At 49.1% G+C, this 121,190-nt stretch overlaps 5 protein-coding genes across 6 annotated transcripts; 4 read left to right on the top strand and 1 right to left on the bottom strand.

The window, feature by feature from the left end:
- Nucleotides 1-39,043: 39,043 nt before the first annotated feature.
- On the top strand, nucleotides 39,044-42,526 carry SLC32A1 (solute carrier family 32 member 1). The gene is made up of 2 exons (XM_063172186.1): nucleotides 39,044-39,600; nucleotides 40,365-42,526. The coding sequence occupies exons 1-2, from the start codon at nucleotides 39,229-39,231 to the stop codon at nucleotides 41,550-41,552; spliced, it is 1,560 nt and encodes a 519-aa protein (XP_063028256.1). The 5' UTR covers nucleotides 39,044-39,228; the 3' UTR covers nucleotides 41,553-42,526.
- A 4,072-nt stretch (nucleotides 42,527-46,598) lies between these two features.
- SGK2 (serum/glucocorticoid regulated kinase 2) lies at nucleotides 46,599-65,420 on the top strand. 2 transcript variants are annotated; one of them, XM_063172184.1, is made up of 15 exons: nucleotides 46,599-46,815; nucleotides 50,494-50,637; nucleotides 56,224-56,293; nucleotides 57,447-57,504; nucleotides 57,939-57,988; nucleotides 58,560-58,617; nucleotides 59,147-59,230; nucleotides 59,548-59,679; nucleotides 60,501-60,613; nucleotides 61,145-61,181; nucleotides 61,746-61,832; nucleotides 63,104-63,199; nucleotides 63,471-63,626; nucleotides 63,994-64,083; nucleotides 64,290-65,420. In XM_063172184.1, exons 2-15 carry the CDS (start codon nucleotides 50,586-50,588, stop codon nucleotides 64,443-64,445), a joined length of 1,239 nt encoding a protein of 412 aa, XP_063028254.1. In that variant the 5' UTR covers nucleotides 46,599-46,815; nucleotides 50,494-50,585; the 3' UTR covers nucleotides 64,446-65,420. The 2 variants fall into 2 exon arrangements, with proteins under 2 accessions (XP_063028254.1, XP_063028255.1); XM_063172185.1 differs by lacking the exons at nucleotides 46,599-46,815; nucleotides 50,494-50,637 and adding an exon at nucleotides 51,221-52,284.
- Nucleotides 65,421-66,251: 831 nt separating this feature from the next.
- On the top strand, nucleotides 66,252-75,144 carry IFT52 (intraflagellar transport 52). The gene is made up of 13 exons (XM_063172182.1): nucleotides 66,252-66,442; nucleotides 67,287-67,374; nucleotides 67,627-67,756; nucleotides 68,636-68,711; nucleotides 68,798-68,869; nucleotides 69,213-69,339; nucleotides 69,939-70,025; nucleotides 70,318-70,386; nucleotides 71,110-71,264; nucleotides 72,267-72,354; nucleotides 73,503-73,611; nucleotides 74,106-74,251; nucleotides 74,830-75,144. The coding sequence occupies exons 1-13, from the start codon at nucleotides 66,324-66,326 to the stop codon at nucleotides 74,875-74,877; spliced, it is 1,314 nt and encodes a 437-aa protein (XP_063028252.1). The 5' UTR covers nucleotides 66,252-66,323; the 3' UTR covers nucleotides 74,878-75,144.
- Nucleotides 75,145-77,700: 2,556 nt separating this feature from the next.
- LOC134427137 (uncharacterized) lies at nucleotides 77,701-78,474 on the bottom strand. The gene has a single exon (XM_063172720.1). It carries the CDS (start codon nucleotides 78,472-78,474, stop codon nucleotides 77,701-77,703), a length of 774 nt encoding a protein of 257 aa, XP_063028790.1.
- Nucleotides 78,475-80,622: 2,148 nt separating this feature from the next.
- Nucleotides 80,623-94,141, top strand: MYBL2 (MYB proto-oncogene like 2). The gene is made up of 14 exons (XM_063172719.1): nucleotides 80,623-80,753; nucleotides 80,888-80,981; nucleotides 82,083-82,154; nucleotides 82,529-82,621; nucleotides 84,222-84,442; nucleotides 84,591-84,747; nucleotides 85,464-85,733; nucleotides 86,940-87,326; nucleotides 88,775-88,914; nucleotides 89,812-89,911; nucleotides 90,488-90,601; nucleotides 91,110-91,226; nucleotides 91,369-91,515; nucleotides 93,489-94,141. Exons 1-14 carry the CDS (start codon nucleotides 80,623-80,625, stop codon nucleotides 93,615-93,617), a joined length of 2,172 nt encoding a protein of 723 aa, XP_063028789.1. The 3' UTR covers nucleotides 93,618-94,141.
- The last annotated feature ends 27,049 nt before the right edge of the window (nucleotides 94,142-121,190 follow it).

The following is a 121,190-nucleotide window of genomic DNA, read 5'->3' as shown; positions in this document are numbered from 1 at the left end:
TTTATTTCAACAGATTGTTTAAAAAATAATCTCCAAGTGCTTCAATGAACTGAACCGCTTAACCCTGAGAATTGTTTTCATTCTGGCCTTTTTTTGTATAGGTCAGAGGGAGTTCATCCTCGCTGTCCCCACACCTGCAGGCAGCAGTGAGGAGTGGCAAAGGCATTAGGGCAGATAGGGATAAATGGGAGCTGTTTATGGGCCTGACCTGTAACACGGATGGCTCAGCATTTCAGAGGGCCTGGTTCTGCGGCTCTCCCCATTTCGGGGATGCTCTGCTGTGCCCCAGGGCTGTCCATGGCTCTCCACTGGGCATCTCCATCCCACTCCAGCTGGGAGGGACAGCGAGTGGCCGCTGTGACTGTCACATAGGAGCAGGGAAAGCCCGTGTTGAAGCGTCCAAGGCAGAGCCAGGAGCATCTGAAAGCTTCATTAGGCGGGCTTTGTTCTGACGGCGCAGTCAGGCGGGGAGATAATGCCCGGAGTGTTATCAGCCATGTGCAGGAGGCTGTTGCATAGCAACCCCGATGGGGGGACCGGGCCGCCAAAAGAAACACTCATTTTCTGCAATTTGGAGGCGTTTCAAACGGGAGTTCATTGCTGATGGAGGATTTGCTGAGGTTTAACATCTCTTAAAGAGACGGCAGCTGGTGTTGGCCTTGTTTTAGCATCATGTGGGTGCACACTCACCAGGTAAATGAACCTGAGAAAATCCAGGTTTTGTCTGGGTTTTCATATGCTGGTTTCCATCCCTTTGTCCTGCTGGGGCTTGAAATGGGATGAGGATGAGAAATTTCATTGTTTCTTTTAGGCCTGATGTAAAGGCATCTCCAGGGAGCCCTTCTCGGTACCACATTGGTCACTGCAGGTGAGGAAGATGATGGTGCTCCCTCTTCCCTCTGAGGAATTGTTCACTGAATTCACTGAACAGCCCTGTTCAGAGAAAAGCGCAGGAAGGGCAGGGTTCTGCTGCTACATCTCCTTGCCAGGCTGGAAAATTGGTCAGAATTCAGAGGAGCCACAAACCTGCCATACCTGTGAGGCTGTTAAGGAGCACTGGATGTAAGGAGAAGAAAGAGTTTCATCAATCAGCTTTTGTCTGCACCTTGAGATGTTGAGATTGAGGCAAACAGAGGCTGCCCAGGCCTGTTTTGAAGGGCAGCACGATTATATGGTGCAAGCAAGAAACCAATCCCAGCTCAGGGCAGGGCATCCTGTGCTCTCCGTGTCCTGCTGCAGCTCTGGCTGTCTCACACAGGAGATGCTCAAAGAGCTTTTTTAAACTTCATCTTTGGTGTGAGCTGTGCAGAAAGAGCAGTGGGGTCGAGTCAGTCTGCCCTGGAAGAGAAACTGGGATGACCAGACCTCATGAGGCTGTCCCTAATGGGGACATTATTTATACATTATATATTCATAATCTATTTGTCTAGATTTGGGTAGAGGGATTCACATGTTCCATGTGCCATCTATCTGGATGATGTACCTGGCTCTCCAAAACCCTGTGTGGATTTGTACACCTCCCCTTGTCCACTCCTCTCTGGTGCCTAGAAGAGAGAGTGCTCCCAACTGGAAAGATTAATTGGAATTAACAACTACAAGATATTTATTGTGCTTCTGTGGCCTCATACAGTAATGTGGAAATCCCTGTTTTATTCTTTGTTCACCTGTTGCTGTCTGAATTGCCAGGGACCAGCAGGAGGGTGCTGGCACTGGGATCTGTAGTGGAGGGGACATTAAATGAACATCCCCTGTGTGGCCTCACCTGCTGAGAATGTGGAGGCATTTTCTGTCGCTGATCAGCTTGTGCTTGGAGTGACAGCAAGCCCAAAGAATATTATTTGTACATGGAAAAACTCCTTTCTTTGCTCTGTCCTCTGACTTCAGCCTTTCAATATTGAACAATAATATATCTTCCTTTCTTATTAACAATTCAGTTTGAAGACTGATTCAGATTAACTTGGGCTCTCATTGTATTAAGCACTTTAAGAAAAAAAAGCCATAGGAGCTCAGGATGTTTATGAAAAGCAATTTCCTCAATGCCAGGCAGTTTAATAACTCCATGGCCATGGCATTCAGGCTCTCATTTATTTTAAACTCTGTTTCTAAACTGTGACGGGTCAATAATAAAGAAGGCAGGGTGACAGATTTTGTGTGGAAGGGAGCTAAAAGGAAAAAGGCACATTCAGACAGGAGCACAGAGAATAGTGTGGCTCTTGGCTCTGACAAATTAAAGGCTCATTTGAAAAATAAATTCTTCTAATAATCAATATGGCCCTACTGAACTATTGAGAGCAAGTGAAATTTTGGAGCTATATATGACAAAAGGGAGAAAATTCTGATCCTCTCTCATCCAAACAGTTTCCTTGTAACAATAAAATTATTCTTTTATGTCCTGGTCTGGATTGTCCTTTAATCAAGTCTCTGGTGGAAGCAGACACATAGCCCCAGGCAGGTTTTGCACCTGAGACCTCCAATCTACTCAAGCAATAAATACAAACACCACAGAGTGCTTCAAGTGACTTGTTAAAATATTGGAAATCAGTACCATGTAGGAAACAAAGTGAGTTAATAGTATTTGTTGAAAACACCTTTTACAAACCACGTGGGACACTGAGCAGGTCAAGTGGAATGTGTAACAACATTCATCCATCTCCTGCTTCCCTCTGTGGATATTCAGGCAGGGGTTTTGGTGGGTTTGGGTTTTATTATCGCCCCTTGAAGCCTGGAACATGCAGAAGAGCTGAGCTGAATTGCTCTGTGCTGTGCCCTGCTCTGCTTGTGTGAACTTTGCTCAGGAAGGGCTTTTCTTCTGCATATCCCATGGGAAGGGCATTTGATTTCTGTTGGTCACATACCCTTTCAGATGGTACAAAGATACCCCCTTCTCTGTGAAGCATGAAGTGCTGGGGATTTTTCCTGAATTATCCAAATATTGAACTTGATTAAACTCAACAGATGTATCTGTTGGATAATTTCTGTGAGTAATTGGGCAGGGAGGTTCTTTCTGCCATTCCCACTCAGCTGGAAGTTGGGCTGTGCTGGCCAGGGAGCTGAACTGCTTCTACTTTTATTTTAGTTAAACAGAATATTTATAAATCAGGTGCTCAGCCTGAGTGTTTATTTAAAAGTCCTAACACTTTCCTTAATGCTCCTGAGTGCTCACTCATTAGAAGCTCACACTGTGAGTCCTTAGGAATTCATGAGATGTTTTCTGTGTCTGGGTACTTTGAATAAATCTCACAAGTGCACACTGCAGGGCCTGGGTAGATGAACTGCTCTGAAAAGGCTTCACACATTAATCTTTACCTTATCCAGCTTGCCAGGAGGATCTGCACCAAAATCTTGGTTGGATGCCCTCGGCAGGAGGAGCTGCACCAATTCTGTTGCCTGTTGATGGACTTACCTGTGGAATTTCACATTTGAAACTGAGGTTTCAGTGTGGTCAGGATGACACCAGGGCTGCAGGTGATGCTGTCCCCAGAGGTGAATAATGGTGTGAGCTGGGTGCCAGATGTTCCCTCAAGCTGCTCCATCACTCTCCTCCTCCTCCTGGACAGGGGAGAGAAGATTTAGCAAAAAGCTTTTGGGTTGAGATTAGGGCAGGGAGAGATCTCACCTTTACCACTGCAGGCAAAATAGATTGACTCGGGGAAATTAGTTCAATTTATTACCAACAAAATCAGAGTGGAGTAATGGAAAACACAAACAAATCCTAAAAACAGCTTCCCTCCACCCCCTCTTTTTCCTGGGCTCAGCTTCACTCCTGCATTCTTTCCCTGCTCCCCACAGTGGTGCAGGGAATGGGGCTGTGCTCAGTTCATCACACACCAACCCTGCTGCTCCTTCATTTGCAGGGGGGGACTCCTCAGCATCCTCCCCTGCTCCATCAGGGGGTCCCTCCCATGGTAGACAGCTTTCCCTGAACTGCTCCAGAACTTTTCCTTTGCTACAGGCTGCAGCTCTCCCTGAGCTTCTCCAGGACTGGCGTTTCCAGCTCTCCAGCCACTGCTCCAGGGTCACCCATGGGGTGCAGCCCTTCAGGGACAGGCTGCTCCAGCCTGAACCCCCTTGGCATCACAAATTCTGCCCTGCACAGGCTCTTCTCTCCATGGGCCACAGGTCTGCCAGGAGCTCTCTCTCTCAGTGCTGTAGCACCTCAATGATGCTGTGTGTGAGACCAAGACCTGGATCTAAAGAGAAGCAAACACAGCTCCTGAACACCCAAGGAAGGTCAGGCATTAAAATATCTCCATCCCTTAGCTGCTTCCTCCTCCTGCCCTGAAACCCTGGATCTCTGTGACCCAGTGAGTCAGGACTCTGGGCAAGGAACTACAATTTCCTGAAGGGAGGCTGCAGACAGGTGGGGTTGGTCTCTTCCACCAGGCAGCACTGACAGAACCAGAGGACACAGCCTCAAGCTACAGCAGGGTTGGGTATTTGTTGTCTTATAGGTTACAACAGTTCTATTATCATTATATGCTGTCTTATGTATTAAGAGTTCTTTTATCATTGTAGTGCAAGGATTCCATAGCACCAGAGCTTCATACCTCCTCAATGTTCCTCATAGGCAGCTCCAAACACTGACTGTTCCTGGTCCTTGCAGCAGCCATCTGACTCCAGTTCCCACCAATCCACTCTTTTATACCACGGTTCTTATTGGCTACAGGTGTTGCCTGTTATCATCCAGCCTGCTCCAAATCTTTAGTAATTGGTTCCAGCTGCAACTCATTGGGGGATAAGATTACATTCTACATTACCTTCATTCACCCATACTGTGTCCCCCTACAGATATTAGGAAGAAATTTTTCACCAAAAGAATAATAAAGTCCTGGAATGCTCTTCCCAGGGAGGTGGCAGAATCACCATCTCTGGATGTGTTTATAAAAACACTGGACGTGGCACTTGGTGCTATGGTCTGGTTGAGGTGTTAGGGCATAGGTTGGACTTAGAGGTCTCTTCCAACCTCATTATTCTGTGATTCTGTGATCCCTCCCATGATGAGATGCTGCAGCTGGCAGGGTAATGAGACACAAATGTGATGGAGCCTGAGCTGCCATTCCCTGCTCTGCTCCTGCTCAGTGCCCACACTCTGCCCTGGCCCTATGATCACCTGCAGCAGGAGGCAGTGATGCACAGAGACACACCTCCCTCCTCTGCTGCTTCAAGGACTTGATTTTTCAAAGCTTCCATAAGAAAAGTGCTCACACTGGCAAGGATTAAGTGGGGAGGATGTGCTATGCCTCATCCTCCTGCAGTCCTATCCCCAAGGATGTCTCTGCTCTCAGAGCCATTTCTGATCATCTCCTGGTGGTTTGGCTGCAGGGGGTGACCAGGGGCTGCCAGGGTGTCTCCGTGTGGGGAGCAGGGATGGTGCACTGCTGCATCAGCTGCCCAGAGCCTGCATTGCTGCCTGCTGCTTGCCTGCTTCTGTATTCCTTTGATTTAAAGCCATCCTGCAGCATCTGGGGATTCATTTTCCTCAGATGTGCTACTTAACATTTGTAAGATTTGAAGAGAGCAAGAATTATCATCTTAATTCATAATTTCCAGGCAAAGATTGTGGGTGCTTCTTTTCCTTGTCTGTTCATGTTTGGGCTCACAGAGGATTTGCTTTCTATCTGGGTTTGGAGGGATATGATTTCTTTGTTTGATTTTCCTTCCCAAATATCCTGTCAGCTGCATACTGAAGGAAAACTTCAGTCTGAAAAAATAGAGTAATGCCTTATTTTAGGCTTCCCTGCCCTAATCTCTGCTCAGGTAGCTGGAATTGTTTGTAAAAATGATGGAGACAGGAGATAATCTGCCAGTCTCGACTGTCTTCAGCTCTGGTGGTGACGTCCCAGCTGTTTCCAATCTTCATCTTGCTGGAGAACCCATTTCCATGATGATAATCATTTGTCAGCTTTTAATCTCGCAGTGCAGATGTGACAAAATAGTTTCATAATCCTCTTGCGTGCATCAGGCTGCTCACTTCTATTTTGGGAGAGCAGGGCTGACTAATGTGCAGCTCTGGCTGATGGTGTGTGACACTGCTGTGCCAAAGGCTGTCACAGTGCAGCAAAAGCCTCCAGAAAGGGGGTGAGTGCAGGGATTTTTTTAGTGTCAGTTGGAAACACAAAGCAAAAGCATCGCAGAAAGGCTGGAGAGAGCCCTGGATTGTGACTCACAGGAGTCTCTGGGGCAGAGCAGGGAGGGACATCCCCCTGCTGTCCCTCTGCAGCCTGGCCCATTGCAGCAGCGCCAAAAGCAGGGGCTGGTGACTCAGAGCTGCTCCAAAGGCTGCAGAGCAGGCAGTGGCTGCTCCCCTGTCACGAGGGATGCCAGCATCCCCACATCCCCAGGGACAATTCTGTGAGTCACCTGTGGGATGAGAAAGTGCAGGGATGATGGGGAACGATTTGAGCATCGTGTCATCTGAAGCGTGCTTTGCTTGTGGGAAGGGGACAAAGCACTGGAATCTAATGGAGCTGCATTGAGTGTGAGGGAACACTGGATTTTATGACTAAATATTCCATCTTCACTTGCACACGTGGCCCTTTGACTATGTGTGCTTGTGTGACTTAGACTCCTTAAGGCTGAGAGAAAAGAAGGTCAAACACTCATCCCAAGTAAGTCTAGACATTCAATTGCTCCTAAATAACCAACTGTGTTTAATTTAGAAAAATAATTAAAATTTCAATAAGTCTCAATGTGTGGATAATTTAATGTGAAGATGAAAGGTGGCTGGAATATAATCAATACCTTGATCAATCAAGGAGTTTAGTTTTGGGAAGTAGCAGTATGGAAGGAAAATGGCAAAATTGTCCTTGACTTGAAAGTATATTTGGTTAAATCAGAAAGTTGGTAGAAAGAAAATGCATTTTCCAATTGTGCCTCATGAACCACTAACAAGCTTGTGAAATTTGTGCATGGAAGGCCCTGACAATGTTGTTCTCCTAATAGTAATAATACTTAAATATAAGTAAGGATGGGAACTAGTCCAAAGCAGAGCCCAAGCATAAATCCTACCATTTATCATCTGTGTTCTTCTGGAAACAAGAAGTGACTGGCATCCATGCTTAATTTAAACTAAATAGCCTATAAAACAAGTTCCCTAAGGCCAATAATAATAATAATATCAGGAGAAATGAATATAAGGATGATTGAATACAGGATATGCTGAGGAGTGAATATGGGATATAGATACATATCATGGACAGGCTGCTGTTTATGGTGTGCTGGGAACTCCAATCCATCATCTGACCAGAGAATATAATGCAGTTAGAATCAAAAAAGATGCCTCTGTCTGAAGCAATGCATGGATGTTATAAACCAGCAAATGCAAATAATTAATCAAAAGCAGGGAGCAGGCCGAAGCAGAAAATCATCAAGCAATAATTCAAATCACAGCTGTGATTATGAGAAATAACCCTAAATCTGCTATTTAATTAATATTAAGCTCCTGACACCCTCTAGGATTGGGCACACAAGCCTTCTCAGGCTAATATGATAATAGTCAGAGAAAATATTACATTCCTTAGAAATTTCAGGAAGGGTATTAACCACGGGAGGCTCTTGTGTGTAAACCCTGTTCTGTGCACCCAAACCCTGCCAGGTTTCCTGGGACCAAGCACCCCTTGCGAGAGACCCCAGCTCAGGCTGGCCCAGCACTCCCATCACCTTTGGGGTCCCTCCTTTGGTGTTGCCCCATGGCTGCTGTGGATCCTGATCCTTTTTTGCATGCCAGGAAAAAAGAGAGATCCCCTGTGAGACCTTGCTGAGCAAGGCTGGCTGCAGCAGCTCCTCCTGAGTGGGGCTCGGTTGCCTCAGGGTGGGATGAGGGTGCCCAAGCAAAGCACTGAGCTTCAGAAGAGATGCCAGAATGGTCTGGATTGGAAGAGACCCTAAAAGCTCATCTGCATCCAACCCCTGCCATGGGCAGGGACACCTTCCCCTGGAGCAGGTTGCTCAGCACCCCTTGTGAGATACTGGAATTAAATACCAACAGTGAGAGACCCCAGCTCAGGCTGGCCCAGCACTCCCATCACCTTTGGGGTCCCTCCTTTGGTGTTGCCCCATGGCTGCTGTGGGTCCTGATCCTTTTTTGCCTGCCAGGAAAAAAGAGATATTCCCCTGTGAGACCTTGCTGAGCAAGGCTGACTGCAGCAGCTCCTGCAGGATGGGATGAAGGTGCCCAAATGAAGTTTCAGAAGAGATCCCAGAATTGTTTGGGTTGGAAGGAACCCTAAAAGCTCGTCTCCATCCAACCCCTGCCATGGGCAGGGACATCTTCCCTTGCTCCAAGCCCTGAGGATGATCTGACACCCTCAGCAGCCCAAGGTATGAGCAGAGAGGTGTTTTGCCCTTGCTCCCAAATCCTGGGTGTTAGACACAAGCTGATCCACAGCATGAAGCCTTTCCCAGCCAGGTGCAGACAGAAATATCTTTGCAGTAAATTTGTAGGTTTGCTTCATTAATGGAGTGACGAGTCCTGTGCCTGGGAATTGAGCAGCTTCCTTCACCTTCCCCAGCTTTGTGAGAGTGTGTGTGTGTGTGTGTGTGTGTGTGGTAAATGACCTTTGGAATGAAAATATTAACAGAAAAGGAAAACATGATTGTAATTTATGAAATGTTAGCCCAGCTGCCTCTGGGGGGGAACAGACCTTTCAGGGCTGATACATTGCTGGGTGCCTGCATTGACACAGGTGCATTTAAAGAGTCAATTAGGGGGAAGATGTATATTTACACAGCCTGGATTAATTTCATATTTTGGCAACTTTCTTTTTAAACATTTGACACTACTGATGCTGCTCAGGGAGGTTGCTTGTTGAGAAAGGGCTGGAGGAGGTTCCAGAGCAAGGAGATGAAGCCCAAACCTCTGGTAAGAAAGCCTTTGGGTGGTCACTGCACCCTGAGAGAGCATCAGATTGAACAGCCCCTGCCTGTGCTGGAGCAGCTCCTGATGGTGGGATCTGGGCTCTTGAATGTTGGCAAATGGCTGCAAATACCTGTCAGACTTCCAGGGGTGTTTTCTGCAGGAGAACAACAGAAGTGGGTGCTCTCTTGGCTGTTACTTTGTGCAATTCTATTTCCTGGGTAAAAACCCCAAATTTCTGTCATCATTACTGGCCAGGGGCTTCCACATAGGGCTATTAAAACCTTAAAAGACTCTCTTCGAGGCAGATCAATGCAAAATGAAATGGAGGAAAATTGCTTATTGCTGAGGAAAATGCAGCACTGTGAATAACAAGGAAAAAAATGCAGCTGAAGGCTCAAATTGAGTCTCTATTATGCCTGTGATTAAAGATAATGTGCTACGAAAGGGGAACACTGGAGGGTTTCTGTGCTAGGTTGGATGGCTAAAAACATGGTGATTGTGGCTGCTGGGCCCTCATTGGCCTGGATTTGATATCTAAATTATAGGGTTATTACCCAGAAATGGGTTTGATGCTCTATCTGAAAGGCAGAGCTCCTCCACAGCCCAGCTGGCTGGGGGCTCTCGTCCTGCTTGGGGCTTGGAAATTCTGCCTTTCTATTTTCCTTGGCAACTCAGGTTCTTTGCATAACAGTTGTGGGGTTAAGAGGCTTAAGAAATTAAATATGGATAGGTCCTTCCAGTCACCTACATCCCACGTAAACCTCAGAGAGTTCATGAGGGACTGCTTTGCTTTAAAGCTGGAGATTTTTCTTGTTTATTTTAATGAAGTTGATGTCCTTTATTGATGAGGGTGATATATGGAGTGACAGCACAAGATCTGTGGTGTTTTCCAGAATAAACTTGCATGTTTGTAAGTAGTTGATGTTGTAAGCAATGGATGAAGATTTGCATTTGGCAAACTTAATTACATTTGAAATGAGTTTGGGCTTGAACTTGGGAGACACTGCTTTCTGCTTAAAACAAAACTGTTCTCTAGGATGAGAAGAAGATTTCAGTGACATGTTTGTATTTAGTAAGCTCAAGGCACTTTTCACAAACTTCAGAACCATTCAGCATCACAAGTTGTTTTCTCCAGGAAATCTTTCCAGCTCTGCATCCTCAGCCCCCACAAGCCTCAGTCTGGGAATTGCTGCTATCAGCTGCCTGCAGTGTTCTGCTCCTGGCTTATCTGCTGCTGGCACAGAAAGGACACTGACAACTGCTAATCAACCTCGAGCACACAGATCTCCCTGAAACATCAACAGCATCTGCACTGCTCCCTCTTCTTTATTTCCTTCTCATCTTACAGGAAGGGGGATCATCCTTTGCTGTCTGCAATCTCCTGAGCTTAGAAATTGGAGCTCAGTTAATTGTGCTTATTGAGCTGCTGCATCTACATTTAGCTGAACCTTAATTTGAAGAACAGAGCAATTTGAATTTGGAGTTTTGTGTTGCCCACCTAGTTTTAAACACTAAAGTCAGATCTCTCTCTGGCACCAGTAACAGCAGTGTTTGTACTGGTGCTGAATAGTGTAGTGTGACAGTGTTCACAGGGGTTCTTGGATGAGGGAAGAGATGAGGATCTGACTCCAGGTTTTAGAAGGCTGATTTATTATTTTATTATATATATTATATTAAAACTATACTAAAAGAATAGAAGAAAGGGTTTCATCAGAAGGCTGGCTAAGAATAGAATAAGAAGGAATGATAACAAAGGCTTGTGGCTCTCTTTGTCCAAGCCAGCTGGCTGTGATTGGCCATTAATTAGAAACAACCAACATGAGCCAATCACAGATGCACCTGTTGCATTCCACAGCAGCAGATAATCAATGTTTACATTTTGTTCCTGAGGCTTCTCAGCTTCTCAGGAGGAAAAATCCTAAGGAAAGGATTTTTCATAAAAGATGTCTGTGACAGTGCAGCCCTGCTCCCAGCCCCTTTACTTTTGGGGACCTGCTGCAATTCTTGTCTCCTTGGAGCTCCAGCCTGGGTGGTGGCTGGTTGGAGTCACCTCTGGGTCAATCTCTCTGTTAGTTCCAAGTGTTGTTTTGGTGACCCACAGAACCCAGTCAGTGCCACTGCAGGTGCCAAGGGGCTCGTGTGACAAACTGCTCCTCAGCAAAGGACAGGAGGAAAGATGCTCCAGTGAGAGCTACATCCTCTGCAGGAGGACAGGCCAAGCTGGGATTTGGTCTGTCACCCACACAGGTATCTTGGAGCTGACCAGTTCTCTGACCTTGGTGTTTCTTGGATTATTTCGTAAAAAAAAAATCCACACAAACAAAACTCAGATTTTCTTTCAGTATTCCTGTCACCGCTCATTTCTGCTGCTGCTCTGGCTGTCATTGCCTGTGACATTAATATCCCAGTTGTCATCAGTGCACCAAAACATGGCAGGAACAGCAAGTGTTCCTGCAGCAGTGTGGAGCCAGGAGGGGACTCAGGGTCCTGGGGACTGGAGGCATCTATGGAGGGTTTGGCTGAAGAACTTAAACGTGTGTTTGGTGTTTCTGTGATTTTACTGAAAAATCACACAATGTCTGCAAGGCAAACTTCCAGCTCTAAGCTCTGTGCAACCTTTACTGTCCTTAAAGGAGGAAAAGGGGCCTGAAGTGGAAGGTGCAGCTGTGGTTCCAGGGTGGAAAGCTCCTGTCACTGCTAGTGCAGCACTCTCCAGTGTGGTTTGGGTGATGTTCAGCTCTGTGCTGAGGACAAGGCAGTGACTCCTGCCTTGTTCTGTGCTCTTGTATGACTGGTTCATTGTTGGGAAGGATGAAAGTTTGACAAGAAAGTCTCACAGATATGGATGTTTAGCAGAAAGCTTTTTGAATGTAGAGTCTGATGAAGGAATAGAGATGGAAGCAAGTTTTGATATAGAAGAAAAGAATTGCTGAACCAGTCTTACTGGCTAACCAAGGAGGCAAAGGGTGTGTTGGTTAGAAGGGGTTTTTATGGCTTAGAGCAAAGGATAAACCCACCCCAAACAAGAAGATGTTTTTACCAAGCAGGAAGACAGCACAGGCAAACAAGCCTGTCAATGCGGCAAGTAGAAAAAAGGTCTCAGAATTTTCCACTGCAAGAAAACTGAAAAACAACTTCTAGCTTAAACTGTAACATACTAAATTTTAGTGATTGGAGAACAGTAACATGAACATGGTAATTATATGATAGGCTATAGATAATAGTTAAGGTATAGATTGTTCTACTGTATGAAGATGCTCAGCAAAGAAAAATCTATAATGCACTGTAACCAAAACCAAAGGGTCTCCAGGCCTGCCTGCAGCTGGAGCTGACAGCTGTGGGCACAGCTCTGTCACCCACAGCCCTGGGCTGCTGTAACTTTTGGATGGAATAAACTGCATTTTGTATATAATAAACTGCATTTTGGAGAGCCCCTGGAGTCCCACATCCCTCATTTCAGCTCTTACAGTTCACGTGCATCTCCCATGGAGAGGTTCAGCCTGGCAGTGTCACACCCCTCCATGTTTGGTTATTTAATGTGAGCAAACAAGGTCAAAGATAAAATAACTCCCCCTTCCCCTTTCACAATCCTTCTACTGTAATTTTTAAGAGGCAGCCATGTGTGAGATCAGCAAAGGTTAAATTGTCAGGCTCTCTTAGCAAAGGAGAGATTTGACTCCTAGCCTGAGGCAGGGTTATCTACCCTGAGCTGTTACATTGCTTGTTAGATGCTGCTTTTTCATGGCCAAAACATATCAACAGCACAGCCCCACCAGCCCTGCTGGGTTTAATCAGTCTGTGCAAACCTGGTCTAACACACCCTGGTAACCTGCTACCCACAACTCACCCAGCTGCAGGCTGGCATTGCACTTTTATTGGCTCCTGCCAGGAAGAAATGTTTTGTTTCTCTGTATCTGGTCAGTGGGACTGGGGATTATTAGATGTATTAGATTGTTATTAGATGATTAGATTATTATTAGATGTATTTTCAGGTTTATGCTGCTACAGATGAACAAGGTTTGTGTTTGTTGTGTTTGTGCACAGGGCACAGAGCTGTGGCATGGCTGTGAGTGGCATGGCTGTGAGTGCTGGCTGATTGCCTCTGCTTCATCAGGGAATTGAGGAAATTTAACTCCCACTGCATAAATTCACCCTCATTGAAATTTATACAGATACAACCTGGAGGTGTATTGCTGTGAGGGGCTGCTGGGGGAGGACCTGTAACTTGACAACAGCAGATTTTGCTGGTCCTGACAAGCCTGGATGTGGCTTTTCTTACACAGAAAATGAAGTTGCAGTGCAGCAGAAGCTGCATTGCAGCTGCAGTGGGGGCCCATCCGTCTGCACCATCTGGCAGAGCCCAGAGTGGCTGAGCCTGCAGGCTCAGGGTCCTGTGACACACTGGGGGCAGCCATGCATGAACCAAGCACTGCTCATTTCATCAGCAGGAACAGCCCCTGAACACAAGGAGGGGCTTGCAGTGACAGTCATTTCTGTGAAATCTATTGCAGTTAATTCTTCCCAGCGAGGAAGGCAGAGCTCGCCTCTACCACAGGCTGGATTTCTCTTGACCCAGCACAGATGTTGCCATGCTCCATTTTCAGGTCCCTCATCTCATGATGAAGGATTGCTTTAGCCCATCCTTCCAGATTTCCTGAATATAGAGTAGAATCAAGCAGGAAAAATTGCAAAAAATCCAGCAATGTTGCATCAGTCTCAAGTATCCAACAGACATTGGGTGGTTTTCTTTCTGCCTGGTTCTTCTAGGCATTCCTCTCTAACATTCTTATAAAATCAATACTTTGGTAATCAGCTCCCAACTGCTGCTACAGAATAGCCCCAAACTTCTTTAAAAAGACAGCAGGCCTATTTTTATGAATGTTATGAGTGGAAATGTGTTATGAGTGTTGCAGTGGAAATGTGGACAGTGGTAAAACCACAGCAGGTCAGGGTGAGCTGAGATTAAGACATTGATAGGGACCTTACAGGTGATTTTCTGCACTCTGGGTGCCAAATTAAAATCTCTACAAGCCCAGAAGAGTCAGAATTTAAGGCATTAAAGCTGTCAGTGTTTAAAGTGGATTTTGGAAGGAAGTGTAGCTGATCTACACTCGCTCGATGATAGGTGGGATGGCACTTTGAGCAAACTCTTCTAGTGGAAGTTATCCTTGCCCATGTCAGGGGATTGAATGGTTTTTAAAGATCCTTCCCAACCCCAACCAGCCTGTGGTTCTCTGACCTTTCTCTCCCTGACATGGGCTGTTTGTTTCTCCAGTGTCTCTATGCCCCTGCAGACAAAAAACAATCTTTGCTTTCACGTTGGGACTCAGACAAACAAAGGCATCAGCAGCAGCCCCCAGAGAGGCTGGGCTGTAATTGAGGTTATTAGCTTTGCTATTTTTCAGAGCCCAGAGCAGGCTGGCAAGAAGCCAAGCCTTCCCTGAGCAGCAGCAGCATCTCTGCTGCTCCTGCAGCCTCTGCATCCCACACCTCCTGCTCCCTCCCCAGCCCCTGCTGCCTCTGCTCTCTGTTCCCCACACTGCCAATCCCCTGCTCACCAGGGAGCCCTTCAAACGGCAGCGTGTCTGGTAAAAATAAAATGAAATTTTAATGACTGCAAAATATCCCCCTTTCCACCCAATTGCTCTCTGGAGGAAAGGGGAGGGCTGGGAACTCAGGGAATGCCCAGGAGTTGGTGCAGGGGCTGATGCCTCTCACCTGCTTTACTGGGGTGGTAGGGAGGAGTAAAGAAACAGAACAGATTCTTTAATTCATAATTTTTAAAATTTATTTTATTACCTTGTGGTGTTGTGGGTGAAGAAAATTTGCTGGGAATCATTTGTTTGACTCGGAAGTGGCACACACAGGCTCGTGGCTCTGTTCATATAGCTGCAGTGCAACTGATACTGAGCACAGAATGTGTTCTGGGCTCTGACCAGCACCTCCAAATCTGCCCCAGCTTGGGAAATCTGGGGGAGCCAGACTGGCAGAAACTCCTGAACACCAAGCCAGACCCTCATGGTGGAGTCCCATTGGCACCCTGGACCTTGTGACTGATTCTCAGAGACCCCAGTGCTGCAGAGCCTGCTCAGTCTGGGGTGAATCTGTCACTGTCCCCCCGTTTCTCCCATGGGACATGACAGTGTTATAACAATTGGTGTTTGTGCTCACTTATCTACATCGCTGAACCACTGAGTGCCTTCCTGCACCTCCCTGAGACCAGCACCTCCCTGCCTCTCTCCTGGCAGTGCTTGTAACCTATTTAAGAAATTATATGGAGACACTGGATTAACCTGTAAATCAGTTTTTTATTTTTATATTTTACCAGGATGGGGCTGGGAGGGAAAACAGCCACGGGTGCAGTGATCCTCACAGCGTTTCCTGCAGGGAAAAGCATTCCCTGTGGCACTATTGTAGCATTATGGTGACCTTCCTCATGTAAAATCATCCTCTGGGGATTTGCAAGCACCAACATTTTCTGCTCAGAGTTGACAAAAACCTTTCCCTGCCTCTACATCAGAGGGGCACAGGAAGCCTCGAAGCTGGAGCGTCAGAGCTGCTGCAGCCCTGCAGCCAGCATGGGGCACCCCAGGGGCTGGATCAGCCCCACTGCACCTCACTGTGCTGGCTGCTGGGAAGCTCAGAGTGAATCCCAGGGGTTTTCCAGCCTCCCTGGCTGCTCCTCTGCCAGGTACACACTGGCACCATCCCAAGGGTGCAGCTCAGCACAAGCAGCAGCCCTGCAGGGCGCAGCAATCACATCCCCCTGCTGGGATTCCCCTCTTTCCTCAATAAAAAACCCATCATCACAGTCACTTCTTCATCCTGTGTTTGCTCAGTCCGAGAACATAGAGTCATTATTTTTGTGTGCTATGACTTTACAGATGAACGTGACATTTCTGACTGCCATAGTTTGATGAGGAAAACGAGGTATTGGCATCTAAAAATTAGTGATGGGTGCTTTACAAATGTCTGGACACCCAAAAATAGCTGCAGAAAACAGTGCTGCTTGTACATTTTAAGCACAAGGGCAAGCAATGAAAGCATTCCCAGAACTGCTTGAGGGAATAGCAGACTTTTCATTTAAGGCTGTATTATTTAATTGGATAATCTGATTAAATATATAGGTTATGTGAGGACCTGATGCTATCCCCTTTAGGAACTGCTGCATATAGACAGAAATAAAATAACAACCAATTGCATGGGAGGGAGAGCTACAATAAATGCTATTTTTGATGCAATTGCTCTGGAGAAATTGGTGGCAGATGCATCACTCTGCTATTTGGTTAAAAGGGCTGTTTTCTCCCAGATGGATCAGTTTATGAACTGTAGTGAATTGGCCTTTGCTAAAATAATTGATTAAGTTAGAGCCATTAATGGGGCTATTTTGTTGGAATTTCCATGTTTCATTTATCTTGTGCTTGATTTACATTATCTATGTTTAAAAATGCCAAATGGCCTTGCCTTGCCATGGCTGTGCTGCATGAATGGGTGGCAGTGAGAGGTGCTGGAGCTGCCCTTAGATCCCTGTGGTTTTGGGTTTGGAGCTGTCACACAGGTCCTGGCAGTTGAGTAAGCTGAATTTATTTAACTCAGCTTCTCCTGTGTCTGAGCAGGGGATTTGCCATAGCCTGTGGCTGGCTGTTTATTAGCATAACTTAATGGCTGGCTATAAATAGAAATGAAGGGAGGTGCAGACAGAGACTTGCTTTACTAACCTGTCTCTTGGGCCCTTGCCTGTGTTCTTCCTTTTTTCCAGATTTTTTCCCCCCCTTTTCCACTGCGATAAATAGCTAAAAGGCAATTACAATGTTAATTTGTTGTGTTAATGTGCTACAGCAGGAAGCTCTGGCAAACCAGAGAGCCAGTCAGCTCCCATTAACCACCCAGGCTGCTGGGGGACTCCTGTGCCCCTGAAAACCGGGAAACACAATCAGCATCTTATCGAGGCTGACACCAAAGCGATGCAATCAGCCTCAAGTGTCCCGCAAGGACTGGCACTGAATAAAGATAAAGCCACTCAGCCTTTTCCTGCTTCACCGGGGTCATTGGCAAGGGAAGGATGTCATTAACCGAGCAATAAATCTCATTCCTGAGCCTTCCAGTTTTGGTTTTCTCCCCTGCAGCTCCTGTGTGATTCAAGGCAGGGGATGGCACCCAGGAAACCTTTGTCCCTGCATGGAGGGCTCTCCCCAGGCACCTCTGCTTGTCCAGTGTTGGAACGCAAGAAATTCATCTGACTGCCCTGGAGGACTGGAGACCCTGCCCAGGGGGCTCAGAGACCCTGGCACAGAGCCCAAAGATCCCTGTGCCTTTGATCTTGACCCATGCAAAAACAATTACCAACCTTTATATGAAGAATTAAAGTCAAAAGAGTTTAAGTAGAATGATAGTTTGTCACAGGGGGAAAAATAGATTTTTGAGGTTTTTAGAATAGGGGCTCAGAGTCCCAAGATGGTGGAATCTGGGCGTGCCTTGTCCTTTTTCCTTCTTTTTCTTCCTAACCTCCATCTTCTGGGTGATGTTTGGCACCTGTGCCTTTGATTTAGCCCTTGGAAAAAACAATTACCAACCTTTATATGAAGAATTACAAGTCAAAAAGAGTTTAAGTAGAACGATAGTTAGTTTGTCACGGGGTGAAAAATAGATTTTTGAGGTTTGTAGAATGGGGGTTCAGGGGGCAAGATGGAGGAATCTGGGTGTGCCTTGTCCTTTTCCCTCCTTCTTCTTGGCCTCCACGTTCCGGGTGATGGTGGCACTTTTGGGTTGGTTTAGAGTAGAAGCTCACTGTCTGACATAGGTGATGGGTATTGGGTAGTTATGGTAAATAATGTACACGTAGTTTTTAGTATAAAAAGATAACACCAGAGTGCCTCTGTCTGACCTGCTGAGTGGACCTCAGCAGGCCAGGAGAAAGAATTTTATAGATAAGAAACAATAAACAACCTTGAGAACGAGAACTGAAGAGATCTGACTCCTTCTTCAACAGCCTGGCTGGGAAAAGAGACTTTAACACATCTCAGGGTCACTCTGAGCAGCAGAAGCCCCAGGAATCCATAGGGAATCCTGCCGGGGCAGTTCAGGGTTCCATGGGCTCCAGCACAGGCTGTTGTCCTTCCCTCAATCCATCTCTTTTTCTGCTTCTGCTGCTGTGTTATCAAGGGCTTCAGGCTTCCCATGGCTCTCCTCTGCCCCACAGCAGCTGGAAGCTGCCCAGACCTCCAAACTGTGATCCAACACCTCCCTGCCCCTCTCCTGGCAGTGCTTGTAACCTATTTAAGAAATTATATGGAGACATTGGATTAATGTGTAAATCAATAGTAAAGCAATGTATTTTACCAGGATGGGGCTGGGAGGGAAAACAGCCACTGGTGCTGTGATCCTCAGAGGATTTCCTGCAGTGTTCCTTAACACCTTGCTCTTCAAGGGACAGCAGGGTTTTCATCTCCTCCCCGTTTATCTGACACTCCAGGTTCTCTCCCAGCGAAGATGGCAAGAAGCAGAAATTTTGTCTTTTGTGCTCTTGAAACTGGAAGGATTTCTCCCACCATGGGCAGAAAACCCTCAGGGGAAGAGCCCAAATTGTGAATTAAGATCTGAAATGTTGTTCTTGTCTTGAGAATGCTCTGGCTGCTGCTGTTCTTGTGGGGCCTAAAGCACTCTGAGGGTGTTTTAGTGCTCTCAGCACATGGAAATTATCTATATACCAGGTAGGAATGCTCAGATTTTTCCCTAATATGTCTATTCCACTACACCTCTCCTTCCCTATGAATGCTTACAAAGTACAGCTTGCTTCAGCAGCAGTCCTTAGAATTTATTAGGAGACCAAACACAGCCTTAATCAAATACATTTTTGGTCAGGCCTTACATAAATAAGTAAACCAGTCTCCAAAGCAGATGATTTGCTGGTAATAGAAAAATAAATTTTTATTGTAGTAGCTGCCTTTTCAAGGAATTAAAACTCATTAGACTCTGCCATTTAGGGGAAAAATAAAAGGCTTTTAAACATCAATTTAGAATCCATTTACAGGCTCTCTCAAGGCCCTGTGTTACCATGTGGATCCAGGGTTATGTCTCTCTAATAAAATACTGGGAAATGTGAAAAAACAATTGGGGAACTGGAATTTCTGAAAGATGTCCCTTTTTTTTTTTTAATGAAAATATGTGTTCGGATGCTAAATTACCATTAAAAACAAAACAAAACAACAACAACAACAAAAAAAACTAAACAAAAACATCCCCAAACCAAACCGAAACCCACCCCATGAATTGTTGTAAACAGGAGAGAATTTGAAATTCACTGCCAAAATATGCAGATTATGTAAAGTTCAAAGAGGCCAGATACCATACTCCTGTTTATCATAGACCTGGCCTGGCACAGTACTCAGTGCTTGCAGAGAGGATTAATGAAATATATTAGCATTAAAATGAATGTTATCAAGCTAAAGAATATTTGCTTTTCAAAAACTGCTCACTAAATGTTAAAGACCTACACTAGCATTTCACAGCCTGATACTCTGAGACCTGATTTTTGAGTAGTCCAACTCCTCCAGTCTGCAATTAGAGCCAAGTGGTTTGGATTTTGAAGATACCAGAGGTGGGAGAACATGAAAGTCCTTTGGAAAGCCAGGAGATGCTGTGTGTCACTGTGTGTTTTGAGCTGACTGCACACCAAGCACTCTGCTGCCAAGGTGAGGTGGGTCTGATGCTGCTGTGTCCTACTGAACCATGGGCAGATGCATTTATCAGTGCTTGAAAAATCTGGTTGCTCTATTGGCCATGAAAAACAGCCTGTGGGGAAGCACAAAGTCATCAAAATCTGAGATCAAAATCTGCCTCTGTGCAATGGATGGAGCTCGTGGCCACAGAGTGCACAGCAGAAATGGATGATGATGATGCTCTGTGCTCCCTCCTGGAGCAGGGTCCTTCCCACGTGTGATGTGAAGTAGATTTGTGTGCTGGCTGGGAACCCTGCCATGGGACAATACAGGGTATTTATATATAAACTTTCCAGGGTAGAGATGAAAGGAAGTTAAAATTTAGATTGGATATTTAAATGTGGCAGGAAGTGTTTAAAGGATATTAGTGAAGACCATCTGCCAAAGTTGTGTTTGCTCCTCCTAAAGTAGCCTGAAGAGAAGGGCACTGTAAATAAATCAATATATTCCTGATTTTCAGAGATCATGCCTTGAGATAGCTCCACGTGCCTGCACTTTCCCCTTGTTGCATCTCATTGTGAAGCCTTGGGTCCTGTTCCCTCTATTATCATCACATTAATGAGCTCATGCTGCTCCTGTTGGTTCTTTTACAGGTCCAAAGGCACCACATACACCAGGAGCTTACAGCAACCCATCCCCTTGGTGAATTCCATGAAATCAGTGATTGCTGACACAGTGTTGGTGTTTTCCTACAAACTGAGGGTTCACAGCCTGAGCCATTCCCATGCTCTCCACCCTCAATGTAAAGTTCCCCTCATGTGAAGGTGAAATTTTTTGTATTTTGGCCATTGCTCCTCATCCTGCCACTGAGCACCATTAAAAATCTGGCACCATCCTCTGCCATCCCTTGGAGATGTTTATATGGATTGATGAGATCTCCTCTCAGCCTTCTCCAGACTAAACAGCCCCAGTTTATTTCCCCTCATAAGGGAGATTCTCCAGACCTCAAATTAACTTTGTGACTTCCACTGCACCTCTCCAGCAGCTCTTTCATGTTCTGAGGAGCCCAGAAGTGGACACAGCATTCCAGATGTATATTTTCATATGTCTCTTTGCTGTAAAATCCCATTTAATGGTAGTATATCAGCACTGACAATTATTTTTAAAGGGTATTTCTCATTTTATATAGATTTAAATACTTTGCCATATTTGCCAAGGGAGACAGATTGTTAAAGGCCAGAAAAAACCCTCTCCCTCTCTTGGCACTCCACAGGGCCACACAGCTGGAGTGAATTTGAATATTATTGCCTCCAATTGAAAAAAAATTAAACCAATTTTAGGAAAAAAATAAGGATCAGGATTTTCCAGTAGGCCTAACTCATGCCTGCCCTTTAAGATGTTATAAATAGAAAAACATCATCAACAAACTCCTTCACTGTGCAAGAGCCTAATTTCTTCCTCTCCGCTGGGATCTGGTGTGTTTTTCAGAGTCTGTCATTAATTGTGCTGTATTGTGAGCATTTTCTGCTTCACTAGTTAGTCAGATAGGCAGCAAATGGAGTCAGCTCTAGGTCAGGGAACACAAAAAGCCAACTCCTGCTGCCTCCCAATCAGGTAGGGATATTGAATTGGCCTCCACATAATTGAAAACATTAGCAGGCTGGACAATAAGCCAATTCTTAAACACACGAGCATGGAACACAACAAAGAGGCAAAGTCTGAAATTCCCAATAATCCTGATGGAAGCAATAGAATTTCCTCCACCTCTGGCAATGGGATCAGAGTAGGGAAAGAAACACCAAGAAACACCAAGTGATCTAAAGGTAGAGATCAAAATATTTAACTTCCCCAAAAGCTGTGAACAAAAGTAGGCTTAGCACTGCCAGTTTTTGAGCAGGCATGCTGAGGCATAGAAAAAGATGTGGGGTATTTTGCCATGTTTTTAAAAGTGGATGAATAAAACCTTTCTATCTGTGAATAAATAGGCACATGTTACTTGCCCAGAGCATCTTCTTCCCTAATTTCTTGTCTAGAAGTTACCTTTAGCCTCTTTCCAACAAAGAGGAAAGCTCTGAAAGGCAGAAAACACCCCTCTGTTCCTTGGTGTGCATTTCCCCAGACATCAGCTCTTGTTTAAATGCGACCTGGACCTCCAGCTTTCCTGAATATTGTGGTGTTTTCACCTTGGCTAAAAGCACAAATGCTGAGGGATCTCAGCTGGTGCTGCAGACATGACACACAAAATATTTGCTGGACGGGGCTTCATCCTAAAAAGAGCCACACTTGAAAATCAGACATTGGGCACTGAATGAGTGATGGACACCTCTGAGCCAGCCCTTCTCTTTCCCAGCTGAAGAGACAGCACAGGCTGACTCTTCTTTCCTGGGCAGTCTAAATGCTAACCAGGGCCTCTGCAACAGGGAATTACAGAGCCCAGCCCATGTCTCTGCTGGGCACAGGCACAGTTTGCAGTAGCTGAGTGTGTCCCTGCATGGATCACAGCACTCCCCTGTACCAGGGATTATTTGGATGGCTGCAGGCAAGAAAAATCCCTGGGTAAGCACACAAATATTCCGTGCAGGATGTGTAGAGGATGAACTTCCCACATGGCCATAGCTATGACCTCTCTTTTCTTAGCTTGCTTTTTTTTGGTTTATTTTCTGAGTCACTGGCAATGGAGATCAGTTGGCCACAGGAATGTGCAGGAAGAGAGGTGACAGTACCTTAAAATGCTCTGCTGTTTATTTACAGTGTAATGGAACTGGGGGAGAAAGCAGAGGCTCCAGCTCACCTGGGATGTGCAGGGAAATGGTGCCCTTGGGTATGGGCTGCTCTCTATGGAGTATTTCAAACTCCCACTGAGGCTCATTTCTGCTGCTAAAGGTGGGGGATTAAGTTTCAGGGTCTCTAGATGTTCAGAGTGACCCCGAGATGTGTCAGAAAGTCTCTTTTCCCAACCTGGTGCTTGAAGAAAGAGTCAGAGCTCTTCAGCTCTCAGTCTCAAGGTTGTTTATTGTATTTTATCTATAAAATTCTTTCTCCTGACCTGCTGAGGTCTGCTCAGCAAGACAGTCAGAGGCACTCTGCTTCCCCTGGGTCAATGTTATCTTTTTACACTAAAATTATGTGTACAATATTTACAATTGCTTTCTAATACCTATCACCTATGTTAGACAGTGAGCTCCTACTCTGAACCAATCTAAAAGTGCCAACATCACAGCAGAAGATGGAGGCTAAGAAGAAGAAGGAGAAAGGCTGGGCACGCCCAGATTCTTCTAACTTGCTCCTTGAACCACCATTCTAAAAACTCTAAAAAAATCTATTTTTCACCCTGTGATAAATTCACTATCATTATACTTAAATTTTTGTGGCTTGTTATTTCCTCATACAAGGTTGGTAATTGTTTTTTCTAAGGGCTAAATCAAAGGCACAGGGATTTTGGGCTCTGTGCCAAAGTCTCTGAGCCTCCTGACAGGGTCTCAAGCTCTCCAGAGCAGCCAGAGGAATTTCCTGGGTTCTCACAAGGAAGAGGCAGAGAGGTAAGTGTTCACCACATCGTCTTATGCAGACATTTTTTTTTTCTGAGGCAATTATCATATTGCTTCCCATCAAACATCAATTTGCATGTTGTGCTGTAATATCAGGCCTGCAGGCCTGGTCCCCTCTGTGGATGCTGTGACAGCAGCAGCCTAGACATGCATTCTAATCAGAGTTCTTTGCATGTGCTGCCTTCCATGACTTCTTGTAAAAGAAATGCAGAATAACAGTTGTGGCTATGCAAAATATATAAGGGAAAGGGGGAAAGCACATGTGACAGCTTCCCTTATCAGGTGAGCAGCACTGGCAGCCACATCCTCTGGGACCTGTGAGATCAGGGATGGTGAAGTGCACTGAGCAGAGGAGATAAGGCAGGGAATGATTCCCCATTGCCTCACAGTGTTTCACTGTCTGCTATCTACACAATCACAGCCCCTCACTCTGTGTCAGCTGAGTGTTTGGCACTCAGCCCAACAATACCCAGCCAGATTATCAGCAGCACAACAAAATGTTCCAAATTCAGAGCTCCCAATCAGCCCTGCTCGACCCTGCTGGGAGCTGAGAGCCACGGCTGTGACTGAGCCCCAAAGGGACCTCCTGAGCAAAGGGACAACTGGAACTGGCATGGATGGATGGATGATGGATGGATGGATGGATGGATGGATGGATGGATGGATGGATGGATGGATGGATGGATGAGGAATGGATGGATGGATGGATGGATGGATGATGGATGGATGAGGGATGGATGGATGGATGGATGGATGGATGGATGGATGGATGGATGGATGGATGGATGGATGGATGGATGGATGATGGATGATGGATGGATGGATGGATGGATGGATGGATGGATGGATGGATGGATGGATGATGGATGGATGGATGGATGGATGGATGGATGGATGGATGGATGGATGATGGATGGATGGATGGATGGATGGATGATGGATGGATGGATGGATGGATGGGTGAGGGATGGATGGATGGATGGATGAGAGATGGATGGATGGATGGATGGATGGATGGATGGATGGATGGATGGATGGATGGATGATGGATGGATGATGGATGATGGATGGATGGATGGATGGATGGATGGATGGATGGATGGATGGATGGATGGATGGATGAGGGATGGATGGATGGATGAGGGATGGATGGATGGATGAGAGATGGATGGATGGATGGATGGATGATGGATGGATGGATGGATGGATGGATGGATGGATGGATGGATGGATGAGGGATGGATGGATGGATGGATGGATGATGGATGGATGGATGGATGGATGGATGGATGAGGGATGGATGGATGGATGGATGGATGGATGATGGATGGATGGATGGATGGATGGATGGATGGATGGATGGATGGATGGATGATGGATGGATGGATGATGGATGGATGGATGGATGGATGGATGGATGGATGGATGGATGGATGGATGGATATTGGTGAGTGGCTTTACCTCCAGTGTCTGCCCAGGAATGTACAGAAACTGCCCTAGAGAGAATCTGAGGACATAAAACTGAATCAATTCACACTGTGCTGTAACTCTGCAGGGAAAAGAAATGATCTCCTGTACCACAGTATTCTGTATATAATAGATGAATCTGTGTCAGGACCCAGGCTGCCAGGGCTCAGGGAGGGCTTGGACACTGCTCTCAGGCACAGGATGGGATTCTTGGGGGTGCCCTGTGCAGGGACAGCACTTGGACTCAATCCCTGTGAGTCCTTCCAGCTCAGGAAACCCTTGATTCTATGTACAGGTCATATGCACACATTTCTCCACCTCCACGTCTGAAGACAATTCACTTTATTACGTCTCAGGAAATAAACTTGTTTCTTTCATAAGGCAGCACTCTGCTGAGGGGAGTGTGCCCATTCAGAAATTCTCCTTTACAACCTCAGGCGTTGTTTTTTGCTGATGCAAATCCCACGTCAGAGGCATGGTGCAGCAGCTCTGCAGCCTCACCGTGGGCGCAGGGAAGTGCTCCAGCTGCACAAAGCACAGCTCAGGGCACGGCTCATCGGGCACGGGAGAGGCACAGTGGGTTGTAAACGCCAAGCCGATGAAACCTGAGCGAGGTGTTAAATGTTCAAACAGCAAAACACATTTTAGCTCTTGATTTCCTTCAGATTCACTCTGGGAAGCGCGTCAGAGGTGTGTCCCGGTTCCTGGGAGCGGACGGGTGGGAAGGAGGAGGGGGAAGCGCGGTTCCTGTGCGGGTGAGGGCTGGAATGCCATTGCTGACGGCAGCAGAAATCCCTGGCATGCAGCGGCGGGAAGGAGGATGGGAACTGCTGGAATCAGCTCCTGGGGATGCTGTTGTGCTGCTGTACAGCCACAGGGGCTGTGAGGATCGCAGAGCAGCTGTGTGCAAGCAGCACAGGAGCATGGGTCACCTTCACCGAGGTCAGAGCAAGCACCTCGCAGGGATGGAGGAGGCAGTTCACAACGCTCATAGAACCGTGAAAGAAAATTACTTCCAGGCTTTGCAACAGTTTCAGGAAGGTGAAAATGAATTTGTGCCTCACCCCAGCCCTATGCTGTAAACTGACACCTTTAACAATGCGCTTTTACTCCTGGTGCTGTCACAGCTGAGGCCCCTCCACCTCTCCCTGGTGTGATGTCTGTGCTCAGATCCATGTAGGAGAGCATTCACCACCTCAGCAAATGAGGCAGCTCTGCTAGGATTGCTGGCAGGGGAGGGAGCCTTGTGCTTTTACACGTGCTGTAAATGTGATGCTGGCCCTGGCCAGGAGTGAGAAGAGCATCCCTGCCTTGTTTCCAGGGACAGGTCTCACTCTGTGGGCAGTGACACTCCTTCCACCCCCAGCACATCCCCTGTGTGCTCCTCATGCAGTGCTTGGGGCCTGACCAAACCAGCCCTCAGCCCCAGGGTGGGTCTGTCCTGGGACACGAGTGAGTGGAAAAGGCTGTGCCGGATTTCTTCCGGCTGATTTATGGCCTGGAAAGGCTCTGGGATGGCCTTGGACAGCCCGCGCTTCAAAGGACAAGAAGAAGCTTCAGGTTTTTTCTTGATCTTCGGTGTTTATTAATGATTTATCTAAAAGATTTTCTCTCGGCCCGACAGAGGTCTGCACAGCAGCCAGCCATGAGCACACTGAGAGCCCCCGGGGTGGTCACTTATCTTTATACTCAAAATTACGTATACAATATTTATCAATTTTCCCCAATACCTGTCACCCTTATTGATCAGTGCACTTCCAGTAATAACCAATCCCAAAGTGCCACCACCACCACAGAAGATGGAGGCGAAGAAGAAGAAGAAGGACAGGACACGCCCCAATTCCTCCATCTTACTTCTCTAGACCCCCCTGTACAGAAATCCTAAACCCTGTGTTTCACACTCTAATTAACTTATCCCTTCACCATTCACCCCAGTGAAATCCTCCCATCCTCATACAGGTGTCATCTCCTGTGTAGGATCAAAGTCCAGCCACCAGACACTTCTGGCAACATTCCAGGACTCCCGAGCCCCCCAAGGGTGGTCTCGGTGACTCTGCACATCAGTCCTGAGGTGCTGAGATCCCACAAGGCTGAACTTCCATTGATGAGTGGAGGACAAGGCACACAAGCAGAAAAATCCCTTCTGTTGTTACAGGTGTGTTTAGTCTGGCCCCACATCAGGGCATTCCTGCAGAGCCTCCATCCCTGGAAGTGTCCAAGGCCAGGCTGGACAGGGCTTGGAGCAAGCTGGAATAGTGGAAAGTGTCCCTGCCCATGGCAAGGGGTTACAGTGAGATGGTTTTCAGGTTCCTTCACACCCAAACCACTCTGTGATTCTGTGAAAACAACATTTTCTGTACTATCACTGAGACTTGGATCCTGACAAGGTTCTGCTGGCAAAATGGCTTTGGTACTACCTGAAAATCAAAGGAAACAATCCCAGAGTGACAAGAAACCTGGGGAAAAAATAGAGAGAGAGATACAGAGTTTGATCATAAAATAAAACTTTGATTCTTATAAAGCCCTAAATGAGACACAGGAAGGGCAAATATTTGTTCTGCTGCTGACCTTCTCAGGCAAATAGCACACCAGGCCCTGTGGGGCTGCAGGCATCGTGCTGCTGGGGAAGTGAGAAATCACCAGAAGCCAGAGTGGGCTGTAGAGAACCAGCTGATTGCTCAGGGGAGTCGAATTCCAGAGCAGTGAGAGGCCCTCACCTGGATGAATGTGTCCAGATAACAGATATATTTTTGCCATTACTTTTTGCTGCTGGAGAGAGAGGAATTAATTCCCAGTGTATGTCTGGAGTTGAAATTCAAATATATTTTCAGCATATGTATAATTTTCTGCACGTAATTGGTCCCGCTGTTCCAGCAAGAAAATAGTTTTTTAGTATTTTGAACAAAAAAATGGTCTTCGTAAAATTTTTGGTAGAGTTTTCCATTCTATCACACTAAGAAGGTGATTTTGGTGATGCCTGTGCCTTCAAGGGCACAGCACTGCTGTCACAACAGGGAAAGGTGCTCATGGCACAGTCACAGAACCACAGAGCGTTTTGGGTTGGGATGGACCTTGGGGACCATCTCATTCCACCCCTTGCCATGGCAGGGACTCCTTCCACCAGACCAGGCTGCTCCAAGCCCAGCCCAGCCTGGCCTTGGACACTGCCAGGGATAGGATATCCAACCATCCACTTGTTTTCAGCTCCAAAAAGTGATTTTTTTTGCTCCTACCTGAAGTGTGTGCCTGGGGGCTTGACACCAACCAGCAAAGCAATGCTGGCTCTGCTCTCTGCCCAGCCTGGAGGTTAGGGCTGGTTCAAGATATAAAGGAAAAAAACGACCCAGGAGATGAGCTACAAAATTAACCCCTGGCTGATGGGTTAACAGGGAGTGGGGTGGATGTGATGCTCCTGGCTTCACGTCTCTTCCTCACAGCCTCCTCCTCCTCCCAAGGAGGAACACCCCTTCCCCTTCCCGTGTCTCTGTTGGGGCAGCTGATCACCTCGGTAATGATGCCGTTTGTGGCTAATCCTCCCCGATTAAAAATGAACTGTAGCTGCTGCAGCTCCCACCTTTGCCGCATAGCAACGAGAGCAGAAAGTCAATTAATTACCTTCTCGCTGGAATCCAGGGGCCCTCTCGTCCTCGGCTCAGCCGAGTGTGTAATGGAAAAGAGATGGAGGCAGGCTGCAGCTGGCCAGCCGGGAATTGCATGACAAAGTGAAAGATGAGCTCCGGCAAAGAGAGGAGAGGAAGGGTGCTGGGCGAGACCCTCATCCCGTAGGTTCATTAAAAAGAAGTAAGATGCTACTGATTACACAATTATTGACTTATTTCCCTGCTTTCAGCCCTGATGATGGTTCTGCAGACACTCTGTGCTGTTGCAGGGCACCACCTGAGCTCCTGGAGACACGGGATTATCTGCTTTGACCCCCTTCCTGCTTCAGAACTGGGCTTTCAAGAAGTTTATTTGGGTAATAGCCCTTTTTTGGCTGCTGTTTCTTTGGTGATTGGTCCCTTTAGGGCTGATAGGTGCCTTTAGCCTCTCACATTGCCCCAGAGAGTTTCCAGCAGCTGTTCAGAGCTGGTTTTGAATGTGGCTGTTTCACTGCTCTTCCTGGTGGCTTTCTGTGGTGAAGGTTAATGGGAAAATCATTCTAAAGATTGAATTTCCCTGGAAAGATTGGACTGATGGGCACAAACAAACTGAGAAGCCATGTGTGGGGATCTGAACAGATACTGGCTTTGACTCAGCAGGAGGACTTGCTGCTTTTATCAGCTTCTCTGGGAACAGAGGCTTGTAAGGTCACACTCAGTCCTCCCAAACAGGATTCCGTGACCACTGCTCTGCTCTGAGGGAAACCGGGAAAGTGAAAGAAGATAAGGACTATTTTAATGTCCCTTTATCAGATCTGACAGCTTCAGAGCCCTCGGTAATTGCCTGTTAATGAGAGCCAATAAATGTTACCTCTGGCCCCTCGGGTTCAGCCGTGTCACCCAGGTCACCTGCAGGGGCTGGCAGAGGGGACAGCAGGATTGAGACCTCCTGGAGGAGGAAAGAAGGGACAGGGGAGGGAGGAGCATGAACTGGGCTGTGCAGGAGCCTCCAGCATGTGGTGGGTGAGCCATGGGGTGAGGAGGGGTCTCTGTGCAGGGCTGTGCTCAGTGACAGCCAGCCAGGTGACACAGGGAATGTCAGGGAGAAATTTGACAGAGCGACTGTCAGGGAGAAATGGATGAAAAGCTATAAATGTGGTTAAAATATTGGTTATTTTACTTGCTGAAGATCCGTGGATCCCCACAAAAAGCTGGAGAGGTGCCAGGAAGGAATCCTGGTATGCAGAAAGGATCAAACCCAGAGAAACCAAGGAATGTGAGACCCTGCAGTTTAACTTTCCCTCTGGGCATTTCTGTCCCGTTGTCAGTTGGGATGTGAGCTGAACCAGGCTCCAGTGATTTATCTGCAGTGACAGAGCTACAGCGACTGAACTGGGACAAGGAAGTTTAATCTCTGCCTTCCTGCACAAGCTGGAAATTTGGAATCCCAGGCTGCCCTTTCCCCACCAGGGGTTTGTGCTGTGTATAGAAGATTTTGGCAAAACCAAGTGTCCGGCTTGAATAGGCAAAGATCTTTGATGTGGCAGGAAGGATGTCAGCTCCTCCTGGAAACACTGAGAGCCTGCTGTGCCCAGCCTGGTGAGCTCAATGACATTTGCAAGCCTTAGGAAACAAATCCTGAGGATCTTCTGCCTGATGCAACCACCAAATTATATTGGTGGCACTGCCCTCTCCTTTCCCAGCCTTGCAGTCTCCTCTCACTCCACTTTCTGATGTGGAGAAGAAGTAACTTTAAGTCTCATTATTAATCTACCTCATCTGCAGTTTACATGTGTGCAGGGGGAGGTAATCACAGAGCTGCCTTCCCTGCTGTTCTCTTCCTGAGGTTTTATACTCTCCAAATTTCTTTTTGTCATAAATCAAATTAACTAAATTGCTTAAGAAGTACTGTTCTATTAAAAGCAAATAGAGTTGTGATGCCAAAAGTTTATTATGAGAATGATGTTTTTAATAATAATACTTTGGGATTACAGGCTGCTAAGTTCAGAGTTTAAAAGTTTAAAGGCTGCTGAACACTTCCCTGTGAAATAAATATTCTGGTGTGCATTTACAGAGGCCTACAACATGGTACACATGGGTGAAAAGGTATAAATGTGGGTAAAATATTGGTTATTTTACTTGCTGAAGATCCTTGGATCCCCACACAAGGCTGTAGAGTCTTGGTGGTCCTGAGTGGGTTTGGGAAGCTCCTGAGCCACAAAGAGTGAGCCCAGCTGGTGCATTATGGACCCTTTCATGGGATGCAGTGATGCACTTCATCAACAGCTTGTCCCCTTTCTTAGGAGCTGTCCCAGGAGGAAAGTGCTGTGGGGGAACAGCAAACCAGCACAGCAAGGCTGCCCAGAGCTTCCTTCTGCTGGAAAAGCAGCAGCAGGGGAGGGCAAAGCCCTTTGTAAAAACTACCAAATCCTGAAAATCGTCAATGATGCCTTAATTGACGTCTCAGCACCATCAAATATCTCAACGTGATGAAACTTTGGGTCTCACCTGCAGGGTGTCCCAGAGGGATGCACCTCACTGGGCTGGGCTCGGTGCAGGGTGGTGCTGGTACCACGAGCATCTCTGAGCCCTGGGCAAGCTCCCTGAGCTCTGCCCTCAGCTCTCTGCAGGATGGAGGCGCTGGGCAGGAATGCTGCTGCGGTGCCCAGAATGAACTTATTTGCAAATATTTTTTAATCTCATATTCCGTCCTCTCTTAATTTAAGCTAAATTCATGGAAAGGCACAGAATCTGTCCTTGCCCATGAAGCAGAGACCCTCTGGCAGAGCAGAGCCTGGGTTAGACCCACCCTGCCTGCACCTTGCCTGGTCCTGGGCCCATTTCTGCCTCTTGTGGAGCAGAGCATCCCACCAGGAGTGACCAACACCCCCACGGGAGGTTTGCTGCAGTGGTAACAGGTGAAATTTCTATTTTGCTGAAACATTTGCTGTGTGTCAGTGTGAGCTGCACTGTGCTGCTGTGTAACCAAAAATACATCCTCTGCTGCAGCTGAGGTTTCCAGCTCGTGGTCTGTTCCCTCCTTATTGTCTCTTGGCAAGGGATAATTTCAGTCCTGCCCTAGTACCGGTTCTCTTCCTGTACATTATCCAGATGAAAGAAGAAAGATTTCTCTGCAAAGCTCTGGTTTTCTGCCTGTGAGGTTTATGCTGAGACCCCCAGGACTGGCTGGACTCCTCTGGTGCCTCTGGACAAGAAATTCGCTGCTGGCTTACTCATGAGGACAATAAATATTATCCCAATAAACATTACCCTGTCCTGGCTTTGCTACTCTGAAATGCTGACAGGAAAGCTTTTCAGGTCAGAATATTTGAGAAACTGTAGAAATGCTGTATTTAGGCTGTAATTACTGAGTGCTGTCCCTGTGACTGGCTCTGGAGCCAGCACTGCCTGCAGTGTGAGTTCCCCAGGGTTATGATGGGCACCCCTGCAGATAAAGGCACAGTGATGAGCTGACCTCTCTGAGCCATGTAGGAAATAGGCAGGTTCTCCATGGCTTGTGTTGGGCACAGGTAACTGCATTTTCCTGTTAGTGCAGGGCCAGCAGGGCTGGCTCCTGTGCCAAGTGCCCCTGTGGGCACAGCCAGCCAGGCACTCACACCTTCCCTGTGCTGCAGTGAGTTTTCCCAGCACTGTGCACTGCATTGCTCACACTGGCACTGTGGGATTAAAAGGAGTGATGTGTATGGAGCTTTCCTGCAAAAATAAGTATTTTGCTTTTTCTCTTCTTTTTTTTTTTTTTTTTTTTTTTTTGTTTGGTTTTTTGGGGTTTTTTTTGTTTCTTTGCTAGAAGCAGGGCTCTGCAGTGCAGAGCAGGGGCAGCCAAGCTGAGTGCAGCGCCCAGTCCCTGCCCACCAGCAGCAGTGTCCCCTCAGCTGGCAGTGGCCATGCAGGGCACGCAGGGCACACAGGCACAGCACCAGGTGAGGGTTTGTGTCTCCTCCTCTCCAGCAGCGTGGGAAGTGTTGCTGTGGGCTGAGCTCCCCTCTGGATCAAGCTGTGATGTCCCTCACTTTCCCTTTGGCTTTCCTTCGGACACAGCAGCAGCTGCACGTGGTGCTTTCCTGGGCTCAGGTTTTGACTGCATCCTTCACATGGAGTTTATTTCTGGTCTTTAGGAAAAAAACCCAACCAGATTAATGGATGATGTCTGCACACAGAGGCTGCACATCCAAATCCTGCTGCTGGAAACAGCACCCTCCATGTGTGAGGCTCCACAGATTGGTGTGGGAGTTCATGTTCAGAGACCCAGCTGCAATTTTGCCCTAGCTTAGGTGAACCTGGTTTCTGTCACCCCAAAACACCGAGAGAGGTCCTGTTAAAGGAAGATACACAAACCTGAGCCTGCTGCCTTGCCTTGTTAGCTTGGCTGAGCTGTCAGGAATACCTCAAAGCAGGATTTGGGATTTCCCCAATTGCTCCTCTTGGCTTTTGGATAGAGATGGAAGATATTTGCAGGAGGACTGTGTGTTGCTGACCTGCTTTTATCAGAAATGGCCACAAAAAGGAGAAGGCACATGGACAGATGGGGGATGGAGCAGGCTGAGACTGAGCCCTCCTGACAAGAAACACCCCAAGGCAAGCTGGCTGCTGGCTTGGCCTCTGCATGAGAGGCCCTTCCCACAGCACACACAGATTAAACACAATTAAGAAAAAAACAGCATTAAAAGAATAAGAAAAAATATAGATTATATAATCTATATAATCTATATTTGTACTGGGGCATCATCTGACCACAGGGAGAACTGTCCTGTACAGACCAGTCGCTGTTACAGCCTCTACAACTGCAGCAGAAGAAATTTTTATTTTAAAGTTAACATTAAAAACTTGGCACCTATGAAGTGTGCACTTTCCTTTCCTAGTCCATTGTCATTTCCTGTGAAATACAAGTGTGTACATATATGAATATTTAATTTGACAGTGATGAAGCTTTATATATTAAGTCAATGAAAATGCTGTTAGGCTCGTGGGAACAATACCACAGAGCACTGAGTTGGGAATTTGGTACCCAGTGGCTACCACTTAATTTTGATGTGAAGCATAAAGACAAACAATGGGTTAAATTTAATTCCAACCTATGGAAAATGTTTTTGGGAACGTGTTGTGCTCAAATTGCAAATCAATTTTTAGTTTATAGGTGATGATGGTTTATCAAGGCTCTTCCCTCTGGGGAATGGAAATCACAGCAATTCATGTACAAATTTTATCCCAAATTACAGATCAGAAGTTATTTATTTTGGAAACAGTGAGGTTAAAGCAAAAAACCTTTTTATTTTTTTTACATATGGTAAAATTTTCGTATTGCAATACACATTGTTGTATAATTATTATATTCCCAATCCTTAATATGTGTGGTCTTTTCTTTTTTTTATGAGTCTGTCATTTAGGCAGCCATTTTGTGTATTCAGTAAAAAAAAAAATGAAATAAAGAGGGGACATCCACTGCGGGCTTTCTCCTGGAGACTGCCTTTGGATTTCACTCTGTTGTGGTTATTTTCCTGCAGAGTCTCTGCCAGCGTGGCTGCTGCTGCTGCTTTGTCTGGAGCACCAGAATGTGGATCAGAGCACAAACCCAGCAGCAGCTTGTGTGATTCTACATCCAGACTTTTCACTTCGTGCTTTTTGCTGCTGCTGAGCTCTAAACACACTCGAGATGGAGAGCCCAAGGTTTGGGACATTCAGGGCTTGAGACATTCAAGGCTTGGGACATTCAGGGCTTGGGACATTCAAGGTTTGGGACATTCAAGGCTTGGGACATTCAGGGCTTGGGACATTCAGGGCTTGGGACATTCAAGGCTTGGGACATTCAGGGCTTGGGACATTCAAGGCTTGGGACATTCAAGGTTTGGGACATTCAAGGCTTGGGACATTCAGGGCTTGGGACATTCAGGGCTTGTGACATTCAAGGCTTGGGACATTCAAGGTTTGGGACATTCAAGACCTGGGACATTCAGGGCTTGGGACATTCAAGGTTTGGGACATTCAGGGCTTGGGACATTCCAGCAGCCCAGAGCCTCCCCTCTCCCCTCCCCTCCAAACCCTCTCACCGTGCAGCACGTCCGGGCTCCGACGCCTTTTCCTTCCTTACCGAAATTCCCAGAGCTATTAACTGGGTCACGGGAGCTGGTCCCAATCCAGCAGTTTATCTAATTGCCTTTTTATAGAATATCCTGCAACTCTTCATTATGCTGTCAGAGCCGCCCGGCGCGGTGGCGGCGGGGGATGATGAGGAGGCAGGGCTGGGATGAAGGGCGCTGCTGTGCAGCCTCTCCTGTGCATTGCTGGGGCTGCGGGGCTGCCATCAGCCCGGCCACAAACACAGGAGACGCTTTTGGCAGCGGCTGTGGGAAGGTGGAATGGCTTCCATGTCCTGGGATCGCCTCTCCAGGTGCTGATGTACCTGTGCAGAGGGGTGGCTGCCTCAGGAATGCCTGGGCTGGCCTGTGAGGGCTCTGTTCTTCGGGCAGATGTGACCATGGAATTTGCTGTTTGGGCAGAAGGTGCCCCTCAGCCCCTCAGCTGTGCTGGAGGTGCCCTGCAGCAGGTTAGAGGGCTATGGGGAAAGATCATGGCATAGACCAGGAGTCTGAGCAGGAATCAGGGGGTTACACACCTGCAATTGGGCATCCACTCTTTTTCTGAGCGTTACAGGGGAGGATGAAGGTGAACATTCAAGATTCGCACATCCTCTTTTTCATGTGGCCACAATTTGCAGTCTAGTGTGTTTGTAGCAGCTCACAGCCCCCCCAAAGCCCATGAGAATCAAATCCTTGGCAGCTGGGAGCCTGACTGAGGAGCAAACTTGGAGCGATGGCCATCCTGCTCCCAAATATCTGCACCTCCGTGCAGCTGGCATTGCTCTGTGCTGCCCTGCAGCCCGGAGAGGGGCAGCTGCTGAGGGATTCACAAAGACAACACACCCAGGACTGGCCTTTAAATTATTTTCGAGCACAAATTGCTCTTTTCCCTCAGCGTAATAATCAGAAGACCCAGCCACGAGCCTCACAAGCCTGGTCTGCAGAGATAAGGCAGAGCTGCTCCTCCGGCTCGGATGTGCCTGGGGAGCACGGTGGGCTCTGGACGAGGCAGGAGCAGCCCCGCACACCCCTGGGGCAGCTCGGGGGGGTACAGGGACCCCCAGCCCGCCCAGGGAAGGCAGAGAGTGCCAGAGCCCCCCGGCTCCAGCGCTGGCTGCGGCTCCTTCCCGGGCTCGCTCTCGCCTTTCAGCTGCTTCGGCTGAAACGATTTGCAGCTCAAACGCCCCCCAGAGAGCCGCTAACCTTTGGATAAGGTTTGGCACCATTATCCTGCTTGGGTTAATTGGGAGTTAGGGAGAGCTCCGGAGTGACGCGGCTGCCTCCATCCGTCCGTCCGTCCGTCCGTCCGTCCGTCCAGCCTTCCCCGGCGCGCTGCGGGCAGCGATGGGGAGAGAAGCAGAGGTAAATGCCCCGACCCTCCTCTCCATCTCTCCGGGTTTTCCTCTCTTCCTCTCCCTCTTTCTGTATCCTGTAACCCTTCCCCGCCCTCGCTCCTATTTTTGTGCTTTCTACCCCATTTCAGCCGCCGGCAGTAGTTCGGGGGGAGAGGGGAGAAAGTATTTTTATTTTTTCAGCCGCTGCTGCAGAAAAATCTTCTCCTAGAAAGGAGCAGGAGCGAGCGGGCATCCCGGGGGCAGAGGGACTCCGAGTGGGTGTTCCCAGCCGGACCGGGGGTCCGGGGGCTGTTCCGAGGTGCAGAGGGGCGGTGGGTGCGGGTTCTGCTCTGGCCGGTGACACCGGGATGGGGGGAACAGCAGCACCCCCGTTCCTGTATCCCCCGGAGCCCCCCGACCTCCTCAGCACCCTCAGCACCCCCAGCTCCTCGCTGAGCTCGGGGCCGGGCGGGGCTCGCAGCCCCCGGCGCTCTGCGGGCTCAGCTTGAGGGGTCCCCCGGGCAAAGAGGGGGCACAGCCCCGCTCAGCACTGGGAAAAGGGACCCCCGAGCCCAGGGCACCCCCGGCAGGAGGAACGGCCCCAGCAGGACCCGAGGAGGGTCCCAGGGCAGCCCTGCCCCGGGGCTTTCTCTCCGCACCGGCCCCGAGATCCTGAACTTATTTGCGAGCTCCCTGTGGATTTCCTTTATTTATTTTCTTAATTTCCTTGGTTGGAGTGTTTGTTTTATTGGTTGTTTCGGAGAGATTTTACTAGGTTTTGGTTTCTTTGGTTTTGTGTTGGGTTTTTATTTTGTTTTGGGGTTTTTTGGTGGGTTTTTTGTTTTGTTTTTGTGGGGTTTTTTTTTGTTTGTTTTTTTTTTTTTTTTGCTTGTTTGGTTGGTTTTCTGTCCGTTTGGGGTTTTTTCCTATTTTTTGTTTTTGTTTTTGTTTTTTTTTTTTTTGTTCCCTTTTTGTTTGTTCTTCATATTTTTTAAAAATATTATTATTTATTTCGGTTAGGATTTATTTTTTTTCTTTGAGAGATGTCTCCCGAGCCCGACACATGCATGACATCCTGGATGCTCAACGAAGAGCCAAAAGCCCACTTCCTCCGCCCTTGGCGTGATCATAGAAAGGCTTGGGTTGGAAGGACCTTGAAGGTCAGCTGGGTGGCTCCCAGAGCATCCCCCTCCACTCCCCGGCACCAAGGGATCCCGGTGGGACCATTTTGGGTCTCCCAGCCGCAGTTCGGGGGTGCCGGGCCAGGGGCACGGATGCTCCAGGGCTATTTGAGGAGATAATCACGCACCAGACAGAGGTTTGGATGTATTTTCGTTCCTCCTTCCCTGATGCCCCTGCAGCCTCCAGAAGCAGAGCTCCTTCACGCCTTCTTTCATAACGAACTCGTTTTAGGATGAATAAAAAAAAATGATGTTAATAAAAAAGAAAAATAAACCGTTGGATGAATCCCTCACGGTGTCTGTGGCATCACTGATTTCCCCGAGCTGTGAAGAGGAGAAACGGCGGCCGAGGGCAGCGGGGACGGCCCGAGCTTTGCAATTTCCCCCGTTAAATCCCAGCCCGTCAAGACGCTGCGAAACCCGGGGCGAAGCCGTGCCCCGCTCGGCGTTCGCGACCTATCTGTGCACTCACATGAAATAATTCCCACGCAAAGCCAAGGATGCGCCACGCTCAGCCGCCCTCCTCCTCCGCTGCCTGCAAAAAAAATCCCCATTTTTGGGGGGCCGGCTGTAGAAACAGCTCGTTCGTCTCCATGCCGGGAGCAGCGGCCGAGAGACCCCTTAGGGGTACAGCCCTCACCGCGGATATTTTAGTTTTATTCTGGTTTTTTGCGCCCTTCAGTCTCTTTGCACCCAATTTCCTTTTGAATTGTGGCTGGGGAAAAAATAAAAATGTTTTTAAGGAGGTGATTTAAGGGTTTTTTTTCCGAGGAATTGGGGTTTTTTTCCACCATCTCTGCTCAGTACCGCATCCCACCTGCAACCGCAGCCTGGGCGCTCCCTTCCTACTCCCTCGACAACGATATTAGGAAATAATTTAGTGGTGGCTTTTCCTTCCATCTCTGGTAAAAAAATAGGGTTTTTTTGCCTTCCAAAACAGCAAAGGAAAAGAAATTCCTTCCTTCTCCCATCTTTCAAAGAACATATATACATATATACATATACACATACACATATACATATACATATACACATACACATATACATATACATATACATATACATATACATATACATATACATATACATATACATATACATATACATATACATATACATATACATATACATATACATATACATATACATATGCATCTGCATCTGCATATACATATACTATACATATACACATATATAAATATATAATTTTTTAAACAACGATTCACAGGCTCTCCCGCCGCAGAGGGGACGTGCTTTCCCACACACCGCCCCCGAATGCCATCGCTCCCCCTGGCACTCTCCACTTGTCTGTGCCATAGCGCAGGACCGGGATTTCCCGTTGCCGTTGTCGGCTGTGTTAGCCGCTCACCTCGGAAAAATTTAAAATAAATAAAAAATCGTAAGGCTTTTTGTTTAAATGAATATAAGCGCTTGGGAGCAAACCAAAAATATCGGTGTTTTGTTTAAAGAAAGGGGAAGCTCAGTAGGGGCCGGTGAGGACCGAGAGCTCGGCACGGAGCATCCCCCGGTGCCGATGCCCTGCTGCGGTGCCGATGCGGTGCCACCCGGCTGCGGGCCCCAAAGGAGATCTGTGCCCCTTGTCCCGCCGGTGTTGGAGCTCCCTGATGCCAGGAATCGTTAGAGAGAGCTGAGCCCTCGCTCCCCGTGCGCGGGTGGCCACGCACCGCTGTGTCCCCCGGGCAGGCGCCGCTGCCCAGGCCGCCCCCCGCCTCCGAAGGGGCCGCGCGGTCTGGGGGACAGAGAAAAGGAAAAGAAGGGGGAGCGAGGAGGAAAATCCCGTTAAGAACCTGTCGAAAGCCGCCCGTCCGCCTCTTCAGCGGAGCTCTTTTGTTTCTCAGTGGAGAAGGGGCTGGCGGCCGGGGGCTGCGGGGCAGGTGCGGGGCAGGGCGAGCAGCGCAAGGGATGCGGAGCCGGGCTGGGGTGCGGGGGGGGGGGTCCCGGGCTGCGGCGCTGCTGGCGGGGCCCGGCGGGCGTGGGTGGGGCGGGGGGAGTGCGGGGGGCTGGGCTTGGCCGGGGAGGCTGGTACCTCCCCCAGAAATGCAGCAATTCTCTCCCCTCTCCTCTTCTCTCCGCGAGGTGGGCGCACTGCGATGGAGACGCGGCGCGCTCTGCCAGGGGCTCGCTCTGCCCGTCTGGTGACACCGGCCGGCTGCTGACAGCCCCCATCCCGCCCGAGTCGCCCCCCGATCCCGGCGCGGGGCTCGGCGGAGCGGCGCGGAGCAGCGCGGAGCGGGCGGCGGGGCGTGCGGGCCCGCTCCCCCCGCAGCGGTGTCATGCCCCTGGGCACCCGGGCCGGGAGCCGCCCGCACTGCACCGGGACACGGAGGTAGCGGCTCGGAGCAGCCTCCCGCAGCCGCCCCTCGCCAAGGGGCCGCCAAGTCTCGTCCACAGCCCCGCCGCCCGCCCGCCCCGTCGGGTCTCCGCATCCCCGAGGGTCCGCGAGCAGCGGAGTCACCGGAGCCGCCGCCATGGCCACCCTCCTCCGCAGCAAGCTCTCCAACGTGGCCACCTCGGTGTCGCACAAATCCCAGGCGAAGATGAGCGGCATGTTCGCCAGGATGGGCTTCCAGGCGGCCACCGACGAGGAGGCGGTGGGCTTCGCCCACTGCGACGACCTGGACATGGAGCATCGGCAAGGGCTGCAGATGGACATCCTCAAGTCCGAGGGCAGCGAGGAGGGCGGGGAGCCGCCCCTGGAAGGGGACATCCACTACCAGCGGGACGGCACAGGGCCCCTGCCGCCCTCCGCCTCCAAGGAGGCCTGCTCCGAGCTCTCCGGGCAGGGCAAGCCCAAGATCACGGCTTGGGAGGCGGGATGGAACGTCACCAACGCCATCCAGGTACGGCCGCCGCCGCCGCCGCGGGGCACCGGGCAGCGCTCCCCGATCCCGGTCCCGTTACGTGCTCTGTATCTCGGCCAGAAGCCGTGGGCTGATTGCAAACCGGCTTCGAGAAAAAGGGGGAATAGGGAAAAAAAGGGGGAAAAAACAGAAATAAAAATAAGTGAAAGATAGAGGTGAATATAGAGCGGGAGGAGGGAATTAAAAGGAAAAATAGATTTAAAAAGAAGAAAACGAAAATCCCCTAGCCCAGCTTTCTGCTTTGCTTGGCCCCCTCTTCCCCCCCTGAACTGGGCACAGCGCCAGGGAGGGGCCCAGGCCCCAGCCCTGTCACGCTGCAGATTCTGACCCCATCAGGCTGCCCCAGCAAGGAGGGACAGGGGGACACGGGAGTGACGGGGCTGGTGGTGGGGCTGCACTGGAGTGGGCCCAGTCTGGCCCCAGCAATTGAGGTCTTGGTGCACTGAGAGGGGCTGGGGACAGCGGGGATGGAGACCGGAGCAAAGCCTGGTCACCCAAACCTTGCCCGGCTGTTGTGGGTGCTCGGGGGCGCGATGACGCTGGCACTCTGTGACTGTGGGGGTGGCACGTCACAGGGACAGGGGTGCGTCACCGCGTGTGGCAGCGGCTGCGTGGCGTGACTGTGCGACCGCCTGCGTGGGCAGACAGAGAGCGCGCACGTGACCGCCCTGGCGCGGCTGCGTGCGCTCAGCCCAGGCCCCTCAGAGATCCGGCAACACGGTTTCCATTTTGTCTCTTTCTAGGGGATGTTTGTTCTGGGCCTGCCCTATGCCATCCTTCACGGTGGATACCTAGGACTCTTTTTAATAATTTTCGCTGCGGTGGTTTGCTGCTACACTGGGAAAATCCTTATTGCCTGTCTTTATGAAGAGAATGAGGATGGGGAGATAGTCAGGGTGAGAGACTCCTACGTGGACATCGCGAACGCGTGCTGCGCGCCCCGCTTCCCCACGCTCGGGGGCAGAATTGTCAACGTGGCTCAGATCATTGAACTGGTCATGACCTGCATCCTCTATGTGGTGGTCAGTGGGAACCTGATGTACAACAGCTTCCCCAGCCTGCCCGTCTCCCAGAAGTCGTGGTCCATCATTGCCACGGCAGTGCTCCTGCCTTGCGCGTTCTTGAAGAACCTCAAGGCAGTCTCCAAGTTCAGCTTGCTCTGCACGTTAGCCCACTTTGTCATCAACATCCTGGTGATCGCCTACTGCCTCTCCAGGGCACGCGACTGGGCCTGGGACAAAGTCAAGTTTTACATTGACGTCAAGAAGTTTCCCATCTCCATTGGCATCATTGTCTTCAGCTACACCTCCCAGATCTTTCTGCCTTCCTTGGAGGGGAACATGCAGAACCCCAAGGAGTTCCATTGCATGATGAACTGGACTCACATCGCAGCTTGCATCCTTAAGGGACTCTTTGCCTTGGTCGCCTACCTGACCTGGGCTGATGAGACCAAGGAGGTCATTACAGACAACTTGCCATCCACCATTAGGGCAGTAGTCAACATTTTCTTGGTGGCCAAAGCCTTGCTCTCGTACCCCTTGCCGTTCTTTGCAGCCGTAGAAGTCCTGGAGCGGTCCCTTTTCCAAGATGGAAACAGGGCTTTCTTCCCCAACTGCTATGGGGGCGACGGGCGGCTCAAATCCTGGGGACTCACCCTCAGATGTGCCCTGGTAGTTTTCACCCTGCTCATGGCTATTTATGTCCCCCATTTCGCCCTCTTGATGGGTCTTACTGGGAGCCTCACAGGCGCAGGGCTCTGTTTCCTGCTCCCCAGTCTCTTCCACCTCAAACTCTTGTGGAGGAAGCTCTTGTGGCATCATGTCTTCTTCGATGTTGCCATTTTCGTTATAGGCGGTATCTGCAGCATCTCTGGGTTCATCCACTCTTTAGAAGGCCTCATAGAGGCTTTCAGAACCAATGCTGAAGACTAAGGAGGGGCCAGAGTCGGGTGCAGGAAGAGAATCGCATCGAACATCCGCATAGCCAAATAATTCTGCATCCCTTTAATGGAAAGAGTCATTATTTTCGTTACGTGCATCCAACAAATTCTATGTCATAGAATCTGCAAACTAAGGAAAACAAGAAGAGATGAAAGTGCTCGCCCTGGTGTCTTTTTAAATAAGCTCAGATTTAAATCTATTTTTTTGTTATTTAGATTTTTTGGAAGGAAATTATCTGATGCCCCACCCCTATCTCCTCACTCGTTGCCTGAAGCTTGGCCCCCCACAAACGGCCTGTTGGGAAACAGTCGCAGTTTTCAACACTCCTCACAGATATGCAAATCAGTGTTTCAGGAGCTGAAACACAGGTGCCGATCCCACGGGATTGGGAAGCAAACCCGCCAAAGGGGCGGGAGCAGGGACCTTTGTTTTAACACTTTGAGAGATGGATGTAGACGAGACCCAGATTGTACGACCAGCCCAACAAGCCCAAGCAGCGTCTGACGACCGGTGATGCCGCTTACCTGCAATGTTTACACCGTAGTCACGATAGATGTCAGGACTGCTCGATTCTTCCATCCCAATCCACACCGAGGAACGGCGCTTCCCATCGAACACAAATGTGCTGCCTCTGGTTGAAATCGCAGCCCTGGAGTCCACTTCTCGGTGATTTATGTTTCGTTTCGTTTTAACAATTGTTATTTCTAAATTATGAAAAGGTAAAAAATAATATAATAATAATAATAATATATGGTTGGATTTGATGTCGTTTCGGGATTACAGGAACAAAACTACGACACAATTCATTCTGTGCAATCTACCAGATCCGTGGAGCTGTTTCCAATGTACGTGTGGTGTCATTGTGGTAAATAAGATGAAAAATGTATATCAGAAAAAAAAAATCTATCTTTAACATATAATGTGGTACATAAATATATGGAACAATAAAGAGAAAACATAGCTGATGAGGCTGGCCTGGTTCGTGGGGGGCTTGGAGGAGCAGGGCAGGGGCAGAGGGAGGTTCATCCTCCCCGGGTCGGGGCTACAACACATCCTCGGGCTAAGGGAGGCAGTGCCGGGTTTACAAAGAAGGTGGCATTCAGCTGCTTGCAAGAGGTAGGAGACATTTTTTGGGAAGAGGTCATCTTACAGCTGGGGGTGGCAGGGCTGCTTTCACCCCCTCCTCACAGTTTTGCCTTCCCCCGTAGTGCTCAGGAACGGGAGTTTGCAGATGCGCCCCGGGGTTTTTGTTCTTGTGAAAGAACAAACAAAGGAGGAGAAATAAACGAAATAAAAGGCTGGGTGTACCCCCGGCTTGATCCAAGCTCGCCAAACCCTGCCCACGGGTGTGGAGCGTCGGGCTGATCCCCGCTGCGGGCAAAGCCGCCACCGCCGGGGAGGTCAGCCCCACACTCCAATCCTGTGACCGAAAACACCTCGATTTACACCATTTTAAAAGCCACGACAACTCATTGTCCATCCGCTGCCGCTACACAGCGAGGATGAGGATGGAGGCACCCACCGGCACCGCTCCCGCAGCACAGGCACGGCTGAGGTCCCCGTGGGGCTCCTGTTATTGCCCCCAAAACACGTCGAGCCCCGCTAGGGCTGGGATGTGCCCCCATCTCCCCCGCCCGGTCCGGCCCGGGTTAGCGGGCAGCTCCGCAATGCGGTACCGGGAGGGGGTGTTGGCACAAGCTGGGAAAGGGGCAGCGGGCGGAGAGAGGGATGTCCCTGCCCGGGGAAAAACGCATTCCGGGCGATTTTCTGGGCAGCTTCCGAAAGAAAAGAACAGGGGAGCTGTGGGGTCTGTGCCGTGTGGGGACAGGGTGGTGTGGTGCCAAGGGTGGGTGAGAGTGGGGGGCATCGTGGTGAGGCGCCTGCCCTGGATTAGCCACGTTTCCCTCCATGCTGGGAATACCCTGCAGCGTCCTACCCCATTCTCAAGCTCATGCCCATCATCATGCTCATCCCCACCTCCATCCTCACCACTTTCACCCTCCTCATCCCCGCTCCCACCCCGGCGCCGGTGACCCGTGATTGCCGCCCTGCCGCAGGCACCGACAGCCCGATCCGCCCCCCTTCCCGTGCGCTCCCCGCCTGGAGCCGCCACGGCGGCGCAGCGCCCTCGCCCGACGGCGCTCCCGGCCCGGAGCCACCGCATCTTTCCATAGCCGGGACAGGGGACATGCCCAGGCCGGAGCCACCGCATCCATCCCCGGCCAGAGACGGGATAGGCTCGGCCCGGAGCCACCGCATCCATCCCCGGCCGGGAGACGGGATAGGCTCGGCCCGGAGCCACCGCATCCATCCCCAGCACGAACCCACCGCATCCATCCCCAGCCAGAGACGGGATAGCCCCTGCCCGGAGCCATCGCATCCATCCCCAGCCGGGAGATGGGATGGAACCGGCCCGGAGCCACCGCATCCACCCGCCCGAGATGAGGGGAGCCAGCCCGGACAGGGGGCTTCTCTTCAGGGGTGCTCGCCGCTCTTGCTTCTGCCCTGAACTCTCTGTTCCAGGTCTGCTTTCTCCCCAGGGCAGTGATAAAGGGCCAGCGAGGGAGGAGAGCCAGCCCGTCTCCCTGCCCTGAGATAACCTCTCGGATCCTGCAGTAAGTGGAGAGCTGAGGTTGCCTGGCAGGTTAACACAGTGCTCTGCACATCTCTGGTGTGCACACGGTGCTTTCAGGGTGTTTCTGTCCCTGTGTTCCCCACCAGGGAAGCAAGGGGAACGTGCCACAGCAGCACAACAGCTGGCTCTCCTCTCCTGCAGGCAGCTGCTGAGTCTGGACACAGGATGCTCACAGACCAAGATGTCCTGATCTTTGTGTTTCACAGAGTCCAAAAGTTCTCTGGTTTAGGGTACATCATGATGGCAACCATTTAATGAAGCTTTAATTTTGCAGAGGTTTTAAACTTAATTCAGCACTTTTCCCCCCCCTTCCCCTTATGAGCAGACATGCTCCCTGCTGTACTTGGGGCTGTAAGATTTGTGCCCTTTTTATGACAGCGGAAGAAGGTCAGGATCCTCATTCCTATCCCTCAGGATGAAGAACGGGGAAGCTTGACCAGCACCGCAAATCCCTGAGCTCCCCAAGCTCCCGCTCGCAGGGAGGCAGCCCCTGGAGGCTGGAGGGGCACTGCAGGCGGTGCGGCTCCCGGGGCTGACAGGCACCTCAGCGTCTGCCCCGCCGCACTCTCCAGCTGTGGAGAGGCAGCGATTTCCCAGCGAGCCCCCAAGGGCTTTGTCTCGCTGTCAGCTCGGCTCAGGCGCTTCCCCCGTGCCCGGCCGGGAGCCGGCCCTCGCTGGTGGCTGACGCGGACCCGCTTGCGAAACGAGCCGGCTCTGCAAGCCCAGCGATAAGCGCAGGCTGTGTCCTCTAAACTTGTCCGTGGCTGTTGGTGCAACACTTGTGCCTCGGGCTAGGGACACGGGCAGCCCCTCCAGCCTGTCGCAGCAGACATTTTGATGCTGTGCCTGTGCCTGTGGCAGCGTTCGTGTGCCCGGTGCTGCTGGACATGTGCAGCCCCGACAGCAAGGGACGCAGCGGAGTGAGGAAAATAACCCCCAAAATAGCAGCAGGTTTAACGTGAACAAAGCAGAAATCTTCTGAAAACCCAGTGCGATGTCAGAGTCTGGTCTGTGCTCCAAATGGCTTTTGTCTGTGCTTTGTAGCTTCTGGTCATGCGCTGCAACAATCCTCTAAACCTTCTCACCCTGAAAACCAGACAAACAAAGGCCCTCTCTGCACTACTAGGGAACGGATTTATTTCCCTCTGTGTCTTTACAGTTCCTCAGGCACAATGGGGACCTCTATTTGGGCTCATTTCCTGAGACCTGAGGGTAATACCAAATCTCTGTTGCCCTCATGCATCAGTTGTGCACACAATGGGGCCATCGGTGGAAGCTGGAGAGATGTGAGGGCAGAGCCCACTCCTCCCTGTGTGCAGAGGACAGGCATGGCTCTGCCTCCTCCCCACACATGGAGCCAGAGACCCTGCCTGTGCTGGCAGCTGGATATCTCAGCCTCATGAAGTTTGGATACTCCATATCACGTATTCCAGGCTATTTCAAAAAATGCCATTGTGATGGCGGCATCAATGTTCTCCGTCAACTGATTTTGTACATCTTTGGAGTTTGTGTTTCAGGTGAGGAGATGGAGGCTCCACCAGTGACTCCACCAACACACTCACCTGTTAGACTCTTGTTTGGGCCCCCTCACAGGGATGTGACCACTGGTGCTGGGCTTCTGCAGAGGGGAAGCAAAAGGAATGGAGCAAATTAGGAGGGCATGGAGGGCAGAAGATTTTGGCTCTAAGAGTGCTCCTCTGGGCTCAGTTCTGATGTGCCCCTGGGCCCCTCTTGGATTCTCAGGTGGTTATTGTCACTATAGGTGACACGAAAAAACACAAGCACACACCGCTGCTCTCAAGGTGAAGGAAAAAGGGAAGTTTATTTTCTTACTCTAACATTTATAGTTTTCCAAGAGTGACAGTGGATTGGAGGGTGACAGTGCCACCTCTCCAATGACACTGGACAAACCAACAGTCCATCAACTTTCTCTTCTTCCAAAAGGAATGCAAAACAATGAGTTATTTACAGAAAGTGTGTGAGAAAGCTCAGTACAACAATGTTAACATCAGAAGGCTTAGAAAATCTTTAAAAATCTGGGTGACAGGTTCTTCCTCCATATGAGTGGCCCAGGATCCACAGAGCAGGGCACACACAGGGGGCAGAAGGGAGGTTGTAGGACTGTCACACCTGCACAGATCAGGCTTGTAAAAGTCCCTGGATTTCTTGCCCCTCAGTGCTGCCAGAGGGCAAGGCTCCCTCTCCCGCAGCTCCTTCCTGCCTGGCAAGGTCTGTCGGGGGATTGGCACCAGGTCCTGTGGTCTTGCAGGAGTTTGGGAGGTGACCCATGGCTCATTACCACCAGCATGTGACCCAGCAAGCCTCCGGCAAACAGAGCACTTTGTTCTGACCCTTTGCACTTCCCTGCCAGCGAGCTGCCCTCTAATCCCCCCAAGGAGGGATTTTCCTCTCCCACCCCAGCTCCCTGTGCCTTGGTCCCCTCAGAGAGAGAGGTCCAGGGTAATAATTTACTGCCTGCCACAAGCCACTCCTTCGGACTTTTTCTTCGACCTTCAGACTGCATTGCCAAAATAAAAACAACGGGAGGGAGAGAGGCACTGGCTGCTCCCACGGCGAGAGTGTGGCAGTGCCCGCTGGATCCAGGAGCCCTGCCTGCAGGTAATGCCCCTTTGCTTTCTCTGGGAGGATTGAGACTTTCCCTTCTTTTATGGACTTTCTGAAGCCCTTTGGGAGCAGCAGAGGGGTGTGAAGGACTCATCCCTTGCTGCCAGGAACCTGGCTGGCCTGTGGAAGAGCTGCTCCCCAGGGCCAGCAGCTGCAAGGGGAGGGGGGTTCAGTTCCAGCAGTTGTTGGGGTTGTTTCCCAGATGTGGAGAAGTGCAGAGAGGATCTGAGCAGCCTCCTTTCCTTCCTCTGGGAAATTTTCTGGCTTTAGCTCTGCCTCCCCCAGCAAACTTCCATCAAAGGAACTCCCATCACCCTGCTTGTCCCTGCAGCCCCACAGCAGCTCAGCTGGGTGGGCTCCTGCGGGCAGCACCCATGAGTGCTCCTGATCTGGGTAATTTCAGAAGCTGGAGATCAGCAGACACCAACTGTGCATCCCCATGGAAAGGAGCCTTGGGCTCCACTGGGATTTGCAGCCAGCACCAGAAGGGTGAAGCTTACACCAGAATTTTCAGGTTGTGTTGGCTCCTGTGGTCTCCTGGGCTGTGACAGTCTCTGAGGCTGGGCCTGGTGAAGCTCAGGAGTGTCCATCAGGCTTCTAACAGAGCATTCCCAAACACCCCTCTGGCAGGACAGGGAGGGCTGTTCCTGCTTGGTTCCAGAGCTGGGCTTGCCACATTTCAGGACAGCTCTGTTGCTCTTGTACAAGGGCTCACAGGTCCTGGCAATGCCTTGAGCCCAGCTTGGACTGGGCTGCTCACTGGATGCAGCGTGTAGAGCTCTGCTGGAGACAATCTCTGGCTGTGCCAGCTCCAGTTGCTTCCCAGGGTTTGCACATGGATGGAAAGGGTTGAAAACAGGGATTCCAGGCAGGATGGAGCAGGCAGAGGGGACACTGCACCCACAGCTGCTCCTGATGAAGGCAGTGCTGTGCCAGCAGCCAGGGCCCTGGGCTGGGGCAGTGCAGCTCTCAGAGCCACTCCTGAGCTGCTAGACTCTGCTCAATCCAGCCAGGAAACTGCCCTTGTCCCCACCAGGTGAGCACAGCTGGGGCTTGAGCTAGGGGTGGTGGCCCTGTGTCACACTGACCTGTGCTACAGAGGAAAAGAGGTATCCACCCCAAAAAACAGGGTTTGGGGTTTGTGGTTTTTGGGTTTGTGGCTGTTTTTTGTTGGGTGTTTTTGTTTTGGTTTGGTTTAGTTTTGTTTGTTTGTTTGTTTGTTTGGGTTTTTTTAGTTTTTTTGGGTTTTTTTTAAGGCCCTCAGGCACAGGCTGTAATGTGTCCTGAAGTGCTGCAGGGAAGGAAAAGAGGGATAAGCAAGCAGCAAGGGCAGTTGAGCCTTTTGCAAGGACAAGGTTGGCCAGGAAGGGTCACTTACAGTCAGACTGCTTCCAATGGTGTGTTATTTATTCACTGAGACTGTGCCTACACTTGAAAAGCACTTGGGAGCAAAAGAAGTTCCAGCCACCTAATTTAATGGCAATAATAACCACAGGAAATGTAAAGGCTTTACAAGAGATCAGTAAGATTCTGCCACATTCATATTTACAGAAACAGAGGCACAAAAAGTGGCAAAAATTGCTCAAACCCACCTTAGCTGTCCTTTGGAATAAAAAATTGATACCCAGTGGCCTCCTCTTATCTCCTTTTTTCAAAACATGGGAAAATATCCCAGCCCTTATGTGGGATTCCTTGGCAAAATCAAAGGCAAAGCCCCAGGCAGAGTCCTGATTTTTGAAGTTGGAAGAAAAATATAGAGGGGGAAAAAACAATTTAAAGAGCTGCAATGGTCACCAATAATCCATTTATTCTTTCATGAATTCTCCTAAAAGCAACAAATAGCCTCTGAGCTTTTAAAGAACAGCCTATCCTATCCTATCCTATCCTATCCTATCCTATCCTATCCTATCCTATCCTATCCTATCCTATCCTATCCTATCCTATCCTATCCTATCCTATCCTATCCTATCCTATCCTATCCTACCCTACCCTACCCTACCCTAATCTTAATCCTATCTCATTTTAGCTCTTACCCAGCAGAGATAACTGAGTAGTCAAATATTTTAGGTCATCTTTCACTGCAGATCCTTGGACTCTTGCTTTGTGCTCTCCAGACAAGTATTTGTTTTGAGCCTTATCTGGACTTTCCCTGCAATTCCAGTTGCTCAGGACTCTGTGGTTCCACTTCAGTGACACTTTTATGATTATGGTTATGGATATTGCCAGACAGGGAGATTAGGATTATCTTTCACTGTAAATAGCATATAAAATATAGTAAGAGAGAGAGAGAGAGAGCACTTCTATGTGTGTGGAGACAATGGGCTGGACCTGTTGTCCCCACTGGATGTGTCCTGTCCTGGTGAAGCTGCAAATGTGGCTTTGCTGGGATGGTCCTTCCTGGAGGGATCCAACTCAGCTTGGAAGGACCAAGCAGCCCTTGACCCCTTACAGGGCTTGGGGAAGAGAAAGGCAGCTTCCCTCCCTTGGGAGGAAAGAAAAAATTTCCAAGAATAGGCAATGTCTGGAGGCTCTGAGCTGTGCAAATCCAGCTGAATAAAATCCCTCTCTGTGGCCAGAGTTTGTTCCCTCATGCTCCGGCCAGGTCCAGGCAGGAGGTGTGCACAGAAGGGGTTAAATTGCCCAAGATCTGCTCCTCACCTTTGCACTGAGGTCCAGCCAGAGGTTTTCCTGGCACAGATGTGTTCTCTGGAGGGCGGGGAAACAGCAGCCAGGCACAGAGGAGCAGCAGCGCTGGCAAAACGCAGCCCTGACATCAGCAGCTCTGCAGCCCCACCAGAATTGTTTAATTTTGTCCAGGAGTGAGTTCTGGGCAGGGGAATGGGCCAAGGTCAGTGCTGCTGTAAGGGGCCATGGTTACCCTGCTGGCAGCTGCAGGGACATGTGCCTGTGGGATGTGTGTGCCCTGAGTGCTCCCACGCTCACAAGTCCCCTCAGTGTGGCACTGAGGTGTCCTGCCATGGGCAGTGATGGGACCAGAGCTGCTGCAGGAGGGGCTGGCTGTGGGCACACAGGACGGGGCAAGGGCAAAGCCTCACCTCTTACACATGGGCACGAGGACAACTCTGCTCACACCTGCCTGTCCCACTCGTGTCATCATGGTGACAACTGCTCACCCTGGTCCCCTCAACAGGGAGAGTCACAGGGCTCCACAGGCAGAGCCCTTTGCAGCTGCCCCAGGTGTCTGATGTTGAATTTCTGACAGGATCTGCCCTACACTGGGGTTCACCCACGGGCCATGTGTCCTTGTGCTTCCAGGGAATGTTTGCTCCTGTGCCAGGGAGCTGCTGGTGTCAGGGCACTCACCCTGGGTACAGGTAGGGTGAAAATGGGTTTCAACTCCTCAAAAGCCTCTAAACCCCAAATCCTTTCCCAACAGCAGAAATACAGGAATTTACCATGCTTTGGCTAAATTTCTTCTGTGTTATGAGCCAAACCTCTCAGCTCTCTTCCATTCCCTCTGTCTGCCAGTCCCAAAGTGCTTTGTCACTGGGGTGATGGCAGAGCCCCCAGTAATCACCAGACTGGGTGGGTGCTGCCCAGACAAGGCTCAGGAGCTGTCCCCATGTCCCAGAGCTGTCTGTCTCTCAGTCAGACAGCGCTGCACCCAAAGATTTGTCTGTGCTCTCACCCCTGTGCCCTTCACCTTTGCAGACAGAGGAACATCCGTGTGCTCTGCTTCCCGAGGAGCCAGCAGCTGAATTCCTGCCCCAGCTGCAAGGAGAGGAGATTATCTTGGCTGGCTTATGATTGTGGCCTGGATGGAGCCCTCCTCCACTGCCCTGGGCAAGACAAAAGGTAATGCTGCTGGGTGGCACGGTGCCACTGAGCCCTGAGCGTGCTGAGGGCATGGAGAAGGCTTCCCCCTGGTCTCCCACAAGTGTTGGGCTGCAGAGCCTTCCTGGTGGGCTCCAGCTGGGCTCAGCCTGCCCAGCAAAGGCTGCAGGGAGCCTGGGTCCCATGGGACACACACAGAGGTGGCACCTTTGCCCACCTTTGCACACCTGGCCCTGACTGACACCCAGCCTGGAGGGTCAATGATCATCACAGAGGGGGTAGGATGGACCAAACCAACCCAACACCACTTTGTCCATCACTAGCTGTCATCAGATTAGGTGTTTTATACATTTTAGCTGTCAAAATTTTCCCCACAGGATCCTCCTGCTTTCTCTTCTTTAGATAGAAAGGGGGTTTTTAATTAAATATGTCTTTTTCCATGGAAATTAAAATCAAGTAGATTTTGTTGATAACACCGAGATTTTCATTAAAGAAACAAAAGCAGAAGGCATTGACTAGAAAATGTAAGTTTAAGAAAATGTAACTGATAAAATTATTCTGAAATTTGACCATTTCAATGCAAGTGGAGGCAAAGCCGGAAAAAAGAAAAACAAGGGATCTTCTTAAAGGATGTCAATGCTGATAGCTTGAGAATATTGGCTGAGCAAAAACTCAGCTTTTGACCTGAAAAAAGGTAATATTTCAAGCAAAATGCTGCTCCCCCTCCCTCTTTACACATGGTACCAGGCACATCAGCTGTTCACAGTGATCTCCCCTGGTATCTGTAATCTGGGGACCCATCCCATGGTGGCCAGCCCTTCTGCTTCCCACAGGGAATGCTGCCACAGCCTGGCTTTTACCTCCTTGCACCCAGCACTGACATTGCTCCAGGAGCTGCTTTCCTGCTGCTGCAGCTGCACACAGGGAGATTTTAGTAGGAAACTACAATGGAAGAAAAAGCGACTGCTTTATTTTTAATGAAGAGAGACAAGACACCAGCCCTTCTCCCAGGTCCCCTTTTGCTCAGAGCTCAGTCTCTGGTCTCTCGAATCACCAGGCTCCCCATGTTTGGTGTTTGCAGTTAGCAGGGCTGCAAAGCACCAGCCTGGCTGCCCTGGCTGAAGCCCTCCAGGGTCCCCAGGACACTGTAAAAATCAGTTTCTTCAGGGTTTGACCTGAACCAAATGCCAGTTTTGACCTTCCTCCAAACCAACGGACAGAGGAAGAATTTCCAGCTGACTTGTAAAAAATTATTCAGAACACCTGAGCTGCCTGCCAGGCTGCAATTTGCTTCCACACACCACCTGCACTCTCCCTCCCCACCCATAGTTATCCCTCCCACCTAAATTCTCACTCCTTGGGTACAGCTAGCAGGTGTTTCTCCATCTCTTGCAGCTGGTCAGCTTTTCCTGCTCTATTTAAAGTGCTGCAGTGAGGTGCCAGCAGTGGCCTGATTGCTCTGGAGAGTTGGTGGTTGTGGTTAAATGAGCTGCTGCAGGAAACAAAGCTCTTCCCCTTTGGGTTTTAGGAAGGAGCTTTGGGCTCCTGGCCTGGCAGGGTGGGCTGGTGCAGGGATGGGGAGTGTGGGCAATGAGAGGTCTCTGTGCTCAGTGCTCATGGACTGCTTCCCGTGCTTCAGGACTCAGCCTCTGGGAGGTGAGCTCCCAGGTATGTTTGATGACTTGTTTTCATAGAATTCTTTTTTTGTGAAGTGCTTCAGGGTTTAGCCACCTGCTGTTTTCTTTGAGTTCTGCATGTAACTTTTCTCTAAAATTTCAAGGATTGGTTGTCTCCAGCTTGCCTTGAGCCAGAGCTGCTTGGCTGGGTTCCTGCTCTGTTTTGCAGTGTCCCTGGGGTGCAGGGAACAGGATCTGCAGGAGAAAATTGGACAAGCCACTGGGTCTCTAGAGGGTGGCTAAGAAAGCTCCCTGAAATGCAGAAGTTCTTTAAAGTCTTTCCTAACCTCTTCCTGGACTTGCTGTAGTGTCTCAATGGGGATGAAAGTGGAGTTCAGAACTAGCTTGCAGCTATCTCTTAGATCTGTAGCAGGGGAAAACTTGAGCCTTTTTTTTTTTCTTTCCCCCCAGTAAAAGCACGTGTTTGCAGGAATCCTCCTTCCCACCTCCCTCCCTGCTCCTCTCTGAGCTGAAACTGGGGCATCTCCCCCTTTAGCTGACAGCAGCCCCTGTGCTGGGTGAAACCTGTGGGTGCCTGTTCCTCACCCCTACCCCTCCAAACTCTGAGTTTCCTGCCCAGCATCACCTGCTGTCCCTGCCAGGCCTCTCCAGGCTGGCAGCCAGCCCTTCCCAGAGCAGGAGGGGACGAGGGACTGCCTCGGAGGGGTTTGCAATGTAGGTTAGGCAGGGGAGGCTGCCGAGAGCGGTGACATCGGGGAGGAGGCGGGAGCAGCCCGCGGATGACGAGGCGGTGAGGTTGTGTCTCCGTGCAAGGTACGCCTTGCATTAGTGATGTGTTTGTAGCAAATAACGCCGGGCTGGCATGGGAATGTGGGTCACCACTGCCAGAACTATGTGAGGAACAGGGAGCTGCTCGTGCTCTGCTGGGAAGCAAACGTATGTTACTGAGGGATGTGTGCTGGGGGGAGATTGAGTGCAGAAACTGCTCCAGCTTGGAAGTAGCAGCTCTCTGTGGTGTGAGTGAGTGCTTGCTTCCTGCCTGGGGGGTGCCTGTGGCTGGGAGTTGGGGTGAAATGGTGTTTGAGGAGGGGGGAGTGGGGTGCAGGGGTGTGTGTTCCTGCTGTGTAATAGTGCTGTGGTATTGGGGAACTCCTAGACTTGCTTGCCAATGCTCTCTGTGGCCCTGGAGCATCCATGCTGCACCAGCAGGCACGAGGAGGGATGCAGCCGGGCATGGATAACCAAGGATTCCAGCGTATCTTCGTGACCTATTTCTGCTTCTGTTGTTCAGTGTGTGCGCTCAGGAAATCTTTCTGCTTTAGGGGGGTAGGGTTTGTTAGTGATAAGGAAAAGCCTGCTTGACTGCTTGTGAGATTTAAACCACAAACTAACCTGGTTTTGAAGGTGGACTTGGGCTGGGGAAGGTGGCTCTGAACCTGCATGGAAAGTGATGTGGGATGGGGCTACACACATCTATAAATGGGTATGGTACTTCAGAGACTTCAACCTCAGAGCAAGTCCCTTTAATGAAAAAGCTGTGTTGGAAAAGGCTGCCCTTGGTCAGCAGGGACTTGTTGAGTGGCTTCACTTCCAGCACAGAGGCACTGGAGCAGAACAGGGCTGGTGGAGGGAGGCATGAATGGGCTGCCAGGCTGGAAGGGGCTCCTCTGTAGCTGCAGGTTGCTAAAACAGGCTTGTCCAAGCCCCTTGGAGCGAGTCAGGGACTTGTTCTGCATCCTGTAAATACCTCCAGGGCACATGGATGTGTTTCCATGGCTGCCCATGTGCTCTCCAAGATGCCCAAGCTGTGATATGTCCATCTGAGCCTCAGTCATTATTTCTCCTGAGTCTGGGATCAGAACAGAGGCTGCAAGGTGGCCCTGAGGCCAAACCTGAGCTTGTGAGGCTTCAGATTGAGAGGAAATGTGCTGTACCACCTGATGGAGCTGCAGGCAGCAAGCAGGAGTGAGGTGCTAGGTTGGGTTGCTCTTGGCCAGAGGCTCCTGAGCAGGGGTGGGAACCTTCACTCCTCTCCCCACTGCTGCCATGTGCAGCTTGGGGCTTGCCCACACACACCTGTGTGCCCTGTGCCAACCTCCTCCCAGGCCTGGATCCTCCAGGGAGTGTTTGCTCAGAGACTGCAGCACTGCTGTCCCTCTGCTGTGAATCTGCCTGTGACGCTGTTCACAGGGGCTCATGGATGAGGGAAGAGATGAGGATCTGACTCCATGTTTCAGAAGGCTGATTTATTATTTTATGAAATATATTACGTTAAAACTATACTAAAAGAATAGAAGAAAGAATTTCATCAGAAGGCTAGCTAAGGGTAGAAAAAGAAGGAATAATTACAAAGGCTCTGTCTCGGACTCTGCCCAAGCCAGCTGACTGTGACTGGCCATTAATTAGAAACATCCAACATGGGCCCATCACAGATGCACCTGTTGCATTCCACAGCAGCAGATAATCATTGCTTACATTTCATTTCTGAGGCCTCTCAGCTTCTCAGGAGAAAAAATCCTAGCAAAAGGATTTTTCATAAAGGATATCTGCAACATCTGCCCAGCCTGTCCAGCAGCCCGTGAGGCAGACACTGCCCTGAGGCAGGTGCTGGGTGACCTTCAGCAGCCCTGGGAGAGCCAGGCTGGCAGGGAAAGGACTGTGCCCAGAGGGAGGAGATGGGGCTTGATCTGTCTGGGTGCTGCCTGCAGGCTGTCCCTGCTGGTGGCTGCCAGCTGGGACAGGATCTTGGACTTGCTGCAGGGCAAAGTATGGACAAGGTCAGGGACTCACAGACCAGCCTGATGTTGTAAGTTCTCCCTCTGTGTGGTTTGTGGGCTTTGCTTTAAATTCCATTTGCCTTTCTTATCCATTCAGAAAGTCTAAACCCACCCCTTAGTTTTTTGGCTGCTCCTCAGAGTTGCCCCCAAATCCCAGATCTGCTGGTGGGGCCAGCTCAGGGGCTCTCAGAAGTTCCAGAACCCCCTGCCTGGCAGATCCAAAATCCATGCAGCAAGGGCTCTGTTATGGGCTTGTTTGCCTCAAAACTCATTGTCCTACAAAATTCTTGCCCAGGGAGATGGGTTCTGGCAGTTAGTGCTGCCCATTCCTTGGTCTGTAGAAGAGCTATTCCAGGATGACAGCTTGCTTGTGTCTACAAATCCCCTTCTTTTTAGATGGGAAAGGAAAGACATATTTCTGTGTATGTTTTGGTCCTTGCTTTCCCTTCAGTGGCAGAACTGAGGAGTAAAATTGAGTCTTGAAATGCTTTTGCTATCTACTCCTAAGCAAAACAAGGAACTCCTCTGTGCAGGCTGAACTCCTTGGGCTTCCCTCTGGCTCAGCCTGTGCAGCCCAGAGCAGGCTCAGGGCTTCCTCTCTGTGAAGGGAGAGGTGATGATGATGATGAGTGGTGGCAACTGCCTGCACAGCTGAGCAGCAGGGATGCTCCATGGTGGGAATCCCAGCTTCTGGCACTGGCTGTGTGTCCTTGGGCAAGCCACTGCTGTGATGTGTGTGTGCTGGCTTACCTCCTGCAGGGCCTGAAAGGTTTCATTCACGTCCCTAATTACTCACAGAGCCCTGAATGGAAGGGACAGTGGATGTGCCAAGCGTGTGACGTATCCCAGTACAACCTCATCCTTGTAAGCACTCTCCTTGTCCCCCCTGGGGACACAGGGGTGGCTCTGAAAGGCTTGACAGTGGTGCTTCAGCCTGAGTCCCCTTGGCCACCAGAGAGGCTGTCTGTTTTGTGGCACTGATGCCTGTCCTGTGAGCTATTGAGGGCTCCTGGTGAGGCTGGGAGGGAAGATGTCCTGGTTCCTATAATTTCCTGGTTATTTTGGTATGTGAGGAAGGGGGAGGAGGGTGGCTGTGGAGAGAAGAGCAAGGTCAGTGAAGAACAAATGTGCCTCTGTGCACTTGTGATTGCACTGCCAGCTAATCGGCTTCGGGGCTCCAACTTTGCTCGCAGAACTCATCAGGCACGGCCGGGAGAGGATAGAACAAACCATCAAGGCCTCTGGCTCCAGGCTCTGCTCATAGTGAGTATGAACCCCTCCCAGTGGGATGGGAGCCCTTTAACAGCTCAGCTGATAACCCCTGTGGTGGATGGAGCTGGCTGGCACCGGGCAGATGTGGGCAGTCCCTGGCACAGCTGCCAGCATCCGCTGCTGCCCGGCAGCTCCTGCCATGCCCAGCCTGGCTGTGCAGGGGGGGATTCTTTGGGATGGCCGGGGGTCTGTGCCCGGTGGTGTGTGGGGGCAGAGAGTGGGAGCACCCACAGGTGAGATGTGGGGTCTTTGGGCCCCCTTTTTGGGAGGGGTGGGGCAGAGGGTGGCTGTGGGGATGAGAGCCTTCAGAAAAGATGTGTGGTGGGGCTGAGGGGGGGTCTAAGCTCTCTGGGGCAGGGGAGAAGGGAGCAGCGCTGTTTATTCATGTTATCTTAATTCTGGCTTTTGTAAAGAGCACAGAGGAACCCCTAAAACCAAAGGGAGGAATCCCTGAGGCGAGGCTCACCCATCCCCAGTGATGATCAAGCAGGATGGATCTGAACCAATGAGTGTTCAAGTCTGCCTTCTCCAGCCCCAGCAAAAGCTGCACCAGGCAGACAAGAGCTCTTTAATGCCTCTGCTCACCACGCCTGCCCTGGCTGCCATGGCAGCTCCTCTTCCCTGCAATGTCAACATCTCTGGTCTGCCCTGGCCTGGGGATTGGCCTCTGGGGCTGCCAGCCCCAAGGACCGTGCTGCCTGGACCTAGCTGGGCTCTCCTGGCTGCCCTGTGGGGACACTCAGTGGGCTGCAGCATCCCTGTGCAGTGAGGAGGGGGCTGCATCTCTGCCTGGAGAGCTGTGACTTCCCCTGGCCTGGTGTTGTGTTGCTGCTGGGGATGTGCTGGCCCTCATGTGCTTGTGCAGCTTCTATTATTGCAAATCAGGGACCCATATTAGATAAACTTGTCCAGCCAGGAGCCCTGCTTCCCTGATCTCCTGTCAGCACACACCATCCCCTGCCTCCCCCAGAGTACAGGTATCCCATCCTTTGGGGGTGGCAGTGCTGGGGAGCTCAGCTGAGCCCTCTGTGATAGAAGGGGTGCACACACTGGGGTTTGCACTACTCCCCTGCAAGTTAACAGTGTGAAGCTGTTTCTCTCTTGGATTTTGTACTGAACACTGACTTCCTCTTCTTTTCCCAAGTGCTGAGCGAGTTGTTTTTTTAATGGATCGCTCCCGGAGCCCAGACAAAAGCAGCCAGGTGAGATCATGGCTCTGAACAAGCAAATCCTCACCTTTGGGATGAAGGGGGCTGGTGCCTTTAGATTAAAAACAAGAAGAGAGTCTGTGTTAGCCTGCTGGGAGTCTCGCTGCTGCCCTGTCCTGTGGGTGATGCTGGGTGGGGAAAAACAGCAGGGAGGCCCTTTGGGACAAGGCATGATGTTCCAGAGTCTGGGGACAGTAAGGTTCCTAGGGAGCAGGAGGAAGAGCATGTGTGTGTATGTCTATGTACCCCTTGTCTTTGGGATGAGAGGCTGCAGCTCTGTGGTGCTGGATCTGCATAAAGACCTCTAAAGAGACCTTAAATGTTTGCTGAAGTATACACTGGGTGTTTATCCATGGATTGCTGTGTTGAGGAAGGGAAAACCCAACCTGCAGCACAGTCCTTGTGACTAAAATTCTTATCTTCTCTAGCCTTCAACACCAACTGACAACATCAACCTCGGACCTTCTGCTAACCCCAAGTAAGCTCCCTGCAAAGCCAGGTAGGGTGTGGAGTGTGGAGAGATTTGGTAGGGGGATGCAGATGATCCCTGTGTGCCGGGGTGGTGTCTGCAGAGTCTGGACAGTTACATTTTACAGTTCTCAGCCTTTAACACCATATGTGCCACCAATGCACCAGCCTCCAACACTAAGCTGTAGCTGGTATTTATTCTAATCATCCTCTCCTGGCCATGTCTGCAGCCCCTTGTCCCTTTTCTTTTGAGAGGTAGTAAGGGAAGCTCTTCCTGGTCACCGCTGGCTTCCAGATTATCTTTCTCTAGAAACAGGCACAAACTGTATCCCCTGTAAGGGCATCCCTTAGTCCTTGCAGGTGCTGTCCCTGCTGCTGAGGGGTTGCTGGTGCTCTGCAGGGTGCCCTGGCACACACAGCATGAATCCTGAGCTGCCTGGGAGCGAGGGTCACCCACCAGTGCCCTTTAATCCCTTCCACAAACACTCATTTTTCCAAGCAGGATCTCTGCTTGGAAGCTGCTGTTACTGTTGCATGTTTCTCTCCCAGAAACATTAACTTGTTTCATTCTTGCCCAACAGTGCCAAGCCAACAGACTTTGACTTCCTGAAGGTTATTGGCAAAGGAAGCTTTGGAAAAGTAAGTGGGCTTGTGCAGGTGGGCTGTAGCTGTTTGGAGGCAGCTTGGCAGGAAAATGAGTTGCTGAAGGAGTTTCTGGCTGTGTCCTTTGCTGTGTTGAATACTCTGTTATGAGTAGTCTATTCTACTTTAAGGCCCTTCAACCCCTCTAAGGACTGAAGAGTGAGGTGTTTTATGCTCAGTGATGGTAAAGAGCAGTGCTTGATTCAAGATAAGTTTCAAACTTGTTCAGCAAAAGATCTCTGGAGAAACCTTGGAGACAGGCAGGATTCTTTAAATGGGACTGGCCCTAAATGCTCCAAAGCTATTTTCTATTGGGTGTCTAGGGGATATATGTGGGGATATTGAGTGCTTAACTTCTGGCAATGAAAAAGTGCTGGGAATTGAGAGGGCTGGAACTTGGTCTTTAAAACCCTGTAGCTGGCCCCCTGAAGTAGTTTTTCTGTGTCTACTCACTCACAAGAGTGTTACACTAATGAGGACACAGGGACCAAGGTGAGACAGCTGTGACCAGGACCTTCTGTTGCAGGTTCTCCTGGCCAAACGCAAGTGTGATGGGACTTTTTATGCAGTGAAAGTCTTACATAAGAAAACCATCCTCAAGAAAAAGGAGGTATGACTGCTCTGCTTGGGTGTTCTGGAAATTGTGGTCAGTGTATGGGCTCTCTGGATAATGCAATTGGGGTACCTGGCATTTAGGTAGGCAGTTCACAACTTAAAAATCCATTAACGTGGATCCGGCTATGCCATGAGAACAAAAGAATAGAGATAAATTAAGTCAGGTAGGAGGGAGTGGTTCTCTTTTTGGGGCTGGAAATGACCCTTGTGGGCTCAGAGCTTCCACCTGCTTTGAAAGCATCAGTGAGCCCTTAGAGCAGGCTGGGCTGGATCCTTGCCCGAATCCTTAATGCCTTGTCTGCTTTTTGATAGCAAAACCACATCATGGCAGAACGTAACGTGCTCCTGAAAAATGTCAAGCACCCCTTCCTTGTGGGACTCCACTATTCCTTCCAGACCTCGGAGAAGCTTTACTTTGTTCTTGACTATGTAAATGGAGGAGAGGTGAGTGCAGTCACAGGCTTTGTTTTAATCCTTTTTGGTCCTTCACAAACATGCTGCTTTATTTAAAACTATTTCTTGTCAGAAGATAATGATGTTGAGGGATAATGTTTTGACTGCTGGCAAGGAGCAGCCAGGAATACCTGAGAGGATACCTCACCTGTAAATTGAGTCAAGATCTTGCTGGTTATGACTTGAGTCAGATGATTCCCAAAGTAAAGATTCTGAGAAAAGTGGTATTGGGGCACTGTAAAATTCTATGGAGAATATGGGAAATGCTGGCATTGGTGAGGTTCAGGGAAACCCCCTCGTGGGCCAGCTCTGGATCCATGCCTAGTGCTTAGGAGTGATGCCATTGCAACTTTCTAGACTTTTTCTGTCCTGTAGAAGCTTACTTTTCTCAGCATCTTTCTATGCTATCTGAAACTGGCTGGGATATCTTGTTAAGGTGGATATCTTGCTAAAATCAAGCTCATGTTGGGGATCTTGGCATGTTCAGCTCTCTGCACATATCACTTCTCATGGCCGTACTACCACTGTAATCAGCCTGTGGGTTGTAGTAAGCTAGGAGCTTAACCAGGTCAGGAGATGATGAATGTCTTGAGTATTAATAATTAACTTTTGTGAATGATGAGGAGGAGAAATGAAACAATTTCTATAAAGGTGTTTGTATTGCTGAAATTCACTTGGCTTGGGTTTATTTCATCCTGTTAGTGTGCTACCTGCTACAAATCCCTTTTCACTCATGTAGCTGGATTTCAGCCTTGCTCCAGATTAGCCTTCATTTATTTAGAGACATGATCAACCCTCTCACCTTCCCGTAGCTCTTCTTCCACTTGCAAAGGGAGCGCTGTTTCCGTGAGCCCCGGGCCCGGTTCTACGCTGCAGAAGTGGCCAGTGCCATTGGGTACCTGCATTCCCTAAACATCATCTACAGGTAAGGCAGGGGCTCCAAGCCTGCCCTGGCAGGGAAAGGGATTCACTGGGCAAGTGAAATGCTGGACTGGAGTAGCTGAAAAGTGTCCTAGCCCAGACAAGACCGTGCTGCTGGCGCTTTACCCTGCAAGACCTGATGGGCGATAAACCATTCTTTCCCCTTCCTAGTATCAGTCTGAGGGTATTAAGTTTAAAGACATAAAATAAACCTGACTCAATAAGTAAGAAATCATATCTCAGTAACAATTTATGCATGGAAATGCAGGCTAACACCTGATCCTGTGTGAAAGCAGAAACATAATTTTTTTATGTTTCCATGTATCTATACTGACTCCCATCAGTATACATACAGGGAAACATTAAAAAAAAAATGTTTCCATGTATGTATACTGATGGGAGTCTGCAGTTTGGGAAGGTCTTGCTGATCTGGATTGGGAGACTTTGTTAGCTCCTGTTCATAGCTCATGCTGTTTCACATCCATGTGTTTTAAATATCTGGCCAAATCTGCTCAAACAGCACTTTGTCTTGCAGGGACTTAAAGCCTGAGAACATCCTCCTGGATTGCCAGGTATACTCACAGCTTGGGCTGTCTTCCTGTTGGTTTTAAAAACATCAGGACCACAAGGAGAGGGCTGTGCCTCTGCAAGCTGGACTATAGTTGATGGCATGGCATGGATTTTGTCTGTCTGCCCCACTGTCTGCACTTCTGTGCAGATCCTGGAGGGATGAGAGGGCTTGCCCTCTGAAGAACTGCATGGTTTTGGGGTTCATTCCCAGAAGCTGGGACCTGACCTGTGGAGGGGATCAGGGTGGTGAAGAGCAGGTCACTGCTGCAGCTCTGGTAGCCACTGTTACATAAATTGGCTCTGGGATAAAGCAGCAGAAAATCACAGCAGTGCTGGAGCTCCTCATGGTTATCTAGCTGTAGACAAATAAAAAATAAACAATTGAGACTGTATTTTTCTACAGCCTCCAGTACCTGTACTACAGGATGAACATAATGGGAGGGAGGGGAGGAGATGAGCAGTGGGGAACCAAAACCCACATGAGATGTAATGCATAGGCAAATACTTGGAAATCCTGTCTCTTCTCCATAAAAAGTGAGACAAGCTAAAATTTCTCTTTTCTTTAGGGACACATAGTATTGACAGACTTTGGACTCTGCAAAGAAGGAATGGAGCAAGAGGAGACAACTTCTACCTTTTGTGGCACTCCTGAGGTACTGCTGGGGCTTTGCTGAGACCTGGGGGCTGGAAACCTTTGACACTTGGTGCTCTGGGTCTTGGGCTTATGTGACACCTCAAAAAAATATGGGCTCTCTGAGGCTGTCAGCCTGAAGCTGGAGCTCAGATAAGGCCTTCCCTATCCAGCAGACAGTTACTCCAAAGTTGCTGTGTTGTTACAGGTATGAATGAGCTATTGGGGCAGGGGTTCCTGCACTTGGAAATGGCCAGACTTGTGAAAATAGCTGGGGAGTGGAGACAACCTTGTCCCTGGGAGCAGGATTGCTGGTTGTTTACCTTCTTTGAGACCCCAGTGGTGCAGAACAAGGAGCCTGCTGGTACTGCCATGCACAGGACCTTGCTGTGCTCTCCTCTGTGTCCTTGGTGCATGCAGGAGCTGCAGAATGCCCTGTGCAGAGCAGGGGAGCAGGCTCCCCCCTGGAATGCAAACACTGCTCAAAGAGGAGGAAATGCCTTTCCTCCAGTGCACTCCAACTGAGTTTTGTGAAAACCTATTTCCAGTCTGGCTTCTTGGAGGCTTTTTTGCCTGCTTCTTACTGAGCCTGGGGATTTTGGTAGCACTTTAGCTTAGGTAATGTACCTGTCCTGCTGCTTTCCCCAAGCAGCTTGGCAAAGGGTCTGTAAACAGGACACCTTTCAGCATTGAAGCTCAGCAGAAGTGGGCAGGAATTTCCCTTCTTTTTCAGTGAGGTTTCACTTATGCAACAGCACAGCATGAACCAAGCAGGAATGTTTGAGCTTTGTTTTCTAGTTGTGGTGTTGGTGTTTTCCTGTTCTAGACAGAGCCTGATAGTACACAGAGGTAATTCTGTGGGGAACTGTTCTGCAGACTGCTCAAATTCTTGCCTGTTGCTCCTCTATAATGGCCCTTGGTAGTTTTGCTCCTTTGGACAGACTTATTGGGGCTGAAAACTGCAGTTTTTAAAAAAATAAAGGAGTTATTTTAAAGGTGTGATGTCTCCTAGAGGGACAGGATTGCTGGCTGAATTGTGGCATGTACCAAATGTTTGTAGAAGTCCTCTCAAGGAAGAGAACCTCCTGTAGCCTGCAAGGGCATCTTGAAGGCTTTGGTAGATGTCTCTCAACCCCATTGCTCCAAAGCAAGTGGAGAGTTTATTAGATAATACTAGGAACAGCATCTGTGTTATTCTTAATGCATTTGCTCAACTTGAGCTGCAGCCAGGTTTGGGACTAAGAAGGGCAAAGCCCTTCCTTTATAATTTGATATTTCCTTCTGAATTCCCAGTATCTGGCTCCTGAGGTGCTAAAGAAGCAGCCCTATGACAGGACAGTAGACTGGTGGTGCCTAGGAGCTGTCCTCTATGAAATGCTCTTTGGACTGGTGAGTTTGGAAATGGGCTGGTTCACTTTGCATTGTGGAAATTTGATTTGCAAAAGCTGTGGTGTGATGTTGGTCTGGTGCTCATGAGGCACTTGATAGACAACTAAATCCTGAATTAATGATCTGGTCCAATCCTACCACTGCCCTTTCGAGCAGAGGTGTGGCAGGTCTCCCCCATCTTCTCACTGCAGGATTCATTTTGACCTGCAATGTGTGGCTCCTTCTGGTGGCTCATGTTTTACCTGGCTGCTTCTCCTCTCTTTCAAATTAGCCTCCTTTTTACAGCCGGGATGTGTCTCAGATGTATGACAACATTCTGCACAAGCCACTACAGATCCAAGGAACCAAGACTGTGGCAGCTTGTGACATCCTTCAGGGACTTCTCCACAAGGACCAGAAGAGGAGGCTGGGTGCCAAAACAGACTTTGTAGGTGGCCTTCACTATGAGCAGGAGGGAGGGAGGGAGGATGGATGGGGAAATTTCTATTCTGAGCATTTCTTTCAGAACAGCACTGCCTTGGAAAAGCCCTCCCACACAGTCTGTCCCTTCAGCCTCCTACAATGGACACATGGGGTTGACTTGGCAAAGGGAGAGGGGAGGTGGCCAGCTAAGGACACCAGTGTGTGATGGGTCATTTCCCTTGGGGGATTCCTGGACCAGGACCCTCATCTGTTAAGGATTTGTGGATATGAGTATGTGGTAACTCCAAGTCAACCACTTAAAGCTGTGAGACCAGGTGGTGGAAAATGAGGGTTGGCAGAAAATTGACTTTTCCTTTCTGCTTTCTTTACAGCTTGAGATAAAGAGCCATGTATTCTTCAGCCCAATAAACTGGGATGATCTATATCACAAGAGGATTACTCCTCCATTCAACCCCAATGTGGTAAGTGGGTAACTCTGTCTGTTTTACAGAAGGGATCCTCTCCAAATATCTCCCACTGATGCTGAGGGTTCTGAGGTGTGGGTTGGGACCTGCAGATGGAGTAGTGATAGCTCTTTTGGAAGAGCAGCTGCGTTGGGCTCTCTGAACACAAGGGTGTGGTTTGGGTCTGCTCCCTCAAGGATTTGTGTCTCTGCTCCTTGGCTTAGGCTGGCCCAGCTGATCTGCGACACTTTGATCCTGAGTTCACCCAGGAAGCCATCTCTGCCTCCATCACCCGCACGCCTGACCTGGCAGCCAGCAGCTCCAGTGCCTCAGATGCATTTTTAGGATTTTCATATGCACCAACTGAAGAGGACATTTAAGTTTTACAAAGGCTTTGTCAAGCCATATTTTAAATGAATGGGTTTTATGGGTTTTTGTGGGTTTTTTGTTTTTATTTTTTTTCCTTTTGAGAGGTTTGGTACTGTCCTTTGCTCATGGTTTAAGGAAATTGGCACTAACACACTAACTGACTGGGATGGAACAGAGCTCTTAATTTTTGCTGTTTGGTGGATTTTGTCCCTAAATGAATGTTTCCCTCTCAGAAAAAGTGGGACACTGACTATGATTTTCCGTGAGTGTCTTGTGCTACTTGGCAGAATTGTATTCACTCTGTGGTTATATTTATGGTTGAGGTATGTGCCATCATTCACATAACAGACATGTCCCTGTAACTGGACACATTTATTTTACTTTCTTTTGTGGAGCTACGCCCAATGTCTTTCTCAAAGCCCTCAACAGAAAAGGAAACTCTTCACATCACCATGAACAGTGGCTTCCTTCCCTTACTCTGTCACTCCAGCTGGTCATCCTGGGCCGAGTGAAAAACTCTGTTCATCAGTTATTGTTCCAAAGGGAGCTGCAGATTTTTAAGTCCTGAACTGCACTGTGGCCTTTCATGCCAGTCTGATCTCCTCAAAGTGAGTGGATTATCTTTCTGGCCCAGGATTGGGATGCTACTGAAGCAACAACGAGGCTGTGATGGAGGAGCCAATGTGTAGGAGGAAAATCCCAGATCAAGGAAGGGGTGGAGAAAGAGATGGAGTTGCTTGGAAAAATAAAAATAACTTTATAGCTGAACTCTGGTTGGGGGGGAGGGTGCTTTCACAGCCTGTGCTTGACCTGCCCCAAGCACACCAACACTACTGTGATGATCACAGGGCAGTGAACAGCAAGTGGTGGCCATGCTCCAGCACTCACCTGAAAATGCCCATCACTCATGTGGAACAGTTATTTATTCTGCCTTAATTTAAAAGCTGGTGTACTCATTGAATGTCACTTCCCACATTTCTTTTTAAGCTGTTCTGTGCTGTGTCTGTGGGGAGGAGAGGGGGCTCAGAGCAACATGGGGATAAACAGGGGGCTTTCTAAAAGCTGTGTGATGCTTGTGCTGTGGGGAACCTTGTGCTTGGTACCACTGTGTGTTTTGGTTTTTTTTTTTTATCAGGCTCGATCTTGTATATGCTGAAGTCATTGGAAATATGACATTGTTTATATTAAAGTTGCAAACACTCATGTGCTTCTCTGGGTGTCCTGGATAAGAGGGGAAGGAGGGTGTGGGGCTGCATGCAGAAAGTGACTAACACTGCTGCGTTTAAATTAAAGAGGAATTCCCTAATTTAAGCTGATCACAGCATCATGGAAGGGTTGAGGATCTTAAAGGCCAGGGGCAGGGATACCTTCTACTGCTCTAAACCTCATCCAGCCGGGCCTTGGATACTTCCAGGGATCCAGGGGCAGCCACAGCTCCTCTGGCCGCCCTGTGCCAGGGCCTCCCTACCCTCACAGGGACGAACCTGCAGCTGTCAGGATTGGGATTTTTGACACAAGCAAAAATCAATGGCCCAGAAACGCAAAGAGGGGTTCAGGACAGCGGGACTGCGCCGAGCCCTGACAGGCGCGGACTGGGGCTCAGGAAGGGCGGGAGCGCACCGCCCTGTCCCCGCCCCGTCCCACCCCCCGCCCTCCGCAGTGGTTCCGTCCCGCCCCTTTCCTTGCCGGGGACTGGAGCGAACCATTGCGGCGACCTCTGCACTCGAGAGGGGGGGCAACGCCCCCCGCGCATGCGTCCGGCCGGAGCGTTGCTAGGGCGCGCGTGGTGACGGCGGCACGGCGGGGGCTCGTTGGGGACCCGCGGGCGGCCGGGGCGCTGGCGCTTGCCCGCTGCTCCCCGGAGCCCTCCGGCAGCCCCGGGGGAGCCTATGGAGAGCGGCCCGCGCAATGCCATAGTGTTCAACGCCTCCAAGGGCGAGAGCTTCACGCCGGCCGGCGGCTACAAGGCCCTGCGGAAAAGGCTGCGCGGCAGCTGGAAGGTGCTGAGGTGAGGGGCGGCTCTCGGGGCGCGGAGAGGCCCCGGCCGGTGTGTGTGGGCAGCCGAATGGCCTTTGGGGGTGTGTGGGCACCCGAGTGGCCTTTGGGGGTGTGTGGGCACCCGAGTGGCCTTTGGGGTGTTTGTCGTGAGCTGAGGTCGCTCTCTCGCGTTGATGGCGCCCTGTTGCATCTTCTGCCCCCGTGGGATGCTGTGCGTGGTTCTTGGGAGCTGCAGCTCACCTGGAGGAGATGGAGTGTGAGTTGTAAGGATGAGGCTCTTCATACAGGTTTGTGGGTCTGTAGATGGTACCGTTTATCTGATCACTGCAAAATACGGCATGAGCTGTTTGGGAGAGGATATCAGGGAAAGGTTCATCCCCAGAGGGTGCTGGCACTGCCCAGGCTCCCCAGGGAATGGGCACGGCCCTGAGGCTGCCAGGGATGCCCAGGGTGGGGCTGTCGGGGTGTCTGTGCAGGGACAGTCCCATGGGCTCAGTGGGTCCCTTCCACCTCATCTTATTCTTTGAAATGTGGCCAGACCAAAAAGAAGAAAAAGAAAAATAACAGGAAGCTCCTCAGGTGCAAAGTTTAATAGCAGCTGTGACAGCTTGCAGCAGTTCTGGATCTGGCACAGTCCCTTGTCAGAGGAGCATTGCTGTTTAGCTGGTTGGCATTTTTAAGGGTTATTTTTGCTCAAGTTGTCAACTTTAAACCCAGATAAAAGGATGTGAAGTGACTGAAGTGATTTGCTTTGTGTTCATTTGCAATTCCTTTATAAAAAAAAACAAGAGGAAAAAGTTGTGGATCAGGACTGTATCCAAGAATAATGTGTGTCTTTATTAATCTATTCATAGCTTAAAAGATGAGATCACTTCTGAGAGACTGTTTGGGGTGAAATTGTGGATTACAGCAGGACCAAGAGAGAAGTTCAGTGCTGATGAGGTAAGAAGTCAATAATTGTTTTCAAGTTAGTTATGTTTTAAAATTTGCTTAAGTAGAAAAGAACAAGGCAGAAGACTTTGCTGTAATGCTACTTTAAATCAGTTTATATACATTGGAATTTGAATGTTTTTCTTATAGGGCAAAGTTAAATGCAAGCAGTCAAAACAATTCCTCTCCCCTCATCTCAATATAACTTCATTCAGTTTTGTGTGCAGCTTCTCATGTTTGTTGATGATGTTTGTTGATTTCTAGTTTTCTGTTCTGAAGAAATTCCTGGAGGATGGTGGGGCCATCCTGGTGATGCTCAGAGAAGGTGGAGAGTCCCGGAATGGCACAAACATTAACTTCTTGTTAGAAGAATATGGGATCATTTTCAATAATGGTAATGGGACTCACTGCTACTTTTAGTCATCAATTTGAAAATTGAAAAGAGCAGGTTCAGCCTTTGTGGATACAAGCCAAGCAGATCTTTCTCACAAAGGATCTTTTGATCTAAAAGATTTTTTTCTTTAAATCTGCATGCACATGATGAGGTAATATTGAAGCACAGCAAAGGCTTTCCATGGACAGAGTGCATGGGCAACTTGGCCATTTCCATTCCTTTGCTGTAGTTGTTAGTTTTAATTTACTAAAAAAAAATAATTTTAGGGAAATTTCTTGGTTAAAAAGCCATTAATTTAGAACATTTTCCATATGTTTTAAAGTATTGAATCACTTAATGCTCACGCTGAATAAGAAGTGGCACTTTTCTTTAGCAGACCAATAAAATATATCACTCATTAGTTTTGTGCTGCCAATATGTAAAAAAAAACCCAACAACCCAAGGCAAGTGTGTGTCAATGTACATGAAATATTTGGGGCCTTTGGTGGCTTTTCTAGACCATGCCTTTTTTTACATCAATAGGACTCAATTAATCAAGTATTTGGAAGATGCATAAAAATAAAGTTGTAAAAGTTGATCCAGGCTGCTTTAACTGGATCATCTTTTTGTCTCTTTTGCTTTGCAGAAGATGGTGATGTGCTTAACTTTCTGTATTTTTTTTTTTGAATTTGCAAACATATTCCTATCCTAAATCTATTCTATCCAAAAGGAAACAATAGTAAAGGCTGATTTCAGTTTTGTGGTGTTAAAAGCATGACAGATTTGTGGTGTTCAAAGCAAACACCCAGGGAATCCAAGAGCTAAACTAGTTTTTCTTTGCTAAATCTAACACACTGATCAGCTGAGATGTCAATTTCTATATTTTTTTCTTTTTTCAAGATGCTGTAGTACGAAATGTGTATTACAAGTACCACCACCCAAAAGAAGCCCTAATCTCTGATGGAGTTTTGAACAGGTGAGTTTTGGGGTATGGGAATCTTCACAGTAAACTCTTGTAAACTGGATTGTTTTCAGTAAGGTTTGTTTTTCAATATCTTGTAGGGGAATCAGTGAAGCTGCAAAGAAAACAGTGCTGGAGACAGCAGATGAAGATGGAAGGGGCCATGACTCACAGTAAGTGTTTTCTCTGAGGAAACTGCTGTGAAAATGTGTAGAACACCTCAGAATTGGCAGGTTTGGGATTAGCAGCAGTACTCTGTGCTTATGGTGAGGTTTTCTAATGCATTTCTTATGTTCTTGTGCTTCTTAGGTTATATCTGGGAAGGAGAATCTGTTTAGTAGAGCTTGGTAACCTCTGAAGGAGCAGGAGGGATAGGTTTGGAAAGGAATTATTTGTCTGGTTCTCATGACCAGATCTTGTTTGCCTCTAGTCTGTGGGTTTCAGTTTGAGTTCTGTGAATCTGCCCAGCCTGCCTGGTGCATGCAGGTGCTTATGGAATTCCTGTATTTCCTGCAGAGCTCTCACCTTTGTTTACCCTTTTGGAGCCACACTGAATGTGATGAAGCCAGCAGTGGCAATCCTGTCCACAGGGTCTGTCTGCTTCCCACTCAACAGGCCTGTCCTGGCTTTCTATCAGCATGAGGTATGAGCTGCCTGGGGCCCTCCCTGCATTCCCCCTGCCCCACACAGAGACTGTGAGTGGATCTTTTGGGGCTACTTACAAACCCACCTCAGTTTTTGATGTATCTGCAAACTCCAGATGAGCCCACTGACTCCTGACTTTTTTTATGGTAAACTTTGCACAGGGCTCAGAGGAGAATTAATGAAGTGGTCAGCAAAGATTACATATTTTTGGTTGACTGGTGGATGTCTTTAATTCTTTAAAGTTTTAGGGTTTTCTCTGCTGTTTTACTAATAATTTATTAAATAAGATTATCCCCAACTCTGTAAGTACAGCATATTGAATTCCAAGGTTCTCACCTTGGAACCAGTAGATTTTTCATATATTATTTTACTCATCCAGCCCTGTTAATTTATAAAAATAAATTCAGAAATTTAATAATAAAGAGTTACAAGCACAAGATTGATATTGTTAATGAATGTGAACAAGTTAATGCAGTTTTTTACTATGTGGACAATGGAGTTTTTTACTATGTAGACAAGTAATGCAGTGCAATAACAATTGCCTCTAAAGCTGTGATTTGGAAGGAATTTTTGCTATATTGTATTCTTTCTTGGTAGAGTAAAGGTGGAAAGATGGCAGCCCTGGGATCTTCCCACATGTTCAGTGACCAGTATTTAGATAAAGAAGAAAATGGTAAGATCATGGTAAGTTGGAGTTTTTTGGTTTTTTGGGAGGTTTTTTTTTATCTTTAAAAACACCTTTTTGTATCTTCACAACATTTGTAAAGCACTCCAGGCTCAGCTTCATTTTAGAGCAAGACAGCTATGAAATGAATTCAGTATGGGAATTCTCAGCCAATACTAAGATATTCTTTGATTTATTATCTTATTTTTTTTTTTTGTGGTATGTTATTTAATAGACTTAATAGGAATATTTAAGCATAGAATGAGATTACTTGGGTCCTCCTGAAAGTAATTGAGTTTTGCCCTTCCCCAGGATGTGCTTTTCCAGTGGCTCACAACATCAGATATCCACTTAAACCAGATGGATATGGAGGACCCTGAGGTAAGAGAGATCCATCACAAGGAGGTAAAGAGCAGTGGGATCAGCACTGGTCTTGGCACACCCTGTGTTTATCACAGAGTGGTTAACAGCAGGATGGGTGCTGCTGTTGTTGCACCACCTTTATTCATGGCCTAAGATTGAGTAGAGAGATGGCTCAGGTGTAAAAATTCATGGTACCACTCAGCCTTAGATTGCTATTCATCATCACGTATAATTTGTGAAGGTCTCTTTCCAATTTGCCCATGTTTATGAGATGGACTGCTGCAGTGTGATGAGTTTGCACTTCACTCTGAGCCCTGAGACAAGAGGAATGTGCAGGAAGGAAAGGCAGATTTTCTGTGTGTGAGCAGGGATCAACCTGTGTGTCAGTTTTAGTTGTATACAAATGCTTTTTTTATTTGGAAATATCTTTTTGTGATTAAAATGTATACTCTGTGTGCTTAAAAACCAGCAGTTTGCACAGTTGATTAGTAAGCTGTCTGTTTTAAAGAATTAGCAGAAATGCAAATAGGATTGTTGTGTAGCTTTACAGCTGAGAGAAGAGGTGGCACAGTTACTGATCTAGTGAGCTGCACTGCAAAGGGCCAGAGTGAAAACAAAGAAAGAGTGAAATATTTATTTCTAACAGAGATTTTAGGTGAGATATGAGGTAGAAAGGGACAATAGGAATGGGTTGGCCATTTCAGATGCCAGGGGTGTGTGTCTGTATGTCTGTGTGCTCAGATTTCAGACTACACCGTGCTCCCAGACACGGCCGCGCTCTCCGAGCAGCTGCGAGTGTGCCTGCAGGAGGGAGATGAGAACCCCAGAGACTTCACAAAGCTCTTTGATACATCCCTTTATCAGCTGGACACAACTGCCCTCCCTTCAGTTATCAAGTCAGCAGCTGTAATTTTCTTATTACTTATTTATTTATTCCATTTGGTGTTCTGCATTTTCTGTTTGTGCTTAAACTGTGTCTCCTTAAGAGCAGGAAGGAATGAGCATGTTGAATATGGATGTACCAGAAAATAGATTTGTACAGTGTGGCAATGATGTTTTCTCTTGCTTCTTGTCTTAGCTGTAGTTTCTGGCCTTCTTTTCTCCTTTTTTTTCTGACTACATGAGATTCATTGATTTGATATTTTGAGAAATGTCTGCAGTGAAGTTGGGCACTTTCTGGAGTGGTAACTGAGAACTGCTCGTTTTTCCACTTTTGAATTACTTGGCATTTACTGGAAGCTGCATTTCAGTCACCTCTGCATTTCCCAATGATTGTGTTTTGAGGTTTATCAGCTGCTCAGTTTCACCAGTTTTTGTCACTCTCAGTTTTGTCCATCATAACTCCTCTGTTACCCAGATCATGTCTGAACACTTTGAGTAGTAGCAGCTTAACACAGATTCCATAAACTCCACTCTGCTGGGGACACTTTTTCTTCTTACTCTCTATTTCTTGTATTTTCACTAGGTGTGAATACACAGGATCTCCCTTCTGACCCCATGACAAATATTCTTTGAAAAATAACTTTTGGTTATTGACTTCCTTATAAACTTTTCTGAAATCTCAGGTCTGCTTGTTTTGTGCTGGATCACTTTTCCTTCATCTGTGTTCATCCTGCTAAAAGTCAATTGTAGAATTGAGCTGTGATTTTTTAGTCACCTTATATATCCACCTATCATCTTCCCCTGTCACAACTGTAATTTTCTTACTGTAGAAGTTAGTTATTACTGATCTGTAGTTTTCTGAGGTCCTTATAAAATTGACATCTCATTTTTTTGTGCTTTTACATTGCAAAACTTTGATGCTGATGTGTTCACAAAAATCCATCTCTATAGCCTGCTAGTGGAAATAGATGTGGTATCACTTTTTTCCTCATACTTGGAAATTTTCTGTGCTGCAGAGCTTATGAAGAGCTGAATATGAAACATGAACCCCTCCAACTCATTCAGCCTGAATTTGAGACTCCACTACCTGTGCTCCAGCCAGCTGTGAGTAATTTTCTTCCTTGTATATTACAGGGAGAACCCTTCCCCATGAAAGTTGGACTTGATAATCTTGGATGTCTGTTCCAACCTTAATGAGTCTCTATTTCATTTGTTTCATGCAGAGTCTCTGTATGTCATTTCCATGGTTCTGTAAAAGAAGTAGTGAGAAATGCTGTAGCAATAACTAATCACTTGGGAGCTGACTACACTGCAGGGACTATCTTTTAGGAAAGAGCACTCATTTACACTTCTAATTTATTAAAAGAGCTTCAAAATGTAGTGTGTGGTACCAAAACAGGATCCTTGTGTGGTGAGCCTTTGATGAGTAGCTGCTCCCAGTCCTGAGAGGTGGCTCAGCCTTCCCAGTGAAGATAGGATGTGGTATTTGAGAAAGCTGTGCTGGTGAAGGTACTGCACTGCCTGCTGCCAGGGAGGAGCCAGTCTGTGCTGCTCTGCCTCCATCTCCCAGATCCTCAGGGGAAGCAGAAAGTGGAGCTTTGGTCTTTTACAGCAGGAGCTGATCAAACTTTAACCAGCAATGTTTGGGCTGACAGCAACAACACAAGCTATGGGTGTGTCAAACTCACTTCAGAAGGCAGGAATCTCTCAGTATCTGAATTTTGGCACCATTGTTCCATCCTGCTTTACCCTGACCACTGAGAAAGCATCACTGGGATCCTTTAGAGCTTCAGGAGTGCAACTGAAAGTGGTGTCTCCTTCACTGCTTTTTAAAAACCCAAGTTCAGCTTGTGACATAAATGGTGCCTGCATGAAACAGAAATTCTCTGACCAGAATTGATGTCAGTATGTTTTCAGAGTGAGGTGTTAGGGCTAATTTAGTTCCTCAGCTCTCAGCCATCACCTGGATCTCATGGAGCAAAACTGAAACTGCAAATAAGAATGTCTAGTTGGGATGCTGGGTGATGATTCTGGCATACATGTGGCTAAATTCTTTTGGAACGTTCAGTTATTTTTACAACATAAAAATGGGATTTTCAAATGGTGCCACTTGGTTCCATGGCTTTGGAGTTGCTTTTGACTTTTTAAAGGGTTTCTTCAAATCCAATATAAGTTCAAAACTATTGTCTTAGAGATCTACAAAGTATAAGAAACATATGTGGCGATCAAGCATGCTGCTGTTTCTGTCCAAGGTTTTCCCACCTGCTTTCAAAGAATTGCCTCCTCCTGCTCTGGAGCTGTTTGACTTGGATGAAACATTTTCCTCAGAGAAAGCACGTCTTGCAGAGATCACAAACAAATGTAGGTGGAGCAGATTGTTTGCACATTTAAAATAAAAGTCCATTTTTTTCAGGGGAAAATTGTTATATTTAATTCTAATGCATGGACCTCATTTAGGAAAATCTACTGCCCTTATCCTGATCTAAGAAATTGAAAAGCTTTGGAAATTAATAGTGCGACTTTATGTACCATGAAATTATATTTTGTCTGTTACATGACATTTTATCATGCTTCTGCCTGCTATTTCCTATATTGTGCATAAATTGCTTTGTGCACTCTGGCTGATAAATTTCACATCCTTTTTATGCTTTGAAGTTAAAATGTTAAGATTATTCTAAACACATAAAGATGAGCAGTACTGGCTGCAGGAATACATCATGGCTGGTCCACTGAGCTTAGTGATGGGACTGACCCTCCCAGGATGCCAACAGCAAATGGAGATTCAGAGCAGGTTTTTGGCCAGCTGTTCCAGATGTGTGACACTCACCTGCCTTCTTCCCTGGGTGCTTGTTTAGGCACTGACGATGACCTGGAGTTCTACGTGCGGAAATGCGGCGACATCCTGGGAGTGACCAGTGAACTCCCAAAGGACAAGCAAGATGCCAAATATATCCTGGAGCACATCTTCTTCCAAGTGGTTGAGTTTAAGAAACTGAATCAGGTATTTTTAATAACAATTACAAGTGAGTAGTTGGTTGTAGCAGCAGTGAGGGTGGTGTGTCATTGTAGCAGCTACACTTGTCACAGGCAAGAGGTGATGTAAGACATTAGCTGTGCAATAAATGAGAGCAGTGAAGTGTGATCCAGAGTACTTATGGCTTTTAATCTCCATAAAACATGTACTGCTCAATTTATTAAGTCTCCCATTTATTTTAATTGGGGGATTAATACATGCAAGTGTAGTTTGTAATTGCAGCTAAATCCAGTTCATTGCTGGTGCCTGAGTGAGAGCAGGGAGTCCTCAGGAGTGTTCAGTGCTCTGGCCAGTGCTGCAGTGCAGAGGTGACCAGCATTGCTCCTCAGGGGCTGCACTGAAATGCAGCTGTGCTGAAAGAATTCTTCATAGCAAATTTAATACTTCAAAGTGTCTTTGGAGCATATTGGCAGAGCTGCAGTTTGTGCTAACAAGAATTGCCCGTTTCACATGTAATCTATTTAAGCCAAAAATCTTGCAGTTCTACCCTGTTTTTAAAGCTCTTTTTTCTTCTTTTTTTTTTCCTTCCTCTTCCCTTACTTAAGGAACATGATACTGACCCAAGTGAAGCTGGATTCCAGAACAGTACCTGAGACCTGGCTTTCCCCAGTTTGAGATAGATCTTTTAGGGAAAGTATATTTTTCCATTTTTAAAGTCTCTCTTCTCAGTGTATTGATTGGGACTGTCTCAGTAGTTCACTGGATGCTTGGATCATTTATGTATGGTAGTTCAGATAATTAATGCCTTCTAGGGAACTGCTTGTATTTCACAAGCACTTTCCAAAGAATTTCTTATTTTTCTACTTCTTTATTGAAACTGTAATTTTTTAATATATTAAAAAAATAATATACCATGAAAATGTGTTTTGGGTCCTTCTTTCTGGCTCCAGCATTTGTTTTCCTGTAGTTAAGTCTTTCTGTTGGTTCTCCTGGTGTACATGAAATCCTTAATTACACTGTGAGAAGGGTTGTCATTTTGGTTTGTGAACTGAGGACAAAAAATAGAGCCATAATTTTAACAGGAGCTGCTGAAAATACATTTATCACCCTGAGGCCAGCCTCCTTTTGTCTCTCTGCCAAAGAGAGCTAAGGAGAGGTGAGTTTGTTACTGTAGAAAGAAACATTTCTTCCAAGGGAGGGGAGGATTTGAAATTAAGCAATAATGACATTGTTGCAATTGCTGCCTCATAGCAGACTGGAGCTACAGAATTTTAAAAAGAGAGGACAGCACATGGGTGAAAACCTTAAGATGTAATGGATCATTATTAATAAACTGTGATACTGCACAGTAACTCATGAATATTTTTACTTCCATTTATTTGATATCTGGCTCACACCCTGAGGTAGTGAGTTCAGTAATGCACAGGAGTGGAAATCCAGGTTAAATTCATTGACCATGAAATGTTGAAGCTCAATGCACAGCAAAAATAGAGCCAGGGAGATCAGTGGTGAGAAGAAAAGATTTGTCAGCATCATCAACACCACACCTCTATTGCAAGGATATTTTTTTTATATTAACATGGTGAAATTGCATTATAAAGACTTTTTTGGCTGTCAGTCTGACACTCAAATTGTTAAATTCTTCCCCCACTCAGGCCTTCCGTGACTTCTGTGCTTTACCTTGCTCTGCCATGGTTTTTAAAATTTTGCAAAAAATCTGTTCATCTTTTTATTCTCCCCAAATATCTTTTATTTTACATTTCTTCATGCTTCACATAGCATCTTGGCACAAGCTTTTCTAAAGGAGGTGCCCCAAATCTCCTGATCAGTTGAGATGTGCTAATATAACATTAGCAGAAGTGCTTGTATCTCTTCCTCCACTGCAGCCATTCCCCTTTCACAGAAGCATGTTGGAAATTTTTCATTTATTCCTCTGTTTTCCTTTAAGGCCATGGTTGTGTTTGTCATCCAGAGCACTTTTTACAGTCCAGCTCCAGATTTACACAACAAGCTTAATCTCTTCTCCTGTGCAGTATCAATAGCAATCAGTCAGCCAGCACAGGCTGCAGCTGAACCAAGCCCCTGAGTGCTCCTCTTGCTAATTTTAGCTCTGGTTTGTACTCTGGGGTGTTTATACTTCAAACTGTAAATAACTTCTGTTTCCCAGCCCTGTTTCAAGTTGTTTTGTCACCCGTTCCTGATGTTGTAACATGGTTTAAAAGAAGCCATGTGAGCAGCCAGGGGATACAAGCAGCTCCTTGTTTTCTCGGTGTCTCTGAGGCCTCTCTGACAGCAGAAGAACAATTTTTTTCACTGAATTGATGGTTTTTTGCTAGTGTGGGATACATGTAGCTCATACCTCTCTTTCAGAGCTGTGCCTTTGGCCCTCTGGAAGTATTTAAACTTACTTTGTAACTAGAAACACTTTAGTCATGGGAGCATGATACATGTAAAATTTATGGCTGACTGACAGAATTTCTAAGGAATACAAGTAGGTGAGTGCTTTCAAGAGGTGAGGCGAGGCTAGGGGGAGCAGGTTGGGCACAGAGCTAGTGAGGGAGTTTATATATTAATGAAATTACTGCTGTGATTCATAAAAGTTGGTTACAAGCAACTCTTGCTGCTTTCTCTTTTTGTCTCTGTCCTCTCATGCAGCGTAACTGATTACCCCTTAATCTGCCCCTAAAAAAGGGGGACAGTACACTGGTTATTCAGCAAACCATAAATGTCCTGAAAAGTGATTTTAACAAGTTCCCCCTCCCTTTCTTTGCTGTAAGCTGGGACGGGAGAGGAACATCAGGATTGCGCGAATGGGGTGAGATCTAACAGGAGAGTGTGAAAAGTCTCAAATGGGTGGGTGCGATGGCCTGGACTCCTTTCCTTCCCGCCCCTTTCGCGGTGGCCGGGACAAGCAGTGACACCGTGCATGAGGCAGGCCGGGGGTGCCCGGGGGCCGCTCCCCGGCTGTGCTTTCCCGGTGCACCGGAGAGGGATCCGCAGCGCCCCCGCGCTCCCGGCGGGCAGCGCCGGCCCCACAGCCACGGCCCCGGGGCTGCAGCCGCGTCCCGCTGCCCCCTCTCCGCCGGGACCCGCCCCGAGCCCTCCGCCAGGTAACGGGGACGGGCGGGGCGAGGGATCGGGCACGGCCAGCTAGGAGGATTCTGCACCAGGCTGCGCCCTGTGGGGCTGTAGCAGCCCTGCGTGTTCAGGGGGAGGGCAGCGAGAGTCAGAGACCAGCGGCAGAGAGACGTTTGGATCTTTATTGTGCTCATACAAAACAGAGGGATCGGGGAGGAGGAGGAGCCAGCAAGGCTGCGGCTCTCGGGGGTGCCATGACCAGCCCAAACATTCCCCATCACCAGTGCGGACTCGGCCGCTCCAGGTGGGCAGATTTAGCTTGTCACCACTGCTGCCACCACCACTCAAGCCGCTGGCAGCACCTGCTCCTCCCAGGAGGGGGCAGGCACCCGGCAGCGTCACAGAGCATCGTGCAGAAACACAGGGACAGCGTCAGGGTCACTCGGCTGGCTCTCCGGGGTGGCAGACCTGCGGATCAGCGTGGAGTGCTTCTTGAAGGCACCAGGCCAAGCCAGAGGAATCACCACAGGGGTCTCCAGGGGTGATGTGTCTGGTTTGGAGCATCCCAGTAGGCATAACTCCTCAGTGCTGACATCGAGGGACATGCTGGTATCCATAAAGGATTTTATTGCTGAGATGTCCCACCTGGGTGCTGGCACTTTCCCAAGTGCTGAGACATCTCCAGGCAGCTCAGAGCTCTTGAAGAGCAGGCACTCCAGTGGTTTGGAGTTCTTGTCTTTCTTGCAAGGTGTCGAGGTGTTCTGTGATGCCACATTCATCAGGCAGCCATCTCTGCTGGGGTGCTCACAGGGCAAACCAGAGAGCTCAAATGTGGTCTGGCCACGGTGGGCCTTGCAGAAGCAGACAAGACTGAGGTCAGAGATGCTCTGGGTCAGGCTGTGCAGCTCAGTCTTCACACAGCTGCTCAGAGACTCCACCTGCTTGACAACACACAGAGAACTGCCACTTGCTGCGTTGTCCAAGTCCACAGGAAGCTCCCAGGTGTCTTGTCTGAGCTCCCAGGTGTCATGTTTGGAAGCACTGCCAGAGTCCCTGTAATAGCTCACAACAGGAGAAGAATAGCTATGGCTGGAGGAGCTGGCCAAGAACCCATTTTCCAGGATTTCCTTTCTGGTCAGAATGCTGGTACTGTGCCTCTGGGTGGACAGCATGGTGCAGAATCCAGCAGCTCTCTGGCTTGTGGAGAAAGATCAGGATAAACCTGTTACTGTTCAGTATAATTCACCAATGGATTACAGACTTACAGTAGCAGGACCACTCCTGGCAAAATCCTCTCTCAGTCTTGCAAGGAGCTGAGCAGGATCCAGGATGTGAAGGAGAGCATCCAGCCTATCACTCTTTTTAGGGTAAAACAGTTCCACCACAGCCTGTTAGTTGCTCAAAGGTTATTGTGGAGCCTCTCTAAAGTTGTATTTTATTTCACCTCAGCCTAGATATCACTACTCTTAGCTTTGTACAGGGGATAGAGGCATTTTATCCTCATTCCTGCAGTCAGAGGGCCAGTCACCCCAGCTAGAATTAAGTTCATTCGAGAAGGAGACACCAAAACCAAGCTCTGGCTAGGATGGGAGAGGTTGAGGGTCAGCTCTCATCTTACTTTAGGTCCTACACACAACAACCCTCATCTCCAGCTCCTTCCTGAAGGACTGGGTAGGCCAGGGAAGGGCATGGCTATACTCCAAACTCAGCTTAACTCTGACTGCATGTTTAACAGTGATAAATAGCTCCTAAATTTACTGTAATGGGGCTGTATAGCCAGTCTAGAAGGAAAGTCTTCTTTAAGAGAATAAACCCTGCTTTTTTCAGCATTTAGGAAATAAATGAAGGAATAAGAAAACAGAATAAATAGTACCTTCAGCTCCTGTGAAGACCCTTTGATGTTCTTGACCCTTCTCTACTCGTGTTACTTACAGCAGTTTTATAGTTCTGGTAATCAATTAACAGGCTGATTTCCTAATTAAGCTAATTTGGGAGAGGGAGGAGCTTCTGTTTGCCGTTTATTAAGCACAGGAGCAGTGAGAGTGGGTGATGGCTGATTGAAGGAGGTACTCTGTGGGCTGGCTTGTGGTTGTCCTCTCAGTGCGTCCCTAGTAAGGTGACACTTCAAGTCTTGCCTTGTGTTTTGTGAGCTGTTGATTAGGAATATCCATGTGTACAGACCTTACATTGATATAGACAGTATATGTTAATATTTGGGCAGTGCTGTCAAGCACGGGGTTGGATTGTTGTGGCTGTCCTGGGTAGGGCCAGGAGCTGGACTTTGATGATCTTTGAGGGTCCCCTCCAGCCTGGAATATTCTGTGGTTCTGTAACATGTGCGATGTTCCTGCCCTGTGTCCCTGCTTGGTGTCAGGGCTGGATGAGGGATGTCCTGGCTCGGTGTGCGGGTGGATGCGGGGTGTCAGGGCTGCATGTGGGGTGTCCTGGCTCGGTGTAAGCATGGACGCGGGTTGTCAGGGCTCGGTGTAGGGGTGGATACGGTGTGTCGGGGTCGATGCGGATGGTCCCGGCTCGGCGTAGGGGTGGATGCGGGTTGTCCCGGCTCGGTGTAGGGCTGGATGCCGGGTGTCAGGTGTGGATGCAGGGTGTCCCGGCTCGATGTAGGGATGGATGCGGTGTGTCCCGGCTGGGAGTAGGGCTGGATGCCAGGTGTCAGGTGTGGATGCAGGGTGTCCCGGCTCGATGTAGGAATGGATGCGGTGTGTCCCGGCTCGCAGTAGGGCTGGATGCCGGGTGTCCCGGGTCAATGTAAGGGTGGATGCGGGAAGTCCCGGCTCGGTGCCGGGCTGGATGCGGGGTATCAGGTGTGTATGCCGTGTCCCCGCTCGCTGAGGGCTCCCTGAGGGAGCAGAGGGCGGGGCGGGCGGGCGCCCTCCCGCGCGCGCCTCTTTGTGCGGGCGGGATGCGCGGCGCGCATGCGCGGCCCGGCCCCGCGCGGGGGGAGCGCCGTTGGCGCGAGATAGGAAAGCGCCGCCAGCGCCGCCGCTCCGGACCCGCGCCCGGCCCTCAGCGCGGCCCGGCCCGACATGGCTCGCCGCGCCCGCGGGTGAGTGCCGGCCCCGCCGGGCCGCCGCTGCCCGTGCCCGCTCCCGGCCGCCGGAGGCTCCTCCCGGCCGCCCCGTTCCCGCTCGCCGGCCGGACAGCGGGATGCGGGGCGGCGGCCCCGCGGTACCCGCGCTGGGACAGCGCCCCGGCTGTGCCCGCTCGGGAGCGGGGGGCGAGCGGGAGCCCCGCGGCGCTGCCCGCACCGATCCCCGCGCCCCTTTGCGCCAGCTGCTGAGCTGTGCCTGGGTGCCCCCATGCAAAGTCTACCCCGAGGGACAGAAGGGAAAGAAATGGAAAGAAATACTCTTTCCCCTGCTCTGGGCAGAATAAAACTTTCCAGCTGGCGCCTAAAGTGGAGGATCTCCTTTCAGTCTGGACTGTGTGGGTGGGTGTCGGTGAGGCTGGGGCTCGGTGCTGGAAGGGGGAGATCTGGAGCTCTGCTCTGTGTAGTGGAAGTTGCTCCCTCTCCTGCTTTTTTTTATCAGGTAGAAATGATAATTTTCCTTTATTCCCCCGTAGCGAAGACCAGGATGAGCAGCATTACCAGGACACGGATTTGGATGTGCCGGAGCAGCGGGATGGCAGGTGCAAAGTCAAGTGGACACCAGAAGAGGTGAGTGAGAGCCTGACATTTCCGAGAGAGGTGCTTTGGGCTGGTGCCTCTGACATGGCATCCTGGGCTTGGGTGACTCCACCCCAGCCCTCACCTGCTAGCCATGATCTCACCTCCTCCTGTCTCTCCTCCTGGAGAGGACCTCATGTCTTTTATACTGAGCTCAGGCCTGAATGAGGCTCAGAGGTTCAGGGGAGTTTGAAGTGCAGCCTGAAGACCAAGAGCTCAAACATTTTTAACTTAAGCCTGTGAGTACTGAGTGAAACACCACTGCCTGCAGCACTCCTGTGAGCACAGAGGAGTCCAGATGAGGGCTGAGGCCTCCAATGAGCTGAAATGTGCAGTGGAAATGTACTCCTTTTTCTGGAGAATTGACACTTGGGATTATGGTTAGTCATCCTGGCTGAGAGCCTGAAGTTAACTGGGATATTCTCTTCCTTCCTCCCAGTTTCACTATCAGTTTGTGCTGTGTGAAAACTACAGCTGGGTCAGAACACCAAGAAAGGTGACCTTTGTGGAGGGATCAAAGCCTTGGGCTCCTGTTGGGCAGGGAATAATTTCATTATTGAATTGTCCAGAACTCACAGATAAGGGTGTCTCTAACAGGCTTTCTGTGAGCTGTGGGAGTTTGCATACCCAGGCTATAGCAGGGATCACAAAAGAAATGCTGTAGAGTCCTGTGGCACTGAAAGAAGAGCACTGTGCAGGTGGTGATATGCTTCAATCAGTCAGCTTTCCTGGCCAGACAAAGCCAGTGGCTGGGCTGGGAGATGGGCTGTCTGGTCAGGAGTGTTCTGGGGCTGGCTAAACAGGCCCTTGCCACAGGGTTTGAGCCAGATTGTAAAGGAACAGAGCTGAGCTCTTGTTTTGTACTTAATGTATGAGCTTGTCCTAGTACAGAGCTCAGAACCAGTCTGTTCCAGTTGGCCTCCATGTGCTGGAGGGCTGCTAAACACTGCTGTGAGCTGCCTTCCTCCCCTGAGCACACAATGCCAACAAAACCTTGACAGTTCAAAACATGTAACTTGTTCTTTTAATGTCATCAGCCCTGTGGTGTGTGTTTTCAATGTATCTGAAAGTGGATGTTTTTGTCCTTTGCAGGATGAGCAGCTGAAGATGTTGGTGAGCCATTATGGGCAGAATGACTGGAAGTTCCTGGCCAGCCACTTTCCAGTGAGTGACCCCATGCCCAGCTGGGAATCAATTCCAGTGTTTGCATGTTGCTTCTTCCCTGTGTCTGTGCAGTGGGACTCTTTTCTGACTCTGCTCTGACTTCATGGCTCCAAGCTGTGAAATGGGGCTGCTTCAGGGCAGGGGGACCTTCTTGTATAGAAGGTTTCCCATGGTGAGTCTGTTGGTGAGAAATTGAGGTTCCTGTCCCTGTGTCTGGTGCCCTGGGCCCAGGACCTCCGTTTGTGTTCTCTGTGTGCTTGTGCAGGTGTTCTGGGGGACAGCCTGGCTGTGTGGGGTCTGCTGTCACTTGGGGAGGTTTCTGGGCCTCTGGAGCCCCTGGTCTGACACAAGAATGTTCCCATTGCTGTTCCCAGAACCGCAGTGACCAGCAGTGCCAGTACCGCTGGCTCAGGGTGCTGAATCCAGACCTGGTTAAGGGCCCGTGGACCAAAGAGGAGGATCAAAAGGTAAGTCAGGGCTGAGAGGATCAGAGTGTTGGACTGTGTTTGTCTGCAGAGAGGGTGGGGAAGTCAGACCCCTCCTCAGGTGTTGCACACTGTGTTGTGTTAATTGTTCTCCCTGGTGGGTACCTGTGAGAGCAGCTCTGTCTGTCCTGCCCTGAGCAGCTCAGGCAGCCATGGTTGAGATGTCATGTGATGTGATCTAGGCCCCTCCAGGTAAACACCTTCCCCCCTTCACACAGTGCTGCTACAGTACAGTGCTGCCAAGGGAGAGAGCTGAAAAGGGAATTAATTCATCTGCCTGCTGGCAGGTCTCCACCTGGCCTGGCCAGCTTGGATCTAAGAGAAAATAAAACTGGCATTTCCTGTGCCACTGTAGGCAGGCTGGAGTGGATGTCTGAGGTTGGCTGGGTGAATCATGACTTCTGTGAGCCTGTTTCTCTGCTGAATCCAGAGTCAGCCAAGAGGGGCCAGCTCAGACAGACTCATCATCTGTACTTAAGAAAAGTTGGAGTGAAATCCCAATTTTACCAAGGTTTTCTGGTACAGAGCATCTTAGTTTGTCAGATTCTCTGTAACACTCCTGCTCCCCAGCTTCTTTCCCTTTTGGTCCCATTATGATTTGTCAAGCCCTAAGGAAGCTTCTCCTGATGTTGTTCCCTGTTCTTACAGCAGAGCAGTTTTTGCCTGCTTTCCCCTTCCCTTTGCCTTGTCCTGACTGCCAGCCTACCCATCCTGGCCAGGCTGGGCTCCAGCTCTCTCCTCATTGCTTTGCCCAGCTCCTTGGCCTCAGTTTGGCATCTTTGGTCCATTTTTCTGTGCTTGAAAGGCAAGAGTCTGCAGCAGGGACATTTGTTACATGAGCATCACTTCTACCTGCACCTTTCAGCTCAGCACAGCTGGTCAGGGTAGAAATGTTCTTTGAGAACTCCTCAGCCAGGATTTTGGTGGCTGAACATTGCAGATTGTTTCATCCTGACTGTGCCCTGGATATTTTAGGAGCCCAGAGTGGATTCAGTGCCCAGAAATATTTGTGTTGGGGCTCTGGCAGAAGTGACAAAGCCCTGGGTGGAGGATAAGAGGCAAAGTGGATGGTTCTGAAGTGAATTTAAATATCTCCCTGTGTGTCCTGGTGCTGTCAGGGCTTGGAGCTGCAGCCTTGTCTGTCTTGGGTGTACCACAATGATGGGGACAGTTGTCACACAGCCAGGTCCTTGCAAGTAGGGAGGGCAGAGGAGCCTTGGAGCAGGTGGGACTTGGCCCTTGCTCAGAAATGGGAATGTGTTTCTACATCTGGGCACCTGCCAGTCTCCACCCCATCTCCTGTCAGGGGTCATCTGCATTCACAGGTGCCCTGTGGCAAAATGTCTGCATGGAAGCAGCTTCCTACAGAAATTTGGCAGAATTATTTGGCAACCCTCATGAGGGTTGGAACACCTGATATAGCCCTGCTGGCTCCCTCCAGCTTGTCCTCCAAAGGGGCCTTCCTTTGTCTGCCCTTACCTGGTCCCAGGAAAGGCAAAGAGCAAAGCCTGAAGATGACTGCACTGACCTTCCCCTCCTTTTTTTTTTCCATTTCCTTATTTCCCTCCCACTCTCTCCAAAGGTGATTGAACTGGTTAAAAAATATGGCACCAAGCAGTGGACCCTGATAGCCAAGCACCTGAAAGGGAGGTTGGGGAAGCAGTGCCGGGAGCGCTGGCACAACCACCTGAACCCTGAGGTGAAGAAGTCCTCGTGGACAGAGGAGGAGGATCGCATCATCTTTGAGGCCCACAAGGTCCTGGGGAACCGGTGGGCAGAGATTGCCAAGCTGCTGCCTGGCAGGTAGGACCCCTCTGCTCACTGCTGCCTTCCCTGCTGGCAGATCTGTGTGTTAGGCTCTTGGGATGGGGCTGGGCAGGGTGGTGGAGCTGCTGGCTGTGCTTTGAAGCTGCTGCAAGTGATGGTTTGTTCCCTTCTGCTCTCTCTGCAGGACTGATAATGCTGTGAAGAATCACTGGAACTCCACCATCAAGAGGAAGGTGGACACGGGAGGTTTCCTCAATGAAACCAAGGAGTCCAAGTCTCTGTACTTGCTGGTGGAGGTGGATAACAAGGAGAAGCAAAGTCAGACAACAGCTGAGAGCCAGGTACTGCACTTGCAGCAGGCAGCTGGGTCAGTCCCTGCCCTGCCAATGCATTCTGGAGCTCTTCATCCACCCTTCTGCTGCCTCTCACTGCCTTTTCCACAGCCTGGTGTCTGCATGGACAGTCTGTGCCTTCCCCAGCCTCCCAACTCACTCTCTCCAGGAGACTGAGTGTGTTATCCAGGCAGAGGACAGCAGCCTGCTAGAGCTGTTACCTTGCCAATCCCAGCATCAAGTCTGTCTTAGACCCTGAATATTCTTTTGGCTTCATTGTTGCTGGTGGGAGGAGGAGGCTGCTCCAGACAGTGTATGTGTGGGAGCAGGGTGAAGAGATACTGTGTTCCTTTCCTCTAGAAAAGGAAGCAGGGAAGTACACCCAGTGATTGTTTTCATGAAGATAGCATGGAGTTTTTGAAGGCAGGCTCCTGATAAATAGGAAACAGAACTAGTGCTACATGCTCAGCCTAAGTACAACTTTCTCCTGGGACACTGTTAAATGAAATCTTCAATTAAAGAGTCCTGTGCTCATTATGTTGCATGGACTCCTTAGGCTGTGTATGGGACAGAGCAGCGAGGGAGAATGGGGATGTGAAACAAACCCAGTGGCAGGTAGGAGGGTGGGCAAAGCTGAATGTGTCCAGGTGCTCTCTGTCCCCAAGATCTGACACTGTTCCCTTGCTTTCTGCTGATGTCTGGTCTTTCTTTGTGTGTGTGCCAAGAATGTCCTGCCAAACTGGCCAGTGGATGTCTCTGAAATAAAGGAAGAAGATGTCAGTGATGAGGAAGTGACAGGTGTGCAGGAGCTGCCCTTGGAGCTGCCAGCTGCAGAAGTGGCAGAGCAGAACGTGGAGGGGACCCCAGATGATGCAGTGCCCGAGGATGGCACTTCATTGGTGGAATCACCATACAAATGGGTGGTTGAAGCTGCCAACTATTTGTACCCAGCTTGTGCCCCAGCCCTCAGTGAAGCTCTGGATATGATTGAATCTGTAAGTAACAGACCTTTGTTCCTCCAGTTACTGTTAGGGTGTTATCCTTACCCCTCTTGGTTGAGTGAACTTACTGGATCCCCCTGATCATCACCCTGAGGAGGACTGGGTCAGTCACTGCCATGCAGCCTGCCCCTGTCTCTCTTCCAGGGCTGGATTAGACCTTTCCAGCTCTGCCAGTATTGCTGTGGGCTTGTAGCTTTTCCTAGCTGGATGTCCTTGTGCATGGGCTCTGCCTGTGTGGGAGGCTGTAAGTGCTGGCAAACTTGATTTCCAGCCCTTCTTTGTCAGCCAGAGTGTGCCCAGCTCTCCTTTTTGCAATGGTTCAGGCCCGTGCTCACTGACTGCCCTTTCTGTCCTGTCCTGGGGTGGGATAGGACAGGACAGACTGGGAATAAGCCAAGCCCATTGTACTATGCAGGACAGACCCCTTCACACTGGCATAACTGCAACCATTTGCTTTCAATGGAGGGAGCTTCACTGAAATTAGTTATTTTCAGCCAGTCAAGCAGTGCGAGGTCCCCTGGGTGACAGAGGCACACCAGGGTGGGAGGCTGCCTAAAATCTACAGGGCACTTTGCTGCCATCAGAGGGAAGTTGCCTCTGCAGCCCTCAGCCTGCCTGAGGCAGGAAGGAGTCTGCCTCTGTATAGCAAGATGGTGTGCCTGAGGCTGAGCAACACATCTGTGGGCCCTTGGGGCCTGCTTGTGTGGTGCTGGGTGTTGCTGCTGGGGTGGAGCTGTGAAGCAGCTCACTTCTGAACTGGTCTGGTTAGTTTTAATCTGCTTTCAGCTGTGCAGGTTACACCAGAGCCCTGTGCCCAGCTCTACAGGTGTGCCCAAGACTGTGGGTTGCTCTTGGGTGATAGTTCTTCCTTCAGTCCCTGTTCCCAGCCCTCTGCCCAGCTGTTTGTTTTGTCCTTTGTCTGAGGGGGTGCAGCTGTTTGTGCAGCTGCGCTGTGAACCAAACAGGGAAACCAGCTTCGCATAAATAGAAAAACTGCCCTGTGCACAAGCAGCAGCTCTCAGCTGGGCCAGATCCCTGCTCTGCTGTGGCAGAGGAGAGCAGGGCTTGAGCTGCCCCTGCCCAGGCTCCTTCCAAAGCTTGGTGCCATCTCACTCCCCAACTTATTTCGCCTCCCAGTTCACCAGTCTGTCTGCTCAGCTGCCACCCTGGGCTGCTGCTGATGCTTTCCCTTGTGTGCAGGACCCAGATGGGTGGTGTGACCTGACCCAGTTTGACCTGCCTGAGGAGCCCTTGGCTGGCAGCAGCAGTGGCAGTGCCAGCCCAGCCAGAGCAGCGCCCGGCGAGGCGGCCCCGGCACTGCCCAGTGTCACCGAGTACCGCCTGGATGGCCACACCATCTCTGACCTGAGCAGGAGCAGCAAGGGAGAGCTCATCCCCATCTCCCCCCACGCTGAGGGCAGCTTTGGCACCCCGCCCTCGGTGCTGAAGAGGCAGAAGAAGAGGAAGATCTCCCTCTCACCTGTCACAGAGAACGTCGCCAGCACCAGCATGTCCTTCCTGGACTCCTGCAACAGCATGACGCCCAAGGGCACCCCTGTAAAGACACTGCCCTTCTCTCCATCTCAGGTATCTTCTTGCCCTAATTTCATGTATGCTCATCAGCTCTGCCAGCTTTGTGCTCCTCCTGCCTTGAGTGAGGCCGTGCCAGTGTGCAGAGTGTGTTCCTGCACTAAAAGAAGGCTCAGAGCTGGTTTCTGGCGCTGCTTCTCTTCAGCGCTGCCCTTCCTGTGGGAGCAGCAGCCTGTGTCTCCATCTGGGAGTGACTGCAGCTTTAAGAAAGCCCAGCTACCCTGTCTGAGGGGCAGGGCACATCATGAGGAAGGAGCCCTCTCTTGCATACCAGGGTGTGAGGGAGAGCACACTGCTGCTGTCCCCAGGGCACTGCTGCTGTCCCCAGGGTATTGCTGCCCCAGCTGTGGGCAGCAGAGTGGCACTAGTGTAAACTTGCTTTGCCTATCTGCTGCCCAGCCTGTGTGACTGAACTGCAAACAAACACCTTGTGCAGATCTGTCTTTCTGTGTCTATGGAAATGCTCCTGGCCTTTGTTGCAAAAGGGGCTCAGGATCTTTCAGCCTTTGCTGTGACTCCCACATTGTCTTCACATGTGGTCTCCAACACATTTCACCTTGGAGCACTGTGGTGGTCAGACCCACGAGTGTCTCATGTAGAAGGGGTGAAGTTGTGTCTATAAATCAAAATAAAGGCTGCTGCACTCTCCAGCACAGTTCCCAATGCAACTCTGTTGTCCAGACCCTCCCCAGCTGTACCTTCCAGGCCTTTATTTCTGCTGTTTCTGCAGCAGAAAACATGGGAGAGGCACCACAGGAGAGTCCAAAATGCAGGTTCAGGAGGACCTTGAATGAAAGCCCAGCACAAAGAAGAAATCAGAGCAGGTCCCATAATGTCCAGCTTTGCAGAGTGTGAAAAGCAGGAATTTGTGGAGTCTGAGAAGACAAAAGTGCATGCCCTGCCTCAAGCTGAGCTTCAGCCATCAGTGAATGTCACAAACACAGTTTTTCTCTTCCAAGAGCCTCTTTGGTACAAACACTGTTCCTTATGGGAGCAGAGCTGTCCCTCACTGGCTGCTGGGAAGTAAAACCCTAGAATAGCTAATACAGCTTGCTGTTTTCTCATATTTAAGCTGAAGACAGCTCAGTGCAAGACCTGTTAAGTTGTACAGTTTGTGTTACATGGACTTCCCTCATGTTTGCCAGCCTGAGTTGGGTGAGCTGGGATTACCAGTGCAAGGAGAGATTCTCTTTACTCTGTAACTGGTAGCTCTGATAGTTGTATCAGCTTTATGGGAAGTGAATAATCTTTATAGGTGTGAGGCACCTTCTGGCAACTTTTGTGTATCCATTTACAGAGCTGTGAGCCTGTAACCCCCTCAGGTTTGGGAGGGTTGTTTCTACTTCAGGGTTTCCCTCATATTTAAGGAAAAGTAATGGTTTGGGATGCAATGCTGGGCTGCTTGAGACTGAGTGTCTTTAATTTTTCTTTCCTGTGCTGTGCAGTTCTTGAACTTCTGGAGCAAACAGGATACACTAGAACTGGAGAACCCCTCCCTGACCTCCACGCCTGTGTGCAGCCAGAAGGTGATTGTCACCACCCCACTGCACAGGGACAAGACCCCTCTGCTCCAGAAGAACTTAGCGTAAGTCCTCCCTTTCCCACACAGCAGTCTGGTCCAGCTCAGACACAGCTCTCAGTACTTGTCATGGTATTACTGAGAAAGGTGCAAGACAGGCTGGGTGTTGGTTTCTCGGCTGTTTAGGTGGCCTGGAAAGGCCCGGGGTGGCCTTGGACAGTCCGGCGCTTCAAAGGATGAGGAGAGACTTCAGATCTTTTCTCGGTCTCGGTGTTTATTAATTGTTTATCTAAAAGATTTTCTCTCGGCCCGACAGAGGTCTGCACAGCAGCCAGCCATGAGCACACTGAGAGCCCCCGGGGCGGTCACTTATCTTTATACCCAAAATTACATATACAATATTTATAATTTTTCCCCAATACCTTCTACCCTTATTAACCAGTGCATTTCTAGTAATAACCAATCCCAAAGTGCCAACATCACCACAGAAGATGGAGGCCAAGAAGAAGAAGGACAGGACACGCCCCAATTCCTCCATCTTACTTCTCCAGACCCCCCTGTACAGAAATCCTAAACCCTGTGTTTCACACTCTAATTAACTTATCCCTTCACCATTCACCCCAGTGAGATCCTCCCATCCTCATACAGGTGTCATCTCCTGTGTAGGATCAAAGTCCAGCCACCAGACACTTCTGGCAACATTCCAGGACTCCCGAGCCCCCCAAGGGTGGTCTCAGTCACTCTGCACATCAGTCCTGAGGTGCTGAGATCCCACAGCTGGGGATTTCCTTAAATCACTGTTTTCTCCCCCAAAACAGCTCTTCTCTGAGCTGCAGGGAGTGAGTGTCCAAGCTCACTGTGGGCACAACCAGTGACCTCTGTTGTGCTCAGCTGCTGGCTGGGCTGTGGCCTTGTGTGGCTTACAGCCTGTCTGATCTCTTGTCTTTCCCTCTCTGCTCCCAGGTTTGTCACACCAGATCAGACATATGTGGTGGACAACACACCTCACACTCCCACACCTTTCAAAAATGCCCTGGAGAAATATGGACCAATTAGACCTCTGGTAATTATTGGGCAGGGCTGTGCCTTGTGGGGCTGATGAATGCAAATGAGGCACAGGGCTGGGGAAGGTTGGGGCAGGGCTGTGAGCAAACTCTTATCTGTGCCAGAACAAAGGGCAGTTTGGTAGTGCCAGGCTGAGAGGGGAGGGGTGAAGGGGACATTGTCACAGTGATCATTTCATTGTAAGGAGCTGCAGGACTTTTAGATCTTCCGTGAACCAGCTAAAAATGCCAAAAGCTGCCTTGCATCAGGCTGCAGTGCTTGGATTGAGGAACAGGGAAATGATCTGCCTAGGGCTCCCTGAGGAGCTGGATCTCCCAGGCCTTGTGTGCACATAGGTCCCTGATGGCACACTGGGGTTCAGCTGATAAGTCACTGCACCTGGATAGATCCTATAAATCCATCAGGCTAGCAGAAAACCTGTCATATCTTTTCCAGCTGGGAAGCAAATAGTTTTTGTGTTTGTTCTCCCTCTGTGGGCTCTCCTGACCCCATTGTCCCTTGAGGGGAATGCTTGTGAGCCTGCCCAGCACAGAGATTTTGACTGCCTGGTGCTCTCTCTGCCTTTCCACCCCAGCCCCAGACCCCTCACCTGGAAGAAGACTTGAAGGAGGTGCTCCGAAGTGAAGCTGGCATTGAACTCATCATCGAGGATGATGTGAAGCCTGAGAAACAGAAAAGGAAACAAGGGGTGAGCTGGCTGTGCATCCATATCAGCTGCTAAGCTGCCCTGTGCTCTTAAGGAGTGTTTTGGCTGGTTTTATTCATGCTGCTATAGGTGCCAAAATGCTTTTATCCCTGTGGCTGTTCTCTTTTAATCAGCAAGAGGTGCCTGAGGTTAAGACCTGCTTAAAGTACCTCCTGTAGTGTGCTGGTTTATACTGAGCTCAGGCTTGTTGGCACACTTGGAGCACCTGGGGCATGTTGAGCTCTCAGAAGGCTGTGGGATGGCATGAAAAGTCTCAAATTCTTGGTGGCCTCCTCTTCTTACTAAAAGCTCCAACTCTAAACTGATGGCTCAAGATGCCAGGAGGGGGGAGCACTGTAAGCTGCTGTGCCCTGTGGTGGGGAAGGCTGCACATATCTTCCCCTGAAGGGCTGGTGCCATGCAGAACTGGGGTGCTGTGGCCTTGGTGGGCCCTCAGGGTGGCCTTTGCAGGGTGGCTTTGTGCTGACACTGGTGTCCCTGCATTCCCCAGCTGCGCAGGAGCCCCATCAAGAAGGTCCGAAAATCTCTGGCCCTGGACATTGTGGATGAAGACACGACACAAAACCCGCCTGCCCTCCCCAAGACTGTGTGTTTCAAAAGAGCCCAGGTGAGGGATTGTGTGCTCAGAGCAGGCTCTGCTCTGAAAAAACTCTGCAAAGCAGCAGTAGCAGCCTGGAGCTGCCTTTGAACAGCCCATGGGGATGAAGGGCTGGATTTCTTCTTTCCTTACACTTTTTCTCCTGGTGCAGCCTGTGAATTTCCTGTCAAGGTCCCTGAACCTGTCCTCCTCGAGCAGGAAGAATGACAGTGGTTTGCTCAACAGAGCCTTTGTGCAAGTGCAGCCAGAGAAAATGTCCTACAGGAAAATGCCAAGCCATTTCAGACCACCAGAACCGGTAAGCCCTGCAGCAGCCACTGCTCTCCCAGGCAGGGTTTATCTGGCAGTGCAGCCCTTGTCCCTTGAGGAGTGAGGGATGGAGCTCTGAACTGCTGCCCAGGCATCCCTGCACTGTCAGGGCTGTCTTTACACCAAGGCTGGGAGATGCTGAACCAGAGGTGTCATTTTATGTTCCTCAAACACACAGCTGTGGCCTGCTCTATTGGAATTAAACACTGCAACACTGCTCAGCATGTTTAGCCCTGGATTTCCTCATGGAAATCCTCACCCAGAAAGGAACTTGGATGACTGCTCTGGCAGTAAAGTTAAACCTTCCTTTTTCCAGTGGGCACTCATTGAGTGGACAGCAGCAAGCTCATCTTTTTCTGCTTTTCAGGGCAGAGCAACTCTGAAGTGCTGTATAAAGGTTAAACAGGAAGGTATTTCCCACCCCTGTGTTTTTTAGGGTGTTTCTGGGTAGTGGGGAAGGCTGTGTGCCTTAGGCAACATAGGCTGGCTTTATCCTGCTTTATCCTGACCCTGTGGCAGTGTGACACCTTGTACCTTGTGCTGAGGTTGGTGCTGTTACAGCAGCTCTGCTCCTCAGCTCTGCACAGCTGTGCTGGAGTCACAGCAGCCTACAAGTGCCCTCTGGGGCCTAAACAGATCTCTCTACAACCTTCACTCACAGGCAGGATGCATTCATAGAGGGGTATCCCTATTAGCTGAGTTTAGATAAAGTCTAAGTGTATGGAAATTTGGACCATGATTTTGTAGGTATTTACTTGGATTGAGTCATTTGAGGTCTCTGGTAGCTTCAGTGGGGATGGAAACACGTGCTGTCCTTGTTGGGGGGGTTAAACTGCAACTAGGAGCTTCTGTGATGGTGTTTACCCATCCCAGGAAAGTGCAGGGTTGTCCTCAGAAAACTTCAGTGAGTGGGGATCTGTCCCTGCATTAGAGCTGTCTTGTGAAACCTATTTCTTCTGACAAATAAATACCCTTCAGCCAGAGTAATTCCTCCTCCTTCCCAAAATAAACCCTTCTTAAGCACTTCCATTTCTCCTCCTGTCCTCTCCAGGGTTGTGTTGCTCTGAGAGCTAATGGCTCTGTATAAATAAACTTTGGGGGTGACAGGGAGGCAGCTGCTGTGGTGACAGAGCACAGGTGTGCAGTGAAATCCCTCTGCCCACAGCCAGCAGGGCAGTCTGTGCTGCTGCTGCCTCTGGGGATTTATTGTGCTGCTCTGGTGCTGCTGGCAGGCAGTTTTTAGTTAAGGAAGCTGATCCAGCTCTGGGCTGAGCCTCAGTGGGCCCAAAGCCAGTCTGGGGCTATGTGGGATATTCCTGCTGTGGCCAACACTGGAGCCCTGGTTCTCTGCAGTGCAGGTATTTCCAGTTCAGGGCATTGCTTGTGTCCTGGCATTTACCAGGGGATCCTCAGGGGCTTTTCTGGAGTGCAGAAACACCTCATGGGTGTCCTTTCTGCATGCAGAGACTGAATCACTCCTGGGTTTTGGCTCCTCCTTTGTGCTGAAACCGAAGGCACCAGATTGCTGTTGAGGATGGCATTGGATCAAAACAGACCTGGGGCCCAGCAGCTCCTGTAGGAGTTGAACTGGTTTGCAATAAACTCCAAAGCTGTGCTTGAATTCCTTCTGTCATTCTGGAATATCTTCAGGGCACTGAATTTTAATAGGTTTGTGCTTTGGGGTTTTTGTCTTGAGGCAAGTAAGGGAAAGCCCTGAAAGGGATTGTCTTGAAGCAGAGCACTCACCTGGGAAACTGCTGACCCTAAATCCCAGAAACTGCCACCTCAGCTGTGAGGAGTAACTGGTGGTGGGCAAGTTCCTCCTGGCTGTGAGATGGTTTCTGAAGTTTTATTTCCCTTGCTAGTTTTATTTATTTTTTCAGTCTTTTAGAACAGGATATCACAAGATGTTTGTCCTTGGCCTTGACTGTGTTGTACACATCCTTTCTCTTCCCTCTGCAGATGACCAGGGCTTGGAAAGCAGTGGCCTGTGGTGGAACTCGGGATCAACTCTTCATGCAGGAGAAAGCTCGACAGTTTTTGGGCACGTTGAAACAGAGTCACACATCAAGGACCTTAATCTTATCATGAAGGATTGTTCTGCTTTCTAATCTTATTTTTTAAACCTTTTTAATAAGTGGAGGGGGAACCACAGGAAAAAATATCTTCTGCCAGACCTTTAGTATATGGGAGTGGATTTTTTTTCCCTTCAGTTCCCAGGTAGATCTACATTTTAAAAAATGGGGCTAACTGCTGGCTAGTGTGTGGAATGCAAGCTTTGGGATCATTATGGAAAGGCAAACAAGGGAGGCTTGGAGAGCTGACAGCAAGACCTCTCTCTGCAAGACCTGAGTTCTGGAGAACTGGAAGCAGCAGCTGTGTTGCACCTTGGAGCAGCAGATGCTGGAGACTGACCTCCCAGCATCCCTGGATTCCTGCTGCTGCTCTGGTACCTCAGCAATGACTTTGTGAAGGTTCCTGCGTGCCTTGAGTGTCTCTCCTGGCTTTCCCCAGGGGATGGAGTGTCCCCTGGGCTGGAGAAGGAGGAGGGAGGCTGTGGTGCTATGGGGTGAGCTGTGCCTGGAGCCACTGCTCCCTGTGGGGCTGCTTTGTGCTGCCATGGCTCCAGCAGGGGCCTCTCCCCACGACTGTGCTCCCTCTTCCAATAAATGATGGTGCTCACATCCCTTGGACTCTGCCTCTGCCTCACAGCACTGGGGGAAGGCAGCAAAGTGCTGGGGTTTGTGGGGGCTCTTTGCTTTTTGTCCTGGAAAGGTGTTGAATTCCTGTTGGCTTCTCAGCAGGGAGAAGGGATGCTCTCCCCACACACACACACACTCTGAGTTTCATCAGCTGTTCTGAAGTTTTGGCTACTTTATGTAAGTCAGATTTGGGATTTCTGCAGAGGCTGGAGAAGAGCAGCAGGAGTGTGTGATGTTGCAGAGCCTTTCTGTTGCCCTTGCTTTGGAGACTAAAGTTGCACCATGTAGCTATTCCAGTGTGGGAACAGTAGCACTGCCCTGGTTTGAGGTGGCCAAGGATGGAATGTGGGGATTTTAGCAACATATTAACTTTGCAATTGGAAAGGTGTTGGGAAAACTGCAGAGCAGCTCGACAGAACAGGAAGAGCTTTTTGGGTGAGCTGTGCTGTGCTTTCCATGGCCAAAGCCAGCCTGGCAGATCTGCCTCTGCCTGGGGCTGTGCACAGAACAAAGATGTGCCCACCCCAGGGTGCAAAACCAGAGCTGGACTGTACAAATCTCCTTTCATGTTGTGGCTTATGCTGGAAATAGAGTCAAAAAATCCTTGCTGACAAACTTGTTAATAAAACCTTGGATCCTGGGAAATGAGGGAGGTTTAGAAACCCAGCTAATTTTTCATTTTTACAAGCTCAGGGCCAGAGCAAATCCATGAAGTAATTTTTATTTCTGTTTCTCGGTGTTGCAGTGTTTGCTTTGGAAAGACAGCTGGGACCACTTGTCTGAAAGCCTGGCTTTAGCTGCTCCCATTCTGGTGTTATTTTAAGAAAAATCGTCATAAACCCATCCCTCTCTGCTGGGGCTTTGGTGGGCTGGGCTGTTCCTGCACTGGTGCCTACACAAACCCAAGCCTGCAATTGCAATTCCTTCCTGGAGCTCTGAGCAGGCAGGGGCTGCTGCAGGATAAATCAGGCTGTGAGCCTGGCCCCTCTGTTTGAGAGCTGCCCCCAAATTAGAGGAGGATGAGACAGAATAAACTGCTTCTCTGAGGCTGTAAATCCAGGCAGTGCAGGCTGTCCTGTGCTGCAGAACGTTTGTGGAGAAAGCTCAAGGGGCAGAAAAATACCAAGGTCTGGCATCGTTGATGAGGAAAATAAAGAATTAGCTTTTAATTGGAAAAGGGAGCTGCTTCTAGTATTGAGGTTGCCAGTGTGGTTTGGCTGTCCTGGGGCCCAGGAATCAACATTGGTGAGGTAAAAAAGATTGCACTTTGTTTTTCCTGTGAGTTTGGATGCTCTGCTTTCTTTCCAGTAAAAATCTCATGGAAGTTGAACTCCATGCTGGCTGTGGAGTTACTGGGCTGGAGCTGGAGACCCCTCCCAGTCTGAAGCTCCACGTCCCTGGGTGATGTCCCTTGAGGCCTGTGCAGTGACACAAAGTGGCCCAACCTTCATTCACAGAGGGAAATCTGATGTTTAATTTAGCTTTAAATGAAAGACCAGGATGAAAGTGTTCCATGAGCATTGACAGTGTGTGGCAGGAATCCCCTCCCATGGCCCAGCTTCTTGTACAAACTCCATATTCTACTTGACTTTAAAGTTTGTCTTTCGGTAGTTTGCATTCCACAACAGATCAGATGACTCTCTTGTTGAGTCCAGACATGGAAAAAGGTTTTTTAAAAGGGATTTTTAAAGGATTTTTACCAGGAGTGGGAAGAGAATATCATAGCCAGAGCTCCTGGGTTGTGGCAGTGCCCTGACTGCTAACAGGATGTTGTTTCCAGCTGGGAAGGGTAAAAATAACGGAGTGAGGAGATTAAAAAAAGGAGATCCATGTGGTTTTATTGGTAATCTTACTTTGGATGGAGCCTGGTGTGGCTGAGGAGCACTGAGCTCACACAGCTCCATGGTCAGCAGTGTGAGAGCTGCTGTGTGTCCCTCCAAGGGCTCTCAGCTGCTGGGCTCTTTCTGTTGCTCAGAGGGGTTTCACACCTTTTTATCTCGTTTTCACAGCTAATTCTGCTAAAGCCTGTGCAAACAGCAGGTTGCTCACAGGGGACTCTTTTGGTTCCACACCCATGGGGAGAGATATCTGACCTGGAGGAATGCAAGTGGTGAACAGAGAAATTCTTCGTATTTTGGGCATTTCTTGTATTTGAAGGAAATACAAGAAAAAGACAAATGACGAGGCTCAGCAAGGGAACCAGCCCTGGCAAAGCAAGGGCTCTGTGGGCATGGGATCCATGTTGGTGTTCCTGGGATGTGGAGTTCTCCAGATGTTGGCAGCTGTGGCAGGAGACCCTGCTGGCCTGGCTGCAATTCCTGCTGCAAGCCAGCCTTGCCCTGCTGACCTCTGACGGCTCCTTAGTGACAGAGTAGGGGAATTTCTCCATTACAGCATCATTAATAGCTCAATATTAATTGGTTACACCCCAGTAATGTTCCATGGGCTTTACCACTGCTCAGTGCAGGAAAGGACCCTGGGATGATTGCAAGAGGGTGCTGAGGTTGAGGTGGGGAGGTCCAGGGTTTCTGCTTTGCCAAAAAATCCTTTGATCCTGGGGATTACTGACAGCAGCAAAGTGCTTCCTCTCCTGCCTTTGCTTACGGTTTTTATTGAGTACTTGCTCAGCAATAACCTTGTAGAATTTCCCATGTGCTTTTTTTGTCACTCTAACCTGTGGGTTTAGAGATTTGGGAAATTAAAAGGATGATTCTAGCTGGGCTAGAGTGCTGAGGATTAGCTGAGGAGCTCCTGAATCTTGCAGGAGATGGAGACCACTTGTGCTAAGGGCTGGCTGCAGCTGGACAGGAAAGTAACTGTGTTTTGAAAACTTAAAATCCTGCCTGCCCCTGTTTCTGGAGTGAGAAAACTGCAGTTCTTCATCTCTGCCTGAAAAGAATAATCAAATATTAAAATATGGTACTAAGTCAGGGGAAAACATTTTCCTGTGGAAACTAAAGGGTCCAGTATGAGGAAATAAATGCTTCCACTGAGAAGATGTCAGGAATGAGAAATTTCAGGGAGCTAAAACCCCTGGTGTAAAAAGACTCAGCAAAACTACCTGAAGGACAAGGACACGGTCACCTCCCCTGGCCATGGGCAGTCTCTGGCCTGTACCAGTGTGGCTGGCAGTGGCCAGAACAGCTTGTGAAAGGCAAATCTAATACTTTATAGCAGGTTTGTGATTGTAAATGCTTTATGTTTGGTTTTGTTTTCCCAAAATTCTAAATAGATGCTATAGGAAAATAAATAGATGTTGCATTCCTAATCCCCCTTAGATTTTTTCAAAATTTGTTCAGTTTTGGAAAGTTCACTCAAAGCTTTGACTTTGAGCAAGGCAGCCAGCCCAGGGAATGGGATGCCTTGTACAAGAGGGATGTCTTTAAAGATGAGGTTTGGGGTTGTTTTTTTGGGTTTTGGTGCCATTCTGCTGTGCCCAGTTCTGAGTTCAGCCAGGGGCACTGGGCTGCTGAAAGTGCTTAATTCAGTCCATTAGGGAAGGGAGAGCCCAGTGCCTAGCTGTGAAAATAGAGTTATCTCTAATTGTACAGGAGGTAACAGGTGCCAAAATTGCTGTCAGATCTGCAGAAAAGGACCAGATAAGAGAAAAAAAAATAGAAATTTTAAATTCAGTTCTGCTGATGTACTGGTCTATTCCTAGGGTCAGTGTAAATTGAGGTTTGAATTAAGCCAGAACAGCCCAGTTAATGTCTAAATCTGCCATTTCTCAGGCCCTGTGCAAGCAGACAAACACAAAATCAATATTTGCTCTAACTGTTGCTAAGTTTTCTTTACAGATTAATTTCTGCATAATAATCCCTGCAGCTGCAGCTCTCTGCAGCCCTCCCTGCCATGGCTCCTGCCCCGTGGTTCCCTCCCAGCCCATGATCCTGAGGAGATGTTTGGGGACACTGCCAGACCCCTCCTGCAAAACCCACCCTGCTCTGCCTTCGGGGCTGCACCCAGCATCCTTCATGGCAAGGGATGGATGAGGGGATTGAGGCTTTCTTTAGTGAATTTGTGGATGACACTGAGCTGGGAGTGTGAGTCGATTGTGATGGTGTTCACAGGGGTCCAAGGATGAGGGAAGAGATGAGGATCTGACTCCATGTTTCAGAAGGCTGATTTATTATTTTATGATGTATATTATATTAAAACTATACTAAAAGAATAGAAGAAAGGATTTCATCAGAAGGCTGGCTAAGAATAGAAAGGAATGATAACAAAGGTTTGTGGCTTGGACAGAGAGCCTGAGCCAGCTGACTGTGATTGGCCATTAATTACAAACAACTCTGATGAGACCAATCACAGATGCACCTGTTGCATTCCACAGCAGCAGATAACCATTGTTTACATTTTGTTCCTGAGGCCTGTCAGCTTCTCAGGAGGAAAAATCCTAAGGAAAGCGTTTTTCATAAAGAGATGTCTGCGACAGTCGATCTGTTGGAAGATAGAAGAGCTCTGCAGAGGGACTTGGAATGGTTGGATGGATGGGCAGAGTCTAACAGGATGAAGTTTAATAAATCCCAGTGCCCAGTCCTGCATTTTGGCCACAATAACACCCTGCATGTTATAGGCTGGGGATGGTGTGGCTGGACAGTGCCCAGGCACAAAGGGACCTGGGGGCACTGGACAGACAGCTGGACATGAGCCAGCAGAGTGCTCTGGGGACCAAGAAGGCCAAGGGCTCCTGGCCTGGATCAGGAATGGTGTGGCCAGAGGAGCAGGGAAGGCATTCTGCCCCTGTACCTGGCACTGGTGAGGGCACACCTGGAGTGCTGTGTGCAGCTCTGGCCCCTCAGTTTGGGAAGGACCTTGAGGGGCTGGAGCACACCCAGAGGAGAAAATGAGGCTGGAGAGGGGCTGGGAACACAAACCCTGTGAGGAAGCCCTGAGGGAGCTGGGGGTGCTCAGCCTGGAGAAAAGGAGACTCAGGGCTGCCCCCATCACTCTCACAGCTCCTGAAAGGTGCCTGTGCTCAGCTGGGGCTGGGCTCTGTCTGCAGCAGCACTGACACAGCCAGAGCACACAGCCTCAGGCTGCACCAAGGGAAACACAGGCTGGATGTTGAAGACAACTTTTTATGAAAATCTTTTTTTAAAGATTTTTCTTCTTGAAAAGCTGAGAGGCTTCAAGAACAAAACGTAAACAATGGTTATCTGCTGCTGTGGAGTGCAACAGGTGCATCTGTGATTGGTCTCATAGAGTTGTTTGTAATTAATGGCCAATCACAGTCAGCTGGCTCGGACAGGGAGTCTGAGGCAGCTGCTTTTGTTATCATTCTTGCTTCTCTATTCTTATCTTAGCTAGCCTTCTGAGGTGAAACTTTCCCTTCTATTCTTTTAGTGTAGTTTTAACATAATATATATCATAAAATAATGAATCAAGCCTTCTGTAACATGGAGCCAGATCTACGTCTCTTCCCTCATCCTAAGACCCCTGTGACCACCATCACAGTTGGAGATTAGGAAAAAGTTTTTTACAGAAAGGGTGATAAAGTTCTGGAATGGCTGCCCAGGGAGGTGGTGGAGTCCCCATCCCTGGGTGTGTTTAACAAAGCCTGGATGTGGCACTGGGGGCCAGGGTTTGGGTGAGGGGTTGGGCCTGGGTTGGACTCGATGATCTTGAAGGTGTCTCCCAACCTGGTCATTCTGGGAATTCTGTGGAAGGAAATCTTTTCCCCCTCTCTGGATGTCAGGTATCATTTTTTCCAATCCCGCGCCGTGGCAATGCAGCTGGATTAACACCCAGGCAGAGCCGTGTTGAGTGAGCCAGGAGCTGGTTTTGTCCCTCCTTTAGAGTTATTTCTGGTTTGAAGGCTTATTCTCCTCTCCTGCCGCTAAGGGGGAGTGTTGCCACGCCGAGGAGCAGCCGGATGAGGCTGAGGCAGCGCATCCTTCAACTCCTCGCAGCTGCTCTTCCCTCCCGGAGCGGTGGGAGAGGCAGGAGTGAAGCAGGGATGGCCCCAGCATCACAAACACCCTCCTGTTCCGTGTCAGAGTGGGGAGGGACGCGAATCTCAGACCCTGCCCGGACAATAAACAAACTCCATCCTTTGTAGCCACATTGCTTTGACTGGGCTGAGCACTGGTTGATTCAAGAGGACGAAAATTGGTCAAGTGTGGGATCTCAGCACCTCAGGACTGATGTGCCGAGTCACCAAGACCACCCTTGGGGGGCTCGGGAGTCCTGGAATGTTGCCAGAAGTGTCTGGTGGCTGGACTTTGATCCTGCACAGGAGACGACACCTGTATGAGGATGGGAGGATCTCACTGGGATAAATGCTGAAGGGATAAGTTAATTAGAGTGTGAAACACAGGGTTTAGGATTTCTGTACAGGGGGGTCTAGAGAAGTAAGATGGAGGAATTGGGGCGTGTCCTGTCCTTCTTCTTCTTCTTGGCCTCCATCTTCTGTGGTGATGTTGGCACTTTGGGATTGGTTATTACTAAAAGTGCACTGGTCAATAAGGGTAAAAGGTATTGGGGGAAATAAGTAAATATTGTATACGTAATTTTGAATATAAAGATAGGTGACCGCCCCGGGGGCTCTCAGTGTGCTCATGGCTGGCTGCTGAGCAGACCTCTGTCGGGCTGAGAGAAAATCTTTTAGATAAAAAACTAATAAACACTGAGAAAAAACCCGAGAAAAAACCCAAAGCCTCTTCTCGTCCTTTGGAGCGTGGGCTGCCCAAGGCCATCCTGAGCCTTTCCAGGTCATTGAAACAGCCGAGAAACTGACAGTCAAGAGTGGGGGGCATGATGAGGATGCAGGAGTGTGGAAGGACCCTCAGCTCATGAAATGAGCTTTCCTGCTCTAGGAGTGGATGAAGAAGAAGAGAAATGCCCCAAAACTTCCTGTGGAAAGGGTCCCTCCCTGCCTGGAAAAAAGAGTTAAAAATGGGGCTTGGAGGCTCTCTGGGGTAGGGCAGGTCAGGATCTCTGCTTCTGGCAGCTTTCCTGTGCTCTGTGCTTGTGTCATCACTGCTGTGCTCAGGCTGACCTCAAGGTCACTCCCCTGCCCTGAGAGAGACACAAATTGTATGTGCAGGTCAGATTTTCCCTCCTTAGACCCCCCAGTCCCTCTGCCCATGAACTGCAGATAACCCCCCCTTCATCTCTTATTTACCTCTCCCTGCACAGGGTTTTGGGATCTGCAGATGCCAAACACACTTGTTTATGGTTTGCTGGTGTTAGAATTGTGAGTTTTCCTCAAAAATATGTTCTCTTTTTAGTTTCTTACTTCACTTCAAATGTCATCTTCTTCTTTCTTTCAGGGCCACCCAGGGATTTTATTCACAGAATTGGAATGAGCTGCAGAAGGGATAAAGATCATTCATGGGAACCTTGAAAGAATTGTCTGAGCTCCATGAAACAGAGATTAAAAATAAAACAGGGAGGTGAAGCACAGGCTCCAGCACGAGCTTCTTATAAATACTTGTCCATGAAATCAAGAGCTCTTTCTCACCCTGCTGGGTGACCTGCACAGGGAGGAGCTGTTGTATTCCCCTCAGGAGTGGGTAAAGAGGAGCAGAGCCCAAAGGCAGGGAAACAGCAGGCTGGAATACCTGCCAGCTCTCAGTGAAAAACATTTGTGCTGCCTTCTCGCTGGGGAAAGGGACAGGTGAGCTCTCTTGGGTGTGGTTTCAGAGCTGTGGCACCAAGAGGACTCCAGGGATAAAGTTCTGGGATGGCTGTGGAGGCAGTGGAGTCCCCATCCCTGGGTGTGTTTAACAAAGCCTGGATGTGGCACTGGGGGCCAGGGTTCAGTTGAGGTGTAAGGGAAGAGGTTGGGCTCGATGATCTTGAAGGTCTCTTCCAAGACTCTGTGATTCCTGGGGAGGAGGAGAAGAAGATGCAATCCCTCGCTGCCTGCAGGTTCAGCTTGTGATGCTTTTGGTGCTGGTGTGAAAGGAAAGGCTCTCTGCTGCCTGGGAACCTCCTGGCCAAAGATCTGGGGCTGACCACTCCTAGGGTGAGGTTATGATGCTTGTATCCCCAGTTGTGTGTTCTGTTCATGGTGGATATCATGTTCTGTGCCTTCAAGACTGGCTCTGAAGAGTGAAAGTTTTGTTTTGGTTTTGTTATCAGCTGCTCCCCCACAGCTGGCAGGATACAGAGACAGGGCAGTGCATGGTGCTGCTCTTGCTTTTTGCTTTGCTCTCACTCTTGATTCTGCTTTGCTTCTGCTTGTTCTTGCTTCTGCTCATTAGCTAGTTTAGCTAAACAGTCCAAATTTTTCCCTGGACTGTTTTTCCTTTCCTTTTTGGAACCCCTCGAGCCTGCTCTGGACTGGGCCCTGGGAACACCGAGAGTTTGCACCTTGTGGCTGCAGCAGCTGCCCCAGCACAGGAGGGGCTGAGAACAGAGCGACCACCCCCAGAGAGACTTTCTGAATTTGTCATCTTTGTCAGAGCAGTGACAGAGTGGTGTCACCTGGTATTGTTCATTTTGTGTGCTGGGGGTACTGTGCCTGTTCAATAAACAGGTTCTTTCCACTTCTCTCCAAGGAATCCTTCCCAAACTGGCTGGGGGAAGGGGCTGTGTGGGTTTGCTTCCTGGAGGGGCCCCTTTGGAGATTCTCTCCCAGATTTGCCCTAAACCAGGACAACTCCCAACCCTCAGCCTCTGTCCAGGTTGGTGTTCCTGGCTCTTGCATCCTCCCATCACAATGTTCTCACAAAGCACTTTCCTCCAGACTGGTATTATGGATATCTCCCAGCTCAAACCCAGCCAGACCCCACTCTTGTACACCCAAAGCTGGGAAATTCCAAGGGGAAAGGCCTGATCTGGTGCTGTGCTGGCTCCCTGTGTCCAGGCAGAGGCTGACCCCAGGGAGGATGGCTTGTTGAGCTGGAAATGCTGGGAGATGCTCTCTGGGTGCTCTCTGTCAGCTGGCCCCATGCATCTTGCTTGGTTTTGGGTCAGGCAGGGGATTCACACGAGGTATTTATGTCAGAAAAGCCACTCTGAAGCATAACATGTTTGTGTGGCTCTTCCTGTTGCCTTCTCTGGTAAGTGACCTCTGGAGGTGTCTTTTTAGATAAAGTGAAGGGAGGTGAGCACTTTTTCAGTCTGATAAAAGGCCATGCTGTGTCTGTTGTGGGTGTTTTGAGCGTTCTGTGGCTGGCTGAGGACCTGCTGAGTTTTCTCTGTTATCAGAACAAGCCACATTGAAATGCAAAACCTTCCCCATCTCCCTCATATGTTTTTTTAAGATTCCAGTCGGGGGGTTTTACTGGTGCCCAACTATTCTTATCTCCTGCCCCTGTGGCCACAGCACTGGGCCAGGGATGATTCCAGGACATCAGATGGACTTTGGGAGATGGAGAAGGAACCAGGTCAGGGTGGGAAGCTGGTGAGAGCACAGTGGGATGATGCAGTAAGGACAAAGGGCTTCAGCTCTCCATTGGACAGGAAGGCAAAGCTCCTGTTTCTAAGGATAAGTCTTCCTCCTAGGAAGAAAAAAATAAAAAAAAAAAAAAAAAAAGAAGCCATTTTAGGTATTGCTGATAAGGAATCAACTAAATTCCTCTTTTCTAGGTCCCCATCTCTGCAAGAGATCACTCAGCTATTCAGCTAAGGCTTAGCACATGGGGCTTTTGAAAACATCTTGCTGCAAGTGCTTGGAAAATGCTATCATTTAAATCCATAATAGCTCTGTTAGTGAACCTGCCCCAGGCATTCACATCAGCTCCTGGTGGGGCTCTGTGTGTGTCTGGTACAGCTTCCCATCACCCCAGCCATGAATAATGTGATTCCAGCACAACACCAGCCTGCCTGGGCTTGGAAGCAGCTCAGGCCAGGGGCCAGAAGCGATTCAGAGTGCCCAGGTGGGCTCCCAGCCAGGGCTGGGGCTGTGTGACAGAGCCTGGTGTGCTCCCAGATGAGCTGAGTGTGCTCCATCTGCTGCTGCCAGTGTCACCCTGCATCCCGCTGGGGTCTCTGTTGGGTGGTGGGAGAGGCAGAGCGAGGTGGGAAGGCACCAGTGTGTCCTTTTCTCAGGAAAAAGCCAATTTCTGGAGCAAACAGCTGGGTGCCATCAGCTCTGTGACACCCAGACACGTCCATGGCAGGAGGTGTGAGCAAACCCTGACCATGCTGAGCTTCTGGTGCAGAACTGAGGTTGGAGAGGGAGCTCTGTTGGACCCTCTGCCTGCTCTTCTCATAAAATATGGATCTGGGAGATCTGGAGAGCTCTGCTGCAGTTCCTGAAATGCTTTTACATCATGTATTGCTTGCTGCTGCCCACACACTCCCTCCTCTGAATAATCATCAGTTTCTCCTATAATTCTGTTTATTGCAGGCTTGCTATGGTGACACACTATCCTGCACTGAGGAGTTCCAAGCTGCAGTTCCAGGTCCCACTTTCTGCTCTGGGGGTGCAGCCTGGGGAGGGAAATATATTATATATTATATATTATATATTATATATTATATATTATATATTATATATTATATATTATATATTATATATTATATATTATATATTATATATTATATATTATATATTATATATAGCATATATATTATATATTATATATTATATATTATATAGCATATAGCATATAGCATATAGCATATAGCATATAGCATATTATATATTATATATATATTATATATTATATATTATATATTATATATTATATATTATATATTATATATTATATATTATATTATTTTGATATATCATATTATATATTATATATTATATATTATATATTATATATTATATATTATATATTATATATTATATATTATATATTATATATTATATATTCCTGGGGTGCTGCTGGGGGGGGGGGAAATCCTTCCACAGCCTCTCTGTCAGGCTCCCCCTGCCCAAGATGGCATCACAGCAGGTAGCCCAGAAATTAATAACATCATCATTTTTCCTGTGTGCTTTGGTAAGCAGGCTAATTAATAATGATGGGTCAACAGTTTTTAGGATTTTAGGATTAGCAGCAGGTTTAGAGGAGGATCATGTGCATGTCTGAGCTGCAGTGTGCAGATGTAGGCAGGTGTGTGGCAGTAAATGATGTATGACCCACATATTAAAGTAGTTTTATTGTCTTTTAAAAAAAAAAAAGTTTATGGACTTAATCCTCTTCCTCCACCACCTGCCCTAGTTTATTCAATCCCTCTTATTTAGGATAAAAATAAGCCTTTGGTGTTATCAGGTGACTGATGGCTTTGGGGTGAGATGACCCAGCCCCCAAAGCCCCATGGTATTTTATGAATTACTTGCCTTATGTGCTGCAGGGTGAGGAGCTGGGGACATCTCACATCTCAGCAGACTCACAGAGGCTCTGTCCTGCTTCTCCCACCTTGCTTCTCCTCCATCCCCAAGGAAGCAGCCCCAGGGCAATGAGCAGTGCATGATGAGGGGTGCAGTGAGCAGCACCCTGTGAGGAGAGCCAGGCAGTGAGTGTGGGCTCCCTGCCTGTCCTCCTGGAGCCCCCCTTCCTGCAGGAAACCCACCTTCCTGCTGGCAGCCCCCCAGCCCTGCACACAGTGTGCTGGGTAACATCAGGGTATCAGTCCATAAGCTGCTAATTAAAATATAAACGTACAGCAGTGAGAAGGGGCTTGTGTGATGGACCTTGAAATGCTCTGTTTGCACAGCTGATGGGACACTCAGTGCCCTGCAGCTAGATAGAATAGATAGATAGATAGATAGATAGATAGATAGATAGATAGATAGATAGATAGATAGATAGATAGATAGATAGATAGATAGATAGATAGATAGGGCTCCCCACTTGTGCAGGCTCCCTGACCTGGTGGCCCTCGTGTGTCCTGCTTCTCCCTGGGGTCATCCCAGGGGCTGCAGCAGAGTTAGGGGTGAGGTCTTGGTTTAGTTTATACTGAAATGGTGTCTGAAGGTGTGTGTGGTGTGTTTGGGATGAGTGGGATGGTCCAGCTGCTGTGGGGAGCAGGGATGGGGTGTGACCTGGTGGGGACAAGGGGGTGGCCAGGGAGCTGCAGCCCCTGGTGGCCTGTGACCGTGTTCACAGGGGTCTGAGGATGAGGGAAGAGATGAGGATCTGACTCCATGTTTCAGAAGGCTGATTTATTATTTTATGATATATATGATATTAAAAATATACTAAAAGAATAGAAGAAAGGATTTCATCAGAAGGCTGGCAAAGAATAGAAAAAGAAAGAATGAAAACAAAGGTTTGTGGCTTGGACTCTCTGTCTGAGCCAGCTGACTGTGAGTGGCCATTAATTAGAAACAACTCTACGAGACCAATCCCAGATGCACCTGTTGCATTCCACAGCAGCAGATAATCACTGTTTACATTTTGGTCCTGAGGCCTCTCAGCTTCTCAGGAGGAAAAATCCTAAGGAAAAGAGTTTTCATGAAAAGATGTCTCCGACATCACAGCAGCCCTACAGGGCAGAGAAATAATGTGATATGGGGGGAGACAAGTGTGGGGATCTGTGCTGGGGATGCTGGACCCCTCCTCTTGGGCTTTAATACAGCAACACATCCATCCCTCTGTAACTGGACAGAAATTAAAGCACAGAAACCCCTGGAGAGGCAAACTTGCTTTTCTGGGAAACGTCATCTCCACAGCCAGGCACTGAGATGCACAAGGTTCCTGGGCTCGAAGGGGGCAGCAATTGCCTTTCTTACCCTTTCCTCTGAGCCAAGCAGCACTGGCACGTGGGAAGAGGAGCTCCAGCTTTGTTTTTATTTGCTGGAGAAGGGATCTTCCAGCAGCTGCATACTTAATGGCTTTCTAGGGCCATTCATTAACCTGACAAGCCGACCAGCAAACCCAGAGCAATGATTCTACCTGCTTGCCATGACGTCTCTTTTTACCCCAATAAACCTTCCCACTGCTTGCAGCTCAGCTGATGAATCCACCCTGAGATGCAGGGAAGGGCATCTCCAGAACAATGAATCCATGTCAAAAGATTTGTGAGCAGCCAGCCAAACAATTCCAGACAGAGAGACAGGAGAAAGAACATCATTCCTGAAAGCACTGCATTATTGATTAAGCATTTGTGATCCATAAAACATAGTAAAACCATGGGGCAGGCTGCAGAATGAATTCTACCAAAAAAAAAAAAAAAAAAAGGTTGCCTTTTACTGTCTCAGGTCCTCAAGGACGAGGGTAAAGTAAGTTTAGCACCAAGCAGGAATTCATTTGTATAATAATGGTTTTTGATGACTTGCAAAGGTTATTTTATGATTAGCCATCTAATTATAAAATGGCCAACAATTTCATCTTATCCAAATCTGCATCAGCTAAATTATGAAATGCCCTTGTTTTATGCAAATTCTGGAAATATTGCTTCCTTAACCTCCCAACCCTGCTGTCTGTCACTTCTTGTGTGGAGCATAAATCTCAGGGCAGTGCCAGAGCTGGGTTCAGAGGCAAACAGAAGAGGGTGGATTGATTCCAGGGGAGCAGGGGCAGTGGTGAGCGATGGTGGAGGTGCAGCACGGGGCAGATGTGGACAGATGTGGCTGGGTAACCCCATGGCATGGCCCCAGCTGGGCTGCCCTGCCTGGGGAGCTGCTGGAGCTGGCACAGGGAGGTAGGAGAGTGCTCCTAGGGAAGGGTTCATCCATCACTTGATGGCCTGGAGATGTGAGATGTCCTTGCTCTCAGGATCTCCACACTCCATCCTTCCTGGCCCTTCAAGTGGTTTGGGTTGGAAGGAGCCCTAAAGATCCTCTTGTTCCAGTCCCACTGCCATGGGCAGGGACACAGCTCTTAGCCCAGCTTGGTCAGGGCTCCATCCAGCCTGGCCCTCAACATTTGCAGGGAAGGGGCAGCCACAGCTTCTCTTCTCTCTCAGAGAGAAACCAGGCTCAGAACAGCCTCTGGTTTCTCTTTCCTGTAATTTCTCTTGGTCACTTGGGGCCATGAATATTTTTCTCTTGGGCCTGAGGAGCATTGCTGAAAGGTCCTACGGTAATGGACCACGAAGAAGAAATTCCTCCTATCCTTGTTCTCTCGCAGCACTGCAAGGAGTGAGGGCAGGAGAAACTGAGGCACAGGTTTGCTGTCCTTCAAGGTGGATATGGATGTAGGTGGGCAGGGGACTGATCAGAGCTGCTCTAGAAACACTTTGTGTGTATTTGTGACTTCATTGCTTAGAAGAGATGCTGACTCCTCATGCCTGAAATTTGTGAAGCAGGGACGATAAGAAAACATTTTATATCTTTTTTTCCAGTTCTATAAATGATGAAACAAAGGAATTTGTTGTTTCAGACAATCACAATTCTCAAAACCAGAACATTTTGGCTATTCCTGGGGAGGACTCTTCTTCCAAAGAGTGCAAATTTTACCAGAGCACCAGAGAGGGCAACACTGAAATAAAATAATCTGAGGCTGGTGATTGTTGCAGAGAAGGACAGAAAATCTCCAAATTTTTTCCATTTGGGGGAAATGTTTTCCATTCCCCAAATCAAGTGTTTGGGGTTTTCTTGACCACTATTCTCCTTCCTGTTAAAACAAGCCTTTAATGATGGGCTTGTGCCTGTGTCCCTGGGACAAGCCAGGCCTGGGTGAAGTCCAAGGAGGAGATGGTGAGAGCAGAGGAAATGCAGCAGGAATTAAGAGCTTGTCTGGGAAACCCTGGATAGTTTTGGAGGACTTTGATATGATCCTTGTGAGATCAGCTCATGATCCCTGTGGGGCTCTCAGAAGAGAGGGGGATCTGCCATGGTGAGGATGGAGAATCTCTGTGCTGGAGGCAGGGAGAGCAGCAAAGGAGGAGGAAAAACATCAGGAGAGGGGGAGGAAAGGAGGATTGTGAAGATTAGGTCCAATTAGTTACGTGCACTTTAAACATCAGATCCTATTAAACACTCCTGGTTTAAAACCAGGCCCCATTATTGGGCTGCAGCTTGCAGACAAAGTCCTGCTAAGTGGAGCTGCTTTGAAACCCAGGGCCTCAGACACAGCCATTATGGAGATCAGGCCCATTAAATATATTCAGTTTGAAGATTAGCTCTGGTTGTACTCAGGCAGTTCAAAGCTGGCCTGTAATTAAGCAGAGGAGGCTGGGGAGCTGGAGCAGGAGGGGAGAGGGGCACCTGTGGAGCATCTCCTGTGCCTGCAGCTCCTCCCTGCTGGGAAGGAGCCCCTGGGGCAGGGCAGGGTGCTCTTGGTGCTGCCTGCCCTGCTGAGTTACCCCAAATGCATTTTCCAGCTGGAAGGCAGCAAGGGTGGTCTCCAGGCTGGTGGAGATGAAGGCTTGAAGCTTCAGAGGTGAACAACAGGGGGCTGAGGGAATATTGCTGGTTGGGCTGGGAGCTTGAGAAATCACAGGGATAAAAAGGAGCCCTGTGCTCCCCTCAATTTTTCCTCTGATTTTGAGAAGTGTCAGCCTGCGACACCCGAACTCTTTGTGCCTGGAGAGGACCAGGGCTGTGCCACAGGTGGTGTTGGGGCATGGGGAGGTAACCCCTGGATAGCCCCAAAGGGTTTGGGTGTTCAGCTGTGGATTCCATGGAAATGTGGGCACTCACCTGTCGCTATAGGACAGGAAAGAACACAAGCTCACACCGCTGTTCTCAAGGTGAAGGAAAAGGGAAGTTTATTTTCTGACTCCAGCATTTATAGTTTGCCAAGAGTGACAGTGGATTGGAGGGTGACGGTGCCACCTCTCCAGTGACACTGGACAAACCAACAGTCCATCAACTTTCTCCTCCTCCATAAAGGAATGCAAAACAAAGAGTTATTTACAGAAAGTGTGTGAGAAAGCTTGCTACAAGAATGTCAACATCAGAAGGCTTAGAAAATCCTAAAAAATCAGGGTGACACTCAGCTCTCTGCTAGGACCAAAGGAGCTGTGCATGGCTTGGCTGGGCTCTGTGCTTTGGGTGCTTGAGGAGCCCACTCTCAGCACGAGCCTCCCTGCTCTGCTGGCCATGATGGCAGCCTGGGGACTCCGTGGTGCTTTTCCTGTAGGATTGCACAGTTCCACAGATTCCTTGTGTGGGTGCTTCCCTCATTAACAGGAAGGGTTCAGGAGCACATCTCAGCTGTGAGATGAGGGGGTCAGAGAGAGCATCCAGCCCAAACCTGTCAGAACCCAGTGCATCCCTCTGGGTGTCCAGAGTTGTTGGAGCCCCTGCCAGGGGGCTCAGAGACCCCGGCACAGAGCCCAGAGCACCTGTGGTTTGATTATGACCGGTGGAGAAAATTACCAGCTTTGTATGAAGACCTGAAAGCCACAGAAGTTTAAGTAGTGTAATAATAAAATTATCACGGAGTGGAAAAGTAGACTTTGGGGTTTTTAGAACAGGGATCTTGGGGACAAGATGGAGGGAACTGGGTGTGTCCAGCCTTTCTTGTTCTTCTTCTTCTCTACCTCCATCTTCTGCTGTGATGTTGGCACTTCAGGATTGGTTTAGAGTAGAAGCTCACTGTCTAGCATAGGTGATGGGTATTGGAAAGTAATTGTAAACATTGTACATGTAGTTTTTAGTATAAAGACATAACACTGCCCTGGGGCAGGCAGAGTGCCTGGAACTGTCCTGTTGAGCTGACCTCGGCAGGGCAGGAGAAAATTTTTTATAGATAAGGAACAATAAACAGCCTTGAGATTGAGAACTGAAGAACTCTGACTCATTATTCGAACGTGCGGGCCAAAACAGAGACTTTTCATGTATCTCAGGGCTGCAATAAATTGCAAAACTCTCGAGACAAACCCATTGCCCCAAGGCAGCGCTCCCTGCCCTGGGGTCCTGACCCCACCAGTGCCAGCCCAGTCCTGCTGAGCCTTGGCTGCACGGGCTCATTCTCACAGCTGATGGATTTCCTGCAAGATACCATCAACCATCCCTCCTCATCCCACTTCTCCACACAGTGTTCACTGCTCCTGCTCTGCTCTCCCAAGCTGTGATGGGCAGAGGTGTGACAGCACCAGGGGTCATTTTCTTCCTGGTCCCCACATCAGTGAGGAGCCCCTGGTGGTCCTCACCTCCTAAGGAGATGCTCTTACAATCATTACTGGCATCATTGCAATTTATTTCCAGGGGATTTATTTGGTGCTGCTCTTGGTCCTGAGCCTCTGTAGCATGAGATCACTTTTAATTAGTGCTAGGTGCTTTTTATCTTTGATGGAGAAAAAGGATTTTGCCATTTGGACTTTGGCATATGAAGTATTAACTTAAATATATATCTTTAATTTTTATATTAATATATTTAATTTTTGTATTAAATATTATGTAGCAGCACAGTATTAATATTAAAACTTTAATACAATGTAAATGTCAGACTTGCAGTGATAAAACTTAAATGAAATATATTTATAATGTATTTATCTCTCTGTTTCACTTGCGATAGCAAAAGATTTTTAAGTCAAACCAGATTTTCTTTTCACATTTCAATGGAAGAGCTGTTCCTTTGTTCTACAAGAAACCATTCCATTAGAGGCTGTTTTGATTTTTTGTTATCACTTTTGATCTCATGACTTGAGGACTCGGGGCTGGAATGAGCGCTGAGGCTGAGACCTGAGGTGACAGAGGGAGTGCTGTCAGCTCTCATCCTTGCCTCGACCTTATCTCTCCTCTGCCTTTTGTTCCTGTGCTTCCCAGGAAGCACATCCGAGTTTCTGGCCCTGCCTGATGCTCTTGTGGCACAGATGGGGACTCACAGGGGACAGTGGGAGGAGTGGCCACCCTGCAGCCAGAACAACCCAGCAGCTGCTGTCCCTGTGCCCAGTGCTGGGCTCAGTGCCCCGGGCACGCTCCAGTGAGTTGTCCAAAGGCTGTGCCAAGGAGGGATGCCCGGAATCCTGCCTGGTGCCCGTGGTGGCAAGGGGAGGGAGATGTCCTCAGGTGTGACCGTGTTCACAGGGGGTTTTTGGATGAGGGAAGAGATGAGGATCTGACTCCATGCTTCAGAAGGCTGATTTATTGTTTTATGATATATATTATATTAAAACTATACTAAGGGAATAGAAGAAAGGATTTCATCAGAAGGCTAGCTAAGAATAGAAAAGGAAAGAATGATAACAAAGGTTTGTGGCTCGGCTCTCTGTCTGAGCCAGCTGACTGTGACTGGCCATTAATTACAAACATCCAGCATGGGCCAATCACAGATGCACCTGTTGCATTCCAAGCAACAGATAACCATTGTTTACATTTTGTTCCTGAGGCTTCTCAGCTTCTCAGGAGGAAAAATCCTAAGGAAAAAATTTTTCATAAAAGATGTCTGCGACACCCAGGCATGCAGGGAGGGACAAGGGAAAGCTCAGAGCTCTTCACAAACAGCAAAAAAGAGACAAAAGAGACAAAACTGGGGTAGAGAAGCTGCCCTGCCCCAGCCTGGCCCATCTCCTGATGCTGCTTTCCCCTGCTCACTCAGCCCCTCAGCAGCAGAGGAGTGGAGGAGCCTCCTTCCAACTCCCAGCTCTCCTCCTGCTGGGAAGGGTGAACCTTCAGCCCTACAGGACAGCAGTGGGGGAAAACTGAGGGAATTCCTGAGAGGCTGTGGGGGAAAGCTGAGGGAATGAGGGTCTGGGGTCCTGCCCTGCCCTGCCAGCTGTGCTGGCCCTGTCTGGGTGAGCTGAGCTGCTGAAGGGCTGTAGAAACATGGCTCAGAATGGGATTGTGGTGCCCCAAACCCCCTGGATCCCTCTGCCACAACAATGAAAGGTGCTTGGGAGCTGTCCCAGCAAGACAAGCTGGCTGGCCCTGTCTCCATCCTCCATGCTTTCACTATTCCAGGTATGTCTCAGGCTCAGCTGGGTGTGTGTTCTATCCCCATCTGTCATAGGTGGGGCAGCTCTCTGCTGTTCCTGGGGCAGTTTTTTCTTTCTCTCTCCCCCAGCCAACCCTCCCTCCAGGAGATCTCTGCTGTCCATGGCCACTGAGTGTCCCTGCAGGGCTGATCCAATCCCAGCATCCCATGGGGAGATGCTCCGCCCAGGGGAGGAGCCAAGCATTCCTGCCTGGATCCAATCTGGGCCTGGCACAGCACAGCAGCCTTTGCCCCCTGCACTGCCAGAGGAGCAGCTTTCTGCTGCCCTGCATGGCCAGAGGGAGCCCAGGCCCATCTGCAGCAGCCCTGGAGCTGCAGAGGAAAACTCCCCCCTTGTGCAGGATCCCTGCTGCAGCAGAGCCACAGCTGGCACTGCAGGAGGGCTGAGCCCCCATGGGATGGGGCTGGGACACCCCCTGACACACAGGGGCCAGGGCCTGTGATCACTCTGGCAGGGTTGGGTTGTACTATTGCATTTGTATTTTTAGTTTTCCTAATAAACAACTGTTATTCCTGCTCCTATATCTTCCTGAGAGCTTTTTTAATTCCAAAATTATAATAATTTGGAGGAAGGGGTTTTACATTTTCCATTTCAAGGGAGGCTCCTGCCTTCCTTAGCAGACACCTGTCTTTTCAAACCAAGACAAGGTGGTTGTGACAGTCCCACAGCCTCCAGGACAGGCCTGGAGCTGGAGCTGGAGCACATGGGCCATGCTGATGGAGCAAGGCTCCAGGAGCAATAGGTACATGCACAAGGATCCCATCTCCTCTCATCCTTTTATCTCCATCCCTTTTTGAAGAAGCAGCAGATGAAAGAGCCCACTACTCACATCAAACCCCCATCAAGTGCATTAAAGGAAATGGCTTTGGCTTTATGGTTTGCTTTGAAGGAAACAGTGGCAAAATGAGATGGGAAGGCATGAAAGACACCCCAGCTGGGTTAGCTGCATTTCCAGCATCAGAAACTTGTCCTCTGAAGTAATTAAGATGCAGGTATTTGAAAGGATGCACAAGGGCACATCATTAAAGTGCACTTTAGCTCAGCCTCTGGTGTGCCCCAGGGATGGCTGCAAACAGTCCTAAATTGCCTCTTCCACTCCAAACAAGTTCCAGTCTTTTGGGAGCAAAGGTAGAGGTGCAGAAACATTCCTCTGGATAAACCTTCTGTTTTAAATTCCTTCTCCTGACTGAATACAATAAACCAGATGTGATGGCTTGCTGTACCAGGAATGAGACCCTGTCCCAGATGGGTGAGAGAGAAGCAGGGTGAGTTCTGGAGGGTGGGAGCAGCCTAGGGTGGTGGGGTGGAGGGTTAGCTGGGCTCTCCCACCTTCTAGGAAATTGCTTCTCCTGTATCAGTGGGTTTGGGATCACTGTTTATTAAGGGGCAGATGGCACACTGTGATTGCCAATATCTTAAACCAGGTAGATGTGGTGATTTCATCTTTCCCTCTGTGTCAGCTGCAAAGCACAGGCCTCGGGTCTAGATGTGTGAAGGTTAATAAAACCAAATAAAAAATTAATTCCCTTCAGCAGAGATGGCAGCTGATGATGTGCCAGGGATGCCCTCAGAGCAGAGCTGTGCTGCTCAGGCTCTGTGAGTCCCTGAAATCGTGGCCATGAGCTGCATTTGCAGGTGTAGCAAACACCAGCATCTGTGCACCTGCCAGGGAGGAACCAGAGCTTTTTGCAGCTCCACAGCTGCTCCTGTTGGTCCCTTCCAGTGGAAGGCACATGTGCAGTCCCTCAGCAAAGAGAATGAGCTGGCAGGTTTGGGGTGAAGCAGAGGAAGGGCCTTTTACTGCAGGGTGTTATGTCAGCTTTCACATCAGGGGTATGTGTGCATTCTTGGTGTAAGCTGTGGGTAATTTGACATCCAATGAACAGCTGTTCCAGATGTTATGTGCTCCACTCTCTAAGCTGAAAACTTGTCCATGGAAGAGGGACTCTGTGGTCATGCACAGCCTCCAGGGTGCTTTGAAGCACCTTCTGCTGGTCATTTCTGATCTTCCAAATGGTTTTTCCCTACTACTGAAAATCTCAAACCCTGTAGGGTTTCTTTGGGAGCTCCTGACCCTGGTGCAAGGCAGTGGAAAGGACACTGTAGGATGTGCTGTGGGACGTGGAAGGAGACATGGGAGCTGGCAGGTTTGGGATGAAGCAGTGGATGGGCCTTTTGCTGCAGGATGTTGTTATGCCAGCTTTCCTACCCTACTGAGGGAAATCAGAGGTATGTGTGCATTCTTGGTGTAAGTCATGGATAATTTCACATCCAATGAACAGCTTTTCCCGATGTTATGTACTCAACTCTCTAAGTTGAAAACTTTTCAGTGGAAGAGGGACTCTGTGGTCATTCACAGCCCTCAGGGTGCTTTGAAGTACCTACTGCTGGTGATTTCTGGTCTTCCAAATGGTTCTTCCCTACTACTCAAAATCTCAAATCCTGTATATCTCTTTGGGAGCTCCTGACCCTGGTGCAGGGCAGTGGAAAGGGCACTGTAGGGATGTGCTGTGGGACATGGAAGGAGACCAGGATATGGGACCTGGGGACAGGAGCAGGACAGAAACACTCAGCACTTTGTTTCTACAGCATCTCTTTGCTGTAAAAGCAGAGAGTAGCAAGTGCAAGGCTGAAATGTGGTGCTGGGTCTCAGGAGATTTTATTTATTGCTGTGGCTCCCAGTAGGGTGGAAGAAAATATTCCTTGTGGGCAGAGGAATGCTGGTGTGGCACCCACAGCTGTGGGGATTGGCTCACAGTGATGCATTGCATCCTTTCTGAAATACAGAGGAACACAAGAATCCAATGGAGCCTGATTTGTACAGGTGGAAAGGGAGCACTGTGCTTTTCACCACTAGCCACAGAGGGGCTGAATGTAAATTGAACCCAGAAGCTTAATCTGGTTTTAATGAGGTGGGAAGAACTGGCAAGGAGAGTGGGAGATGGGGATGGGATGGGGTGAGGATGGGATGGGATGGGATGGGATGGGATGGGATGGGATGGGATGGGATGGGATGGGATGGGATGGGATGGGATGGGATGGGATGGAGATGGAGATAGGGATGGAGATGGAGATAGGGATGGGATGGGATGGGATGGAATGGGATGGGATGGGATGGGATGGGATGGGATGGGATGGGATGGGATGGGATGGAGATGGGATGGGATGGGATGGGATGGGATGGGATGGGATGGGATGGGATGGGATGGGATGGGATGGGATGGGGTGAGGATGGGATGGGATGGGATGGGATGGGATGGGATGGGATGGGATGGGATGGAGATGGGATGGGATGGGATGGGATGGGATGGGATGGGATGGGATGGGATGGGATGGGATGGGATGGGATGGGATGGGATGGGATGGGATGGGATGGGATGGAGATGGGGATGGGGATGGGATGGGGATGGAGATAGGGATGGGGATGGGGATGGGATGGGATGGGATGGGATGGGATGGGATGGGATGGGATGGGATGGGATGGGATGGGATGGGATGGGATGGGATGGGATGGGATGGGATGGGATGGGATGGGAGTTGCCCCAGGATTTGAAAAGCACTCTCTGGGAGCAGGGACTGACCCCAGCTCACCTCATCACCCACACAGGTGGTTTGTGTGCCAGCCCCAGAGCTAATCCACCTCCCTGGGGTGCTGTGCCACTCAGTGAGCTCTTGAAGAGCTCTTTCATCCAGCTCCAAACTGAGTTAGGGGCTGGCTCCTGGGCAGCCTCCTGGTCTGGGATAACCCAGCCTGCTGAGCCACAGCCTGGCTGACACACCCAGCTAGAAAAACTGCTAATTCCTCTATGGATACTCTATTTTTTCTTCCCTAGAGCTGATGCAGGTGGTTTCTAGATGTCCCTGTGTGATGTGGGAGAAGGGAGGGCCAAGCACTGAAACACAGGTGGGCAGGAGCATCGGGGTTGTCCTAGCTCTGGTTGGGTATTTTCTGGGACCCCTGACACTCCATCTCTGTGGCTGCAGTGCTATTTCTCCCCAGCCCAAGCAGGTAGAAGCCATTCAGAGCAGGCCTGTGCCTGAGGAGTGGTGCTCTCCTGAGCTGATGAGGAATCTGCTGTTGAACTGGAGGTGTTGGTGAGCGTGGCTGCCTGGATTTGTAGGGGAATGCTGTAGAGCTGCTGTGCTATTGATTTACACGTTACCTGGGCTTTGCAGGCTCTCTCCTCTTCCTTCCCATTGCTCCAGGGCTCTGCTGGCACACTTGGCAGTGCTGATCCCTCCTTGCCTGGAAAGGAGTTGGGCTGTGGCTGCAGAGGATCCCCCAGGTGAAGCTCACACCTTCAAAGCTCCTTTATAGACTGTGACCGTGTTCACAGGGGTTCTTGGATAAGGGAAGGGACGAGGATCTGACTCTGTGTTTCAGAAGGCTGATTTATTATTTTATGACATATATTACATTAAAACTATACTAAAAGAAGAGAAGAAAGGATTTCATCAGAAGGCTAGCTACGAATAGAATAAGAAAGAATGATGACAAAGGTTTGTGGCTCAGACTCTCTGTCCAAGCCAGCTGACTGTGATTAGCCATTAGTTAGAAACAACCAACATGGACCAATCAAAGATTACCTGTTGCATTCCACAGCAGTAGATAATCATTGTTTACATTTTGTTCCTGAGGCCTGTTAGCTTCTCAGGAGGAAAAATCCTAAGGAAAGGATTTTCATAAAAGATGTCTGCGACAAAGGACCTCTGCGCAGCACAGCTCTGTCCCAGCAAGGACATTGATTTTCTGGCTTAAATTTCCTTTGTGCTGGTCCATAGGAGAGAGGGTTCAGCCTCTGAAACCTCTCTGAAGTATCACCTTGCAGTTGTACATGGGCACAGCATTTTTTTAAAGAAACTTCCAAGCTTCACCTTTTTGCTGGGTGGTGGCATATCTCAGGACACCACTAAGGGGAGATGTCATGGATGCTGATGGCCCAAAAGAGACCACCAAGAAGAAATTCCTTCCTCCAGAAGCTGTTTCATCATTTCTTTCTGGGCAGCATTCCCTCCAGCTCTCACCCCTTGCCCTGCAGGAGGAGCTGACAAAGCTGCTGAGCAGCTCAGGAGACTAAGCTGAATGGATAGACGTAATTCTGAATGGATAGACTTAATTCTGCTGCCTGGAAACCTCCCAGCAGCTGGGACAGAGTGTGACCATTGCCTGCAGCAGGTCCCCAGAGCTGTCACTGCCCTGTCCCCAAGGCTTGGAGTTGGGTGTTTCACAGCTGCAAGGGTGACCCAGCCCCTCAGACCCATCCAGGTGTGCCCTGTGCCTCCATCAACAAGGTCAGACTCTGCTGGGCAGCATTGAACACATAGATGGTGGCTACAAAACCCTTTCCTATTTTTTTGACTGTGTTTCCCACCCCACTGGGTTGGGTGTGATGCCATAGGACATGGATTGCTGTTTGTCATGGTTTGGAAAGATAGGAGTCTGCTAAGGAAATCAGGAGCCTCCCCTGGAATGGAGAATGTAAACCCTCCCCACCCCTCTGAATTGCTATACATTTTAAATTAAGGGGCTCTCAGGCAAAAATATGGATGCAGGAAATAACAGTTCTTTAACAGGGAAAAAAATAAAAGGATAAAATAAACAATGCAGTACAGTAGAACAACACTGCCAGAGTCAGAACCCAACCTGACACCCTGTGGGTCAGGCTGTTGGCAGCAGTCCCATTGGAATTGTGGCTCAGCCCTCCTGCAGTGTCAGGGCTGGTTCTGCTGCAGCAGGGATCCTGGAGAAAGGTGCAGTCTCTTCCTCTGAAGATCCAGTGGCAGAGGCAGCTGCTGTTCCTCTGGGGAATCCAGTGCAGAAGCTGTGCTGGTGTTCCAGAACCTCCAGATTATATCCAGGTAGGAATGCTTGGCTCCTCCCTCTGGGCTCCCATCTCCCAATGGGATGCTGTAGTTCTTATCAGCCATGCAGGGACATTCAATAGCTGTTATCAGCAGATGTCCCCTCCCAAGGGAGGTGTGAATGTGGTCACTTAAAGAGAGAGATAAGGCAAACTGCCCACTTGACAAAGGTAATCTGCCATACAAATGGTAATGGGAAACATCTTGCTTTGCAATCTTCAACACTGTTCTCTTTCCACTCAGATCTGGGCACTCTGTGGCAGTCTCAGAGGGTTTGTTCAGGTGGAAAAGGAACATTTGGAGCATGGGGTGGAGAAACTGATTTTTCACTTCAGTGAGGGAAAAAGTAAATCCTCAGCGCTGGTGTGAAATGGCAGAGAAAAGGAGCTGCCTGGATTACAGGGAGAGAAATACCAATTATATTGAAACGGGGAGAAAATCAGGAAGGCTTTATCAGGACTATTCACTGACAAAACTTGCAGCTACAGGCTATGTAGGAAAAGCCTCAGATTTGAATCCACAGAAATATTCTGGCTATAATAATCCTGCTGTATTCAGGCAAAACTCCTGTGGGGTCCAGTGGGAGCCTTGCTTGGGACCTGGAGGATTTACCTTATCAGCCTTTTGAAAATGTTAAAGAATTTAAAGCCCCCAGCTGCCTTGCCCAGAGGAAAATCCTGTGCATGGCAATGTGTGCCACAGTGAGAGCCAGCTCTGTGTCCCTGCAGAGGTGCTGGGCTTTTCCCTTTGTCCTTCGCCCCTTACTGTGGAGAGGAATGAAATCCAGAGCCTGTAAAGTTTCTCACACTGCTCTCTGACAGCTCTTTTTCCCTCCCTTATGCCCTTTGTGCCTGGCTGGGCTGAGTCCTCTGTTCCTGGCTGCCCCTGCCCTTGCTGCTCTGACTGTCACCCTGTTCTTCTAAAGTTCCTCTAAGCCTTCTGATGTTTACATTTTGTAAACATGTAATGGAGCTTCTCACGCACTTTTCATGTAAATAATGATTGCTTTGCATTCCTTTCTGGAGGAGGAAAAAAATTGATGGACTGTTGGTTTGACCAGAAGTGGCAAATTCATCCTCCAATCCATGGTCATTTTGGAATTCTATAAATATTGAAGTCCAGAAATAAACATGCCTTTTTTTACCTTGGACATCTTGGTGTGTGAGTGTTGTTCATTTTGCGGTGTATTGTGGCAGGTGACAAGTTTCTCACACTGCCGGCTGTCAGCTCTTTTTTCCTCCCTTATGTCCTCTGTGCCTGGCTGGGCTGTGAGCCCTCTGTTCCTGGCTGCCCCTGCCCTTGCTGCTCTGACTGTCACCCTGTTCTTCTAAAGTTCCTCTAAGCCTTCTGATGTTTACATTTTTGTAACGGAATTTCTCATGCACTTTTCATGTAAATAATGATTGTTTTGCATTCCTTTCTGGAGAAGGAAAAATTGATGGACTGTTGGTTTGACCAACAGTTGGAGAAGTGGCAATTTCATCCTCCAATCCATGGTCACTTTTGGAATTCTGTAAATATCAAAGTCCAGAAATACACGTGCCCTTTTTTGCCTTGGACATCTCAGTGTGTGAGTGTGTTGAAAATTGCAATGCAAGGTGTTTTCTATTACCATCTGTACGGCGGATTATCTTTTGTCAAGTGGGCAGTTTGACTTATCTCTCTCTTTGAGTGACCACAATCACTCCAGGCACCACAAAGGACAGACACTAAAAAAATATATTAATAACCTCTATCTGTTTTCTGGTTGCTGCAGTTCTTTTTAGGCCCCATCTCTTTTCTACATCACCTGAGTTTTACCACTGAGGTGACCAGATTGATAAAAACTCCTCTGCAAGGTTGTTTAAACCCAGAATTAGATGGGACGAGGAGAAGTGTTGGGAAGCAGCAGTCATTGATTTTCAGGATCTCCACTTTCCAGTCCATGATGGGGAGAGCAGCTGGCCCTGGTGTGCTGTGACCCTGCAGTGCATGGGCTGTGCTGGTGTGGATGCAGCTCCTCACCAGAGGAGCATCCTGGTGAGACCAAAGGGCATCCTGATCTACCAGGAGCTCAGGTAAGGAGCCCCTGGGGACGTGCTGCAAAATCAGAGATGAGAAGTACACACTGGGCTGCTCAAAGTACTGATGCAGAGGGTGTTCCAGCTGCTTTAAGAAAAGGATGGGAGAAAATGGTGATGGTTGAGAAAAGGAAAATTCTTCATGTGCTCAGACAGCCCTGGGACTGTGTCCTGAAGGATGAACCCCTGTAACCCACATAACATATTTTGTCCTGTTTTTCAGGTGGCCGTGGTTCCCCTCACCATCAATCTGAGCCTCTGATCAGCCTGAGCCCTGCACCACAGAGACCTCGGAGAAAATTTGT

Source organism: Melospiza melodia, chromosome 19 (genome assembly GCF_035770615.1).
Source record: "Melospiza melodia melodia isolate bMelMel2 chromosome 19, bMelMel2.pri, whole genome shotgun sequence".
NCBI classification, from domain to species: domain Eukaryota; kingdom Metazoa; phylum Chordata; class Aves; order Passeriformes; family Passerellidae; genus Melospiza; species Melospiza melodia.
The sequence above is the reverse complement of the archived record's forward strand: the minus strand, read 5'-3'. Positions and strand labels throughout refer to the sequence as shown.

Excerpts from the sequence above, each read along its gene's own strand:
- SLC32A1 (XM_063172186.1), top strand. The coding sequence starts at position 39,229 with ATGGCCACCCTCCTCCGCAGCAAGCTCTCCAACGTGGCCACCTCGGTG. Across the intron at positions 39,601-40,364 it reads ACGTCACCAACGCCATCCAG|GGGATGTTTGTTCTGGGCCT; the intron begins GTACGGCCGCCG and ends GTCTCTTTCTAG.
- SGK2 (XM_063172185.1), top strand. The coding sequence starts at position 52,101 with ATGAGCTGCTGCAGGAAACAAAGCTCTTCCCCTTTGGGTTTTAGGAAG. Across the intron at positions 57,505-57,938 it reads GCCCAGACAAAAGCAGCCAG|CCTTCAACACCAACTGACAA; the intron begins GTGAGATCATGG and ends TATCTTCTCTAG. Across the intron at positions 61,182-61,745 it reads ACATCCTCCTGGATTGCCAG|GGACACATAGTATTGACAGA; the intron begins GTATACTCACAG and ends TCTTTTCTTTAG.
- IFT52 (XM_063172182.1), top strand. The coding sequence starts at position 66,324 with ATGGAGAGCGGCCCGCGCAATGCCATAGTGTTCAACGCCTCCAAGGGC. Across the intron at positions 67,757-68,635 it reads TGGGATCATTTTCAATAATG|ATGCTGTAGTACGAAATGTG; the intron begins GTAATGGGACTC and ends TCTTTTTTCAAG. Across the intron at positions 71,265-72,266 it reads GCCCTCCCTTCAGTTATCAA|AGCTTATGAAGAGCTGAATA; the intron begins GTCAGCAGCTGT and ends TCTGTGCTGCAG.
- LOC134427137 (XM_063172720.1), bottom strand. The coding sequence starts at position 78,474 with ATGCTGTCCACCCAGAGGCACAGTACCAGCATTCTGACCAGAAAGGAA.
- MYBL2 (XM_063172719.1), top strand. The coding sequence starts at position 80,623 with ATGCAAAGTCTACCCCGAGGGACAGAAGGGAAAGAAATGGAAAGAAAT. Across the intron at positions 84,443-84,590 it reads GCCAAGCTGCTGCCTGGCAG|GACTGATAATGCTGTGAAGA; the intron begins GTAGGACCCCTC and ends CTCTCTCTGCAG. Across the intron at positions 88,915-89,811 it reads CTGCTCCAGAAGAACTTAGC|GTTTGTCACACCAGATCAGA; the intron begins GTAAGTCCTCCC and ends CTCTGCTCCCAG.